We start from the raw sequence: 144,179 nt of genomic DNA, 5'->3' as shown, positions 1-144,179 counted from the left end.
AATGCAACTTGTACCACTGGTTATGTTGGCAAAGCGGACTTCAGTGGACAAATGAGCATCTACCTACTGAAAAAGACCTACAGATGAAAACAGAGAAATGGGCCTTACTGCAGAGCAGAAAACATGCTCTCTAATGCCTGCAAACAATTTTTTTTTTTAAATATCAGAAGCTGAAAAGAGATTGTTTTGATTTGTGTTTTTACATTTATGCAGTTTTACCTATTCCTCCTCTTGTTCTCCCTTCACTTAGGAAAAGAATGCCTTCCCTACTGTATACCTTTATCAACACTGCTGTGGGAGGGAATCAGTATGGTTCCAGTTATCAAGCTGCGTAGTAAGAAAGTTCTGAACTGCTCATCTATGTACTTTTTCAAATCCTGTTCCTTTCCCAGTTTTTTTATCTGCGATAACCAGGGCACGTGAAGCCAGCTCCCGTTTGTTTTCACAAAGGATGCTGGCATATACCCCTGCTTCTGCATAGTGGAAATGGAAAGCACCGATTCACACTTAGCTCAACATCCTGAACTTCCCATCGACAAGTTTCCATGAGGGCTTTGGCGCCTCCTCTCCTCCTGGCATTATAGGTTAAGGGTGTGGTATGTGGTCTACTTCTTTGAGCTTTCTTTGTACCTCCCACCCTGTATTTTCTCTTTGTTTTACAACTTCTACGGGTCCTGTTTTAAAGTCAGTTCTTTCCGTTAGTCAACATTGCTCCTGGACTGGCAAGAAGGATCATTGTTGCAAGGAACACCCTTCCCCCAGGACCAAGTGTGCTTCCTCTCTGATTCTGCTCACCCTTCCTGCTCTGGGAGCTGAGGCTCACTCAGGAAGTGAAATATATGTCTTCTGTGGTTTTATGAAGTTCTATCTCATGGGAATCTTCATTCCCAATCCTTTTTCACCACTGTTGAAGTAAACATTTATCAAATGTCTTGTGGTTTTGTTCTGCGTTCTTGAAACCCTGCAAACCCATAACTACTTAGACTGTGCTCAAGTTTTATTTCCAGAGAGAAGTGGTGAATTATTCACTATGGGAGACTCTTAATTTTAAAAGGAGGTAGAAAATCTACCCAGCATCAGAATTACTATCAGGCCTTTCTCCTCAGCTGTCAGAAGCTTCTTCTCTTCTGCCCAGAGCTTCAGCCATAGGTGAAGTAGTTTTTCTGCCCTCTAAAATATGTTATTGAAGGGTAAAAGATTTTACTTTGAAATCCTAGTGTCATGCAAGTGTTCTGTTCTAGGTTACCACCCTGCATTTTGAAGCAGTGGGAGGCTACGACGATTATTTTTTCTTTTTCATCATGGTCATTGTCAGGATCTCTTAATACACTCATCAGACATACTTTCCAGTCCTCTTCGGTTGCACTTCTGACCCTATGCATGCCTTCCTCTCAAGAAATCATTGCCAGCATTAAGGCCTCCTTGGCTACTTACCACAGCTTTTTCACTCAGTTTCATTATTTCCTGTTTACAACTTGTACCATCCAGTATATCCTATTCCTGTATTTGTTTTATTTTGAGACCATCCTGAGTCTTCTACACTTGAGGAATTTAATGTGCACTCAGTTACCTGCTGTTCTTCACACAGTCCTTGTCCTCCCATCCAGTGATAGAAAAAACATGTGGAGTGGCCTTTACCCCTAAAAATGCTTCCTCCATTCCACTTCTGGAGAGGTATGTGGGGTTTGGTTTCGTTGGGTTTTTTGTGTAACTCCTTACCAAATGCCCAGGATAAACAGGATGAATTTTTATGGCCTGCTGACTAACTGCCCCCATCTGAGATTTTGAGTTTCTGTACTCGAAACAAAATCATTGCCGTTGTGAATGGTAACGTTTGCGCTGCATCTTTTTGTTTCTGTTACCTTCTCTCTCCCCCACCCCAAACAGTTTATCTTATCTACCTGAATTCATGGACTAGTTATTTCTGTTGTCATCCAGCACACCGCGGGGCATCAGGCTGACTAGCACGTCGCTGCTAACTTTAGATAGATGACATTAATAATGAGATGAATTAAAGGTGCAGTTGGAATATTTTCTGGCAATGCCTAAATCAAATAGTAACTCAATGTCTATATGTTGTTTGGGATCTGATTTCAGGGAGTAGCTGACATGGTTATTTTTTAGAAGAGTGCTGCTTGGAGCAATGTTTTCTGTTATTACTGTGAATACTTAAGGGTTCATACAGTTGAGATTAACACCTTGTTCTTCAGGCAGTTTAAGTTTAAAAGCAGTCGTCACCATGAAGAGGTTATAGTTTTAATGATTAGTATTAGGAGAGGATGTAAAGGAACAGAGAAGCAAAATGACTTGCATAAACTCAAGCTACAGTCAAGCTGAGGAACATAACCAGTGTTTGCTGGCTTCCAAGGCAGTGCTTACTACATTACACTACAGTTTCTCATGCTAGCTTTTTAAGCCAAAATTGTTTTAACATTTTTTTGTTTGTCTGATAAGCTCAAGGATGTACATATTATGAACTGTGTACAGTAAAACACTGATTCACTATCCAGTTTCACAGAGGTTTCATGCAGCTTTGCCTTTAATTTTCAAATACAACATCTTTTCAGTAGTAATATTTTAGATCCAGCTTTTCTGTGTGCTGTTGCCCTTTGCCATATACAGTTACCTCTTGGAACTTATTTTTAGTGACTTCATACGTTGCTGCAGCAACTGAACAACTGTTGTTTTAACAGCAGCCAAAAATCCTTAGTCAAACTACCCACATTCCTAGTTTCCTTCGTCATGGTTAACACTTTCATTGCCAGCTCCTTGATAGGTTTCTGCAATGTCACCACCAGCTTCTCTAGCACGTGTCTGTCAGAGCAATTTGTTGGCACTAACTAGCTTCGTCAGATCAGGTGGTTGGTCTTGGGAACATTCTCTGTATGTGTTGAAGTCATCTAATTCCTATAAAGCCTGTCTTAACATGGAGGAAGATAAATTGCTTTTACTTTGTTTTTTTTTTTGACTAACAAAATAGAAGTAAAGGTGTCCATCTGAGCCTGTTTTACGGGGGAGAAAGTGACCTGTAAATATGTTAGGTAATTCTAACCTGGCTTTTATTCTGAATCTAGGCAAATCCATAATTGCAAAGAAAACCTTACTAATGATATTTTGCTGATGTAGCATTGTCCTACTGAAACTACAGGCAGTCAGAACCAAAAGAAGCATAAAATATGCAGAGTGATCAGTGAAGTGGAGGGTGAAACCTACAGGTGACATTTAAAATACCTGCTTTGTTAATTTTGATGGAAATGCCCAGCAAATGTGTTTATGCCCCAGTCCTAAATCGCTTTCAACTCCCACCCTAGGCAATCAGAAGCCTTGGCTATCATAATCCTCCAGCCTTACTCTTGACAGCTTTCATGTTGCAGCTGTATGTTATCAGTGCAAAACATCTGGTATTTCCAAAGCTGGAAATGATGAAATGGGTATCTCACTAGTAGAAGTGAATATAAAAACACCAAAGTTACCATAATGATTATAGCATTCCGTTGCATATTGAAAGAACCTGCCACAGAATTTCTAGGCTGTTGCACCAGAATGCTGCAGTTGAGTACTATTTTGTGGAGAACATAGCTTGTGGCCTTGCAAAAGCAGAAAAGGGACAAAATGCCTTTTATTTTTTTGAAAAACGGCTGGACCCATTTTATGTCAACACTACAAGCATATAGACAGCAGGAGAGAAGGAAAGCGCATGAAGATTTCCAGAGAATTTATCAGGAATTCTGACACTCAGTCTCCCTGGATAACCATATCTAAAATGTCTAGGACTGAATAAGATCTACTTTTTGTATTTGGTATATATAAGAAGCCAACAATTTTGGGTTTTTTAGAGCAGTTGAGTAATTCTAGAGAATGCATTTAGTCTTTTTCTCTCCCGTGAGAGGACAATAGTATGCTGTGTACCTATTTGAATATTCTTAATGCAGCCCTATTACTCCTGAAAATGTTTTGCCCCTCAGTTCTGCTAATCTCTGTGGGAAATGTACCCCTGGAGTATTTTCCACCACTGTAAAAGGAGAAAATGTAGGGTAGTAACCTTATGCAGGAACAGAACAAGCCTGTGGCTGCTGTCAGATGCGTCTTGAAGGACTGTGCATGCTGTATAGGAAAAGAAGTTTGGCATAAAGGAAGGATAGCCAGCGTTCTCAAGCAGTGTCTCCAAGAACAGCTAATGTGTGTCACCAGCGTAGAAGGGCGACTCAAAGAATCTCCATTCTGTGCGTCAAGCACACCAAGAATACGTAGTAGACAAAATTAGGAAGCAGATTATCAACACTTGTTGCCTGCTTCTGCTATTGGCTTCTAGTGATATAAATTCCATAATGTAAAGCAAATTGGTGTCCTGACCATTTCTGATTAATTGCTGCTGAGTTAAAATGGTGCCTTAGTTGGTCAACAAGAGGAAGCCTTGACCATGATAGCGCTGTGGAAGTGCTGGCTTTCTGGAACTACGGAAGCTATTAGAGAGTCACTGCAAAAAAGAACGAATGGAAGGCTGAGGAAACACAGATGTCATTAAAAGCAACCAAGCAGTTTCTGTTACAAAGAATTTTCCTAGTCCTTTGTTGTGAAATATGTTGTGTTGATTTCCGACTGAATAGGAACTAAGAATAGTTACTTTAATACTGTAAGTTGTTTCCTCCAGCAGTAGCCAGTGTTTGACAGCAGAAGTAATACTTCCCTTCAGTTTTCATATGAAGAGGATAGAACTTACAAATCCTGGCTGCAATACTTCCCTCATATATCACGCTGCAACACTACCTTTAGTATATATTACCAGCAGGAAAGCTGCTGACTATTTTGCTTGCAAATGTTTTTTTTTTTTTTTTCATTTTTGCCTTTTCTTTATAAAAACATCTCCATATGTTTCTCTGAGAAAGCTTTACTGAATACCTGTTAAGTTTTGTGTGGCTTTGTTTTCTCCTAACTCTGTTATCTGGAAAAATTTGTTAGCTTGTATAATTCCATAGTGGAAATCAATGGATCTTGTCCATGTCAGGCAGCAGTATATTGGCCAATGTAGAAGATTTGATCTAAAACTGTACAGCCTCTGCTGCTGTCACCTACTGTAAGATTATTGAATTGTTCTCACAAACTGGACTCTACAAAGTAAGAGTCTGGAAGACAGTAGGGATTTTTCATTCCCAGTAATAAAAATATGGTGTGTGGAAAAACTCAGGATCTGACCCAACTGCAGGATAATTGTTTCGATTTCTAAGACTTAAAAATGTTAAATGTTATGATTATTCTTGCCGATATTTTAAAGGAATGCCTTTATGCCTTTTTATGTGTTTTGTAGAGCTCTGTTAGAAGGGGAGAGCAACCAGTGGATTATTACATGGAGAGATCAGTATGCAGGGAAATTGCCTCAAGGTAAAAAAATGAATATTAAAAAATGAATGTTGAATGAAATTAAATAAAACTGGAAACTGTTGTGTTACAGTATTCCTGAAGAATACTTTTTACGAGGGTATTGCAAAGTGAATATTGAATTGCTTTTAAGTCTTAATATTTTAAATTGACATAGTGCTATTTTATGTGAGATAATTTATAAAATCATGACTCAAGTGGAGAAGGTAAGTAGGGAGTGATGTTTCATAGCTTTAACAGTGCAAGAACTTTTGGATGCCTGTGAGTCTTAAGAGAGTTTTGAAGTATAAAGCAAGAGGTATTTAACAAAACATGTTGTTGAAACGATGGAATTCATCATCATGAGGCATTGTGAGTGTTAAAAAGTTTACATGGGTTTAACAAGAAATTTTAGCAGAGTAATGAAAGAAAAATCAAAGGCTTACTAAACATAAAGGTACCATTTCTATCTTAGGAGCTGCAAATCTCTGGAGGCTGTGAGAGTATACCAGGGAAGTATCACTATTTACTTGCCCTGTTCTTAGACTCTTCCCTACGTATCTACTGTTGGTCACTGTAAACAGGATACTAGATAAGATGGACCTTCGATCTGACTGCTGTGGCCATTGTCATTAATAACAGAATTAATCTCAATAATACTCCTGAGTTGAACAGTGTGTGGTCTTAAAATCATGAGACTATCATAGGCAGTAGTCCCAGAAGAGATTTGAAGACTGTGTCTGCAGTAGTAAATTAAATAGACTAGGGCCTGGGGTGAAACGCTCACAAAGAATTGCCTATGCTGTTGAATTGTTAGCACTGTCCCTGGCACAGTTTTGATATGGACTAGCGAGTACTTCTGCAGACGATGCTCAGGCATAGTCAGTGGTTACCACAGACCAGGAAGCACTACCAAAAGCCCGAGGAGACGTGGCTAGCTTTTTAGGAGTAGGAGGTTTGAGTTGTGCAGTGCTGGTTGGAGCCAGACAGACAATGATTCCTGGTACATTTTTATTAAATTGTACAGATACAGCCTCAAAGGTTCTTTATTTGCCTTCCTTGTTGCACCTTGTTGTGTCTTGTGGCTATGAAGGATTGTATTTGTGTTTTCAGTTTCCAGGATGTGGTGGCAGGTGTGCCATTTTCAATAGCAACTGAGAAACTTCAGGCCTCTTTGACTAATGAAGCAAAAAACCAAGCCTAGGATATTGGCATACATTAGTTAAAAAGAAGTTGTGAATGTAAATGAACATTAATATAAATATGCAAGGTGTAATTCTTAAGTAATTGCCATAATACCCGGTAGCTCACAACAGGTAAAATTAGCAAGAACTTGCAACTTAGTAAAAAGCTTTGCTTTCAGTTTTAATATAATTTATGCATGAATCTAATTATCATGCAAAACCTACAGGAATGCCTTTACAAAGCTCCACTGAAAATTAGGCCATTATTTCTTTCAAAAAATTAGCATAAAATTTCTTAGTTCGTGCCCTCTATTTTATATTATTTTAGATACAAGCCATTATTTTAATGTTTGGTTACCTATGCTCTTTTTTGCAGATATTATAAACACTTCGTATAACTACACTGATATTTACTCTACTTATCAAGAAAGAAATAGAAATAAAGCTTCACCAGCTACCAGGATCACTGATACAAGACATAGAATGCCAGTGACAAATACTAGCAGTGACAAATACTCTGCACGTTATTCAGCTCAGTCAACGTGGGCTGGATCACAGACAACAGCTAGTGGAAGAGCTTTTGGAAGAGATGTACTTGATTCAATATATCGCCCTTCAATGACTGTTACAAAGGATGAAAAGATTGTAACAGACCACAAAGAATTAAGAACATTTGCTCCAGCCTACAGTAGCTGGAAAAACAGTGAAATCCATCAAAAGACAATTCCAGAAAGAAAGAAAACAGAAGTTACGAGTTCATCCACAGTATCTTTTTCAAAAGAATCAGCACATGCTGAAAGATCAGACAAGGACCACAAACCTGACACAAAGCCAGGGATTTCTGAAAATATAAGAACAAAACCAAGCTTCACTAGGTTTCCGATTTATGAGCTGAACACCAATTTTAGACCATCTAAATATGAAGAAACCATAACTGAAACTCGGACCACACTAAAAGAAAAAAGGGGAGGCAGCAAGCCAACTGAAGAGGAAAAATCTCTGCTGAAAGAAAGAGATAAGCTCGAGAAACAAACAAAGGAGGATAAAAAGAAAACAGATGAGAAACCTTTTATAGAAGAAAGAAGTGTTGATTTGGGAAGGAAGACTGAGCAGAAAAAATATATCCATGAGGAAGTCATTAACCAGAAGTTAACGGGGAGTGATATGTCTAATGAACGAACTTTGAAAAGCGAATCAACCAAAAAAGGTACAAATGTGACCATGGGATCGAGAAGCAAAGAAGTCATTGAGATACCTATCAGTATTGAAAAGCCTGCTCCCAACAAAGAATCTCAGAGTAGTAAAGAAATAAGGTTACAAGGTATTAAAACTTCCATAGGAAGAGGAACAGATGATCATGTAACTAAGCCTGCTGAATTTCACCAAGTGAGTATTTCAGAAGCAGAATCCAGTCTGAAAGATGAAGAGCGAACTAGTGACAGAAGTAATCGAATGGGAACTCTGTCGACTGAAAATATAGCAGAGAATATTGTTGCGGACATTCTTAAAAGTTTCACACAGTCTTCTAGTTCACAAATATCAACAGACACAAAAGTGACCTATTTTAACAAGAAAGAGCAACCAGATGATGGGAAAATAAAGACTGAGATCACAGTGCAATCTCAAGTTCAAGAAAACATAGATATTTCTGATGAACCTGATGTTGGAGGTCTGTCAAACCAGGATGTTAGAAAAGTGGTTCGAGAGGGAGTTGAGGGAACTCCTTCCAAAGAGGAGATAGAAGATATAGTACATCATGGCCTGAAAGGAAATGAGGGCAGAAAGAACATGTCTGTTAATGTTGAGATTGTAGAGGAGCCACTAGATTATGCCACTGATGAAAGGACTGATTTTTCAACACCTTTTGAGGTAGAGGAAGTGGAAGACACGTTCCCTGAGAGAGACAGACGTTACGGTGATGAGGAGGAAGTAAACGTAACGTTCACATATGAAGATGTTAAAAAGAAGAAACAACGCCATGAGGGTTTCACTCGTGTGGAAGAAGTAACTGAAGAAGATGACTCTCCTATTGAACAAAAATATTTTGTGTCTGTTCCTGATGATCATCCTGTTATTAATGAAAAAGACGATGACTCAGTGTACGGGCAAATTCATATAGAAGAAGAATCAACTATTAAATATTCTTGGCAAGATGAATTTTTGCAAGGCACACAAAGTAAGAGAGATGAAGGTGCAAGCTCTCCAGAAGAAACATATCAAGTGGTAGGGGAGGAGGCCAGTGCGCATATTTTAAAAGAGCATCCTGAAGCTGAAACATCCCATGTTGAATCTGTTGTTATTGAAAAAGAAATTAAAATTCCCCATGAATTTCAGACTTCAATAAAAGGGCTTTTATCAAAGGAAACAAAGGACCCCAAACATCAATTGAAGGAAGCTTTGGAGCAGCTGGAGGGCAGTCTCCCGGAAAGTGTGAAAGAGGAGCTGTCTGCATTAACGAAAGAAAATCAAGCTGACTCTAGTAGCTTAGAATTTGATATCAAAAAAGTTGATCAAACGGGGGAGGGTGGCTTGGTGACAATTGTTGCTGAAGTCAATCTGTCACAGACCCTTAATACTGATGAATTCGATGTAGCTCAGCTTGGTGAAGTAATCACAAGTGAGAAGGAGAGGGCAACGTTGCACTCCCTGAAGAAGGAGAGCTTGGGAAGAGTTGTTGATGGTAGAAGCAATATAGGAGGAGATGTTTCTTCCCACAGTGATAAATACACTCCTTTGGCTGATCAAGAAATCTATAACTCGTCCACAGTGAGGAGGAGTGGTGGCGCAGGGTATTATACCACTGAAAAAGTTATTTATGATGGTTCCGTTTTGGAAACTGCAGATTTTGGAGAAGTCTCTCACTCGCCACAATCAACGGATGAGGCCAAATCCATAAGGCATATTAAGGTTGGTCCAGCAGAAGTTCAGAGATTTGAGCAGGTCGTACATGAAGGACCTGGTTCTGAAATGCTGGAGCTCAGTGCTACAGAAGATCTTGTTCAGAGAGAAGGATCGTCAGAGTTTAGCCGATCTGTGAAGCATTTTAAACTGGGTCCTAAAGAAATCCAGAGCACAGAAGAAGTAATTTATACAGGCCCTATTACTACAACTGTAGAAGAGATTGATTCTGGAAATCTTTCCCAGAAGTTTTCAACAGACTTCAACAGGTCCACAAGACACGTCACAGTAGGATCAAGGCAAGTAACTGAAGAAGTCTCTTTTGAAGGGCCTGTTTCAGACTCTATGAAGCTCAATAGCTCAGGTAACCTTTCACAGACAGAAGGGTCTGTGGATGTCAGCAGATCAATAAGGCACTTCAGATTAGGTCCCAAAGAGATTCATACCGAGCAAGTTATCTTTGAAGGACCGATCTCTGGTAAAGTGGAGATCAGTGACGCTAGAGGCTTCTCACAGACAGAAAGTTCAGTCAGACGCGTTCAGTTGGGTCCTCAAGAGTTTATGACAGCTGAAAAAATCATCTACCAGGGGCCTGTCTCTGAACACACAGAAATCAGTGAACTGGAAGACCAGACTCTTTCAGAAGGCTCAATAAAGCATGTTAGACTAGGTCAAGTGGGAGTTAAAACCACTGAACAAATCATATATCAAGGCTCCCTTTCTGAAACTCCAGAGCTCATTAACAAAGAAGGACATCTTTCAGAGAATGCAGGAAGCTCAAATATCAATAGATCTTTCAGGCATGTTAAAATAAGTCCTGTGGAAACTCATGCTGAGCAAATAATCTTTACAAGACCTATTTCTGAAACGCTGGAAGATCTTTCACAAACAGAAGAGTCATCTGAGAGCAGTAGGTCTGTAAAGCATATTAAAGTAGGATCTAAGGAAACATCTTTTACTTTTCAAATGGATGTTTCCAACATGGGTGGAATATCTACAGTAAACAGTGGAGAACAAGCAACAATGCTCGTATCCAATAACGAAGACCCTTCTGTTAGTCAGTCACAGATTGTAGAAAATGAAAATAAAAGAGGAAGCTATGTTCTCTCCAGTTTTTCTCAAGATCGTGGTGAAAAGGTAGTGGAAAAGTCACTTTTTGATAAAACTGTACAGTTGCAAAGAATGGTAGACCAAAGGTCAGTTATTTCTGATGAAAAGAAAGTCGCTCTTCTCTATCTGGACCATGAGGAGGAAGAAGATGATGATAATGATGGACAGTGGTTCTGAAAGGACTCTTTAATGAAGTCTACTTAGTAATTTGTTTATATATATTTTTGGTTATCCTTTTTTTTTTAAAAGAGAAAAAAGGGATGGGGAAACACTCAAACTATTTTAGACTATTAATAGCAGACTGAAGTATTGAATCTAAGTCTCTAGCTATTCAGCACACTTTTTACTTTATTGGAAATTTTATTTTTGGGAGAAATCATGCTATTAATGTGTTTTCCTCAGAGACCTGTGTCCAATAATTTCAGGTTTTTCCACCCATACAGGTAGTAATTTGCTACTGGGGAATTCAAAGGATTATATTTTTTGTTTGTTTTATAGCAGGTCAATTAATAAGTGTGTGCTTGAATAGGACTCTTCCTTTTTTTTTTTTTTTTAAATACTGTATTGTACTTGGTTACTGAAATATTCAGCAATTCTATTTAAATCTCAAGCTACTAACCGCAAATATAACAGAATATAAGACTAATGAGTGGTAGGTAGCTGATTTTCAGTTTCATTTCTGTGTACTTATATGCAATACCTAATTAAAACATTTTCAGATACAGTTATTACAGCTATAAAAAATAAATACAATACTGTAGAATCAAACTAAGTATAGCAAGAGTTGACAAAAATTGTATCATTTGTATAGCTAGAATGCAGTGCAAAAAAAGGAAGAGGTAACAAGCAAGAATTTCTCACAGTATTCCTAATGAGAAATAGTGATTTTTATGATTAGACAGTAGTACATTTAATATATTTAAAAAGACACAAATTTTAAAAATAGGCTAGATATTATTTCCACTGAAGTAAGGAGAACTCTTTATAGCTTCAGTGGCTATGTACATTAGTAACATCAACTTATTTTGCAATATATGAGTTATCTTGATACTAGGTATTGCTAAAGGTAAGAGTGAAGTGTCAGATATTATTACATAATGCCTGATTTCTTAACATGGTGAAATCAGCATATTAATGCATTCTGTTCTGAAGAAAACGTGTAAAAATGGCATTGATGACACTTACGATCATTGTGTGTCAAGTCATTTCCAGATAAGCCTTTCTTTGTTTACAAATGAGATGTCCTTTTCAATTACTAGCCCTGCAAACCCAACCTGAGAGTTGAATTCTCCTTTTTTTTTTTCCTTTCTTTTTTTCTGGCTGTAACATTTGCCTCAGGCCAAAGTTGGTTTCTACTTACATAATTCGACAATAAGCTAATTTCACTTGGATTGCACATTGGTTAAATGAAGGACGTAATTTAACTTTACAATTATAATTCAGTGACTTCAAAGTCCGTATCAGAACCCAGCACCGCTAACTGTACTAAACGGCAGAAGCAAAAATAGCAGCCAAAATATTTTTGTCACTGGGGTAAGAAGATACCATACTGGACACACATGAGAAATAAGATACACAACTGAGAAGCTGCTGGTTTTACCTGCACACACACACACGCACACACACACACACACACATACACACATGCACATTCACTCACTCTCTCCCACCTTCTCTGCAGGGTAGAAGTACCCCTGTAGCTGGATGGGCCATTGTTGGGCCAGTCCGGTGGTCACTGACTCAGAATTTTTTTCCTGTGGTTACACAAGCTTAGTTTTGTGTGTGCTAATCCAGTTAAACTATCGTAGTCTGGCATGGCTAGTCACTTTTCAGCTTCCTTAATATTAGCAGAAGCTAGATTTTTCAAAACTGACTGCTGCTTTATACTATGAATGTAAACGCGAAGCTGAAGAGAAGCTCCATGCTGACTGACGTATCCTGCTGTTTCAGACATGGGACAGTTTGATTGTTGTGTGCCTTAGTAACTACGTTTGAAACTGTACGAAGCTATTAATGTTCCAAAGATTAACTCATGAGGTTTGACTGCACTGCAAAATTTTCTCTATGTTTTCCTCATTTTGTATAAGTGTGAGTACCAGTGTACGTGGCATTGGATATTTTTCGATCACATACTATGAAATTATTTGTTGAAATTGGAAATGTAACCAACAGCTGGAAAATGAATAGGAAACTGAGTTATGTAGAAGCACTAAAGGCATGTATGCTAAGCTTATTTATACCATTCACTGTGTAACAGGTAATAATGTTTTTTCAAAATTATTCATATATGCTCAAAAAAGATCTTGTGCTTCTGTTTATAAATAGGGTGTTGTTAATTGTAGTACTTCTAATATCATCCTATACTTTTGTTTCCTTAGCTGACTCTATGATTTTAAAGTCATTAAACATCTCTGTGTTTCTTTTAATAATCATGTATAAGCCAGAATTTTCCAGCTAGATGCCTAACTGCAAGCAATCAGAGTCTATACTTCAAGTATTAAATAACTTCATAAAGGAAGAAGTCAGGACTGTAATAAGCAAGAGATATAAGCAATAATCAGCGTTAGTTTTCTTGAAGTTTTATTCTAAGCTGAAGCTTAAACATTCTCTGTAAAAACAGATACAAGAATATCTATAGAAAATGTGTTTTGTAACCAGCAAAAAGCTACCTACAAGGCCAATCCCCTTGATTCATACCTTGTGGAATCTTTGACAGACATGCTCCTTAGGAACAACTATACCAACACTCCATTATGTTTATCTTCACCTGCTCAGAGGATTATAATGTCAGATGAAGGAAAAACCAGTAAGGAGCAAGTGAATCATAAAATGTAGAAGGCCTTAGCACTGAAGGAGTGGAAAAAAAAAATAAAATCAGTATCGTTTCCACTGAGACAACAACAGCTCTTTAAAAATTCCTTTACACAGCACTGTCAGATATAGTAGGTTATACCAAGATATATTTCTGTTTTGATTGTCTGTAGGGAAAAATTCGTTCTGTGTACTTTCTTTAGTTCTATTTAAGATCAGGATTTTAATCAACTGTTGGAAAGTTATTGGAGGGAACTGGAAATGTGCGTTAGCATAACATTTATAGGTATGTGCAGTTCCCTTGCATGAATACTTTCAGGCTGTGAAAACAAAGATATCTCATGTTAAAAGGGTTTAAGTTTTAAAAATGTTTGTGTAAGCAGCCCGTTTTCCATTTAGTTCTCATTAACATGAGACATTTTGACATCGTATTATCCAAAAGCTACCATTACCTTCAGGCAACACGATGTAGTTAGGTGGATAATCACATCCTGCAGGCCTAATGGTTGTATCTCTAGAATCAGGGTCGTAGGTACTGGCATTACTAGTAAAAGTGAATAGAGCCTACTGTCGGATGTACTTTGTGCCTAAGTATTATAACCTGTGGCTGAAAGGATTGGTGATACAAGCTCGGTCAGCATGCACTTCTGAAGCTTACTCATATAAGTTGTGCTTTTCATTAAATACAAATAAGAACTTTACTGCTGAGTTTGGATTAAATAAAATGCTTTTAAAATACTAGTAATTGGGGGGGTAAAACCTATGTATTTATATGCTACTGTAGATCAGAAGTGGGGCACTGTTTTGCAAATGTGTAAACCACTGGTCTAGAAAGCAAATACAGCATAGAATATAAAGAAAGATGTGTGAGAAACCTAGAACTCTGTATTGACTGATGTTTGTGAATAGCAGGTGTTTAAAAAGACGGTAAGAATGTTGAAACTGGGTTTGTTGATGTCAGCTGTGTGAAACTTTGCAGGCAGCTTGTGTTTTGGTCATTTGCAATGAAACTGCATTTTTGTGGTGGTATGAGCTTTGTGATTTTACACTTTTTCACTCTTGAGTATTAAACAATCAAAATCAATGCAGATGTTTCTCTTTTTTCCTGCCTGATGTTTTTAAGGATGCATTGTCAAAGAAAAGGGGCTTCACGACTATAAATCTCTTGCTTTAAGGCCTCTCAGACTGATGAGTTCATTTCAGTTGAAAGAATGAACATAATTTTTCATTCCAGAAAAGGCATACCTCTTTCATGTTGATAACAGAAATGATGGCAAAACATAGCATTTTCTTTATTGCAACTACACACAACATGGGTGGACAAGCCGTGGTTCTTGAGTTCAACAGCAGGTAGTGGGAGAGGCAGAGTATAAAACAACACAGAAGGTGGAACTCCAGGACTTGCAAGCATCATAGTCTTCCTTGGGTCCTGGGGCTTGACCAAGGTAAGTCTTAACTTTTACCCTTGTCTAGCAAAGAAAACTTTTTATGCATGTTTAGACCTTTAATGAAAAAGGATATATGTGGATTTCTTTAAAACGGTACCTCTCTCTATGCTGTGAAGTTTTTCCTCTTTAACCACAGAACTTATTTGTAATGAAGAAAGTATCATGCCTTTAAACCGAATTTTCTCTTGATTAAAGAGTTTTTTGTATGGAAGGGCAAGACCTTCTAAAGAGATCATCCATTTTTAATACACTGAGAAAAAAAAACGCATAGTTCCCCATTTCTTGCAAAACGGGGAAAAACAGTATCTGAAGCTACCGACTAAATCACAGCATATTCTGAAGATGGTTAAATGATCAGCAAAATAGTTTCCACTGAAACTGGCCTCTGTCAGAAAAACAAGTTTTCAGTCTTCATTTACTAAGTTAGGTAGTAGTGCTGTTTAAACTGCCAGTGGTGAAGATCTGATGTCCCTGAAATTTGAAGCGTGTCTCTGAATAGTAAGGAATGGGACTCACAGTGGGCTGGTGTTTAATACACTGTTCAAGATTTCAGTTTCCAGGTTTTGACGCATTTGTCAGTTGTGATAACATTTTAAAGATGCCATGAAAATGTGGGGGTGTCTCAATATTAAATTCTAGAAAGGAGTGCTTAAAAGTAATGGGGGAAAAAAAGGGTGTTTATTTATACTCCAAATTTAAATACTTTCAAAGGTAGAACTGTTTTTACCTGATGTATCCCTGCATTCAAATGTGAGCGAAACCAACCAGCAACGTGCCCAAAAAACAAGGAAAAGTTTTTCTTCAGTAGGAAAAACTCTGGGTTTTGAAAAATGTTATCTCCAGCTATTGGGTTATCACAAACCACTGGTATTTGGTTTGGTTTTCATTTCCAAATCACGGTATGAAGTTAGTGTGGCAGGAATTTACAGCTGGAATCAGCCTATTTTGTTCAACTAGAGACCCTCTTTCCAGGTGAGAAAGGAACAGATGCTGAACCCTAATACTAGGTAGAATGTGCTTCAGGTTTTATAGACTTGATAGGAAAAGCAATATACTTTAACCAAAATGCCTCTGACAGGCTGAATTTTCTATTTTCCGTTTACTTCATGATTCATTCTACAGTAAAAAAAAATACGTTGAATAGACTGAAAACAAAAATCCAGATGGATACAAAAAGTTAAGTTCATTTGTAATCCACAAGCAGAAATGACTGTTAGAATTTTATCTTTAGTTTACTACTTTTGAACTGAATTTTCATGATTTTTTTTTCACTAAAGGAAATAAAAAGATAGACACTGATATTCTGAAAAGACAGAGTGTAAGAAATATGCTCACCTGTATTAATTTAATTCCTGTGCTCATCTATGTGACCGATCCATCTTCAAGGAATTTTTTTTTTTTTCAGTATTTCATGCAAAGAAGGCACACTGAGTCTTTATGATGGATAGGAGAAATGGAAGAAATGGATTCATCTCTGTTAAGAATGAGAAGCCTCTCACACTGGCCTTGTTTCCTGATAATAATGTTGTGCTTTGGGACAGTAGTCATAAGGAGACTCATGGTGGGTTGATGTTTCAGTGTGTCAGTCTGGCTTATTTGATCTTTGTGTTGTCAGGTTTTTTGTGGCCCTGAAAAACATGCAGGGAGATACAGGTTCTAGTTTATTATCAGGTTAACGTTGTTCGCCGTTCTAATTTTGTATTGCAGAGAGTGTATGCAAGATACCCAGCTGTTTCATACACCTCTATAAAAAAGATCAATTCTCCACCCAATTGCAAACTGCTGCTTTTGGTTGGTTGATTTTTTTTCTTGTAATTTTGGCATTACTTTCATTTAATGTGATTGCATCATCCTGTGAAAACAATGAGATGCTGTATGACCACCTCTGTCACTACTTGCTACTATCACTTAAGCAGAGGAGTTAACCAAGAGAATTACTGATTTCCTTCCTATGAGTTAGGAATAAACTTGAAGGTGGACATATTATCTTCTTATTTTTCACTTGCTGCTTTGGTTAATCAGGAGGGGTGATGGTGGCACATAATCAAGTCTCTTCAGGCAGCGGCTGTTAAATCAGTGACACATCTGACATTTAGTGGAGGAAAAAGTCTGACGAGTTAGCGATCTGAACTGCTGCCCTGGGAACTTTCCAACAGTTTGACTCGTCTGTCTTTTCCATCAGGCTTCTGTGTGAGTCTTGTGCCTAAGTATCTCTGAGAAGCACAAAGGAACATAGATTCTAACAAGATGCAAAAAGATGCCCAGCCAAGAAGAGATCTAATTAAAAACTCTCTCTGAATATGTCAGCAGTTCCTTGAATTGCCATCAATCCTTTTTTTATTGTAGGTGCCAAATGAGATTTGTCAGTGAAGGTAGTACAGCATGCAATCCAATGATACACATTTCTTACTTTCACTGGGGTAAACTGATAAAGGGAAAAGTCACACACATCTCTTTTCCACGAGTATATACAGGTGTATTGAAAAATACTGTTACTCCAATACAGTTAGCCCCGTGGCAGTCACACTAAGTAAGGGTACGGTTAAGTTCATTAAACCTCTCAGCTTTCACAGAAATGTTGCCTCTGGAGCTGTGCACTGAGGGGGAGTGTGAATAAGGTAACTTTGTTATCGCATTACTGGGAAGTAAAGTATATTTATTGTAGATAGCTTTGACTATACAGTGGTGAACACTTACATAAATACTGGTTGTTTCTTGGCTATCATTGATAGTGCAGACCAGGTTCTGTTCAGCAAGGTGTTTTGGTGAGAGCTGGGCCAAAGGCTTATATATTTTGTTCCAGACAAAGGGAATTGCTCTAACAGCAGAGCCCTAGAAATTTGCATTAGGATTTTAAAAAGAAATTACTCTAGTTAAATTACTCTAGGTGAGCTAATTGAAAAGCTGTAACTTTTTCAATTTGATATTTTAAGGTACTCCTCTAATTCAGCAGTAGGAAGTGGTACAGTAAGCACAGCCCAGGTACTTCACATTGACATACAGTAATAGACTAGAATAATCTACAATGGCAGACTGTACTCAAAACCTCAGATAACTGTATGCAAAACCTAAGGTAATGCATAGACATCAGTCTTTGCTAAACATCACTGTTTCTTTGAAGGAGGAAAGAGTTGAAGTTTAGAATTCCTATAACTTAAGAACCAGCAATGTTATGAAAGATGCTTTTTTGATGGGTAAGTTGCACCTTTGCAGAATTTATTTATTGCATAAGATCCCATCTCACTGCATGGTAAATAATTTGATTGGTTGGATAGCTGGTAATCTATCCTTTCCTTGTATGAGAAAGTAATTATATATAACATACAGCATTAGAGAGTATTTTTAATGTATTATGGGTATAAAATGCATTTTCTGAAGCCTCAATAGAAATACTTCTAACTTTATATAGATTATTAGACGATTTGTATTACTGGAAGTGAAAAAGAAAAACTTGGGGTGGGGGAAAGGGAAAGAAGGCTTTGACACATTTTTGCATCACTGTCCAAATTAAGCCCTGTGGAACCATTACATTTTTTCGGAGCAGGCAGGTTCTTTGAGCTGAGCATTGATTAAAGCTGCTACTGCTAAAGCACCGTAGTCTCAACTTCCAGTTTGCTTTATACTGAAGAGCCAGACCATTTGGCACACTCGAACCTACATCTGGAAAAACTTCTATTGAAGTGGTTTCCAAAGAGCTATGCTGGAAACTACCCCTGCAGCTGCTGTTACAATGGAGAATGAACACTTAAAATAGTCCACAAGCCCAGCCTATGCTAAGAGGCCACTGGCCTCCCTTTTTGAGTCGTGAATCCGGAGAGTTTTGTGGCTTCGATTCAGCTTTGCAAGTTTTGTCATTTCGTTAGATGTTGCTACTCTGCATCAGATTAGTTGTTACAAAGGAACAGTTTACGCAGTTCTCACTGAAAAATCTTTCTCCACAAATTGGTCAAGTTTAATAAATTCCTTCCAATTAGACCAGTCACAGCACATTACTGTGTAGAATAGTAGAATTTTCCTGCAGAAGGATGAGATTCTAAGCAATGTAACGTTAAAAAAAAAACCCACATATATATAGAGTTCTATATTCCTGTAAAAAAAAAAAAAAATCAAGTGAGCCATAATATCTATTAGACTGCTACAGATGCTTTGGAAAGAAAGTAAAAGACTGCACTTTCGTAAAATCCAACAAGACACTTTCATTTTTTTCTAGGAAATGTTTGTAACAAGTGATTGTTACTTTAAATACCAAATTTACCAAAAAGGGGAGGACTAGCAGGCTAATTTCTTGCTTTTAAAGAAAGAAAATAAACAAAATATAAAACATTATATTAATTTCTTCAAGGGAAACGTAACACTGACCAATTTTTCTTCAATAACCAACTGTACATCTTATTTTGCACCACAGTTCAATTAACAGTAAATAACATAGCAGTAGGTTAAACTGGTGTTACAAAATCTAAATTGGGGATCTGCTGCTTATTCTTTGTGACACCAAATATGATTCTGCTTACTTCTAGCTGAAAAATTAGAACTCATTTGAAGCATGGAAATTCACTTTAAATGTACATTAACGCTAGGGAAAAACAAAAAGGTAAGTAAAACCTGCTAGCATTCCTAGATACAATTCCGTGTCAGAACAAAAACATTGTGTTCTGTAATAAATGTATTAGTTTTCCCTTTTCTGGAAGCTTACAAAGGACATGCCCTTATTAAAATCACTCCACTGAGTTGCTAAATTAAAGTAAAATTGTTTCACGTAAACCAGTTGCTGGCAGGCTATTCAATATATTGATGTCGTACTGATTCCTCTCTTACCCTGGCACAAATGCTTTTCGGCTGGGGCAAGCTGGGGGGAGAAGAAAAAGCATGTTTCTTAGCAAGTATTTGAATACAGTATGATTTGCAAAGAATGGCTGACAGTTGAGCCCTGATCCCACAGCATTAAAGTAAATATTAAGTGGGACATTAATTTCATGCAAGACATGATCAAACCCATAGCAATGTAACCTGGTGACTCCCTTTTAGGATCTCTTTTCTAGAGAAGAATAAGATTGAAAAGATTATTTTCAGGAAGCAAGCAGTGACCTCTTCTTTTGTCTTGAAGCAGAGCAAATATTTTGTGATATCATAAATAAAACACTTCCTGCTGGCAAGAGCAGAGGGGAGGAACCTCTGATTACCAGTGCTTGTGAACTACCAGCCAAATTCCCAAGGGTGTAGGAGGGCTCTGGCAGATGGGCTCTGTCACTTGAGGAGATGATTGCCCCCAGTTATCTGCCAACAATTAGCTGGCTCTGTATCAAGGACAACAGAAGGGGACATGTGCAACGTCTTCAGCTTCTGCGGTTCAGAGACATGAGTGTCAGTGTCAGCTTAGACTGAAGTAGGTAATGGTTAAATTTCTATTTAAACCATATAGCTGGCTATGAGTTCTGGATCCGAGCAGAACAGCCTTCTATGCTGCTCTGGCAGGAACCTGGTGTCTCTTAGTCCTGTACACTGATGCTCTAACGATGCCTGCTTGTTGCCACGATGCCATGATTGACAGGAGGGAAAAGTAGGGAAGTTAGCAGAGTTCATGATAAAGTCCAGTGTCCTTTATGGAAAAGAGTACTTGTCTCCTACTGCAGCAGTTTCAGAAGTGCTGACGGAACAAAAAATAAGTTAGATACAGGTTAATACTAGATGGCAGAGCTGAAAAGCGTAACTTTTTCTATGAGTTATGGAGTGCAGATGCCAGTGTCAAGATTCTCAGCAGAATCAGTCAGCTGCAGCTACAAATACGGGATTTATCTTCACTGCTTGCTTTTGCACTTCCCTAGTTCTGTGGATGACTTGGATGAGCCAAGTTCCTGTTACTGAGATGAAGAACCCTGGTTCATTACAGTCAGCCAGAATAAGATCTGCCAGGGTATAAATTGCCTATCTGAAAAGCATCTTTATAACATTGCCAACTCTTAAGCTAATGGTTGTACCTGCTTAAGTTTCATGTGTGCTGTATGTGTGTGCCCTTTTACCCATTGTCACTTCTAGGCGCCCCTCTGTCTTGGTTACTTCTGGGCTAAGATCCCTGTATGTAGTCATTCTAATTCCTGGCCCTTCTTTCAGCAGCACAGTTGCTTTTTATGAGAGAAACAGTGACCAAAACATTTAAGAACTGGTCGTCAGTGCAGAGAGGGCGGAAAAAAAAAAAATCAACTCTTACATGAGCTAATTAACATATGAAAGATGAAAATAAATCCTACTTATTACAAAACCGGAATCTTTTCTGCATGTGGCCTAATCTTAAAATGCTCTCAGTTAAGACAGGACAGAAGTGCCTAAACCATATGTGTGAGAGAGTATCAGGGGTTCCGACCCGAAGTTCTTTATTTTAACACAGCGGAGCCACTAAAAAAAAAAAAAAAAAACACAAACAAAACTTTACTTTCTGGAATTTACCTAAGATAAGTAATACTTTCCTGTGCTTCTGCCAACTTGCTTTTGTAAACTGCCTCATCCAAAGCCTTCTGAATAGAGGGGGGAGCTTGCCATTGTCTTTCAGGAGTTTTAGTTTGGTACTGTAATTATTATCCTGAAATGTGATCCAAATCTGTTTGTCAGTGTTTGTCTGTAAAGCCTGTTGATTCTCTGTGCTAATATTTGCAGAATACAGAATGGGGAAAAATGTGACTAAGGTTCTCTGTTAGTAACAGTAAAAGAAGCAAATCGTGGTTAGCAAAGCAAATGTATAGCTGTGAAAATTTTCCACTGTGGAAGTGCTCTCCTAGCACACTGAAAATCTGCACAATATACTCAAGAGCCTCCTCTTGCTCGTGGCAATAGCACAGTAAGCCTGAAGTAACCCATTGCCTCCTGCTTTCGTCAGCATGTGAGATTCCGAACAGCTCCAATATATTGAGCAAACTAGCATCGAGGCACAGCAAATAAAATTCTTGCGATTTAACTAATTTGGTGGGAGGAAGAAGACCAAATTACCTGTGTTTCTCTTCTCTTTATTGCTATTCACAGTAAAATGAGTAGAAAATTATAGTATTCTGTGGAAAGACTATAGCAAAAAAAAAAAAAAATTATATAGATGATGACAGCAAGTAACGAAAATTTTTGTTTCCCTTTTTTTCTCTCTTTTAGTAATGGAGTTTCTCCTTCTTTTTCTTTCCCAAGTCTGGCCCTGTTTTTCGGCTTTGGGTTTTGGCCTTGTTTTTCACAAAATTCTCCTAAGATTGGAAAACCTTGTTTTTCACAAGATCCAGGGCCTATTGTTTTGTCTGATGGACCAGGTGGTCTATCAGCAACGCATACCTTACTAATGAGTATTCCTTTGAGTAAGAATAAAACTGCCAGACTGATAAAAGGGAAATATCCTACCCGGGAAAGTACCACCAGATAGTGCTGCTTGTTTAGACGAATATATGTGATTTAGACAAGAACAAATCAATCAGTAAAAACATGTTTTTGAGGAAAAATATCCTTGAAAATCTATTAGCTAATTAATTTAGTCTATATCTTTTTCATTTTAGCGTAGAAAGCGTAACAATAAATACCTTCTGAGCGTGCATAGTAATTAAGTTATGCAACTACAAAGTGTATATAAACTGTATGGCGAAACAAGGAGGTGTGCTGGCTTTGTGGAGTTTCCACCTAGCACCCTTTTCTGCGCAGACTTGAAAATAAGTATCTCAGCTCTGTGTGTATGTTTGGCTTTGCACAGAGGGTACCAGACCCCGCCTGAGGGACGACATAGATACTCACTGCTCCCGGTGAGCTATGTTAGCAAAGACGGGCATGTGTTGTAATGATCTCTGTGGGTTTTCTTTTGAAGCTGTAAGAAACACACAGTAACAATCCTCAGTTTTAAAGCATTATTTTCCATGTTACCTTCAGTTTCCTTGAAAAAGTTCTGAAAGTATCTTCCAGCCACCTAAACAAAAGCTAAATTCAGTTTCTTGAATTCTATAAAAATGTATCCATTAGTAATTATCTAAGATATCTTGCATCTTGAATGCTAAAAGGTTTTTTTTCAAATATATTTTTCAACGAACTTGTACTAAAAAAAGGATCCAATCCCACTAATCTAGTTTCTAATTTTACTTTTGTTTGAATTTTATTTGAATTTTAATTGAATCATAAATTTATACTTACTTGAATTGTTAATTCCAACGTTGTTTACAACCAGCTTTGCTAGGAATCTGACTGAAACTTATTGTAGCTCTTTATAACAGTGAAAAATGAAGCAATTTGCTGTTCTTCAGTATAAATGGTACAAATTAACTACTTCAATGGAAAAAAAAGTCCACAGGTTTAGCTTTTAATAATAAATGTATAAATAAACAGTAAAAGGAACAAGTTAAGAATTATTTATATAAGAATTTCTGAATATTGAATGATTTCATTTGTTCAAGTTGATAATGCAGAATTCTTTCTCTTCTACGATGTTTTTGTCATGCTTCTTTAAAATGAGCTCAGGATGAAAAAACACAGAGTTACTGACTTCCTTCTGTTAAATGAAAGAATCAGAGAAATTTACCATATAAATTCTTAGGATTTTCACTCAACAATCACCCCATTAAAGAAGATGCTTTGGATTTTTTCCTTTCTGCTGTGCTGTCCCTGTGCCCTCAAAATTGCAGACATGTTATGTTTTCTCTGGTATGTTAAACGCTTTATTTACCTTTCAGAATGCTCCAGACAAGCTTTTCATTTGCTTCCAGGGAAGGTTTATGGCAGCAGATAGGTAATGACTGATCTTGTATGCTTTGAAAGAGGTATGTGTAACTTCTGCACCTCATTTGCTGAATCACAAACAAAACTAAACTATTTGTGCACGTACATCTGATATCCTATTTTTCTAACTGAATATGAAGCTAAGAAACTTGGTCCTATTCGAAAGCAAATAGTCAAATTGTTACTGCTTTCTGTGTTCATGTTACTGAGTAGCATTAAATTCTGATCTTGACTCATAAGTCACCCAATATATATAGTCTCGTTTAGAGCATTAGGTCACTTTGTAAACCCTTGGCATTTGGGCCAGTCTGTAACTGGTACCTCAGTGGTAGCTATTTTAATCTTTCCTATGATCACTGGTCACTACCTGGTGAAGTTCAGGAGTTCTTTTTCTCATTTTACTCAGGCGTTATACAAGTGGAAGGAAGCATTACTCCTGCAACTCCTTATAGTTATCTTAATTCTGCAAATGGCAATTCAGCTCCATGAAGAAGGGGTTAGTTGCTATTCTGATACACTCAGTCTGTGATGTTTGTTTGTTCATACAAATACATACATCAGAAGCGCCTTTCTAGTTTGTTGTACTCAAGCACATGCTATTTTAGGCTGACATTTTCCAACCAGGCCTGAGGGAGTTAGATGTCTAAATTAAATTCAGTTTGACTGATTTGGACATTGAACATCTCTGAACTAAAATCCTAGCAATAGACAGTGCTAAAATGACATTATTAGCTCTTCAGTAATGCAAAAAACATACATCTACATCTATTTTTTTTCAATAAAATGGCCATATAATTGAATTGTGAATGCAAATATAGGACTTGAAGACTGGGATAATATTTTAAGTGAACATACAAGATATATACACTGAAAGTGAAGCTGCCATAGTGTTAAAGCTACTGAACTGATTTGGAGATGATATAGGCACTTCCGATGAAAACACTACACTCTTGTTGATTTAAATATATATGTATTTTATTGAGTGACAAGCAATTCATTATAGCTGGTTCCCTCATGAAAAAGAATTTATATTTTTCATGCTTAACTTTGGATGGCAGAGATTAAATGTTAAAAACCAATGGCATTGAACATGATTCATGTTTAACCTCTGATCATTGCCTCAGACTAGTATTATAGAACGACATTTCTGGACAGAAGTGTGAACAACAGTTTGGGTTCTATTCCCAAATCCTCACTTACTTATGATGAGCATTCTGAATTCCAGTTTAAACATCTCTCAAATGAATTTAAAAAACCAAACAGGCTTAATGAGGCATAGTAGTGTTTATGAAACATTTTTTAGATCGTCATATCAAAGGTGCCATAAAACTGTAATACCATGATTTATATAATAAATTGTAAGGAAAGTACTAATGTGTTTTGCATAGCATAAGGGATGACATATATGAGCACGAAATATAAATTGGTAAAGTTTAAAGCAAACAGAACTGAACCCAAAATAACCATGGATGTGGCCCAAATCTGCTATTCAAATTCAGGACAATTAGCCCTGTACTGAACTGTGACAATCGCAGCCAGGGCAAGACCAGCAGAGTTAAAGTGTCTCTCTGCCTGGTGCCCACTGTGTTGTGCAGACTTTGTATTCAAATGCTCTTTAAAGAACACAGTCTGGAAGGGGCTCAAGCACTGAAAAGCAAAGAGGAAAACAATTCCAAACAAGGCTGCCTATGTGCAGCTCTGTTCCTGGTATCACCCTTTGAAGGTTTACACTGAAGGACTTTGCCTCACAAGCTGCTTCAGATTAATATCATTTATGGAAAGAGCTATAAACAAAAGGCAAATGTCTTGAATGCTTTTCAGTGCTGGACACAAGTGTTATTATAAAATTCTGACACCAGCTGACACTGGCCACCCTAGTAAGGCTGGTCTACCTCGGGCTATCATTGTTTTGCAGGCCAGCATAGCAGAAAATAACTACGAAGCTGTAATCCATTGACTTCCCTTCTCCAAATCGATTGTGCATCCAGAAGACTTGTAATGAAAAAAAAAAAAAGACCAAAATTGGTCTGATACAGCTGTTCCTGCAGTCATCTGAACCAGGATGAGCAGTTACCCAATACAGCCTATAAAACTTGGAACTGGGAGAAAATGTACTTACATTCTAAAGGCTTAGGGAAGATGATAATCTGTGGGCTGTATGTCTTTGGAGTATTAGGAAGTCTAATAAAAATAGTCATAGTGATAACATAAGAACCTTGATAAGTGACCTCAGAATGGACATCTATGCCCTTCTTGCATGCAGACTAGTCAGCCACCACAAGCATATATATGCATTAAAAATTCTTTTGAAATTTACTGAAATTTAGGCTGGGTGAAGTTGTCAACGTACTCTACCTAAACGTGCGCTATTCATTTGCTTTCGGTGCAATTCAATTACAATTGCATAAGCTCTGAATGCTCTGAGAGCTGGTTTACCTGTGTGATCCCTTCTCATCAGCGTTAATTAAGAAAGTCAGGACATTCTTTCTAATGTCAGCCACAATTGACTGTATTTTGGATTTGACAAGAACAGTCTTTGCAGAAAGTTCTCACCTCTGGGAATGATTGTTCACAGGACTTAGCTGCTTCAGGACGTAATCCAAAACATTTTTAATCTTTTCACTCTTTCTTCAATCAACTTAACAATAGAAGGACGATCTGACTGTAGAAACTTTTCTGACTGCATTAAGAGCAGTGGCTTTTCTTACCCTTTTAAGGAAGATCTCTCTGTGGTCTCTAAGATGTTTAAATAGCTCCAGGAAATTAAAGCACTTAAAAATCTCAAGTGTACAATTTACATGTACAGTTGCAGTTTGCTGGGAAAAGATCTTTAGCTAGAATATATACAGCATAGCAGTCATCAAACATTGTTAACCTTACCAGTTGCGCTGGTGAATTCGACTTTGGGTTGTATGCCATTTTAAAATGTTTATCACTGTCCCTGTCATATGTGTGTCATCCCCCTCCACTGGAGAATCAGCGCAGCTGTACAGTCCCAGCAGTGACAGAGTGCTAATCCAGGGTTTATCTACATTGATGTGTTAGCCTGCAGCCCAAACCTTGATCACCACACTGGCTATATACGGGCTCCTTCCTGCTGCTCCAGGCAGGGTTAGATATGGAGGAGGATTTGTACCCAAGTCCTGTACCTAAGGGCTGTATGGATGCCAATAGCTAGAGCTATACAGAGCCATCAGCAAGAGCCCATCTTCTGAATATAATGCAGACAGAAATGGTAGATATGCCCAGAGCTGCAAATTTGCAAACAAAAGGGGTACGGTGCTACCTGATGAGGGGATGGTCCTAGTTAAAAAAAAAATTAAAAAATTAAAAAAACCTAAACCAAACCTGCAGGAAAGGTCTAGTCTGCATAAAAGATTAGGTATGAAAAATGAGGACAAAGATACTGCTGTTCCATTCACCATGAGCCTGGGGCTGAATCAAGCCTACATAAACAAAGCTCTTTTTTTTTTTTTTTTTTTTTTTTCTCTGCTGCAATGCTCAGCAAAAATTGAGAATTTTTTGCTTGGAAGTTGTTGCCATGTTTCTTCCAAAGTTCTTGAAGCAAGAAAGCAAAACTTTTAAGAATCTAACTGCTAAGTCAAAATAAGAAGGCAAATACCCAGAAAAGCACATAGGAGATAAAATGGTTTGTTGGCTAAAATACTGGTTGGATTAATGTAAACTTAGATATGATAGTAAGCATGCTTCTCTGATTAGTGCATATTTCTACCTCTGTAATTTCACTGGACTTAATATCTAAACCTTTTGAAGATAACTTATCTCTTCACTGAGGGATGGGAAAGAAGAAAAGTCCAAGGGATCTGAAAACAGTGGGTAACATGGCCAAGTATCACGAACAAAATACTGGAAGTTTGCTGATGTTCATCACATGGGCTGGGAAAGCCAAATACTGCTGGAAAGGGGTTTTATGTCCTTTCCATTTATTTTCCTTTTATAAACTTGCCATCCACAAATCTTTCATGGTCTTCCTATCTCTGGTCACTTGAAGTAGCCTTTTAAAATATGCATGAAACTACTTCACTAGCAGCACTTTTATAAACCAATGAAATACTGAGCATAAATCATTCTGTGGAAATATTATCTTTTCCCCACGCACTGCATTTAACTGATCTGCTTGAACTGGATAGCTAGTGCATGTAGGAAGGGTAAAGGATACGGGCCTATCTTTATCTTTGAGTGACCCTGTGTCTGCAGCAAATGTATTAGGAAGATTTGAAAATAATTTACTCAGTTCTGCAAAATCTCTATTTTACCTTTGTTCTTTCTTGATATCAGTTCCTAGTAAATAAGTTTCTTCCTTGCACTGACATTCAATGGAGTTTGCTCTTTACTGTTATTCACAGGAAGGTGTATATGTGTATATGTTACAACAACCAAAAAAAGAAACTCAGCAGTATTTTGAAAAACTTACATCAGTGACAAGAATGGCAGTCATAATTTTGAAGTTATTACAGACCTTCTGCTGTGGGTTAACCCCAGTAGGCAGCTAAGCACCACGCAGCCCTCACCCCTGGTGAGGTGAGGGAAGATGAAAGGAAGAGTAAGAGCAAGAAAACTTGGGGGGTTGAGATAAAAACTACTTAATAAATGAAGGAGAAATAGAAGAGCGGAGAAAGCCGTTGCACAGGTTTTTAACAAACGGGAAACACACCACAAACAAACAAGCCAAGTAAGTAAAGCCTCTTTGGTATAAAGGACAGTGTCTGTGATATCCATGTGGGGAGGCCTCACAGGTTGACTGTATCGCACCGCCCTGAACCTGCCAAGGCAAGTGTCATTGGCTTACTGTGGTGGAAGTCACAACTAGGGAGGCAGAGTGAGAAACAGAGGCCTTGATGCTGTGCGAACGCTGTTCAGCAATAGCTAAAACATTAGTGTGTTATCAGTATTGTCTGGGTCACAATTCTAAAACACAGCATATTTTGAGCTGCTATGAAGAAAAGCGACTCTTATCTCAGCCAGGCGCAGCACAACTTCTAAATCTGTCAGATTCAAAAGTACTTAAAAACTAGTATACAAACTGTGCAAAACCACTCTTCTTCCAATATTGAAACTAAACGGTTCAACAGTGCTCAAGAATGCTGTGTTACAACTCACAAAAAAGACCCAAAAATAAAACTATCTCCCTGAAGAAGGGGAAGGAATGTACTTACGTATCTTAACATGGAGCCACAATACTAAATTTAACAGAGTGCCTTACGACAAATGCTCATTGCTAGTTCTCTGAAAGATGCTGCTGCCTCTGTCTGAATAGGGCTGTCTATCATGGCATAACTTCCATCCTGACTGAACAAGGAAATTCCCCTTTACGCGCTACACCTTCTGTGGGTTTTGGGCTCTTTCTATCAGGTGTTGAACAAACTCAAACACTTTATGACAGCAGCAGAGGTCAGAACGTGGAGCACTTACGTTGTGATGCTTTTATCTACTTAACTTTGCTCCTTTCCCTTTTTTGCTTTTATCTTTCAATATTGCTGTTGTGCATTGATCCTTGACTTTGTCTTTCAGCAGGGAAGAGTATCTTTAGTAGTTGTTTCAGTATGGCCCTTCCTCTAAGGCTCTGAAAGAAAAGGACTGGATATTTTTCAAACACAAATGATTTGTCATTCACCCTGTATTGCTCTGAAAATCACGTATATGTGGTGAAGAGGTCAGGGAGGGAAAGCCTGCAAATGCACTTAGGAAAAAAATTATTTGCTGCCCTGACAGTTTTCTCTGCATCAGGGATGGCCAAGTCATTGAGAGCTGAGCCCTGTCATCAACCCATACAAATGTGACATATGCTGTTAGATGCTGGCATACTGTGTCACATAAATCTTCCATGGAAATGTGTTTCTCCGTTTCATAATATCACAACGTTATCAGTGTCCTCTCTTTCTCCACTTATTGAAGGGTATATTAAGACTATTTAGACTGTTTTTTTTAAAACATAAAGTAGAAGCTAAACTGTGGTGCACTTATCCACCTGTTTTCCAAATCCAGACTGATCTATTTCTCATCACACTGGCTATCTTAAGCTAGAATAAGGAAATTATTTCAAATTAAAAAGAAAATAATCATAGCTGTTTGGATATAATGGATATAGGATAAAACAACAACAAAATCCAAAACAAATCAGGTTTCATCTAAGCTATATGCATTCTTTGCACTTCTTTTAGCGTAAGCAATGCGTTAGCAATTTGGTTTTAAAAAGGTATCTAAGAAGTCTCCATCAGGCAAAGGCAGTCATTTCAAGTTGCTAGTGGTAGCACACTTCTGGTGAGAGAGGCCGGAGAGCATCCAGAATTGCTTTCCCTCAAACTAAACTGTCCACACAGGAAAAGATGAAGCAAATAAATTGCCTATATGAAACAGGTAGCACTGTCTCTGAGATGATAAAAAACTTAAGTATTACCAAGATGCTACCCCTGTTGCTAACTTCAGCACGTGGAATAGCTACAGGTAGTACCTCAGTCACTGTAACACCCCAACACATGGATCTTTCACAAGAACAATGGCAGTAGTAGTTAGGCCAAAATTATGACATGGGGGAAAACATTACATTCACTCTATCTCATTTCCAGTCTCAGTTATGGCTACATTCAGTAGGAGACTACATTATTATTCTTCATTTTCTAGCTCTTCCATTCTTCCCCGTATTTTCCTGTACATTGTTAAAGATGTCCATGTTAAAACATCTGTCATGTTTTATTCCACAGTAAAATCTGTGAAGGTCAGGAGTGACATTACTTATTAGTCATCTCTAAGGACAGGATATACTCAAAGAATGCCCATTTTTCAAAAACATAAACCACACAAACCAGTTCTGGTATCAATTTCTCCTTTGGCCTTAAATGAACAATGTTGCTCAAAATCTAAATAAAATTAAATGTAAAATAACGTTTAAAATCTTTCTTTCTGACAGCAGTGTGCTAAGGATATCTACCCATAGACCCACACAATCATGGGACTGGAAGAAAATGTTTTGCTAGGGGTATCATTTGATGTTTCAACCAAGCAAAGGACTTCGCCCAGGCTGAATGACCAGAGAGGGAAAGCCTGAAAGGCTTTTTTAAATGCCACATCTACTCAGTGCAAAGCTGGTTTGCCCAGTCTATAACAAGGATTGATTGGTGCTATAGCAATGACCACATCAGTCATAATAGCAGCAAAAGCGCTATCCCCACAAGGGAACTCAGGAGACCAACTGGCCCACCCCCTCTACTCACAGCAGAACCGACTTCAATGTTAGAACAGGTTTCTTGCTACCCTAATTCCCCTTATTTATAAATTCTCTCTAAAATATAAGCAGAGGTGTGGAGATGGCCTATTTTAATGAACTACTTCTCTCCAAAGTCCTGTGCCTGTAGCTTAGCAATGCAGTTCCTGTCAGATGGCTGTTTAGCAGCCTGATCAAAGCGTTCCGGAACTGTAAGAGAACAGTAAGAACGGATAAACCTAGAGCAGGCCCATGTTTCTTTAACTATATACTTCTGCTTTTCCTGGTTTTTACTTTCTTTTCCTAGATTATGTTAGCCTGCGGAACTTGGTCAGCTGTTCTTTACATAGGCAAAGAAAAAAAACCACGTAATTTTCTATTGTTTCCATAAAGTAATTGGAACCTGCCAATGATTAAATGAATAGTCCCTGTGTTTGTTGAGTAGAATCTTGAAGTCATATAGTAGTAACTGTCCTTAAAAAGAAAGAAAGAAAAAAAAAAAGTAATTACATCGTCTTGAAAGCTTTGTATCCCAAAAGAACAATAGAGGGGAAACATGAAATGAACAGATCTTCAACAGTGCCCAGGCAACGAATGAAGCTGTAGCAGTTCCACAGATCACTGGTATCTGATCAGTGTAAGGAACTATAAGAAAGTGACCAATACATAAACTGATTCTGAGAGACACATGCCTTTTCTTGCACTTTCTAGAGATTAACAGAGGCATTTTTATGTGTTGTGCCAAGTTTTGGGTTGAAATAGGCTCTGCTGTGGAGCATGTGTGTCATTTGAAGCTGTCTTTCCTTTGTCTACCAGTACCAAATCCCTCAAGTTAGAATTCAGTCTGAATTATGGCTCTATTTACATCTCGATTCTTCAATGAAACATTTATTACTATGATTAGTCTTTCATGTAAGGCGTAGTCCTGCTCACGTACAAGATTATTGAATTCTTGTGTGTTTGAGGTACTGAGGACAAAACAGGTTATTTGATTAATGCAAGGACTAAAAAGTCTTTTGATAATGATAATAGAAACATACACAGAACCAGTATATACTCTAAAATATTTATATTCATAAATTTATTGGTATACTCAGATCCTTATTTAGTTTCTTTTTTTTCTTCAATGAAATAAAAGGAAAAATTGCTTTTGACTTTTAAAGATTATAGCCCTGATTAAATTAGAAACATTATATTCTTGCAGCAAAATTACAAATGGGTGGGACAAAGCATATTTTAAATCAGTTTTCTTTCCTGTTGTTTTAAGAGACCCTCAGTAATTCACTGAAGAGACATTGGCTTACTAATCCACCAATTCAAGGCAGAGTAAAATCTGAAAGAAACAAAAGTCCAACTATGAAAACTCCTTTTCAGTTGCACAAACGGACTGCAGCATTGGTACACTGTCAGGCATGTGTTCTCCAGCAGCCAAACTTTTAAGCGTTTTTTGTACATGGTTGTCTGGCTGGTTTCTATTTTATGAAAGAAACAAATATTAAATCAAGGTTTATAATAAAGTTGCAGCTGTGCTTCTTTGGTAATCTGTATTGGTAAGGCTATCTCGAATTTGTAGCTCTATCTATGGATTACTGTTATAAAGGTGAAATCACTCACTAGAAGATAGCTGTTCTAAGCATATCAATGTGTATTTAAGAAACTTGAACTCATCGAGTGTGACTTCAATGCTAAAAGCACTAGGCCACTAAGAGGGTTTAATAGACCTAATTACTTCACTGTTCCAGAATTATGGGGTATTAATCCCTGGAAGAGAGTAAAAGGCACATGGCTCTTTTTTCCTATGCCATTGGTAAAACATGAAAAATAGTTTCAGTGTGAGGGTCTAGTTATAGTCAGTTGAAGTTACTCTGAGTCTCCATTTCTAATTTTGAAATTAACTCTATTCAGACAGAACATGTTAACCTCTTACAGACATATTGTCTGGAATGGTTCCCTAGGAGAAGAGCTGGTGCCAAACAATGCCATATTGTCCAAAACACTCCTTACATCAAGGAAAATGGGAGCAGGTTGCTAGCACTATGCCACGATTTTATAATCTGGAAAGGTCTTTATCAATGTTGGCTTGCAAATGTGACAAAACCGGGAAGGAGGTAAGGACTCGAAAAAAGTACATCTGTTAAGCAGTCCCTACTGCAAGACTGATAATTGACCACTACCTAAAAGCCTCCTCAAGCCCAATTTTGTCTTGACTTTCGTTACCTGGTTTAGCTCAAATTTTGACTGTTAGACTCCTCAGTAACAAAGTGCTCAGGAATTCACATGAAAAATTTCTGAGAGGATACACAGTGCATAACAAGAAAACAAATATCTTTGACTCTCCTGTTTTGCTCTTGAAAAGTAAAAATTCTGCATTTAACAGGAAACAGCCTGTTGAGTGTCTGCCCAACATCTGGAACATCCAGGCATATATTTAAGCTATTCCTAGTGTGTTCAATACAAAGAAAGCTTAGACCCCAGCTGTAACTAGAGGGATGGTCTATGTGAAAAGGTGAAACCCTGCAAGCTCTCTAAAAGCAAATCTCCCACTGGTCTCAGGAACAGAAGATTTCTATATCTGACTTCACTACAACAGGTTCCACAACATGCTTGCATAAATCAAAGAGCTGTGTATACACCACACTTCCCCCCTTCACTATTTATATTCACTTGGAATGAAAAATAGCTCACCACCTGCTTCATTTCTATCATAATGTAACAGGCCACAGCATTAACACCCTTCTGATATGAATGGCAGAATAAAATGACAAAAACGGTCACTCTTACGCAACCAAGATATTTGGCACCTCACCTGGACCTTTTCCATTAGAAATACAAACATCTCATAAATATATGAAAATATTTTATTTCAAGTATGTGTATTGTCACCAAAACCCAATCACAACACACTTTCTTTTCAAGCTTACGTGTACTAAAATTAAGGAACTATGTGGGCAAGAGTATAAGGATAATATTTTATCGAAGTTTTAAAGGAAATTTATAGGAACAGTGGAGCTTTACTGACCATATGGAGTCTCTTTACAAAACATGACTTTGTTCTGACACAAAGAAGAGCAAGGGACTTCTCCCTCAGAAAAACAAACGGCTAAGAGAGGAGAAAGAATACAAACTTTAGGCAGCAATAGCTGATTAAAGAATTGGAGTAAGTTTAGTATCTGGTAGGAACAGCTCCAGAACAAGCTTAAAACCACTGTTTTCAGGTGAATAACAACTTTTGGTCTGATTAGATCCAATGAATCATTAGAATACTCAGGAATATTTTGACAATTATTGCAAACTCAGCAAATCTGTGGCTTGAACTGAAGACAAGTGCAGTGAAGATGAAAAGAAGCAGATATCGGGCCAGGCAGAAAGATGGAGAAATAACCACTAGCCTCAATGACAGCAGAGGGTAGTAGTAAAAAATAGTATTATTGAGGTCATATAAAAACAGACCAAAGACCATTTCTTTCCATTTCCTGCCCGAAACTAATAAACATCCATGTGCCGCCTAAATTTGCTACATAAGTTTTACTACTTTTCTGGCTTAAAGTGAACCAAAACTGGAGATAATATTCTAAGTGGCTTTAATTGAACTAAATTGGTCAAGTTTAAGGAGTTTCTTCAAGTGAATTCCAAAAGATAAACCAAATTTTATTCAATTATGCACTTGTGAAATACAACAAGACTAGATGATCTTTCGAGGTCTCTTACAACCCCTAACATTCTGTGATTCTGTGATAAGTTGAAAAACAATACACAGTTAATTGAAATTAATTTGAAAGCCTTGATTATCTTGTCAATAAGAAGTAACAGAAAATATCTCCATACCAGCTCCATGCACCTTTAGCAGTCATTAAAGGACTGACAACTGAGTAAGCCACGGAGAGCTGGCTGATCTGTTACCTTTGTGGTGATCCCACATTGAGATTTCCTGATGGAGCAGAGGCAGAAATGTTTATTCTGCCTATTGTTATATTTGCTTAGCACATTAACAGAGGAATTTGGTTTCTGGGGCAGTCAGTGAGGCATTGTTCTTCTTCCAGTTGAGATTAATTAGATCAGTGGGAATTCAGAATGAGCAGAAATGGCATGATCAGGGCCAAAATCCACGGCTCACTTATTCTGTGTAAGTGTTGTTCCGTTCCAGTTGCAGCTTGTCCAAATTACTAGTATTTTCCATTACTTCTTAGGAAGTCTATTCCACAGCATAATCAATATGACTACCAGGAAATCTCCCTCAGTAGATGGGTTCAGCCCAAATTAGTGACAAACTGTTTTAAAAGCTACTTTGAGCAATGCTGATTTGAACCATACCAGGCATTACAAGTAACTTTCTTTCAAATCAGCTGTTTCACTAGCATTACCATGCCATTGAAAAAGGAGTCAGCTAAAGTTTGATAAATACAACAACAAGTAAACTGAAAATAAAAAGACTTAAGCCAAAGGTGGGTGATGTCGAAATTTTATACTGGCATGCTGGCACTTGGCATGCAGGAGCTCCATCTGCCTTCCACTTTTTGGTACTGCTGCCGAAGCCAGAGTTTTAAGTAAAACCTTTACGGAATCAAAGTTAGAAGCACGGCGATGAGTCACTGTAACTTTATTCCACTCAAATAAAACAGCCCTGTCACTGCACCAAAAGTACTAACTGGAAGTTAGGAAACACCTCCTAAGAAGAGTCAGGATTTTCTGGAGAATGGATTCTTTCTCCATCAGTAAAACCAGAACATTTTACTGAGTTTATTTCTTTCTGGTATGAGACACAAATCAATGAACGTGTGTGAAATGCAAAAAAAAAACCTCCTATGGAAAGAACAGGTCCTAAATTCTGGAAAGTTATACCAATTGAGATCTTGTATCATTGCATATATGAAAGCTGTATATACTGAAAAAGCGTTACGTAAGCCATTGTAAAGTGGAAAAAAAAATAGAATTAGTAGACTTGAAATTCTAGAAGAATGCAACTGAAAAAATTCTTAGTAGTGACAATCACACCGTAGCGTATATTGTCTCTCCAGTAAAGTAGGAAAGTATGCTTCTTAAAGTCTCAGTTTGGGGAATCTGGTGACGACACAAGGCCCCTGGCTCTTATTAGAAGGAAAATGTATGTCAGTAGTCCCCATAGATGAGGGAGAAATCCACTCTCAGTGTCTGCAAGAGCAGAAAAATGAAAACGTGTACTCAAATGCACGAGAACTTTCAAAATTCTAGGCAATTTACCTTTTCTAGGGATAAGCAGAAGACTAAAAGGTAGCACCATTGAGCCCCCATACCAGAATCCTGCCATTTAAAGGAGCACTGTACCATTTTCCTAGACAATTTCCAATGTCCCAAGCATGTGTTAAGCAGACTCTTCTCCTGTCTGACTACGGAAAAGAAGTTCATCGGCTATGAGACCTGGCAGATGTACCAGACAGTCCACTGCGTTACTACTGCGTTCCACGCTTGTGCATGTCATACGCTAGTCCACACCCTTCAGCAAGCAGAACCTAAAGGAAGCTGAAACTGCATCTGTTAATCACTGCGTTGATCTGTTGATTCCTTGCGCCTAGAAGATTCCTCCAACCCATGGGACCTCTCTGTACCAGGTATAACTGCATGAGCTTGGTGTTTAGTGATACATTTTTGCTTCACTATCATTCTCAGAATACAGTGATGTCCGAGAAAGCCCATCTTGCATTGGTAGTTAGCACACTAAAGAGCTAAGGTTAAAAATATTTAATAACTATCCAACCTCAAAGGAGAAAAACTCTTCCTGTCATGCATCTGTCACACTAAAGTTTCCTGCTGCTAAAAACTGACCTTTAATTGCTCAGTGAATATTTTGATCATAATCCATACTTAGAAAATCTAATTTAATGCACATGATTCAATATAAGTGGTATCCACAGTACTGAGTGGAAAAGACTCACCCAAGATTATTAGGGAGGCTGAACCTCAGAGTGTTCAGAACTCAAACCCACAAGCTCAGTAAGACATTTTGGATCTCCTAGTTCTGTGAAGTTGAGAGCTAGGAATCTTGTCACAAAAAAAAAAACCTAATAAAACCAATTTCTTCATGTTTCACTTGGCAAAACAAAAGAAAACAGTTGCATAAAGCTTTACTATAAAAAGATGTTTCTAATTGCCTCTTCCCAAAGTTGTTAGTCTCAAATGGTTACCTTGTGTAATAAATTTGATAACGTATCATCATCTCTTTTTATTCACGCTACATTCATCTGGCTCGCATAGGCTTGGCACAAACAAAGGATCACCAGTGGAACTGTGCCTATTTGCTCCGGTTACTGGATCTGCTCCGGTAAAGGTGGGTCTTCAAGACACTGGCAACTGCAAACTACTTAAATAGATGTACTTCTTGAAAGCTCCACCTCAAAACAAGTTTTATTAGTCTCTTTATGCAGGCACAGATGAGATCAGCCACCCTTCTGAGCAAGATGTAAATGTCAAGCCCCTCTGTTCCCTGTTCTCACAAGCACAAAACTAAGAATTAAACTAGGATAAAGAAACAGTAAAAACCTGTTTACCAAAGGGTATCCCACTAGTCTCATTTGTTAGATGGGAATGACTTGTCAACCATGAGGCAAGCACTCTCCTTAATGGAAGATCAGATTCCAATGCCCCCTGCTCTGCTCATCATTTTTAGCCTTGTGACTACACAGGCAAGACTGCACACCTGTGCTGGGCAGGATCAGAGCTTCAGAGATCAGCTTTCAGATCTGAGAGAGCAGCACTTTTTAGAAGCACTGCACAGAATTTGATGACACAAGCCCGGGAGATCATGATGGCATTGGTCAGGGAAAAAAAAATCAGACTGGGAATGAATGAGTGTGACGATTGCAGGCTATGCAAGACAATAAAGGGAGAAGCCTGCTTCAGGGGGAAAGACACAAGATAAAGTGATGTGTGAACACTCAAATCACATTAGAAATTCTTATGGATATTATGAAGCTATGAAGCAACTGGCACTTACCACTATATAGGTGGTATGAACCTGATACAGCTCTGGGACAAGTAAGAAAAATGTAATAGAGTTGAGGTGGGTGAGGACATCTGTTTGCCTTGGCAAAGAACAGCTCATCTCATTCTACAGACTCCTCTGCCAATTGAAAAGCAGTCTGGAGAGAATCATATACGTTACTCCATTATCAGTAGGGAGAAGACATTTTAAATACTACTAGTAGGAACCCTCTCACTCAGAAAACAAAAGAGAGATTTAAAAAATACCCTTTCAAATCCTTAGTTTTAAAACTCCCCACTGAAATACTGACAGTCCCAGTACTTTATATATATTAACATCTTTAATAGTTTCAGTGATCCTACACTGTTCCTACAGTTGATGTTGAATCCATGTGCACACTATGTTTTATAATCACTGAAGGCACACCCTGAGAGCTGAATTTGTTTCTGTGACAGAGCAGAACCAAAGACATTTTAGCATTGCTCTGACCTCTGTAGTCCCTTTGTTGGTGAGAGCAGAAAAGAAGAAACAGACAAAAGTTTGCTCTCAAAAATATCAGAGTGCAGTAATCTTATCTCCTCTCTGTTACTGTCTCCAAAAAATCCCCAACCAAAAAACCAAAACCACTACAACATACGTGCAAATAAACATATTAAGTATCTTGTCTCTGTTAAGAGCAAGCCTCCAAGAAAAAAATCTTCATCTTTCCTGTCTGCACTTTAGTGGAAGAAGGCAGGTACACAGCTTCTGTCCTGATCAGTGACTTAATATCCTGCAGAACATTTGGTTTGACACATCACTGAATTCCCTCTGAGGAACGTGTTGCTAACTGTGCTCATATTCAGCTTCTACTTTGGTCTGAAGTATGCTTAACTTCTAATTTCTCAGATATTTATAGTGTGGGACCAAAGTGACATTAAGAAGTGTGATGTAATTGCTGTTTTTAAAACCATGGTGGTATACAATCAGGCCACTTCCTGGAATTTGACATCCAGCTGAGAAAACCGGACAAATACTATCAATCACAGTAAGAAATTATGTGTAAGAAATATGGAGGATGTGGAAATTTGAAGGGTAAATTATTTCATCTCAAATTATTTCAACAAAATCCAGTCTATATACCTGGGAAAAACCACTCCAAAAAGACTGCAAGTGGCAAGTAAGACCGAGCAAGTATACTTGTCAAAATCAATTATTGCCTTTCAAGTGTAGGAAAATGACAAATGAGCAATTAAAAATTGCTATTCTTTATTTAGAACTGAAAGAGAAACGAGTCTGCAAGAAAAATCTTAAGCTTTTTCTGTACATTGCGTTGCTTCAAGTGAAAGTTCTGTGAATATACAGGAGAGAAGAAATGCCTTCTGCAAGGTATTAATCTTCTACATTCAGCTTCTTGGTTCCCCTGCAGACCTGCTATGTGAATCTTGTTAAGACAAGTTTATGTTAATTAGTCTGTGGGAACTGGAAAGAGGATTTCTGCAGCTGGGGTTGCTTTTTTAGGCAGCTGGTAGGGCTAATCTTCAGCAAAGAAGAACTTTTAATACCCAGTAATGTTAGATATTCAGAGTAGGAGGGAATTTGCTGTTGTTAGAGTACTGACGTGACACAAGCAAGACTTTCCCTAGGATAGCATTTATGTATTGGGTCATCTTGGTAGGTGTGAATACACGTAAAATCCGTATCAGGTGAACAGCACGTAGGTGATCTGATTCCGTAATTCTGCTGTTTCAACAGGCCAACTATCATGGGTAAAAGTGGTCGTGACGGGCAGGTTTAGGAGTGCCTAAGAGTCGCCAGTGTGTGTTAACAAAAAATAAAATGTAGTGTTAGTGGCACCAAAATCTGGCTGGGAAGATGGTCTCTGGCCACCACAACTTTTACCCGCTTCTCCCTCGAAAGCTGCTAAGCAGGGACAAATGTTATGAACACCGGGAACTGTGTAAACACCCAGCAAGGCAAGCAGAGCCGACAAGCTGCCCCAAGGCCCTCTCTGGGAGCGAAGGGCCCGCCCTGTCCCTGTCCCTGTCCCTGTCCCTGTCCCTGTCCCTGTCCCTGTCCCTGTCCCTGTCCCTGTCCCTGTCCCCGCCCCCGCCAGACCTTCCACCCAGCCCTCGGCCCACAGCAAGAGGCGGGCGAGGCGCTGAGGTGGGACGGCCTCTCATTGGCTGGCAGAGGAAGGGACAGAAGGCTGGGAGAGAGGGGAACTTGTGATTGGATGGTGGGCGGTGGATTGCTTTTTGATTGGTTGAGAGGCGGGTGCGGGTGGTGAGGGGGCGGTGTTGTGGCGGGACGCGAAGCAGGGCGGTGCTGCGGCCGGGCGGTCTCTCGCGAGAGTCGTGTGGCGGCAGCGGTCTCGCGCGGCTGCGACCCGCTCCGCCCCCGGGTGCTTGGGCCGGCGGCGGCGGCGCCGCGCAGAGAGGGAACGATTGCCGCTCCCCGCTCCGGCGGCAGCGGTGCCAGTGAGTGACTGTCCCCCCGGCGGGGATGGGGGGGGGGGTTGGGGGCGGGCGGGGAGCGGGACAGGGCGGATCGGATCGGGTTTTGCGGGGGGGGTATGTGTGTGTGGGGGGGGGCGGGGGGTGTCTCCGCCGCTCTGCCCTCTGCTGTCTGCCCACCGGACCGCCGGGCTCGGCGCCTTCGTGAGGGGGTGTGAGCTTTCCCCGGGCCGAGGCCCGTTCCTCCGTGCCCCTCTCCGGCCTGCGCTTCAGCCGTGGGGGCGGTCTCCCGCTGCTGCCTCAGCTTTCACAGGCCTCCCCCTGTGGCGGCCCCCCCCCCCCCCCGCACCGCCGGGACAGGCCGGTTTCCCCGCACCCACTCGTGACAGACCGGCCTCCCGCGGTTCCCAGGGAGCACCGAGCAGGGCGGCTCCGTGCAGCTCCACCTCGTAGCCTCGTTGTCTTGTGCCCTGCGGCTCCTCCAAGTTTCCATCAGCCCGTGTGCGCTCCTTCCGCCCCCCCCCCCGCAGCAGTCCCACTGGGCTGGAGGCAGCCCGCAGGTCTGGGGAGGGGTCCTCTGAGCTCCCCGGTGTCACCGCTTCAAACAGGCCTGGCCCCCCGGTGTCACCCCTGCAAACAGTCTCGGCCCTCTGTCCTGTGCTCGGTGCGGGCTTATTTCTGTCTTCATCCTCTGTGAAACCGGTGGTTTTCTCCCCTGAATGACCTGACTCCTCACAGGGCCGTCATCACGGGGTATTATCTGTCTTCATCCTCCTTTTTTACTGTGCTTAAGATTGTGCCTGTTCCTTTTTGATAGTGCTGTGTCTTATCTGTGGAAAAAAAGTCTTTAGAGAGAAGTTTGGCTGGTGATGGAAGGGGGTAGGAAGGGTTTTGTTTGAAGTAAGAACTAAAACAGAGTAGGTGATGACTGGACTTTGCATTTGTGGGCTTGTATGTCTGTGTATTCATGTGTGCCGTGGCTAAATGTGGTCCAGTTGGTATACGGAGTCATAACTCTGAAGAGAAGTCTGCAAGTGCAGGACACCTAAAAAGCATCTCTGAACAAATTGGCAGGCTGTCGGACGTTTGTGTATGTGTTTTGTGACTTCACAGCTTTTCATTTTAAAAAAGTATTTCAGGGAAAGATGAGCTTTCCTTTACCATTTCTTACATCGTAGCAGTTAATGCTCGAATACTCTCAGACTATGCACATTAAAAACTCTTATGCTTCTCCCTGAATTATTTTAATGCTGATCACAGATGCAGAGTTTGGAATTATAGTGTCTTAATTTCCTTTATCTGCTGAAGGAGGGGAGCTTTAAGGTTGCTAGTGCCAAGGGCCAGCAGTGTGTGTACCCCATCTCCTTAACATAGCTCATGAAGGTAACTGTTACAGCAATGGTCCTTCTCGTTTCACCAGAGTTGGGCTCATACTTTTTAATCTTACAGATGATTCTCAGTAGGGTAATGGCTTGCAGAACTGATTTTAGCATGGCTTGAATTGGGGATTACTCAAGACTAGAAAAGGTGTGCAGGATAGTATGCCTAAGTTGTGATGAGTAGCACTTATGGGACTGCAAGAAAATAAATGCTGTATTCTTCTAGAAGGGCATAGGTCACTGATAAAAGCTGCTTATCTGCAAATCGGGGGAATTACTGAATCTGATAAAGTAGTTTGATTTACACATATTGTCCAGTTGAAAGTCTTCAGCTGGGTAAGGAGTTTTGTTTACGAAGATTACCATATGATTGGAAATCTCTCCTTCAGTAAAGGAATAAACTAAATTAGAAATGTTATTGGTGGAAAACAGTTATGATTCCTCGCCTTCTGTTAATGGAAATTAATTTGTAGCAAACTTAATAGTTAATAAATAGCCTGGATTTGTTACATTCTCTGACTTCTGACACAATTGAGAAGATGTAGCATTGCTGCTGTTACCTAAATCTAGGCAATGTAATAATGACTAGAATTTTGGTTGTACCTGAAAAACAACCTAAAAATCTGGTTCCAGATAAGAGTTAATTTTTAATTTGTCTTCGTACTTTTGTTTTCTGGATTTGAAATTGTCAGTTAAAGTTTGACATTTAGTTCTTTCTGCTTTTATTTTTAGGAAAGAGAGCTGAAAATCTGCTCTCACATTTAGCTCTCTATATATAATTTTCTTGCTGCAAGGTTAAGATTTCTCATATGTTAGTTTATTATTTTAAAATGCCCTAACTGGCTGTCCATTCCCAGTATCTTTTCCAACTGATAAATTCTTCCAATACTTTTATATGGGAAAGCTTAAGAAACTTCCATTGCTTTCTGTCATTCTGGATTAAAAGCTACGTGAAGGCAGTTTAGTCATCTGAAGAGAAGTCCTCTAATAATTTGTGCATTTTTCTTATGATCTGTGGATTCTTGTTTTAGCACACTTCATGGAATAGGTCTAGGACATCAATAATGGTTAGTAGAAAGAGGCTTCTCTTTTTTTCTTTCTCCCCCCCCCCCCCCGCCTCTTGTAGTGTCAACTTTGATGAAATTATCTGAAAGGTCCATGGAAAGTGGATTTAAAAAGCGCACTATGTATACCTTAAGACCTTGTTATTGCTGGTCTGAAAATATGCTAAAATTTTATTTAGAAAATAGTCAAAGACTTGCTTCTAACATATGGTGTGGATGTTCTGGGTACTTGATTTATGTGTTAACTGGAACAAGTGTGTTTAGATAAATTATCAGATAATGTGTGATAACTAACTCTTTCTGCAAAAGAATGCATGGCACACATCTTGATAATGGTGGTGTTTTTTCTTCTCTTTTTGTCTCCTAGGAATGGGTCTGCTTTCAGAAGATGCAATGCATTAGATGTGGTGCTTGGAACAGGATTAGTCATGGCATCAGAACTGTGTAAAACAATCTCTGAGGCAAAGCTGGAAAGGCACAAGAACTTGTTCTTAAATTACCGAAATCTCCATCACTTTCCTTTGGAGTTACTGAAAGATGAGGGGCTGCAGTACTTGGAGAGACTTTATATGAAAAGAAATTCCCTGACCACATTGGTACGACAACCTCTTTCTTGTGATGTTTACTGTCTGTACGTTTAGGAATTCTGATTTTCGGAACAGAAAAAGCAAGATAATTTAAAATAATAGTCTTGTAGCAAATCTGATCCTGAGTGATGTCATCCATTGTGAAATATGAGTATCTGGTTGTATTATATTTGAACTTTAGCTAATGTAGAGTATAATAAATGAAAGTTTATGACATTTTATGGTTACCCTTTTGAAGCTCTGTCAAGATCTGGTGGGGTTTTTTTGTGAGGTTTGTTGTTTGGGGTTTTTTTAACTGCCATGTATTTTGCTCACGTACTGGTCAGGCTTTGACACTATGCAAGTCTAGCCTACATTCCTTCGTTAGGCTAAACAACTTTTACCTTGGGGTGTGCCTTATTTTAAAGGTGTCATCAATCCCAGGGTCTAACTCAAAGCTTGCTGTTAAGGTACCGGTGAACTTGTGCCTATGGGCTGCTGTTGATAGGAGAACAAACAGTGAATTTCAAGGTTGTGGGATTTTCTGTTGTGGGGTTTTTTGTTTTGTTGTTTCTCCCTGAACTGAATAAGTTCTCATCCTGAATGAATGTTGTGACTTCAGAATTCAGTGTGGGCTAGGTAAATAACTGTGAGAGAGTCTCAGCTGGTGAGACTCACTGTAGAGAGTCAAAACTTGCCACTGTCAGTAGTCTCAAGTCTCCAAGTAATTAAGGTGGTTTTTTTTTTTTGTTTGATGGGTGTTTTGTTTTTTTTTTTTCTTGGGGTCTTCCATGGTATGGTAGGTAAAATAATAACCAGATCAGAAGAGCTGGAGGGCCTGACTACTTAAAATTCAGCAAAATTGTGTGTTTTTCAGTGCTTCCTAGAAAAAGTCCAGTACTCCAGTTTAAGGAATAGTGCTTAAAACTTTGAGAATGATACCTTAGAATTCCTCAATAAAGGTTTCACTTTTGGGGCCAAAAGCTGAAAGGACTCTGAAGGTTTTATGCCTTTTCTTCATCTCAAATGAGTCACTTAAGTTTGCACGTACTGTAGAGAATTATTTTGGCACTTCTTGGGTTTGGGCAAGTCCTTTGCTTAATAATGTAATGGGAGAATAGGTTTCATTAAATTAAAGCTGCTTTAAAAATTAACCAAAGACTGTAAACAGTTCTGTTTTGACACTTTGAAATTCAGTGGTTGTTTAGTGGTGTAAGGTTCACGAAGTTTGTACTGCTCAAAAGATGAAAGAGTAATGAGAGTTTTGCATATTACTTTTGTGCATGTATGTGTTAGAGCCTGGTTTTGTTCTTCTCAAAGCAATTGTAAAGTAGAAACCAAACAAAGTCTCTCAAGTAACAGTTTAGTTCCATTTTCCCCTTGATACCTGTTGATACCACCAGCCGATAGATGTGTAAGATGGCACAAGAGTAATGACCGCTGGTTACTGCCGACAGAAGTATCAAATGAGGGAGGCAATTCTTGCCCAATACTGTTCGGTGTTGTGATTGAGGCCCGGGATAAAGGAACTGAAACAATACTTAAAATGTAGATCATACCTAGGTAGGTCATACCTGGGCAAAACGACTTGCATACAGTGTGAAGCAGAGCATTAGGATTCAAAACGATCAGGATAATGTCACTTGGTGGAATCTCATTCAAGTACAAAGCACTAGCTGGGGCCTAGGCAAACAAAATTGGGTCTAATTCACTGAGCATCTGTTCAGCAGAATAGATGCTGAAAGTTGTAGTGGACCAAAATAGATCAAGTCAGCAGCATATTACAAAAAAGGCAGATGTCTTTTTGGAACAGAAGGTTTCACAATCTCCATTAAAAGCAGAAAGGAATAATTACTGGATACTGTTAAAGCATGAGCTGGAGCAAAGGTTGGGTCTGGGGTTTCAGGCTTATGAACAGCTTAGTTAAATTTGAAAGAATCTAGAAAGTAGCAACAATAGATTTTAAGAGAACATGCCCTGTGAGGGAAGGTTGAGAGATTTTGGTTAATTCTGCTTGCCAAAAGAGAAGACAGAGGAAGAAAAAAAGTAAAGAGGAGGAAAGGGTGAGAGCAGAAGTCGTCAGTATTTTTAGGAAGCAGTATTTTTGTAATGAATTTGTTTTGCTGGTAGGACAAGTAATACTCTCAGTGTCAGTAAAGTAGTAGTAAATTAGGTACACGGGGCAGGGGAGGGAATCTCATTGAGAATAGTTGAAAACAAATAGGCTATTGAAGGAATCTATATTCCTTTTGCTGAGACTTTTTGAAAGAGAAAATGTACCAATTTCTTTGAGGGGTAATCCTGTGTAAGAGTAGTTTTAATATCTCTCTCAACCTTGTGTACCTTTGATTCTATGCAAGATGATAAGCGTTAGCTCATCAATAAGTACTTTAAATTGCATGTGGATTATTAGCAATCATCAAAACTCAATCTGTGCTGTATTTCCTTAAAGTAAGGTGGGACTTTCATCCCACCGGTTCATTCCTTCAGAGTTCTGAAAAATGTTGACTAAATCAGCTTTTGTTCTTCTTTGCTATTCTAAAATGACTCTAGTCCTTGACAGATGGCTCCTATGAAAGGGTCTGGAATAGTTACACTGACAGAATTTGCACATACCTTGCCTAAGAATAATTTCATTTTTTTCCTCATTGGCAAGATGGAAATGATAGAGGGCTATGACATAATGAATGGATCGGGAAGCTGTACAGCACACCTGTATCCCCGTATCAAGTCTTCCAGCTTCTCCTCATTTAATGTTTGACTGATAACATTAGCCTTCCAGTAATCCTGTTTCCCTGTCTATTAGAAGGAAATACATGTTTCCCTTGATGGCACTGTCAGAAGCATCATCTGGCCATATCAAAGAACAATTGTTCTTAATTCGCTAACACAGAATACGCACTGCGGTCCTGTTCAGACGGATCAGCAGGTCCACTTTTTGAAAAATGGCCAGTGGGTGTGAGGGCGAGGCAAGCTTCGCTAAACTGCTGGGGCAGCACTGGTGAATCAATAATCTGCATTGTTTATTGTCATGTCACCAATAGAGACCAGAGTTAGTTTTACCTCTCGATGGATTGTGAATAGCTTTTTTTTTGTTTTTTTTTAATCTTAATTTCATTGTAGGATGTTGCATTGAGCAACTTTGACTCAGTGCCATTGTTATTATGGTACTCGAAGAAAAGCAGAATTTCTGTTACAGACTTGCTGAACTGTAAAGTTGTCTCTCCCCTGAGTTTAGCTCTCTTACAATATGAAGCAGTTAAAGCACGAGTAAGAGTATAACCTTCATGTATAATGTGAAAATAGTTTGTGATTCAGGTTAGTACCCTTATTCTAATAAAGGCTGTAGCATGACAGTGAATTTTTTTTCATATTTCCTCTTCAGTTTTTAAATTTCAGCTTGGACTTTTTTTTTTTTGTGCTTGAGCATGTTGCAGCCGTTGCATATTTCTCCAGCTTGAGCTTTTCTCTTTGACCGAGTAAAAGGTCTGTGCCGAGAAGATAAGTGCACTGTAGAAAACCTTCCAGTAGGTGGCAACAACTGATTAGTTATAGCTTGTTTCTTGGGTCTTGACGTCAACGAATTCATTTATTGAGCCATCGTTTGCTGCTCCATAGTTAAAAACAAACTGTGTTTTCTACTCAGGTCGAAGATGTGGCATGTTTGCTACATAAGAATATTACGGCATTATTTTTTCAGGTTAGCATGTTCCTTCATAATAAATTTATAAACACAAAGTTAAGTATTTTACATAGTAATATACCTTAAATTTACATTACAGTGAAAATTGGTAGGTTTTTTTAATAGTAAATTGACCATGTGATTGAGCTGCTATTAAATTAATTTGTTTCTGCGTATACATATTTTGTAAAAACTTTATTTCAATAAAACATACATACATTTAAAGTAGATTTCTTAAGCAATGAAATTGTCTTAACCTTGAGTAACTTTGAGCACAGCTACCAACATAACATCTGAAACTTATGAAGCTGATTTTGTGATATATGTTCATGGTTATAAATGCCGTCAAGAAACAGAATTGCAGCTAGGGATCAGTGAGCAGTTAGAAAATTATATGCGTGTTAATATGTAAATATGGAAATCTAGTTTGATGGGTTCAGCACTTCTGGCTTGGTGGTAATTAAGCTACACAAAGTTTGTAGGTCACTTCCCAGTTTAGCAGCATTACAAAATAAAATACGTTGTCGTTAGACATCTTGTATAGTTCTTGTTCTGCTTTAAGCCTGCGAAGGCTGCAGCATCTTAGCAGTCTCTTGGCTTCAACAAACTCGATTATTTGAATGTATTTTCAAAAGTAAGGTTTTGGTAATCCACCTCTTCAGCCTCTGGCTACCATTTAGTTGAGGACACATTAATGTCACTTCTAGGCTGTAGTTCTGTTTCAGTAGTGAATTGCTCATCCTTGATATATCCCAGATTGCACTGATGGAGAACGTGCGGGGATGTGGAAATAGGGTATTGTGTACAAGCTCCTTGTTGCCATTTCTTCTGTGACTAGCTGCTGACCTGTTTTAGTATGGTTATTAAAATGAGTTGGGTACACAATATGTGTGTGTCTGTTTTTTGTTCTGAAACCTAAAAAAATCTCTAACTCTTTTTCAGCCAGAAAACCTTGCACAGAAGCTTCCAAACCTCGTGGAATTGTGAGTTTGTGTAGGAGTTCTAATATATTTTCATTATGCTGATCCATCTTATCTTATAATAATTCTGGAATGTATTACTTGCACATAACCTGCCTCTTAAGTATGAAGGGTTTTCTTGGAGGGCAAGAAAGGGTCATTTTTTGTTGTGGTTTTGGGTTTGTTTGTTTGTTTTTTTTAAAGGAGGTATATCCAGATGTATTCAGTCCCATGTTAATATTTTCAATAATTTCTCATTTATTGTGTAATGAGAACTGTTAAACAAATATCTGCACTGCTAAGTGAAGAAATACTTACTCCCCAACTCCTGTGTAGACTCTTGTCATCCTGATAAAGCACTGGAACCTCCAGATGCCATGGTCAGATGGTTGTGACAGCCAGAGTAACAGGTTACTGCTTCCAGCCCATCCCTAGTTGCTCATTTCTACCCCAGCTACCACAGTTACTGTGATCTCAGTCTTGCTGACTGTAGTAAAGTTTTTTCAGAACCACCTCACAGATTGTCAAATAGGAGCAGGAATGAGCAAGCAGGAGTAGTAACTAATGATGATTGCTGTAGGCCAAATATTTCATCCAATCTTGTCCAAAGAATGGATGTCACATGAACTGCATTATTTTGACAATTAATTTTAAGCTATAAGCGCCTGAGTCAATGTGGTTTTTTTCCCCTCCCCTTTTCTTCTTGTGAGGGTACGATTTACTTGTATGGTAGGATTGGCAGCAGCGGCAGGGGGGTTAAAAGGGACATCCTCATTTCCCCTTTTATCTCATTTGGCTCACTTTCACTTGCGTAACTGATGGACCACTGATTCTGTCTATTTAATGGAAAGCTCCGAACAGGAGGAGGTGTATATCTGAGTAGTCTAATGCAGTCAGCTCTCTGATCTTGTCATCTTAATTTGGCCCTTGAAACCACACCTTTCTGGTACACGCAACCACAGTATAATTGAACTGTTTTGTAGGTCACTGCAGTCTCAAACTTGCTTAAAAGACAGTCTTGTCTCATCATGCCTGAGTCTTGAGAGTATGTTTATGCTCCGAAGCAATAAAATAAATATTTTTGTATTTGGTACACTTAGTATTTAATGATTTGCCATGGGGCATCAGGAAATCTCCATGTTATCTGATGGTGCCTTTAGGAAAACCTGTATAAATTACAGCTTAAAATAATCTCTTACAAACAATGAATTGTAGGAGTCAAACCTAATTATTTGGGGTTCAGCAAGCTTAGTTGTACCATTATCCCACACATTCTGGTGGTCTATAGAGAACTGCAGTGGGCCTGTGGTTTGTGTAGCTTGAATAGTACGAGGCATTTTTTGATCAGACAGTAAGAGATCTGTTGTTGACAGAGAAGAGACCACAAAATAAAGATTTATTTAACGAATTAATTTGTTACAGTAGCTTTAAATTTTGAAAGACAAACTTAACTGAGTTTCATTTTCCTGAAAGTTATTACATCTTTAGCAATTTCACTATATATTTTTAAAATTTTCAGTATTGTCTTTCTTCGTATATCATGTCCCACATTCTGGGATGCTAGGTATAGATCCCCAGAATGCAAGTTTTCTTAGCTTAAGTGAAATAGTTCACAAGTATTTTCAGGAGCTGCAGCTGTAATGAGTAAAGCAATTCTCATCCTGAGGTTATATATAAGGATTTCTACAAACATATCTGCTATCCTTGTATTTGTTAGGTTTTTAGTAAACTTTAGATATCTGCAATTTTTAAAGAAAAGGAGAAGGCTCAAATGCTCCATGCAGTTGAAATGTTCATTTGTCTTTTCCCTTCTTCTGCCTCTCTCTCCCTGAAAAGACGGGTTCCTACTTAGGAAATGCTGTTTGAATAGAATGGAAAAAAATATGCTGTGGAAATAATTTCCATGGGTGCCTAAGCAATTGGACATTGAGTACTCATTATTCCTTAACAATTAGGTACCAATATTTGAAAATATTGTTATTTTCTACAAGACCCGTTCGTTCATTTGCTGCAATGTTGGCTGAAAACTAAAATGTGTAAAATCTAAGAACATTTTTTGTGTTACTAGTAGTACTGGAAGTGCTTCAGCAGAGGGTGCTGAATATTCTTAGTGAAAGTCTGGCTGCCCTCAGTAACTACCTAAATGACCATGAGTAAGGTTGGGTTTTTCTGTTGAAAAAGGTACTGTAGGTTTGAACCCACTTGCAGTGAGTAGATCATGTGCTTTTTTCTTCAGTCGGTAAAGGGGTAAGAGTTTATGTGCAGGGGAAAATGTTCATAATTGTATAACTTGTGTGGCTTTGGGCTTTGTTTTCTTTTTTTTTCCTCAGCATTTAGTGCAGAATAACCCGGTGATCAAATATGGTTCATTGTGGTTATTCTATCTGCTGTATTCTTCTTCCTTTTTTTTTCCCTTATGACTCTCAAAACTAAAGCCCATTATTATTGTAACTATGAATGTTTTGTTTTAAATAATTGTATATAATTCTCTTTTATTTTTACGTTAATCATTTAATAGTCTAAGTGAAACTTAAGTACCTATCCATTGCCAGTTTATGCCGTTTCTACAGCTTTTGTGGTCATAGAGAGGAATGGCTTTGAGGGTGCTCTTTCAGTCTGAAATTGGATATTTTGCAAACTGATTATGTAGCAGAAGTCCTTGAGGGTAACAGGTGGTATCCTCTGCTTTTTTCTCCTCCCCCCAGGTACCTTCATTCAAATAACATAGTTGTTGTACCTGAAGGTAAGTAATCTACCAGCTCATAATAAGTGGCAGGAATCATAAAATATTCATTTTTCTTCTTTGAAGAGGCCTATTTTTTTCTTTTATTTTCCCGTAAAACATTAAAGATTTCAATACAAAATATACCAGTGTAGCTCCTCTTAGTTGATAAAATCCTTGTTTATGCTATGTTAAAATTCTTTTAATGAATTCTCATATGCACCTAAATGCTGTTTGCTTCAGTTCTAATTGCAGAAAGAGAAAAGGCTAAATGGCACTCATCTGAGAAACAAAAATCTGGAGTGTCTCCTGCTTTCAGCCAGTTACCACACAGAATACTCTGTTGGTTTAGATCGTGACAGATTTGAAACCTAAAGTATCAAGAACTTGGACTAGTTTCTCTTCCTTGTCTTACTTGTAGAGTTATGTGCCCAACTTCAGGAAAGTGCTTTAAACTCTTTCTGAATATATAAATTGGGTAGACTCGAAGCAAAGGAATGAAAAATGTGTTTTCAGAGCAGAATTGTCTGAGGAGAATCTAGAAATGGGAGTATTCTGTACATCACTTTGTTTTTTTTCCTCCTTGTTTCACTGACAGCAATGCTGTTTGTTAGATAGATAAGCATGTCCACAAATTATGTCATTCAGATGTGAGACCGGCTTTAATATGTCAAAATGTGCTCAGACATAGGTGTTAGGTACTGTGGCTTTTTATCCTCTCATAGTCCTATTAAGATTTTAACATTACTGTTGGGTCACATTCGTGTTTTAATCTGTTCTCTCACAAGCCATTGGCTCCCTCGTTAAACTGCAGTTTCTGGACCTAAGTGATAATGCCCTCGAAATTGTGTGTCCAGAGATTGGCCGCCTGAGATCTTTACGTCATCTCCGCTTGGCTAACAACCAGCTGAAATACTTACCTGCAGGTAAGTACAAATGCGTGAGGGATTACAGCAATGACAAATTGTATTTGAACTTAATTTGCATAATGATCTGCTCTAGGTGTATTCGTATCTTACAGGTGAAGCGTGGTACAGCTTGCATTTAAAGACTAGGCGGGGATTGCCATTGTATGTACTAAATGTACTCTGTAGTTAGGAAAAAGCCATGCTATATGTACTTGAGGTAAAGAGAAGTCCTGAAAAATGCTTCTGAAGTGGGAAAAAATTGATCTATTTAACAGTCTTTGCCATAGTAGCAAGAAAATACTGAACTTCCTTGAGAAGACACAAAATGCTAATGACAACTGTCATTATATTTCTTCTGATTTTCTGGAATATAAAGGATTCCAGTCCTTCCTTCCTTTCTTTTCGCCCAACAGCCCCGTTCTTGTATTTTTCTACAAAGACACATGTCTAGTAGGTTTGCCTGTGGCAGTTCTGCCTCACTGTGACAGTAAATAACAAGTGTTTGTCTTAGTAGTTTATGATAAAAAAGCAAAATTTATTCAAAGTAAATGTGACACAAAGTCAGAAAAAGTTGGCCACAGGCAGATTTTGAATGATTTTTTTTTTTTGCCTTCTAAATACTTTGATAAGCAGACATAACTGATTTTTATTCTTCCATCACCCTTACATCTTTCCAGATAAGATGAAAATATTTATTTTATTTTATTTTTTCCTCTTTCTGGCATACTTGCATTTTCTGATCTGCAGAGATGATAAAGATCTAAGGTCAGCATTTAAAAAACTGGTCCAACTTAAACTAACAGGTTTAGATTTGGGCTCTAATTTTAACTACGTTCTCAATGTGACCTTCATGTGTTTGTAAGTTCACATTGCTTATTCTCAAGAAATATATTGCAATAGCTTCTTAAAGTTTTGGTTGCAGAAATCTAGCTGTCCTTTCCTTGTACTTTTCTAGGCATAATAAGCTTAGTAAGAACAAGTCAAAGGATGATTATGATTAGAAAGAAAAAAAATTTATAGGACTATGTAAATGCTCTGGAATGAAATTAGATAAACCTGTTAAACATTATGACCCAAGGCCAATAAAATTTCCATCAATTTTCAGATGTCCTACATTCAAAAGAAAGGAGTGACTTGAGTGTGCTTTATGTTCCTCAAAGATAATTTACCTTATGGTGCTGTACCATGAAAGAAAGACTAGTTCAAAGAAAAAGTGACACATTTTCTGCAAAACTTCACACATTAACTTAAAAAGATTCCAAAAAAGACTTTCAAAAGGATAATTTACATTACTGAAGAGTTGATTTCAAGTCTACCACATTTGATTAGGAACTGGTATCAGCTGCATAGGCACACGGCATTTAATTCCTCCTGAAGTTTACAAAATTTGATACTGAGCATTGTCCCTAAGTGCGTTTGGTTTTGTGTGCATGAAAATTTTGCATGCTTAGAAATAATACTCCTGTTGCCTACTGTTGGAGAATCCAGTGGTGTCTGGTCTTTCTGGTTTTGCTGGTAGTGTACCCTCGGTTTATGCACATGCCATTACTGCTATCATTACTAATCCCGTCTGTTTGGTTGCTGTCAGTATCAACATGACTGGATGTCATACAGCTTGAGTGTTACCAGTCCGAGCAAGATTAGTCTTTCACTTACACTGGAGAGTTTGACCACTGCGGAGTTAATCTACTGCATTGAGTGTTTCCTAAATGTAACACTTCCTGAAGAGGGCTTCCAAGCATATTTTCATAGTTTTTCATCATAAAATTGCCAAGATTTCAAAGGTGACTTCATAACAAAATCTTTGTGTTTGGAAATAACATTTATGTTCAACAAGTGAAAAAATACAGCAAAATAAGTTTTGATAAATTGTTTTATCCTTAATAATATTGGTAGCATCAATCTTCATAATAGAGTTAAATAGAGTTCTGTCAGGAAAGCCAGCGAAGTTATTAAAATGAACTAGGAGGAGATGTGATTTCACTGCAGTACATCATTTCACTGTGTGTTAACTGCTTTCTTTACAGCCGGTACTGCCTTGCAATGCATTGTTAGGGAAAGACAGCTCTTACTTGCTCTCAATTTATAATAAGTAACCATTTAGAATATAATTTAGCTTCTAGTGTAGCTCGTGCAGAATTTAAAGATCTGCAGTAAACGATAGCTTTCAGGTATAGGTGATAGTCATTTATGGAAGTAACTTTTTAAAACTTGTGACCATCGTTTTCTTCCAGACGTAGTCCTGCACATACCACGCAAATGTCAGTGAACTGTTTATCACAGCAGAGGATCCACTTAAGAAAGGCTGATCAGTATTCACCTTGTGTAATGAGATAGGCCAACTTGCAGCATAATGATGTCATCACATAAAAAGCTTACTTTAGAGTTGTTGCCCTGTCATTTCTCTTGTCTCTACCTTCCCAGTGTCTGGTATGATAAGTACCCACAGTTTTTGTTGAAACTTCATGGACTATCTAGGAGCATACTCTTAGTAATATCCTTAATCAATTGCTAAAAAATGTCTTCATTACAGCAGCGGAACAGTTGGATGGTAAATGTTTGCCATTAAGTGTCTGAACACCCACACTTTTATATTGCATTTTATATTTTAAGAATTATTCTCTGTTGCGTCTTCCTTAACTGTGATTAAGAACTGAAAGAAACAATGCCGTTAATTGCATATGGTGATTCATTATCCTTTTGTAATGTTTTTGTTCCAGAGTTGTGCTCTTAATGTTAATTTTTAGTATTTAAGATTTGCCTTATAGAAATGTAGCATAACTCTGATTTTAAAACAATCGAATTAGTATGATAGTGAAGCCCTATGAAGTTTCATGTCTTCAGTCTGATTGTAGACATTCTTTAGACTCTAATAAAGGTTGAGCTTATGCTGTGGTTTATCTTCAATGTGATAGGCAAGATTTTAGTCTCTAAGTACGTGTTTTCATAAAACTTGTGAGAATGTAGTAATTTCCTCTGGTCTCGTCATGATTGTCCAACGAGTTTTAACTTCAAGGGAGGAAGTGGGGGAGAATGATGAAAATACATGCAGAGAGCATGAATACGTAAGCCTTAGTTTCCTGAAGAAATCAGGCAATACAGGACTGATGAGGGGAAAAAGGGTATTTGGTGAAGCATGGAAATTGTGTTCCTTGGAGATTAGAAGGCACTTCCTTTGCTGTGGCACTCTTGTAGTGCGAATGATAATCCTACCTTTGTGCTTAGCAAACACTACCAAATCAGTGTCACCCATGGATAAGATCATGTACTTTAGCTGCAAGGCACTTGGTTTAATTGTGCACTACCACTGAAATAGTGGGACTTCCATCACGCATCATTAAATTGTTGAAAGAAGACTAAGCTAAAGTTGATGAGAAGTAAAGGGAAAATTTGTCCAGAATAAGCATGTTGAAATTGAAATATAATATAAAAAGGCTGGAAGAAAATGCTTTGTGAAATTCTCTTGAAGTCATGTTTTGATTATCTTTGGGTAAGGTTAATAAATGGACCAACTTCTGCCTCATGCAGTCATCAGTATCTAGATTCTGTGGCAATCAGAATCGTTAACTGAGACTGTCTTTGAGAGGAGAGCTGATTAAAAGAGATGCAGATAAGAAGGTGAAATTTAATATTATATAAAGTTCTCTTGAGCGCTTTTTTCATTGAAATGCCCAACGTTTTTTTGTTCTGCAAACTGTAAATCTTGTAGCTTCTGACTTTAACAATTCTTAGTTCTTTTATTTGGCTCTGATATATATCCTTGAACTTGCGGTAACGTTTTGTGACGTTTTCTACTATTTAACTGTAGCATTTAAATAATCTAAATTCTTGAGGGCCATTTGGAAATAGTAATACCAGAGATCTTATTTGGAAAAATCATAAGAGTTGCAGCATAAACAGAAGATGGTTATTATTTCATACTATTACATTAGTTCATGTATAAGCTTGACTTAGAGTTAACATATTTTCATAGCAGCTTAACTTTATTTTTTTTAGATTTCTCTTTTTTTCAGAGAATTGATGTCATCTTAATTTAGATTTGTAGAGTTAGTCCTATATGAATGTGCTGTCAGAAGTAAATTTTCTGAATCTTCTCACTTACGAATGACTAATTAGAAAGTTCCCCTTTGTTTCTGATGTTTTTCATGCATATGACATTTCAGCTCCTTTCATTCTTGAGAAATTACATTTATTTTCTTTTTCTGTAAGAATTATTGCATCATTTGCCAAAAAAAAAAGATCTCCAGTGAGATGTACTGGAAAAATTATTCTTCAAGAGTCCCAAAGCGAAGGTTATCTCTGTTTTGCTTTGTGTTACCATTTAGATTTGATTTGACTTTAGCCTTGGAAACTTTTGATGTGAAGTGATGGCTCTTCAGGTTGACGTTTTAGTCTTGTAGTTAGCGAATGCACGTTTGGACAACAGATGACTTAAAAGAGGGTGGGTTATGCTCAAAATTGGACTTAAGTTTCGTTTTTGACAAGGATTAGATTTTTTTTATTACATATTACTTGAGATTCTTCTCCTTAGAAATGGCAAGTTGCAGCATCTCGTTCTAAGATTTAATTAAAAATGAGGTTATGTTTACTCAGCACATGCTGGAGTTAATTATAGATTTACTAAAATGAAAAGCTTAATGTTTTGCCAAGTCAAGAGCAAAAGCTAAGTAATTAAACAAAGAATAGGGTATGGTTTATGATCCCAGCCCATCTTTTGGCAGAGTTCCTTTAAGAAGGAAAAAAAAATAAATCAGCAATTGTCTTTACATGGGCTAGACCAAGTTTCCCTTTGTGTTTGTGGTCAAGGAACTTCAAAAACCAAGAGCTGAGTGCATTGATCAGGGGAAAAAAAAAAGAAAAGGCAGTCAAATAATACCAAACTTCATGTAAACTGTGCAATACTGTTTCTTTAATCTGTAAAGTGAAAGTGCAGGTGACTGGGGAGTACCAGCAGTTGCTGCTGCTGAAGGGGGGTACAGATCTCTGCAAGAGTCAAAGGCAGGTTTAGCAAATGTCCTTTCTTCCCTGTATGAGGAAATGCGTGGCTTCCATTTCAAATTGACGTTTCCGTAGTGTCTCTTGAGACTTCTGCATATTGCATCCACTTGTTGCCGTTCTGCTTCATTGAGGTAGAATCCGAAGGAAAATTTATTCAACTGCCTTTGATGTTTTTGAAGTGCAAACTGCAACAATGTTTAGGGGAGGTTAATAGCACATACACTCTTAATTTCATTTCTGTTCAGATCCTTTTCCTTTTTAAGGCAAAATGTTTTAGAAATATAGTCAGTTTAAGCCTCATTAAAATACATTTGTAGGCTTATAAAACTTCATCTTCAAAGTATTTGAGAGAGATCCTGTGAAGCTGATAAGGGAGTGTTATCCTCATTTTACGGAATGGAAAAAAGTGTTTTTAACAGAAGTGATTTGCTCCAGGCCACAGCAGGAATCAGTGTTAGCCAGGAATAGAACTTGGGTGTTCCCATTCCGTTTGTTAAGACCACACCTTTTTGAGGTTGGTCATGTTTAATATTGGGGAGGAGTGAGTCTTTCCACCCGTTATTAGGAAATTAATAATTATCTCTCTGTAATTAATAACCCTCTAAGTTAATAAGCAATTAATAGCGGTAAGATCAATCAGTTTTTGTAACTGAAACAACTTGTGCTTCCAGAAGGTTGGAAGAGTTCATGAAGGTGAATTTTGAAAAATACAACTTATAGAAAAATACTAGATCATTTTCACTTGGTTAGGTAACTTCAGTGGTAATGACGAGAAGGGTTCAATAGTTACTAAAATTATGAATCAAACTATAATTGTTGATTACTGCTTTGTTTATTTATGAAGTAACCCTTGGAACTTATTATTGCTAATTCTGTTTTGCTTAGGAATTTGCTTTGCTAATTGGGGGCAAGGGAGACTTTGAGACATGAAAACTGCATATTCATTTCCCTCACTTTCTTTAAGTCGCTATAAAGTACAATATCTGTATTTACTATTCATACTGGTATTTCCCTGCTAAAGACTTCTTGACTACCCAACTTAGTAATTGTGAATAGAGCTCAATATAAGGTATTTCAGTAAATCTTAATTAAAGGCATATAAACACAACTGCTTCCCTACCTCCTTTTCACAGTAGATTTCCACTGATCGTGGGTGCAGCATGCCAATGATTCTATTCTTATTCTAGACCCTGTAGTCTTAAAACATGTAGTCTTAACTAACATTTCTTAATTTTTTAATTAAGACATTTAATTAACAAATTTCTTAAATTTGTTTTCCATTTTTTGATTTAGAGCCTTCAAAATGAGGGGGTGTGGGATGTGGAACAATTTGTCTGATGGGGTTTTTTCCCCTCCTATATTTCCCTTATTTCCCTTCTGCTTTTATTACTGTCTCTGATTAGGGTAGATTGCTTTGATACTTAATAAAGTTAAAATTTTTTTTTATAATGATTGTGACTTTAAAAGCAAAGGCATAAACTGATGCAGACCCTGTTCCTTTTTCAGAGTTGGCATTACCTTAGTCCACTCTGCTTTCCTAATTTAGTAACATGTATAAAAATATGCGCGACGGGACAGGTTTGGTACGCCAGGCACCCATCCAGGAGTGTGGTGTTTTTAAGTAAATGGACTTGTGGGGATTTGAGGAAAACATAGATTAGGTTACATGAGCTTTGCACTATAAGTATGTGACTATTTAAAGGAGCATGGAATCCTAAATAAAAATCTCTCTTAATTATTATCATCATTTGTTGTTTTCCTTGAAGTAGGTTGATGCCTAATTATTGAAAATAAGTACAGATTTGTAAAATATATGCTATGTTTAATAATTCATTCAGTTTACTGTATAAAACTGAGAGTCAGCACACTAAGGTTTACATTAGCTTTTAGGTTCCACAACAATTTTTTTTTTTAACCTAAATTAATGCAAAACTTATCCACATTTGCCTGTTACTGAACTGTTTTTTTTCATATCAGGGTTAGTAAGGCTTCAGTAATTATGCTGTATTAATGTAGAAGGACAAAAAAAAAATCTGATACTATTTTTAAGATATTCTTTGGATTTCTAGGAGGAAAAGATTTTTACGGTTTTGATCTTGTAGAAACTCTAATACAGCCCTGTACTGACAGCCTGTAGGAACGGAAACTTTTATAAGAAAAATTTCCCATACAAAATTCCAGCAGAGAGCAATCTCTGCAGAGTTAGAAGCAAAGTGCTGATGTGGATGGCTAGTGATTGTCAGTGGACTTTGTGACCTAAATAGAGGTGACCAAAGCACAGGGTGCTATATTGTACGAGTGATATTCATTACAGATCAGCTTTCATGCCTGTCCAAACACAGTGGTACCTATTTAATTAAAGGATGTTGGTTGTGTGAGATTTTATAACAGTCTGCCTTGCTCAAACATTTGGTTTGGGTTAAATCCTCAGGAGGACTACTAGTACTTCTGAGTGCTTTAAATTTATGGGGAGGGAAGTGAAGACAGAGAATAAAAAAATTCCATTAAATTCCTGGAAATTTTCATTAAATGAAGTTTTTCCTGTATACCCTCACCTGTATAGTGGGTCAGAATGAGTCATCTGTGTATACAGAGCTGCTCACTATTCTCCATTTGTCTGCTTGCCCCTTCTTGCAGTTATTTTTTTTTCCACTTCCCCCCCTGTTGAGGGGCTTTTAAAAGCCTCTTTGTTAGCATCATACAATATTTTTTAGTATACCATGGAAGGTTCATAATGTTACTGGATGCTGGTAGCAAAAATAGTAGTATAAGCATATAGTCAGGAAAATTCTAGAGCTGCATTTTAAGCTTAAAATGATGTTCGGATGTATGCTTTTGTTCCAACACTTCTTCCAGATAGGTTTCTATTGGGCGTACTGGAACTGAAATATTTCTCGTAACTGTAGCAGAAATGACGTTAAGAAATAAAAAACCCAACAAAACTATCTCTTTCAACAATGGCCTGCGGTATTCCTCATTATGGTGTTGCACAGCAGGTTCACAAAAATGCATGTGCTAAGTATGTATGTGTTGTAATTCATTAATCTAAAACTAATAGGAAACAGTTGGAAGAAGCCATCAATGTCTTTCATTGTAACATTCAAATTACGCATTCAAATACTGCTTTGTGTACTAGGCTTATTGGACTAGAAAATTCCATCTTAAAATTTGCTATTCTAATTTAGCACAATCATTGGAAAAAATATTTGGAAATTAAGCTACTTTAATAAGCATGGTTTTAGTTAAAAAAAAGAAATTGTGATATGGCTCATATTTCCAAGTACCCACAATTTTATAAAACATAGATCTTTAAAGAACCTCTGTGGTCATTAAGTATCTGGAAAAGCGGTCAGGGACAAACTGAAACTGGCACTGGGGTTTCAGTTCAATAAATTGAAGGCTAAAATCCTATTGAAGCAAAAGCCCAATGACAAGCATTTGAGTTTTCTAGTACTAGTTCTACAATATCTGAAAGTCGCTCAAAATTTTAACATAACTTTACTGATTCCAATTTTTTTCTTCTGACGTATTTTAGCAAGACTATAATGATTTTGGATCAATCGCACTTTTTCTTAGGACCCTACTGTGGTTTTGGTGATACTTTAATTTGAAAAATCTCTGCCTGATTGAGTTTTGACTGTATTGAAAACACAAACAGTGTGCTCGTGTAATCACTGAGTTCATTAATAGGTCCGAGAGTGTCTGAGAGTAGGGTGCTGTACATTGACGTTTCAGACCGTGTTAATTTCATTTGAATTCTTTGTAAGATCTGGGCAGAGACCTGTAAAAGTTCCCTTTTTTTGGTGATAATTCTTACTGGCCACAGAATCTTCCTGAAAGTTATGGGGCATCACATGGCTGGAAACAGACATCTCAGAATGACACCACATGAGTTCTAACCGCTGTAATATTTTTTTACTATTATAAAACAAACATGATTTTGGAGGGTAAGGCTATGTCAATGCAAGGCTGCCTGTGACCTGCTGTTGCCCAATTTTTTGTTTTCAATTTTGATTTCCTTTGAAGCATCAAAATCCCAGATTTCCTGTGTTTCTAGTGCTTTGAAACTCGATTCTGAGAATGGGCCGATGTTGCCATTTGTTCCCTACTATTCCATGTAAGATTCTTGTGCAAGTGCATCAGACTTGGAGAATCTGGCTCCACCAGCCCCATACCTACTCCCCTGCCCCCCAGTGTTCCTTTCCATCTCTGAAAAGGAGTTAATAAGAAACCTGGTGGGGTGTAGGTGAAATCAGGACGGAGCAGAGAAGAGCCAACCTAATTATTACCAGTGGTGCTCTCAAGTGTGTTGTGCTTCTGGTTTTGCAGTACTCCACTTCTGAAAATCAAAATCTTTGCAGGAACATGTATGTTTTCTGAGCTCTGGGCCATGGGCTTTCCCCCTGGTAGCCATCCCCCTCAAGGGCTTTTAGATAGGAGATAAAGGAGTTTGAGTGCTGCTTCTGGTGGTGAGGTACTTGGACGATTCGCGCATTCCTGAGTGTATGTGAGGAGATTTAACTGGATTCTCTGTTGTTAAGAGATTTGGTACTGCATCTTGAATCCTGGCTCGCTCCTCTGTTTGGCAGTCCTTGATTTCTCAAGTCACTGTAAGCCTTGTTTCTCCAGGGGTTTTTCTCTTGTCTGTGGGGGGTGGATAGGAATTTGGGAGCTGTTGAGAGTGCTTTAATTGTGACAAGCATTCATCTAAAGCTTAAAACTTTATGGAGATGTTGAAGATCTTAAATATAACTGTAGAAGGATGGTAGTTATGTTGCATGTTCTTAGGCCTTTTTACTAAATAAGGAGTCTTAAGTACAAATCATTTCAACACAGTTCATTAAACATAAATGTTCTAGTGAACTCGATTTGAGATTTCTCAGTAAATTGTTAAAATATGGATTTTAAAAGAAAAAAATCTTGCATGTCCAAGTAACTTCCAGACTTTGCTTTAAAAAGTCAGCCAGTCACATGGCATATACAAAATACTAAATTGAAAGGAATTCAAAATGAAATATTGCTTTCAATACTAGAGTGAGAAGAGGCCTTTAGATGATGACAAAATCAGTAACAGGGTAGCGTGGAAATGCTGCTACCACATACAAATAGTTCATACAGTAACATACAGAGTAGTCTTTCAAACATCTGACAGAGGAAATGACAACCTGAATTTTCTAGGGTATATGAGAACAGAGCCCTGATGGAATTAATCTACCCCGCTCTACTCTCCACTCCTGCAATCATTAGAGCTGCCACTTGGGAACAGAGGGCTTCTGAAAGAAAGTCTCTTGACCTTTGAATATACTGCCAATGACATGCTGAGCTGGAGGCCAGAAGACGAAAGTGGGAAGTTTATGCAGCAATATATAACTTTAAAGAACATTAAGTTGTCATTGCTGCTTTGATCAGTGATAGAGTATACTTTGATAAAACTCAGATAAAGAGCTTCAGGCTGTAGCATCAAAACAATGCGTTCTCTTCCTTTTAGTTTGAAAAATGTATTTCTACAGTCCGGTTTTAAAAAGTGGAATGTGCTTGTGAGAACTGATGAGACCTGGCACACAGACCTAAATAATGAAGGTCAAATAGAATTTTTTGGTTTTTGTGTTTTGATTGTTTGAAGACTTGGTTTGAGATCTATGGAGAGGATTCGTTGTGACACAGTTATATACCATAGAAAAAAATAACTCTGGAAGTGGCCACAGTTGTGTTTGAGTTCAGTAATTATTCCATTTGTGGTGTTTGTTTTATGTGAGTTTATTGACTGCATAGCAGAGGAGAGGAAGAAGTGGAGGGTCCATTGGTTGCTTTTGGTTGATGTTACTCTTGTGGAGTTGAATCTAAGATGTAGAAAAGCAGACTACCAGGAATTTAATTTTGTAGGTATGTAATTCTGCGTTGTAGTCTTGCTCTGAGTGTTTGAAGGTATCAGTTATATAAATGTATCTGATACATTTATATCTACCCATAAAGACTATAAAAACTAACATTCCTTGTCGCTTTAATTTTACGTATTACCTGCGTGGGCTCTAAAGCTCTACAGATCATTACACTATTCATAGCTCTGTTAAATCCCGTCCCACCTCCCTAAATTCTTGGTGGCATCTTTGATAATCTTCATAACTGAGAAGCTATGATGCTTCACTGCTTGTCAGGGTGCTTTGCTGTACAACTGTCTTCAGTACAGTTGAAAATGAATGTAATCACTGTTGGGTTTATTATGGTAGAATGCTTGGATCTATGTTAAGATATTATGGGTGGGTTTTTGTTTGCTTTTGTGCTTTAAAAAATCCCCCCAAACTAACCCAGAAAGGAATCTTCAGGCTTTTTTCAGCTTTATTCTTCGATAAGGGAAAAAAAAACTACATTACAATAAAATTCACTTAAGTGGCTGTAACTTTTTTTTAAGGTGTCATTCCCCTCCTTCTGGAACTTCTCCCCTCAACATGCTGAGTCCTCTACTGAGAGCACAGCAAAACCTCTTTGGAATTTGATACAAGGGTTTTTCCATGTTATGGCTGGCAACAGTCACGTTCTGAGCAACATAGCTTGGGGCTGTCATGAGGCGGATTCTCCTTCTTGCGCAACGCATGTATTAGCTTGTCTTTATGAGAGGAAGAATATGGGACTTCTAGTAGGTCTTTTCCCTTTGACTGTCCTTACAAAAATCATCACGTATTGAGAGTTATCAAGAAATCAAACTGAACTTGAGTGATCATATACTGCCTAGTATCAGGCTAGCTTCCTAAGTAGAGGAATTCCAGAAAAAAAAAAGGTTTGTAACTCATCTGTCAGCACTGAATTCTTCTGCTGATGATTCTGATAGTAAAGATCTGACTTTACCGATTGCCTGGTTCAAGGCACATGTGATACATATGAAGTTCACTTCTGAAACCAGAACAGATGCTCCTTAAAAGACTTGTAAAAGTCTTTCTTTTTAGAACTGTTACCCAAAAGTAAAACTGAACTTAAGGGGTGTTTTAAGATGCTCAGGGCCTCTCTCATAAACATTTACCAATAGCTGTTCACATGGGTGAACACAGATATGTATTGACAAGGCTGAGACTAAACCTCTGAGATGTAGACTTGGATGTATGCTGGGAAAGATGTGTTTCATATACAAATGGTGTTTGTGTTTCTGTAGTATGAAAACTTCTTTAATACAGACAAGCTGTTCAATAGTGTTCAGTCAGTGTTTCAAAGAACCTCAGCTTTGAACATATATTAAACTGTGGGTCTTTTTTTCTCTGAAATTTTTCATCCGTTTGTAAATGTGTGAAAAAGGAAATGGTAGTAGTAACTGCTTTGCAAATTCCAGGTTTACATTAGAAATGCCTTACTGATTTCACTATGCTGTACTGCCAAAGGGCTCTAACTTTGTTTTGCTGCACCGACTTATTTCAGGAGGGTCTGAAGCAAAGACGAAGTAAGCCATACAGGCAGAATCAGCTTTTTCAGGAGGATTATGTCCATGCTTACTGCCTTGACCACATTGTTTTTAAATAAAAAAATAAATGCTGAAAACTGCAGTTCATTGTTTCCTTCACCACCATAAGTAAAAGTTAAACAGTGTGTATCTGCTACGACAGCACATGGCTGCAAACTTGTTCATGAAATTGAATTGTTAGTTCATAGACCCTATTCAGCTATTTAGTTTTCAGAAGAACATCACCTGGTAACTAAACTAAAATAATTTGCTCCTCGTCTTTCCTGTAAAACCTGCTACTAATTTGAAATTTTTGTGGGTTTGTTTTTTTTTTTTTTGCACCAAATTAACGTCTGTGACAAGAAAAAATTCACTCTTGAAGCTTAGTTTTTGTAATTTTTAGGGTTGAGTGTCAAAGTGAACATTTTTCCTCTGAAATTCTTAACACTTTATTTATGAAGTTGTCTATGAATGTACTTTAGTCTCTTTGGTTCCCTTTTTGTTTGGGTTTTTTTCCTTTCCCTAAGCTCTCTGTAACTTATGTACAGTGATTAGCTATATTAACGGGTAGTTGATTTTACTTGTGCATTAAGCAAATGCAATTTACTAGTAGGACTTGAGTGCTCAGGGAAGCTTGGAGAACAAAGTCATTCAGTCTTTGAAAGTGAACAAACATGAATTGTTAGTGCTGTGCAACAGAAGAATTTTAGAATGTATTGATTTCTATTTTGACCTTGCTGGCCAAATACAATTTTCTTTTATACATACCATTGTGAGAGCGCTAAAATACTACTTGTTATCGACAACCTTGTTTTTACTCAGCTAGTCTATTAAATAAATAGAGGCAAAATAATAAAATGCATCATTTACTGACACTAAATCTAAATGGAAAAAACCTTTAAAGAGAAAGTGTAGAACCGGAGGTATTATGTGAGATTAACTTTCCTGTGGTTCATGTCTCACACACAGAGTTTGATACCCGTATTTCAGTTATCTTAATTTTATTGCACTGGTATTTAAAATAAAGACCCATGTTTAACTTAGCATTGTCCAAATGTACGTTAAATTGTCATTCTTTATGGAAGGCTTTGATACTGAGCAACTGCAAGTATACTCCAGTTGGTAATTATTTAATGTTTGAGAGCTTTATGGACTAAGAGTACTTATTTGTGTTCCTAAAGGAATGCAATTCGGAATGACTGAGTAGGGGGTTTGGAGTATAATTGCAAGCCTTGCTTGTCTACTTTGTGCTGATTTGAAACACTAAACAGCAGCATCTTCCACTGATTAAGATAAGTCTTGCAGCTGCTCTCAGTGTTTTGAAAATCAGGATGTTGCTAGTGTTTGAAGTCAGCTGTCACAGAATCACAGATCATCTTAGAAACTGTTAGTAGTTGGTCCGTGCCATTTTCTCAATAGTAACCACATCGTTACAGTAGCTCGTGCGTGGGTTTTTTTTTTTCAACTGGTGAATTGGCCAGTCTGCTGGGTGGCCATGCAGACACTGATCAGCACAAATGAGCTGGGCAGTGAGGAGGAGCAAGAGGAGCTCCTGTTACTGCTGCTAGTAAAGGGCATCTGAATCCATAGTTTACCTTTGAGAAAGATGCACTTCTATTATAATGGGAATGTTTCCTGTGAATGTTTAACCAGTCCCTCCCCGCCTTGTAATTACTGTGCAATTGGTAGTAACTTCCAGTGGACTGGAAGAACTCTTATTTTCATAGAACTTCAGCAAAGATAATCCCATCTGTTAGCATTCCTTTGAAAAACAGATATGGTGACTCCACTGCGTGTGGTGCCAAACTAAAGATCTTCCATTGATTCTTTTCCTTTCTCTCAACCCACTCAAACTTGTAGTTGCATTTTTTTGTAATGGAGGCAGAGTTTACCTTCAGGGAAGAGAGTTCTTTGGTATCTCCCAACAGTAAGATAAGTGAGCATAACTTGGCTTGATATAGCATAATACTTTTCCACTGAAAGATGAAAATCTAACCTGGACCTTGCTTTTGTTCTGCATTTGCACAAGAAGAAAGAAAGAAAAAAAAACAACCACCAAAAAACCCTCAACCAGCCTGAAGAAAAGGAAGAAAGATGTGTCTGTTTCCAGTTGGTTGGAAACAGTTGATAGCAACAGTCACAACAGATAGGTCTTTGCTTGGATTATTTGGACACTAGTGTAGTAACGGGTTAGGAGCTACTAATCTGTGTTTGTCAGAGACCAGTCTGTTATGTTGATCTGAAGTTTTTCCTTTCAAGAAGAAAGGGAAAAGCTGTCCTAAAATTTATAGCCAGGACTGGCCCTGTCTCTGTGGCTTCCTGAGCTATCCTTTAGGGTGCTCATTTTGTTTGCCTTAATTTTAGGCAATTACTGGTTTGTTGTACTTAATTAAAGCAGGATACTTAAGTAGCCATCTCTATCTGGCTGGCATCTTGAGTTCAAATTATTAGCTCTTTATTTTATGAACAAAGTTTTTCTGGAAGGCTTGTTCCCCCCTTCCACATGGTGATATTAGTGCACAGTGAACTGTAGATGATGTGCAGCAGTAAAGATGGTAAGACATAAACAAAACAAGAGAAACATAACAGGTCTCATGCTTTATTCATTTGTGCTTGTTTATGTTCATACCACCCAGGAACACCCAGAAAAACAGCTGCTCCTCAAAGGAAAGACAACAGCAAAAATTCATCACTTCCTAAATAAGAGACTTTGCTGTACGGTGCTAGCAGAATTTTCCATGCAATATACTTGACAAAGTACCATTCTTCACGCTTCATTTTGGCTCCTCTATCCAAAATTTGGGATATCATTTAATAAACCATACAATAATACTAACATATTAATTTCACATCTATTACTTATTCGAGTGGCAATGGTACTTTGCTGTGGGGCAGTGAAGTATGAGGCAGAGTACACTAGAACAAAATGAAAGGACAGGTTGTCTTCTTAAAAAAAAAAAAAATCGAGCAAACAAACAAAAAACCCAAAACCAAACCAAAAAACCAGCAAACCTGATCATTTCATGGCCTTGAGTTACCTTTGTGCATAAACAATTTTTTCCATCGCTATCCCTCTTGCCCTTTCACCCACCTTTTCCACTGTTCTCATGTCTGTTTATTTCTGGTATTTTTATCATCTGATTTAACTATTCTCATTGAGACTATCAAATTATGGAAGAAAATGGAATTCCAAACCTGCATTGAGGGGAAATACGGGGCACAACCTAATAACCACCCTGGATCTGTGTTCTCTGTCTGGTGCTTCAGTGCTGATGCTGAGGAAAGCACAGAGTTCTGGACCCATGAAATACAGAAGGCTGCCAGTTTTGTTAATTTAAGCTTAATTATGGTAGAAGATGGGGAACCACTGACCTTTAGAAAAGTTTGACTTAATGAGACCCTCATGTCTGTTTTCAGCTGCTTTTAGCTGAACTAAAATTACTGTTTAGCAAGATTGGACTTTAGAAAGCCACTTTTCTCACCTTTACTGGTGAATGATGGTACAAAATAAATAAGGTTTGGTACTAAATTTGCATGTGACATTTAGCAAGGTTGAGAAGAAAAGATTCTATTTGGGTATGTTCAGTAGAAATATGTATTTTGCCCTTGGTTTTGGGTTTTGTCTGCTGCTTAAATGTTTTGGAGAAGAGTCAATATAGTTTATGGCTGAAGTAGGTGAAGCTGAGAATTGGGAACATCTTTGAGGTGTTACTTATAGGAATATGTTCATTCACAAAGACAATCCTGCCCCAGAAAAAAATCTTTTTCCCTGTTCTTTCCAGACAGGCAGGTTATGTGTGTGAAATGCAACCATAAGTATGGTTAAAAGTAATAGATTCAAGTTTGATCAGTTGGGATAGAAGCCTTTTTTTCATAGAATTTTTATGGGTTTGAACTCATATTCAGCACCTTATTTAAAAACAAGTTATTCATAAAATAGTTGCTGCAGTATCACAACGTTTCTTCTAGTCCCTCTTTTTTTTTTTTTTTTTTCCCCTTAAAATATTGAGCAAATACTAGCCTATGTAGGAAAAAAAAAATCATCTTCAGGTGTGTTAGGCTTGAGAAACGGAACATTTTTGAAGCTCTCTCACTAACAATACAGTAACAGATCTGCGTACAGCAGTGTCAAAATGTAAATGTGATTCAATTTGCCTCCCCCTTTCTTTGTCCTTAAATCTAATGATGCCAATTTTCAGTTATGGTCAAACTTCCTTGTTTGAAGATGGCACAGGTCTATCATAAGTGCCAATTTGTGCTAGAAAATTTAATTTTTATAGGCTATGAAATGTGAGCTGTGTGGTAGGACAGTAAATGTAATGTAATATATAATAGGCTATTTAATTTGTTTTAACTATCTTTAAATCTATTTAAGTCCTCCTGAGACATCCCAGAGCAGATCCAAAGGAGATCTTTTCCATCAAGCTCTTAGTGATTTAAACTTATATTTCCTGTCCATTACAGTTTTAAACTGATAATAGTGTCACAATTCAAATTCACAGCCATGTATAGAGACTTGCATTTTTTTTCTAATGAGATAGATAATAAGCTTTGTAAGTATGAAAGACTTTGAACACCTTTTACTCACCATTGCATGGTTTTACAGGTCTAATAAGAAAATTCATCTTGTAGTTGGGTTCATGGAACTTGGTTGAAACGTTATTCCAAGGGTGAAGCATGGTAGCCGCTTTTAGCACCTTCTATTGCTTTCCTGTAGCAACTAGACGCCAGGGTAGAGAGGGATCACTGGGTGCATGAAGTCCAGCGCTTCACAATCACAGCCAGTCATCACAGCGCTTGATTCTGTAAGGATTCATAAGAATATGTCTGGGTACCAGAGCTGGAAAACATTACTGCATGGTATATAGCAATGATTTTTGGTAGAGAGGGCTGCAGCCTTGGAACAGCGACACGCTGCTGGCATTGCCGAGTAGATGGCAGGCGAGAGAGAGCATCAGCTCCGTATTGGGACCCTTAGGTAGCAGGGTAGTCGATTATATTTGTATGATTATAGCAAGATCGTCATTATTGCCTACAACACAAAGGTATCTGAGCGTACTTCCTTGATCCTAATACAGTGCTGGCTATACGTAGTGGTTGCATTGGTTATTTTCACTGGTGGCTCATTATCCTTACGTGGTGAACCAGTATAGCCAGTCCTTATCTTTCCTCGTTGTTTCAAGCAGAGGCTTGACTAGCAGCACATTCTTGTCATGCTTACTTTCTGTTCTTTTTAATTTCATTTCAGTAATTTAAGTCTAAAAGTTCTTGCTCTTCTTCCTATACAATAATCTGGTTCTCTGTCATATGAGCAGTATTTTAAATGCTTGTGTCGACAGCAAACCAAAACCTTGGATTTTTTTTTTTACCAAGGTAGAAAATGGAAATTCTAAACAAAGTAGACGCCTTGAGGAACGCCACCGCTAGTAATGTTTTCTCCATCCCAGTAATCTGCCATGAGATGTGATACTCGTGTGTTACCATTAACCAAGAAACTTTCTCAAAGATAAGCCAGTATAATGTGATCTACATGTGGAACGATCTGGGTTGCATTTTCATTCTGATTTTTATTTATGTTCCACTCACTGGTCACTCTTGGTTGCTCTTTCCCCTTAGAACAGTTGTTAAAAGACACTGAAGAGCACCACGTTAACAGGGCTTTTTTTGAACACAGGTTCTACATTTCTTCTCCAACTCTGGTCTGGTATCCCAGAAAATGTCCTGTTCATTGAGAATCCTCGTGCCTGAGCTTGCAATTTTGATGTATAACCCATTTTTTCAGTATTCTGGGATGGAAACTTTTTAAGCAGCCTCATTTCATTTGAGTAATGGTTGTGGTAATTTTCAGTGCTTTGTCCTTGTTCCCATGAGGTATTCTGTCTCTGTCCTCATACACAGCATTATTCTTACAGGAAAAAATGATGCAAAAAGCTAATTTAATATTTGGTCTGTTCTCCTAATTTCTACCCTTTGTTGACACCAATTCTTCATTTCTTGCTCTTTATTTCTTGTTGAGAAACCTTTTGTTTGTCTGTGAGTTCCCATTTTCCTGGCCTCCTGGCAGTTTTCATTTAACTTCTGCAGCCTGACCTCTAAGTACCAGCTCTCTTTGCTGATCAGTCCCTTTTTCCATTCTTTGTAGGTTCTCTGCTTTCTCTTAATATCCTGCTTTGAGGTGCATTCTCATGCAGGTAGGTTTGTAGTCCATTCCTGTCCCCTTTTTTCCTTTACTTGGATGGAAAGACGCAGATAGCATTTGATTTAAAGTAATTCCATGCTTTCCAAACAGTCAAATCTAATTGTGTATGTGTTTCATATATCTTTAGGAGAAATTTTGGGTTGTGGCCCAGCAGGGAAAGGTGGGATTGCTCTTGAAACGTAAAGAAAACTGCTAGTTATTTTTGAGTTATGCAGCTGGTGAGGCCTGTACCCCCAGAAGGTTAAGGAAGTTTGAATTGCCTTTGGCAATTATTGTATGTTGTATAGCCTGCTTGATTCCAGATGGGGTTTTTTCCTTCATGTAAAACCATGGGAATTCATTTTAAAAACTGGTGTTTAAACAACCTGAATCAGAAATAGTTATTTTTTTTCTTTTTTTCCTGGTGCTAGGTATGTTTATACAAATACAGTGAGTTTTGTTAGATGGTCAATAATTTTGGAAATTTCCTGAAATTCTTTCACGGTTTCACTTTTTTAGAAAAAAGTATGCTCATGTTTCTTTTCTCTTTGTGTTGAGAGAGAAACCTATTTGACAGTTTTTTCTTTTGAAAACCCACACACATACAATGACAGTTCACTTGTCCCTTTCTCCAAGTGGTTGGAAAGCTATTACTAGGAATGCAAAGGCTGCTTTTTGGAGGCACAGTATTACCAAGGATGAAAAAGATTAATTACTCAAGTGCTGGGAGTTTTGGAATACAGTCTGAAATATTTATGTGTACGTCTGCGTCACTGAAACCACGTTCAGAAGGCTGTAGGCAGGACTCTGGGTATAAGTCCAAGTTTAAGTTTCTGTGAGGTAAGGTAGTGTGTGGATTTACAGTCTGTCAGCCACTTCGTGTGTGCTACGGAACACATTTGTACCATATGGCCAAGCCACAGAATTGCCCAGCTATATGTGAAGGCAGAAATCTGTGCAGGTGGACATGGCTGAAACGCTCGTGTCCAAGAACCCGCACGGAAACTTCACGTTTGGACTTGGGTCTTTTTGAGTTAGAGGTTTAGCAAAGCTACTGAGGATTTGGGGAGGGGGGGGCTTCTGATATCAAAATGGGGTTCAGTGCTCTGCCATGTTGATTTTGATTGCGTTAATCCTAGAGCTAATATAAATTTTAAATTATACGGTTATGAATTTCATTTAAATGTAATTGGAACTCCTCAGTGTGGTTTAATGGTGATGTATAATGCTTGTCTCTTTCTTATCCTTGGGTGCAGGGGGTGGGAAATCTCTGAATAAAAGTCCCTTCTTTGTCAGTTCTTTTTGTTTGGGAATAGTTATCCTCTTTTCTGGGTCTGCCAGAAATTTCCGAAGTCCACCTCTCATATATGTCTTAGTACTTGATGGGGTGATAGCAGAGAGAGATTTCTAAGTCTTTCACTGTGTTAGGCAAGGCATCCTTCAGTGTTTATATTGCAATAATTTTAAAGCATGGATAATAGTATTTAGTAACTAAAAGCTTGAAAGACTTATTAATGGACTGTTTATATTTTTTGTTATTCCCCTTTATTGTTTTCCTTTGCCTTAATGAGATTGAAACCAATTTAGTGTCATTAGTAAATGTCTGAGCATGTTCTTCAAAATGAATTTTCAACACTATGGTGGGGATTCTGGGGGTTAGATCTTTAATCTGATGGCACTTTTAAGTTGTTTGGTTTACTTTTTAACTTCATCATGGGTCGGTGGGTGTTTCCATAACATATGGCACTGTATGTTGAAAGTGGATGTTTACATCTGGTATGCATTGGAAGATTAAGGTAGAGAGGATAAAGTTTTGGGCAAGTATGTGTTTTTTGGATGAAGGATAAAGTGAGAATACTTTTATTTCCTCTTAGATTTGAAACATATCATTCTAGCAATGCCTTTGAAACTCTGCCAGCTTTGCCAACCGTAACATTTATGGGATTTTGGACCTAAACTGAATTAGAAAACTGTTTTTAGTGGCAGAGAAAAAGGTTAGTGCATGAAAATAGCTAGGCCTATTATTGACTGCATGTGGTCAGTGGTTTGGCTGAACGTAGGTGGCTCTTTTCCTGTCACTGTTTTCAAGCATATGGCTTTGTTTGTGATGAACATAAAGCTCTTTAAAAATGAGTTCTACTGCAGTTATTTCGCACCGTAGTCTTTTGCTATTTAGTAGTGATTATTTTGCTTTTGCCGTTCACTTTCAATGCTGTAGTAAAAGACCCCAACTTTTAAAATAAAGCTTAGGATTCCTGTTGACATCAAAACTAAGAAGTTTGAAGAATTTGGTCATCTCTGTATAGCAGCTGTTTCTGTGGGTAATATTTTATAAAAGGATGCATATACTATGTTGTTGATTCTTTGTTGTAGTTAATGCTGGAATTGTTTGCGGTGGGCAGAAACTCCTTTCAAATGTGCATACACATTTTGTTTAATTAGTACTTCTGTGAAAATCTCTCCTACTGAATTGTAACTTCCCTTTTTTTCCCTTTTCATGTTTTCAGGCTTGAAAGTAACATTTCAGAGTTTTTCCCAAGGTCAACTTCAGATTTGCCATTTCTTTTTCCCATTGTGTAGAAGACAGCTTGAAGTTAACCTAGTGTTGTGTTTTCTTCTTTGGGTGTAGTATACAAGGTGCTACCTCAGAGCTCGGGGAATAGCAAATTTTCTAGCTCCTGCTGCAGAGAGCGCTTAAGGGCACAACAGGTTCTGTTTAGCTTTAACTTAAACAGTGTTACCCTATTTATATCTTTTTGAAAAAAATCTGGGTAGAGCTGTAGATTGTGCAGCCTGTGGATTGTGTAGATTGTCTGGTGTTTTCAGTGTAGAAAATTCTAGTGAATCTTGTTTTAGCAGCTCTCAGATGCAAGAGCTGGTTTCCTTCAGCTGAGACCAAAGTACATTTGGTTCTGCAGGATGCTGAGAACTGCAGTAAGAATTAAGGGAACCAAGCACTTCATGAGTCAGTACCATTGCTGAGAAGTATTTAAAAACAAAGCAAAACTGTTTACAGTTTCCCCATGTTTCGGGAAAATAATTTATAGAATTATCCAATTTTTAGAGTAACTGTAAAAGAATAATTAAATAAACAATTAGAAAACCTGCAGAGCTGCTTGATGTATTTGTCAGTCAGTCCTTAGAGAAGTGCATCCTGGTCCCACAGGCCAGAGACAGGGAAAAAATCACTCTGTTGCACAAGTGAGGCTACGTGTGTGATCATGTCTTGCAGGCTTTTAAGAACTTCATTTTTACCTACATTAAACAAATATGCAATACTATTTAAAACACAAAATGTACTTTTAAAATTCTTAAAATGTTAAAAAAGAGAATCTCTAGAAGCTGTAATTACTGCAGCTATAGGGTAGAACTTACTGTAATATCTTCCTAGAATATAACATAACAATATAACTTACAGGTTATTAAGAAATGCCTTTTCTAATTTAAACTAGGTCTTTTGAGTTTTATTATGAAGACAGAGCTGTTGCTCCTAAAGCATGCTTAGTGAAAGACTGTCACTGAGCAAGAAGTGCTATGCATGTATTTTTAAGTCTCCCTGCAAGAGAATCTTAAATAAGGTGGATATAAGCATTGTATCCTCAAATGTTTAAAAAATAATAAATAGTTAATTTGAATTTGCATGAGTTTGGGATCATGCAAAGCACCCTCAGTAACAGCAAGCTGTGTGATGTGTTTCGGTTTGGGTTTTGTTTTTTTTTTTTTTCCTAGTTCTGATTTAGGACCAGGAAACTGCTTGATATTTTTGACAGTAGTAATTGTCACAATTCAGGAATGCTCTATCTTGAGAGATCTCATGTTTAAACATACTGCCTAACTGATAACTGTTCCTCATCAAAAAGATGTGAAATACAAAGATGATGGACATTATTAGTATCAGTCCTGAACACAGATTGATAGTATCTTAAGAGAAACCAGCACAGCTAACTAGCGACTTTTGATTAATGTGAGGGGTTTTTTTGTGGTCTTGTTTGTGAAAATAGTTACATTAATAATTCTCAATGCCTCCTGTTTGGATTGTAGAGGTTGGAGACCTGAGGGAGCTGCAAACGCTGGACATTTCAACCAATCGTTTGATAACGTTACCCGAAAGGCTGCATATGTGCCTTTCGCTGCAGTACTTGACTGCAGACCGAAACCACCTGTGGTATGTTCCCCGCCACCTGTGCCAACTACCAAGCCTCAATGAGCTCTCCATGGCTGGAAACCGCCTTGCATTTTTGCCACTTGGTGAGTCACCACTGTCATTGGGCTGGGGGGTGGGTTAGAGAAGAGACAGGAAAACAACCTTTCCACCCCAAAAAGAAAAAAAGTTTGGTGGTCCCTGCAAACTCTGGTTATGGAGTTGTCACAGAGATCATATTGTTGGAAAATAATCTTAATAAACAAAAGCAGGTTAAGGTTTCATGTCTGTTTTAAAGTAATAGGTCAGATATCAAATTTGCTTTATTTTTAGCTGAGGGGGGAAAAATGTTTAAATGATGCTGTGTTTAAATATAGTACTATGTAATCAGAGTTGCACCACTTTGGGTAAGGATCCGTTTCTGTTTGCTTTAAGTAAGATTCTTCAGCTAGGGTTTAAACCTTGCTGTGGAATCCCAGTAACGCCACATAAATCATTTTTCATCATTAGGAATGTCACTACTGCATAACCTAGTGAAGGTCTAGTTTGTGCTGGGTATAGGCATCCATCAAAACTTCCACAGTAGTAGCCCAGGAAATAATTTCTCCATCTCTTTCTCAACACTTTCAAAGTTTGGAAGTATCGAAGCGGGTCTTCAAGAGTAGGAGGTGCAGTGTGTGGTGGTTTGTTGTGGGAAGTAGTTGTGTTGTCAGTAAGAGTGGGCTGTATATTCTGGGAGAGGCAAGTCCTCTTCCCCTGCGTTTGTTACCTTCTAGCCCTGCCGTAAGTCAATCTCTGCTGAAATAGACACACACATGCGGATCTGTCATGTCATTGGAATAGCCATTAATAGTTTTTCTAGAATACGGAGTTTGGTGTTAATTAGGTGTAGATGAAGTTATCACATTGAAAAGCTGAAAATTGAGGTGGCTAAATTAGATAATAATAGCTAATTTCTAAATTAATTACATTGTATAGGTTTAACTTAATTTTTTTCAGTACTAGCAATTTAGTCCTTTAAAGAAGTTTATGATCCTTCTGATTTTTCTTAACACCGTAGTTACTGGAAAGTAAGTGCAAATAATGTCTCCAGACATAGTGTTTTAGTTATGTCCCAACATATGTCACTATATAAATGAGAAAACGAGTTCCAGGATGCATCATCCAGATTCCACAGTACTAAGTAAAACAAGCAAAGTAACTTCCCCTATTTTGGGAAATATTTCTAACTCCATTTCATGAGACAGGAAGTTGAATCTTTTTAATTTTGCAAAAATAAGCTGCTGCTCAGTAAGATGAGATGTGAAATATTACAGGGTAAAAGTTTTTGCTAGTTTTGCACTAGTAGCTTATCTGTGAGTGAGCTATGACCTGGATGAGCCATAGATCTGCTGAAGTGTTTTAAGTTCAAAAGGAGGAAATAAATCTCTAATATAATGACACACCTTCTTTTTTCTTTATTTTTAGACCTAAATTCAAAACATTCAAAAGGAACTTTTAAAATAACGGGAAACATCAAAGACTGTCAATTGACCTTGTTCGGTAGTTCTTAATAGTGACTCACTGGTGAACATTTGGAGATAATTTTCTATCTGTGGATATGAAACTGAATCATAAATCCTAGAGTTCAGAGGAAAAGCAGCACAGTATAAATGTAAATGTTTAATCCTTCCTCTGAAGAATCAGAAGGCTTCAGAGTGGTCAAGATGTGATGAAATAAAGTAGAAGAGAGAGTTAGTGCATTGAAAAGCAAAAAGATTAAATCTATCTTCAGTTGAATGGGAAAATATTTTTCTTGGAATATTACTGAAGTTAAGGCATAATTGTGGCATTATTTCTGCTAACTGCACATGTTGGCTAATGATTTTTTTGTGTGTGTCGTCTTAACATCCAGCTTCACTTTAGTAGTTAATGACTGAGTAAGGAGGTTAAATAACGGTGAAAGATACTGACAAAATACAAGTGATATTCAAGCAAGAATTGTTAAACAATTTTTTTCAATTAGGGAGTTGAGTTGAAAAGCAGACATTTTAGTCATCTCCTGACAGAGTGTTGGGGTTTTTTTTTCTCTCTCTCTCTTTTTTTTTTTTTTATTTATTAGACATGTCCATGTGAGAAGAAATCTGTTTGGAACATATTGCTTAATGCTTTTTAAAGTGTGATTTACTTTCTTTATTTCATATGGTGGTTGGCATCTACTATGCCAAGGAATCCATTCGTCCTCAAAGTATGTCCCTTGTAGCTGCCAGTAGAGCCTCTTGTTAAGTGTAATGGAAATCTGCATTTTCCTACTCCTAGATTGACAGGTGTAAGATTTATTCCAGCAGTAGCACAGTACTTTCACAGCACTGCTGAATAGGTACCATGTAGGTTTTTGTCCTGTAAGGTTCTTTTAACTTTGCGAGCACATGTGTCTTAAGACAAAAAGTGTAACACTATTAATCAATTTACAAAATACAATAAAAGTACCTGATCCCACTCTGACTTACAGAACTGGTGCATAAACAAGCAGATGGGTAAACAATACTAAATTACTAATTTGCTCTGGAGAATACACTTAATTCTTGGATATGCCAGTATTTTTAAAAAATCATTACTTTTGAGCTGTTGAATATTCCAGTTTATATTCAGAGAAACAAGACTGTGTGGATATGACCCTTTGGGCCTTCCTAATAAATTTATTTTAAAAAGCAAAACAAAACAAATTGTGTGTGTAAGTTGAACTGGAAACTGCATCCTGGACAGTCTGTTTTTGTCAGGGTGGCTTTCATGCTGCCCTAGTAAATGGTCTTAGGAATTCTGTTCTTGAATGGCAGATGGAACTACTGATCATTTTATATTAGTCTACTTACAATATAAATTACCCTTTTGCAGAAATTTAAATTTAAGATTTTGCCATTAGCAAGTGCTCCAATGCCTGAAAACAAATTCCATTGCAAGCAGAAATTTGAATCCGATGACATTGCAAAAATAAAAATGATTTATGTAATACAGTACATAGTATTAAAATAGGCCATAAATTCTCAAGTGTACTGGCAGTACAGGGGATGTTATGACAGCAAATATTCAGTGTTGTATCACTTCATTGAGGGCTTATGTGCACTTTTTGTTTAGAAAAATGGGTCTAGTAATTATCAGCGCACAGTAAACAAAGGTCTTATTCTACCTCAGTATATGCTGCTTTTGTGTGCTTGCCCTCACAGTATGGTTAAAAGAGCATCAGTGCAGACACACAAGAGCTTTTGTTCCATCTTCAGCCATGTGGAATGCATATGCCAGGGCCCTGAGGTTAAAAAAAAAAAAAAAAAAAAAAAAAAGGAGAAAAAAGAAAAAAAAAATAGAATTGGGGTTTGTTCCGGACTCATGGCATTTGGTCATTTCTGGGAGAAAGGTCTTTGATCTGGGAGCCTGGAAGGAGGAAAGTGGAAATGTTTTAGACACAGTACGGTGCTTGCAAAAGCCACATGAAAACCTTCTTTGTAGCTTTAGCCTTTTCATAGATGGACAGCTTCCTTATTTTATAAAGTTCTTCAGAAGCATGTTTTTTAGAGAACTTTTAACAGTATTTGTTGACTGATATAAGACATAAAAATTAATGTGGATGGGATACAAAGAGCTTTCTAAAGTGATGATTTATTTAAATTTAAACTTTGTGGATAGTGTTTGAAACTGGAAAAAAAATCTTTTGGAGTCTAGAAGATGCTGGGTTATTTAATGCAAAGAAACTATATCAAAGGAACATTTATAGTTACAGGCTATTTGGCTTTGGGAATTGAATTTTTCCTACTGAGATATTTTGTCTAACATCCAAAAATTTGCTTTAATTACCTAGGAAATGCAGTCAACTCAGAACTTAGAATCTAAACATAGCATAAGATAAAGACAGAGGGAAGAGATGAGATGCAGCCTAACTACCCCCTCAATGCATATGAAAAGAACAGCTTTAGGGCTTTTTTTGACTTGCCTGATTTTCAGCCCATTTGCATACATCTGTGTAGAAATGAGCGAGATGAGCCTCTTTTAAAAATTTTCTTCCATTCTCTAAATTAATAAGTTAAAGAGTAGCACATTCAAGCTATCCCAGCAACCCATACTTTTCTGCTCTTCTTAGTATAATTGGCTTCTGCAACATGAGGCGTTATTCTCGCAGCGTTAGGTGTGCCATGCACATGCTATCTGCTTCAAATTTTATTGGCCGATTCTTTTCCAGCCTTACAATATTTTATGGTGTTATAGTGCCTCAGTATCGCAATATTATTATTCATTGTAGGATAACAATGGGTTTGTTTCATCTAAAAATATCCCAGAACTTTACTAAACTATTTTCAGCCCTATAATACTGAGCCAAAATAAATCGTCTTTTTGAGGTATTAGCTCATAACGATGCACAGCAGCATCTCACAGCAGTGCCCATCAGTCAGCAGAGGTATTTGTACTTGCTTCTCGGGGCAGGGCAGTTGATGGATGATGCAGCAGATAGCTCTGTGAACTAGAAGGTCTTAGGGACAGGGTCAAAGAAGCCTGTAATGGTTGAACGTGTCTGCTGATGTCTAGTGACTCCGGTTTGAACAGAGTCCAGATTATGGTCCCTGAAACCTCATAGACTGTTGCAGGGCAAGGGCCTGTATTGAAAGAAAAAAAAAGACACAAACAAAAAAAAAAAACAACAAAAAAAAAAACAAAAAGAAAACTCAGTTTTTCTATGTTAGCATTTTTATTTCAGGAAAGAAATCTATTTGTTTTCCATTGGTACCATCACTTGTCCTTTATATCAACTATTTGATAACGTGACACCCTCTGAAGCTCCTCCTCAGTGTGAGCTTTTCAGGTTTCTGGTGCTTACAGCTGCCATTGAAGTGGGTGACAGCTGAAGATATTCAGTATATTTTAAGATGACCAAACTTTTCGGGGAGGATCACTCAAAATATCGTTTGATTTTTGTGCGCTAAGTGGTGTCCAGAGCTCTTCTGTACAATAAAACTATTCAATAACAAAGAAGGGATTGTATTACCTATTGTAGTAGGGAATGAGAAGAAATCGTTATTCCAAATAGAATTTCTGGATAGAAATATCATGGAAATTGTTTTCATTTTTATTCTGTTCTTGGCCGCGATTAGAGAAGGGACAGAAGCTATGCTAATTTCTCTGGTTATCCTTATCTTAATGCCACCCAAGGTAATTGACAGTTGATAAAGATGGGAAGTCAGAATTAGTCGATATTAGTATCGTCTTGCAATGTGGCTGATTCAGCCAAATGCTTCTTTATCTTGCTCAGTTTCTATAACATACTTAGAAAAGTTTGAGAAGTTGAGAGGCATACAGATTTTTTTTTTTTTTAATTTTTTCATCATGCAATTCATCTGGGTTGCAGCTATCCCCTCCCAGGCAGAGAGTCTCTCAAACTTTGTTCGCTTGGGTTGTGTGTTGTATTAAACACATATGTCTTTTCCTAACCCAGTATCTCGAGCAGCATAGGAGCTACAGATGAAATGGGCTGCCCAGATGATCCTGTATGTCAGCTTTCTTGCCAGTTTAAAACTCTTTCAGACTATTCTTTTCAGTTCACTGTTTGGTTTTTCTTCTTAAATTTCTCACATTAGCATGTTTTTCACTTCTTTTGATAGCAGACAGTTTTACCACTGACTAAATCTTGCTGATAAGCAAAATTCTTGTTTCCCAGAATTCTTCCTGGAAGCCTAAATATTCCCTTTTTAATTTTGCTCCATTTTCCCAACTTTAATTTTCTAAACAAAATAAAATTTTTCAATACCTATGTGCTCCTATCTGGAGGTATCCTAATATATTTCTTGTCTGTGAAGTTATTGCTTAAACATGCTGTAATTGTTTACTTTGACTGCCAGCCGTGAATATTTTAATAGAAATAATATAAGCAGCACACCTTCAGATGCATTGATTGTTTACTTGTAGCCACAACTTTTGTTGTATAATATTCTGCAGTTTAATGCTTGTATATTTTCTGGTGTGATTTTACTACATCACACAGGCTTGTTTCTGAATGATTACTGGTTGTACTTAGTTATGGCTAATGTAATCAAACAAGTATCTCTTCTTGGAGAAGAGAAAGAGTGGGACAGACTACATTCTTGTTCATGTCTTTACCACTTTACCAAAGATAGTGAAGCTGTGATTTCAGTGACGTGAGGCCAGTTAATGAAAGCAGGTTTGACCTTATGACCTTGAAGTATGCACTGTAGATTTGAAATCAATTGTCCCTTTGCTTCTTCAAATTGACTTCAGAGTTTGTCAATGTTAAAATTTAATTATTTATAAAGGAACTTTCAGGGCTACTGAAAAGGGGGTTTGTTTTCTTTTAGTAATTTTAAATGCTATTTTCTAAAGAGCTTTCCAGCTCATCCATAATAAAACTATTGGCTGAAGTTTTACAGCTGAGAAGTACTAATTTATGTTTGCTTACATTGAGTCTGATTGGCTTATTTATAATTAAAGAGAATTGCTTTGCTTACAATTGTCACGATGTCATCCCTTCTCCCCCTGACTTACCTTGTTTTCTAAACCCAGATTTAGGTCGTTCTCGGGAGCTACAATATGTTTATGTGGACAACAATATTCATCTGAAAGGCCTCCCATCTTATCTGTATAATAAAGTCATTGGTTGCAGTGGGTAGGTATGAATTAATTCACGTCTTGCATACGTGTTCCTTGTAAAATTTCTCATAAATATCTTCCTGTGTGATACAACTGATTATTTTTTGTGTGATTGATTCAGAACTGATGTTACTTTGAGGGGCTGCAGCTCCCAGTTCTGTTTTACTTTTGTAATAAAACTTCTGTATTAATTGCTGACTTTCAGTATTTTAGTATTAAGCTGTAACAGACAGTGCAGTTATTCTGAAGGATTTTATAATGATAATGTAAGGCCTAAAGCTGAATCCTGTTTGCATTTAAAGGTTGGCCAAAAATGTAGGCTTCACAGAATTTCCAGAACTAAAGAACAAACAAAATACTTTTTAATGTATTGCAGTATCTATCTAGTTCATAAATTCTCACATTTCTGTAAGTTATGGGCCGTATCTTGGAACATCACGTGCAGCTCCTTCACTCGTCTTACATCGCAGTATCAGCTTCTTGTAGGTCTTGGTACCTACTAACTAAAATAAGTAACTTTTTTTTAGGAATTACGGATTGAGAGGTATATTTTTACATGTGGATTTTAAAAATATCCTAGGCTGTCTCATGTGTGTGGTTAGGATGTGAGAAAAAAGTGTTCTGTCTAGGACACTAGCTTAATTCTTTCTGCACTGACACTAGCATAAATTAGGATCAGCGCCACTGATGAATGGAGCCTTACTGGTGTAAAACTGATCAGAAGAGGATTGTCCCCATTACCATCTAATTATAAATTTCTGGTGTGCTCACTCTCAGCATATCTTGCATTAAATATAAATTCCCTCTCTACAGCCTGCACTCTACTGCAATATGCAAGATGCTGAGTCTTGGCATTTTAAGGTTTTTCTAATATTCCCATGTCAGCTGGTTGTGTGATATTTAAATACTTGCAGTTGGATTATAATTCTGCTGCACTGTGTGCAGTCTCAAGCTTCTACTAATTCTGTTTTTTAGGAAGAATTGTATCTAAACTTTGTTCTTTCAGAACTGTTTGTAAATTGTAAGACAGACATTAAATTGACACTAAAGGTAATAGAACTGTATTTGATTGTGACCAAAACCACTAGTGAAAATGCAGGAAATGTTCCAGCAAGTTTGGTCCAACTGTCCTGCCTATTTCAGGCGATTTTAAACAACCATGTCTTTATTTTTTAATGTTTTAAGTCCTTATTTTATACTCAGTCAAAATAATTTTATCTTTGGACTGACCTTTTGTGAGGGTGTTACTGGTTCTTTTTGCTGTCATCACATTGGAGAGTATTACAAATCTAGTACAGAACAGACCAAAAAAGTTGCAAGTGTTGCAATGAAATTATTTCTTGTAATGCTTCTGTGAAATAAAAAAAATCCTTAATAATAAAGAATAAAAAGAAATTATTTTTAGTAAGCAAAATAATCTTTGTGTGCCAAAGGGGTATCTGTCTGTCTGAAACCACCTTCAAACTTCATGAATTATTTTTAAGGAAAATGTTCAACATAGGAAGGGCTCTTACATACATTATTAAGAAACCAGATGTTTTATTTGATAATATGCTGAGTGATGTTAAAATCATGTAATAATGGTCATGTGAAGAATTTCTGTGTTCTTTCCAAGAAAGCATTAGTAACCAATGCAAGGTTTTCATGGGTCAGGCGAGAGTTGAAGATCCAGGCTTTAGTGCTGTCTGGTCATCCACTGGAGAATAGAATCTGACATGCTGCTGTTACTAACATAAAGCTAGATTTCTGAAAATAGAATATAAATTGCATTGTGTAAGTAATGGAATCTCTGTCTGGGAATCCTGCAGTCAGACTGACTGATAAAGTCTTTTATGTAAGAGGTGATGATCTCAGCACTCAAAATAATTTTTTTATTTTTTTTTTTTTTTCCCTTCAGATTGGATTTCGTCTCCAGCCCTAGGTATCTGTTAGTCTTGTTGAAGGCAGCCAATAGATGGTCACAGCTTTTTTTCCCCCAGTTATTTATTCACCAGGGTTCTTCTGCAGCTTTTTTTCCCAGCTAGTTAGACCATGCTCTATACCACTTTTTAACCTCCATGGATTTTGTGTGTTTGGGGTTTTTTTAAATTCTTTGTTCTTACACCCAGTATTACTCATACGTTGCGATTCATTCCCTAAACCATCCTGATTTAAGAGTGTGTATCTCTTAGAGCAGTCCTCTTGATAGTCTGTTTTGGTTGTTTTCTTTGGTTTTTTCGGCATTGTGGTCTGGCTTTAACAGCCTCAAACTTTACATAGAGTAGACCAAATGGTCCAGCTCCGAACTGCAGAAACTGTAGAGCTTATGGGTGAGTCTTCTAGCCAGGTTGGCAAGGGGTTAATCAGCTTGAAAATACCACATTATAGGTTTATTTGTTGTGCTGGCTAACTCACCGGGTATGGATTGCTGGGGAACGGATTGTTGGAATATTGGATCTCTGAATTCCCGATTATATTTTAACGCCATTAATGGTTTGTGGGAAAGTATTAAATATTTAACAAGAGGCTTTATTGACTTGCAGTTTGCTGCGCTTTTTTGCTTGTTTCTCTGGGCTGCTTTCCCTTTAATCAGAAGAGATGAGTTTCTTTGTTATCAGAGAAGTACTATGAGATTTCTTTCACATCTGATAACGCCGAGTGTAGTTACCTCAGTTTTAGGTCCAAGATCTGGAAAGGCTGACAAATTTGTGTTTCTGTTCCATTTGTTAGGACTGGCCCTAACAAGTTGCTCTTGGCTTCAAATTTAAGTTGTCATAAACAATTCCGATTCCCCTGTTGACTTCCCCAAACCTCTTAGTAGAATTTTCCTATGCGTGTCTCTTTGGTATGATAGCTTGCAACAGGGATCATGTAAAGAGTTATTATTTTTACCAAGCTAAGTTTCTCTCCTTGGATCCAAATAACCTTCCTTTTCCTTATATGATTTGGGAAGGACAAGGCTAATAGACTTACTGGTTGTCTTCCCACTACAGCTTAGGCTGCTCTTTTTATTTTCTTTCATCCACCCCCATACACCCTCCAAGGCAACTCTGTGGATGGGGAAAGACAGAGTAGAGAGTCACCCGTTGGCACTTAAATGATATTTTTGGTGGGTGTAGTTTGCCTCACATATTATAGTTGAGAAATCCGTTACCATTCTCAACTGGTTGATCCAAGACACAGGAAGCCAACTTTTAGGTATGAAACTGCTCCCCTATGTAAAATGTTTAGTAATAATGGCATTCACAGGCTAAGGGAGATTAGCATGCTGGCAAAGTAAGGGACATGTAGGGCACTCCTTGGGATTGTGTTGTCACTCCTTCAGTTTTTGATGATGACTAGCGTGTCACAGAAGATGGGAATCTATAGAAAACGTGTGTCAACGTAAAATCATAGAATAGTTTGGCTTGGAAGGGACTTCTAAAGGTCACCTAGTCCAACCCCAACATGTATTGTACTCTGCAAGGAATTCTTGAAGGGTGCTGAAATGAAGAACAGTATCAGGCGTGCTTTGGTTTAGTCATTTGGGTTTCTCCATAAAGTTACTTCTGTTCGTCTGTTTTGTTTTTTCTAACCACTTTCTAAATGTCTTGTGTCGTCCTAGTTGTGGTTCTCCGATTCAAGTTTCAGAGGTGAAACTTCTCTCGTTTTCATCGGGCCAGTTAACTGTGTTCCTGCCAGCAGAGGTGAAATCTATAGGGACAGAAACAGATCATGTGCTGCCTTTGCAAGAACTGGCCATGAGGACCCTCTATAACACCTACTACAGTTTTTTAAAAGGTATGAAATTTCTGTATTCTTCAGATTATAGAAGGAGTGGAAGTGCTTTTCTGGCAGTGACAGAACGTTTCAAATAGCTTTTCAAAGAGCTGGGCAAGGATTAATATTTTAAAGGATTTATTTAATCAAATTATGTTTGAAATGCTGTATTAGAACAAAAATGTCCCATTTCAAAAAACAGAGATCCAAAGACTATTTCTAAGGTCGAGTGGTGCTTACAAATGGCTTCTTTCTTGAGGACTGTATAAAGGACGCTTTTTTCAGGAGAAACTCTTTAATGGAAATAGGAGATGAGAAATACAGTTCCTGCGGCAAGATTAGATGCATCAGCCAACAATGCAACTTCTTGCCAGGCAGCACACTCCTAAACTGGCAGACTTGTTATACATAAGGCAAAAGAAATGCTAGCAGCCCTTGGCCATTTCAGTACAGCGTGACAGCTGAGCTGTTTTACTTCTGCCCTAATTCAGACTCTTTGCTGTGAAGTGGCCCTTGGCTCATCTGGGTATGCATCACGTAATCCCATGAGTTAGCAATATCTGATGATAATCTGCAGAATAAGATTTTGTCAGATTAAGGTGTATCGTGACTCCCCCCTATTCATAGCATCTTGGGAACTCATCAGCTTTAGAGGTGAAAGTAGAAAGCAGAAGGGCAGAGAGTTCCAATAGAAAGATCACAGGGTTTATGATAAGGGGTCACTTGTACCATGGCCACTGGAGGAAATCGTAACTGCAGAACTATTGCTTTGCCAGCAAAAGTGTACAAGGAGTCTGGAGCAAATATGCTGTAGGGAAGAAGCTCCATGTTGCGGGATAATCGTACAAACCCGTGTTCATAGCAAACGACCTGCTTTGTGGAGAGGGTATTTTTTTATATTTATATTAATTGACCAGTTTGCAGTTGTATATTTTTTGTATTTCTGCATATGGTGGAGAGAGAGGAGGTTTTTAGTTGTTTAGTGTCAGGATATCAGCTGCACCAAAATTACACGATGACGAATGCTGTTTCATTTTGATTTGCAAAATTCTAGTCTTTGAAAAGGAGTTTGAGAACATCAGGTACAAGATCTTTTAAATCATCAGTAACTACTTTTCTCACCCAGTTGTGACTTGCACAATAATTTCTGGAATATGACTGTGTGAATGTGGTTCCTGAAGATGCCGGTGAAGTTTGGTTTGGGAATAGCAAGATAGCATTGTGGAATCAGTTTAAGAAATGGTTTGTAGATGGTTTATACAAGGCTGTGAGGATTATATCCAGTTGCAGCCAAGGTGCAGAATCTGAAAAAGATCATGAAACTTTTTTTTAACTATCTTGCCTACTTCTAGTTTGCTATGCTGTACTATGTAATCTTTTTATGTATTTATATATACGTACACACACACTCTCATATATCTTATTCTGAGTGACCTTATTAAAGACTATGTGCGTTACCACTGGTGACACCCACATTTCAGTGAGGCAAGAGTCATGCAGGTGCACGAGAATGGTGTGCTGGGGAAGCAGGTGGCACATGATTAAAGTAGCAGATTTGATCTATCACTGCCTAGATTTGCAGTTCCAAGGGTGCTGTTAAATACTCGGCGGCTGCTAGGTAAGTGTGACAGAAGCGACTGGACTACTGTTCCTCAGTCTTTGCTTGGCTACAGAACGTGACCTTTTCTTTCTGACGCAAACGTACTGTTTGTCATGCTTGTCATCTCGATTGAGGCTGTTGTGGTACATTGTGTGGGGGGTTAAACCTTAGGGTGTTTGAAAGCTGAAACTAGTGTGATATCGCAAAACTGATTTATCAGGTACTGCATCTTGTCTTGATTACTCAGCACCTAAACTCACTCACCTGTCTTGGCTGTCTCTCAGTTTCTAGATGGAGATTAGCATTTTGGTTTTAATTTACAAAACACTATGTGGCTTGGGCCAAGCCTGGGAAAATGATAGCTCTTTCCTATGAAATGCCCCTGGAGTCCCTTTTGGTGAAAATGATGGCAACTTGTAAACTGTAGGAGCACACTTAAGAGATTACAAATGTATTGATCTTTTTAGAGTGGTCTCTTTGGTTGGACCTGTGAGAATTATGCTGGGCTGGATTGTATTTCAAGTAATTCTAAGTATTTCAGATCCCTTTTTGCTGGTGGTGAAGTTTGGGCCTTTTAGTGAGCTTATCTATCCTGCTGGATTGGTTGCTGAAATATTTTAGTAAAATACTAGTGATGTCCTTTCCAGAATTTTGTATTGTTATTAACTACTAAACACCTGTCTAGATCATCTTTGTATCTAAAAATGCCTTATGATATATTACTGGGTTTTATTATTTGCTTGAGCTATAATATTAGCACCTGGGTATTTGGGCCTAGTTAATCTTATGCCCATGTATGCTAAACTTAGACGCTTAACTTTAACTTTTTGAGCTTATACGTGGAAAACACCATGTGCTTCACCCTAATTGTGGCAATTTGTGTTACCTTGCTGTTCTTTTGACAAAGTCTTAAGAATGCGAGACAACTGATTTTCTGAATTGTTCATGGATCATGCTTGTTGTGTTTGACTTCATCATGCAATTGTTTTGTTACAAGCCTTTTTTGTTTCTTTTCTTCTCTTCTCTAGATTTGAACTTTCTGACTCCAATCTCGCTACCCAAAAGCCTCTTGGAGTTGCTGCACTGTCCCTTGGGGCACTGCCACCGCTGCAGCCAGCCTATGTTTACCATTGTCTACCCAAAGCTCTTTCCCTTGAGGGAAACTCCAATGGCAGGATTGCATCAAGGGTAATTATACAGGAAATTACACTGGGGTTTCATTTAGGAAGAAAAAGCATCTTATGGAACAAAGCATATTTTTAAGGACTTTTTTTTTTAACTTAGCAGCCTTTCAGATCTAAAGCCCCTGTCCTATGATTGCACGTAAAAGTTGACAAATCTTTTATTTACAGGATATCCAGGCCTGAATACTGCTGTTAGACTGTACAAGAGCTACCACACTTGCCTGTTTCATGTAAGATAGTGAGGGGTTTTGATTGGATTGGATTGACTTTTTGTGGTAGCGCAGCACATGCATGGCACTTCTGTGCCTTGGGAAGGAAATATCACCTAACACCAATACTTCCCCTGATGGTCTCAACCCTGAGTTCAGGAGAATGTCACCACCAACTAAAAGTGCTGTAGGATTAAAGGCAGGAAAAAGCTGTAAAGCCAGAGCTTGATTAAAATGTTCTGCAGTAAATTAGTCTTGTTTTCTCTTTCCATACTAATTAACTTGAGATATGCTGTGGAAGCGTTCTGCACTGTAGCATACATTTTGTAGCAATACGTATTTTTAAAAATATTTCAGTTTTTATGGTTGTAGCAGTTGTGAATGTGTCTGCAGGGTTCACAAGTCAAGTAGACAAGCCTACACATACTTCCTGACCTGCTGGACAGTACAGTCATAGAAGGGACTCAAAACTGCGTTATGGTTCAGGGAGTATTGCCCTCATGTAGGTAAAGATTTAAAGTATCTTTAAGGTGAGCACTGATTGCTTTGCAGTGATTCTTTGCCTAACCCCTATTAGTCTGAGATGATACTGTAGCCTACCATGAGCCATATTATCACTGAATCCACTTTCTGCAATGGAAAAGCATCATGAGAGATATTTCAGCTGATTCTACTTGGACAAAAGTACAGTACTGTTTGAAACCTAATAAAGAAGGTTTAAAGAAAATTCAGTTGGAGTTAAACAAGCAAATGTGATGTTCGGGTTCTTTTTAGAGAATTCAAGTCAAGCCATTTGTGACAAATCATGTGCCTAAAGGTGGGAAGCAGAAAAGAAAGGTGCTTTAAAAAGGAATGTTTCCGAAATTACTTGCTGGTACATATAATGCACCAGAATGTCACTTAGTTCTTGTCCTGCTGAAGTCCATTGATTTGATAGTTATCTTCCATAAAAATAAGAAACTGCTTTTCAACAGGAAGATCTTTAAGGAAAAAGAAGAGATTAATTGGTGATTCAGGTTAATGGTACCTATTTTCCACAGCAGTACGACACGTTATTTTGCTATGAGTTGGTGGCATAAGAGGTATCTGATTTGTAAGCAATTCACCTTTACGAAATGAAAAAAAAAACTTAGGGATGCCAAATCTGGACAGCAGCCACAAGGCTGCATAAATGCTATTTTGGAAAAGCCATCTTTCTTAGAAAGATCTGATTGTACAGATTGCATACTTCAGCTTGCCATTCTGTTACCTTTCAGTCATATGTTGAAATTCAATGGATTTCACGTTGAGTAAAATAAATAGCTTCCACATTACAGTCCTAATATTCAGAGTGGTGTAAGATAATCATGCTATGAAGAATTTCTTTTGAGCATTGTAACAATTTTCTAAGGAAGTGATGAAAACTACTTGCTGGTCACTAAATCCTTATGTTATCTGAAATAATCCAACAATGCGAGAGTTTGAACTACGATAGAGCGCTCTACTTCCTAATTAACTGCTGAGCATTGCTTATTGTAGAACTTACAGTTAGGAGATGATAGACACCTTTTAGGAATTATTAAAGTTGAAACTCAACAGAAACATACTGTAGGGCTATTTTGGAAGAACACTATATTAATATTCAAAAATGTATTAATTGAAAATACATATTTCTGCATGGTTTTCACTTGTTTAAAAAATGGTCATCATTCCTTCCCTTAGACAAGAATGTACTGTGTTCTGCAAAATGCCTTAATGAATACAGTCTTAAGTAGCTGACATTTGATGCAAATCCACAGTCAATGAGATCTAAACAGGGTAGCCTGTCATCCTTATCTCTGTAGCTCGTGCACTTGACATGGTAAGATTATGTGGAATTGTAGAGGTGTGATAGCTGGTTTAGAAAGACATGAAGGACAGGGTTTCTGTTCTAAAGAGCTTACAGTGACCATGAAAACACACAGGGCAGGGATCCTGAACGTTTGAACAGCGCTGATTAGCGCATGCCACATCCATGCCAGTAACTTCTGTCTGGATTTCTGTATCGCATTCTGTATCCTCTTATAGGAAAGGATAGTTAAGTGTTGAACTGGATTTCTGTATCTGAAAAAGCACAGATGACATGAGCACTGGGTAAAGTGTGATTTCTGGGTTAGTAAAAAACAGATCTTAACGTTTTTAAAGCAGATATCTAGGTCCCTGCCAGGATGGGGGCAAGAGGAGGGTCACAGTGAGCACAGTGAGGCTAGTATTGCACTTTCATGTTGCCACCCCTGCTGTAGTACCTGGCACAATGTGACAGCACTGCCTGTCAGTCTTTCCTTCTGAAGATCTGGGCCCACTTTGTTCACTCGGCTGAACCAAAGGAGGACACTGGACTTCAGTTATTTCATGCCTACAAGCAGTAGTTTAAGAAACACATGAGCAAAGCTGAAGCAAAGAATCACCCAGCTATTTTCCTTTTAGTTGTTAAACCTACTGGCTATAACACGCAGCCACACCCTCTACAGAAAGAAAAACCACATGCTGCTGCTTTAAGCTGTGAATACACAAGAAAGCAGGAAGGTTTTTGACAACCCCTGCAGTGTTTTCCTGCCTTTGTATCAGGCATCATGTTTGTATCATACAGAGCGAATGAACCTTCTTTTTCTGAAGTGTCGAGATCAGCTAATCCTGTATTTTACAAACCAGCATATTGTCTGCTGTGGAATGGAGTCAGGAGTTTTAATCTTTACTGACAACTGTTCCTTCCCCTCCCCCCACCCTCTTTTTTTTTTTCCTAGGAGGACAACTGTTAGTTTTGTGGCATACTGCTGCTCCACCCAGTGTCTGCAGACTTTTGACCTACTGAGTTGATAAACATTTAAAACTACTCAGGAGTGCTGCCAGTTTAAAGCTGCATTAGACGTCGTATACCATTGGTACTGGAATACTGTGTGTGTGCGCGTGTGCCAAAGCAGCAGAAGTGCCCAGTCGGGAACACTAACAGGCACTTAAGTCCTGCCCTATCAAATTTGGATGAACTGCAGAAACTTTTCGGAAGTGTAAATACCAAGCTTTTAAAAGTATTAACTTCTCTCTCCTCCAAGACAGCATACAAACCAAATAAATTCACAAGCTCTGACTTCAGGATTTCCAGTATTTTTCAAATGTGGCAGTCTTCGGTTGACCCGTTGCATCATTTGAGGCAGTTTTCATTCCTCTAACAGGGGAAAAAAAGAAAAAGGTTCAGTTACAAGTGAGTTTTCACATACTCCCCCCCCATCCTCTTCACCCCTACAGATGGATTCAGGTGTATGGATCTAAGCCTACAGAAACCTTTGATGGATCCCAGCACTTTCCCATAGAATTTAGCTTTATTTTCTCCCTCTCATCTTAATATTGTCCCCAGCAGAGTTATCCCAGTTGTATACCAAGTCTTTGACAGTTAACTGTGGTATTCAAATCCACATATTAAAAGCAGATTTTTCTTTCTGGTATCGTTATCGTTAGAAGGCACACTGATTTTACTGGAGTAACTAGGATATGTCTGGAGACTAAAGATCCTGTTTCAGTAAAGAAGGCTGGTACTGATGCCTGCACTAAGTGGTCTTACTCCAGCATGTTTGAGGGTGTGTTTTCTTTATTTTCATCCCTTGAGTTTTTTATTTTTAAAAACACTTCCTGTTTTGCTTCTTTGAGTTTTTCAGGAAGAAGATTTGAAGTAGCAATTTCACTTGAAAAAAAACAAACAACCTAGTAATGTGATAGTAAATATTTATCTATATTTATTATATTTTTACAATTGCAGACTGTAGATCTGCAAACAGTTGGTCTTCATCTTTTTCTAGATTCAGCATTTGGCTGATTTGTGAGTGTGTCAATGGAGTGTGTGCCTCGGAGATGGCTGGAGATCCAAGGGGAGGTATGTGTGTCTCCATGCATAGGTATATATGCATACATAGATATCTTCACAGAAGGGCTGTAACATTTGGTTTTGTATATTAACGGCAGACTTAGCACAAATTTCCACTCACTATCATATTTGTGGGAACCCTTTTTTGTTAGGTCTTCATTTTAAATAAAGGACAAAGGATGGAAAAAAGGGCCAAAATGCCTGCATGACTTAAAATTTCAGTTTTACACTGAAACAGTTTATACAAAATTAGCCCTTCTTGACTTGTTTGGAGTATATAATTATTTTTTTAATATAATGTGTTCTTTTTTTTTTTTCACTTTCTATTTCTTAGCTATAAACTACTTGTGGATTTAGCACAGTGTGCTGCTCTGTGCAGTAGGTAGTTACAAGCTGAAATAGATATGAATGAAACAGTTTGTTATAAAAATGGCAAGATAAAGAGACTTATTTGGTAGTATATTAGCATATGTTGTGGTGAGGTGTGCATACTTCGAAGGGAGGAGGCATTAAAATGTTTTCCTTTTGCCAAAGAAGCATTTGTTCCCACTGCAGGATTGCTGGCATCTCTTCAATAAATAGAGTATCTTAAGAGCTTAAAAGGGTACCAAAAAGGCAGTTTCGAGGGTGGAATTTTTAGGTTGTGCATGTTACTTGTAAAAGTGTTTCTGGTTTTATTTGGTTCATTTTAGAGAGTTGAATTAGCATTAAGAAATGTAGAACTTAATCCTTCAGGAATGCAAGTATCATGTACTGTTTAAGAATTGTGAAACTTTCTAAAATAAATCCCATTTATTAAATCTGCTTTGCAGTAGGGGAAAGAGCCATGTCCAAGCAGACTTTGTACTATTGGATTTCTGACTCGCCCATTTCACTGATTTCTTACAACGTTGGTATCCCCAACAGGCCTTCCCACCCCGCGGGGTTTACTGCTGAAGCAGCGAAATGAATCTTCAGCTTTTTCCTTTTCCTTCAGTACTACGTAGTTGACATGTAAACTGCCCATGTACAATTATATCGGCAGAGTGCAAGTGTAGTACAGAATCCGTTTTTTTAAATGGATGGTGAGAGAACTATGGTAGTGTTTGATACAACACACAAATACTAGTGTTTGATACAACACACTGATCAGGAATTTTCAGTATTTTTATTATGGCTTCCTCTGTCTTTGAAGGAGATGTTGGAAGTTTGTCATCATCTTACAGCAACTTACAGACTTTAAAATGCAGTTTCTTTCTGGATTCAGTCTGTAAATATTATTTTGGAGTTAAATCTTTTCCTCAACTAAAAGGCATTAGATTGGTGTTTGTTTTATTAGGAGTCAGATAGTAAGAGTGGTGCTTGATTTTATTTTTTTAATTATTTATTTTTTCTTTTCTTTTTCCCATAATCTAATTATTTTTCTATTGAGTTCATATGAGTCTCTTTTATTATTGTATACAAGTGCAGTTCAGAAGAATTTCTAGTCTTTTCTATAAGCAGGATGAATCTTAACTAACATTTAATAGATGATATTTCAAGAATGGAATGTTCAATGAATAAGTGACTTAAACGCGCAATTGAAGCTGAAATGTCATGCCCTATTTTTATAAAACAAGGAAGAGGAAAGACAACATATAGACTGAAAATGCAGCTTAAATTCCTGTTTCCCTGAATTTTAAATTTTTTTTAATAATGTGAATAGTGTTTGTATTCATCACCCAGAGGGGTGATATTGTTCTAGGTTAAAATAACTCCATTCTCACTTGCCCAAATTTTTCTAAAGTTGTCCTACTGTAAGAGTGTTTCATGCCTAGCTAACATGAGAGACAGCTACCCAAGTTGCAGAGGGGAGAGGGAGCTAGTTGCTGATTGAACTGTGCATTACTTGTTTTTCAGTACGAGGTGTCACAATACTTGGATTTCTTTTGAATGCATTTATTTCTAGATAATTTTTGATTGTTTGCTCTTGTTCATCAGGTTAGTTCACATTGAGATAAGTTTTTCCCTGTACTGCAAGCAATCTGGTTCCAGCAGTTGGGAAAAAAAAAAAAATCACCATTTTTAAAGTTGGTGGGGTTTTTTGTCATAAAAGTAGATCTTAACTCTTTGCATAGGGTGGGAGCAGGAGAAGTTTCTGAGTTCTTTTCCTAAGCATTATAAAGAGGAAGGTGCAGGAGAGAAATGAGAGAAAGTCAGTCTTTAACCCATCAATATCACAATAACATTTTTGTGAGTAAAGATCAACTCCTAATGTGAGTAGGGAGCACAGGGGTAATTTTTTTAATATATTGTGATAACAGGCACCATGTTAAAAAATTTGGGACCCTACTGCTTATAACTTTTTGTTCTGCCACAAAGGAAACAGAGGAATCTCTGTCTTTGTTTAAAAGTACTACTTGAGCAGTTTTACCGTGGACACTGTTACATTTGGGGAGCTGTTCTTGGGAACGTTTCTGTTACTGCCCCGGAGGATCAGAAATAGAAATATCCTTTCCTGTGCAAAGAACAAGGTCTAATATCAAGAAGTGTGTATTTTTCTGTTTTGGCCTGATGCTTCTCTTGTGCTCTTACTGAAGTTCATTACAAACCTTCTATTTACTTCGTTGCGGTGAGGTTAAGATCTTCCACGGAGCAGAGCGGAGCTGTTTATTGCCAAGTTGGCTTCAATTTTTATATATCAAATTCTGCTGAATCCCTTTTTCTGGCATGAAGGGAGGACGAGACTGTAACAGCGTGTCAGGTTTTACTGACATCACAGCCAAGTTGAAGACTGGAGAGTGACATACCTTTCACCAGAGAGGATGACTTTTTTTGAAGGCCACTGTGGCCCCATCAGAGTACCACTGATAACAGAAGAATTTTTGCCTTGGATGTCGGTGGAGGATGGATCAAGTTTTAATTGATGAGAGAGAAGAATGTGTTTTACCATCTTTGTATTTCTTGCAAAAACTGGGACAATGACACTGAAGTCCATGCCTGCTGATAGGCAGCCTCTCTATCTGCAGCTGAACTTATGTAATTCCAAGACAAAACTATCTTTGTCTCTTACCTCCCTCTTAATACTACTGCCATTGTTGCAAAATGTTATAGTTAACTTGTGATGGAAGAGGCTGAGTAAATTGAATCTAGAGTTTTTATTACTTTTTTGTATTACAGACCTATTTTGTAAGAGACCAAAGGTCTGGTGGAAAGAAATGGCAAGGTTCATGTGAAGTCTTCATTGCTTTTGGTTTTATGTGCCCTTCTTTGGATTAGAACTTGAACTTGGATTGCAACTGAGTTCTTTCTATGTCTGTTGGAAGCATATGTGTATTGCTTTTTTGCTCTGTATTAACCAAATGTCACTTAGTGTGAAGGTGAGCTTGGTAGATGTTTTATTCAAAGTTAGTGGTGCAATTTATTGTATGTGCTTGTTAATAAACTATATTTTTGGATAGAATTACAGTCCGTTAAAGTTAACTAAATTCTTGCTCCTGGGGCATTTAAGCTATGTTAGGACATAGCATTTAATTTACATCTCTGTTCATTTGCATAGTAATTAGCTAATAAGCCTCTTGTCCCAAGGCTGAAGAGGTGGGGTGAAGACACTTCTTAAAACACACTGCCAAGCCAAAACCACCACTTCACTTAATCCCTTAATCTCAGACAATGTAGTTCACCAGACCTTGCATAATAGGAACAAAACCCGTATGGAAACATTACTTTAGACCCTTCTAAGGATCGATCAAAAAAAAAACCCCTAAAAAATCCCACCAAACTCTCAGTAGGGCCGTCTTAAGGGCCACCCCAATAGTCCTTAGACATGGCTGTAGTTCGTGTATTATTTACTAAGCAGCACTCAGCAGGTTTTTCCCCTCATCTAACAGATACCATAGGAATGAGGCTGACAAAAATAAGTAGAAATTAAGCATCTGTTTTTCCACTTACTTCACTCCTTGCTGTGCAGTACTTTGCATCAGTCAAAGCTGCTGCTCTGTTCTGATGAGTCCTTAGAGTTGGATGCTGTCTGCATTACTGTACGCGTATTGGGTGAATACTAGTGTTATCTGCTCTTAAATGAGACCTACATTGGTCAAGGTGACTCTGAACATCAGATATAATAGATGCCTTGAAGGGTTTGGATACGATTCAGACTGCACTGCTGCTGGTTTGCTAGTAGCTTTACAATGCCTTGCCTTTTTAGTATTTTACAAGTGACAACATAAATTTTCCTACCCCTGCAATGTAGGTAACCTCTGTTTGCGAGGCAGCAGGAGGAGGATGCAAGTCCCTTAAGTGAGATGCAGCAGGAGAACAACCCTTAACCTGTAACTTTTACCAACTGCTGCTGTGTCCCTTGTGAATTAGAAAGAAACAAATGGGAGAGCTTAACATCCTTTTCCTTTGCAATTAAAAGTACTTGGCATAAATGCAAGCTAAGTGGAAACTTCAGTGGCTGAATAATGCTATTGTATGCAGGAAATGAGAGGAGCTGAGATCTCACTTGGAAAGGCACTGGATGTTTTGTGACTTTGAAGGCAAGATTTAGCACTGTTCTATGTGGTGATGTTTTGGAACTTGAGAGCCGAATTGAACCACTGCATCTGCATCCCTCAGCTTCAGTGATCACTTGTTACTACAGTAGAGCCCCCTCTATTCTCCACTGAAGGATCCTACTGGTATTCCCTGTAGCTGGGTCAGGAGCCTGGGAGTGGCCATTTATAACTGTCAGGTTTCTGTCTGCTACTTCAGCAAGAAAGAGCAAGAGTTGACCGAATGCTTTCTTTATCTTCTGACATTTTAAATAAAGCCCTCATAGCATGCTTTTTCAGCACCCATTATGCCCTTCATACATCTCCCTCTCCCAGGCAAAAGACCTTGACACATCTGTGAGAGATCTTGAGTCTCAAGAATGAAAGCCGTTCTGTTGTTGGAAGTGCTGAAGTGATTTGACTTTCTGATGATGCCTTCCAAGTGGCAATCAAGGGCTAATTTCTCAAGCACCCTGATGCTCTTTTGTATGTTCATAAGGAATGTAAATATTGACTGGCTCTTTCTGTCAAAGAAAGCTGTCAGTCATGGATGCCTCTTCTGTTGCTAAATATGACTACAGCCATGGTATGAGGACCAGTGCCTTGAAGGTGTTCTGCTGTCATTTTCTGTGAGCCTCATGAACTTATGAGGTTTAAATTTTTTACTGCAGATAATCAACAAAGCTTTCTTGTGATGAAAAATGCAATACTGAGTTTGTTTATTGATTGGTACTATGAATGTCCTCGAAGTGCACTATTATAATGGCAAATCAAGCTGTTCTAGTAAGAAAGCAGAAAATGCATTGTTAAATTCCATTTTGGTGCAGGTAAGGTCCACTGGAAAGCTAATGTTTTGTTTAAGAATGAGAAACAGCTAGGGCACGTAATTCATGATAAAATGGAGATATGGTCCAAAGATGCTGATGACCTTGTCTAGATCTTATGAAAAAATACATTTAAAAAGATAACCAGTGTTCCTTCTAGGGGCGAGTATTAACCAATGGTCATATCAGATATGCCTTATTCTGCTTTTGTTGATCTACCTTCTGGCTTCTATAATTCTGCATTTGTAGCTATTCTATCAATCTTATTAGGTTTCCTTTATACTTTAGCGTTCTACCCATTGATTTTTATTGTTAAAGCCATTAGAAGAATCAAGCTGAATGCTCTTGGATCGGTTTGTGATAACTGTGATTGCTTCGCTGGCACTGAAGTTTTGAAACAGTCTGAGCATGGACTTGAATTTGGCTGCCTTTGCTTTTGCCTTGTCTCTGTTGGCTCTCGAATTTCATTTTGCAAAAAGCCAAGTCAACGTAGGTGATACATGAAGAGAAGAATTACCAAGAAAAAACAGCTTTAACTTTCTTCAGAAAGCCTAGCTTGGAATAGGGCTGGCAAGGTCTCCTGTATGAATTCTAGGTAAGTGCTTCTTCTAAAGTAGGATAAAAGCAGTGAGTTGTCTGGGCAGTAGAGAACCCCATGTCTAACAGTACCAGGATTAATTATTCTGTATATTCACACCTTACTGTTTCTATAAAAAACAAGTAACTGCTGCAATAGAGAGATAGTTTGTGTCTTACACCTTTCTAGAATTAAGATTGATTTTATGCATCCACTGATACACTCATTACTCCCACAGTGTAATACTTCTTTTGTTCCTCTTCCTGTAGAGTTGCAAATAACAGCCCTTCTTTCTTCTCCGTCCTCACTTCTGACTAGAAAATCATGCTCCGTTCTCTTGCTGTGGTCCCGTTTTCACTAATATTAAACCAGTGTGTTACCTGCGCAGTGACACAAGTTTGTTTTTCATCAGGCAAAACCACCCAATCACATTTCTGTAAAATTATCTAGATCACAAATATGCATTCTGCTCTGGCTGCAGATGAATACAGGATATCTAACTTAAATTAATGGATTCATTTATATTAAATTAGTACTTCATATCAGATTTTTAATTCTAGCAATATCTAATCCTGGCTCTAAAGCCTCCATTATGAAACACAGGGGCTTGATTTTCTCCAGTAGCTCTATCTAAACTGTAGCCAAACTTATGTCTGATTCCTATAAGGATACTTGGGAGAAGGTTTGAATTGAAAACCTCTATTAATTACCTTCTTTTTCCTTCCTCCCTCAAGGAAGCTCAAATGGTGCAGGAACTGATACCTACTAGCTACAAATTTCTTTCCAGGTCAGTGCTGAGCCAGTTCCCCTCCCTGCCATGTCGGGTGGCATGCTGTCTGACATCCCTGCCCAACTCGCTGCTGTCTGGCCCCGAGCTGCAAAGATGAAAAATATTGATTGCAGTCCATCTCACTGAAGTATTATCATGAGGTGTTCACAGACATGCTGGGACTAGTCTTTTACTCACAGGAACATTTATCCAGGGGGTTCTAGTGTGTTATGTAGCAAGAAGCTGCAAGAGGGAGAATGAATTTACTGTTTTCATTTTCAGTCAGTAGCCTGAGACCTTACTGTGGCTTTAGCTATTCCTGATTAATTTCATATGTGGATGCTCCTATTCCAGAATAAAAGTGCCTTGTTATGAAAGAATTTAATTCCTTTAATTTCATTTGGGAATAAGTGTATCCACACACCTGGTATTTAAATCTGAGATAACGATTTCTTTATGAATTTACACCCTGCTGTGTTCTGGATCGGATCTCATTTGTAGCTAAATCCTTGTATTCATTTAACAAGACCTGATTTATTGTTTAAAATTCTTTCTTTTGGGAAGCACCTGGTTGGAAAATAAAAATTCCGCTTGCAAGGATAAGATTGGGGGGATATATAAAAAATCTGAAAACAATTTGTTTGGAAGCACTGCATTGGAAAACATTGTTACATGTTATTCTACTGTTTTACTTTGAAACATCTGTCTTTTGACACTTCAAAAAATTTTATTTTGATATAGTATTTCAAATTGAGAAATACAGCTTTGAAAAATGGGTTGCAATATTTAAGTTTTCTGTGGTGAAAGTGTGTTTTATGTCTCCACCGTCACATTTTCTGATGAAAACACAACCGACAGGAATGGTCTGGACTGACTTTGCTCTGCCCAGGTGTCAAGGTAAGAAGCTGCCCTCAGAAGTCACTCTTTCACAGCCCTCCTTGCTGGATGTGGTTTGAGTTCCCCAGACACAACCCAGGGCTGCCGCGGGGTCTCAGCCACTGCTGTTAGCCCCGTGTCGCTTGGGAGGTGGGTGAGGGAGGCACTGGTGAGGGGACGTTTTCCTCTCTGACCTGTCTTCCCCCTCCGGCTCTGAAAAGCGCGGCGTCCTCAGGCCTCTTGAGTAGCACGGTGGTGACGGTAATGTGTGCCCCCGTGTTGGCTGTTTCCCGGTGTGACTTGCTCTGGTGCAGTGCTTTCGTTTAAAGCTGACTGCCTTTTAGCTGTGTGGATCTGGTTCAGCTGCCAGGGGGGTCTGGCAGTCAAAGGAAGGATGTGCACTTCCATAGTGCAGCATGTGCACCGTGAATGCATAAGCACAGAGGAGAGCTTTCCTGAAGATGTATTACTAAGCTCTTTAAGGTTTAATACTCTCTTGAAGTTCAAACCAGTGTAAGGGAAGGCTTAAGCAGCTTAATGGGTTAAAATGATCCATGACTGTGTCCTTCAGACAGTTTAAAGACCCTGCAGCAACCGAAGCAGGCCACCTGTTCCTCTCCCAGACAAACAGGTTACCCCTCCTGACCTTTATTCTGCCACCCTTCAGTTTTGCCTGGCCCGGCTCCATGTGTGGAGTGATTGTTCTGAAGTTTGTCATTGTTTAAAATGCCACTTGCCAGAGTTTAATGTGCAGAGCTGCAACCTGAGCCGTCGCCGTGTGTTAATAAGACTAAAACCGTTGGACTGACACCAAAAGATCTGCTTGCACTTGGCATGTCATAAATTAATATCGTTCTTACCTGCCAGGGATGATTCACTGCTGGCTCAAAGCATATTTAAACTTTAGAGGATGCCAACAAACTGGGCGGTGGTTTGACCTGCCACGTGGCCCGAGACTGCCGCTTTTCTCTCTGCCTCTGCCTTCCCTCCGTTGCAGTGTGTCGGGAAACAGAAGCTCTTTATGGCGTTATGAGAGCTTGTGTTTGTGTGCCGCCCTGACCCTCCTGCCCCCATCTGCCAGAGGGCTGGCCTGTTTGTGGGAAGATCCTCGCTGGCTTTCAAATTCCTAACTGGATTGTTACTGCTGGTTTTGGGAGTGGTCCTGGGGGTTAATACTTGACTAGACTGTAGTCTGTCATTGCAGCAGCTTCAGAAGGTTTTCTTCCCACAAATCCTGCCTGCCCTAGGCAGGCAGGGTTGTGACGGCCTCTTAGCATCCCAAAACTGCGTGTAAATCTCATGTTAGTGGAGTACACTTGACCAACTAACAGCCTGCAGCAGGTGGGCTAAGCTGGTGCCCGTGCTAGGCAACGTAGGAGGCGGAAAGGGATGCCCCACGTGGAAATGTTGTAGATCGTGTTGCAGGGTTATATGCCAGAGGTTGAACGTGCTCCTTGGAGCTCAGACTCTTGGGCTCCAGCATCACAGCGACTGTCCAGAAGTGGGGTGCTTGTCTGTCCCGAGGGACTTGCTCTTACATGTGTTCACTTGCTTCCCTGCTGCACCCAGGGACTGCAGTGCTGCCTTGGAAGTGGGAATGTTCCCCAAGGCTGTTGCATGGCAGAGAGAAACAGGAGATAAAAAGGGATGGAAGACAGTTAAAGATGTTTTTGCCTTTTGTCATTGAAGTCCATGGAAGGGGGTAGAAGGTGGGTATCTCTAGTGGACTGGGGAGGTATCTGTGTATCTCCTAATAGAGACCAGGCCTTTTTATAATGACTCAAGATTTGTCTCCTCACGCTTCCCTCGGGGCTAATGTGTTCCTCATAAAATAACGTGAAGGCATAATGTGCTCCTTCAGTCAAAACCTTGCTTTCCATGGCGTCCGCATTGCCTGTTTACCTTGGCTCATCCAAATCATTTGTTAAATACCAAGTTTGCATAAGCAGTCCTGGGTGGACTTTGGGCCCTTGAAGTCTCACTGTAGACCTCAGGAGGGATAGAAACGGGCCCTGTATCTGTCCAAGATGTGCTTGAATCTGGAAATCCGAAGTGTTGTACGGAACAGGGTGTAACCATGATTTGGTTAGGGGTAATTATGGTAGGCAATGCCAACAGCAGGCTGCAGTCCTTCTCATGTTCCCCACCACAACTGCACACAGGCTGGCAATTTAACCCTGATGTAACTATTTCACAATAGTCTTCACTGTATCCACTACCTTTTGTTTCCTTTTCCAGCAAGGGGGGGGGATAAATAAATTACAAATGGTCCACTCTGTATAGGTAAGAAATGAGGAATCCTGGAAAGGAGTCATCCTACTCAGCAGGACAGACAGGAGACCTGACCGTACAGCCCCGACTTCCCTAATGACACCGCTTGGAGTGCAGCGTCCTCACCTCCTGCGTCAGCAGCGCTGAAGCACGTTCAGAGCAGGAGCAGAGGTTAGACAGTGTCTAGGACAAGGACTGCAGCTCTCCTCTGCTCAGCTTGCAGACACACGGTGATTGCTGCCTGAGCTGCAGAAGGGCTTACGCTGTCTAGATTTTATGTTGTGGGTAGTGCGGGTTGTTGGGTTTTATTATTTTCTCTTTACGCAAGGCTAACATGGAGCGTAGAGCTGGTTGCTGGGCAGTGGGGATTGCAGTTGGTATAAAGGTCTGTTTTCTCACTTTCTCTATTTTTGTCTCTGGGCAGGATGAGGCACATCAGGGGAAAATCTGACTTGAAACAGAAGCTCAATTTTAAGTTGGAGTTAGTCCTGCCGAGAGAGGTTTGCTTACACCACAGCTGTCCGTCACCTCGGCACGCCGCTGTGACTGCTCATGCAAGGGCAGCCCCTGGGGTGCGGTGCCACTGTTCTCCTGGACAGTAGGTCTAAAGTAGGGTACAGTATTACACCAAATGCTGGTCCCCTCGTTGGTGTGCAAAGTGGTGTTTTGATGCCTGGGGCAGGACGTCTCCCTGGTTGTCCCCCAGCTCCCACAGGTCTTGTGAACATACAGAGAAGGTGACATATATCCCCCGGTAATGAGGGAATGGTCTTTATCAGGCATTGGAGTCAGGACGACTGGGTCTTACACCTTTTCTTCCTGTTTAGGGCACATACAAAAATTCCATGTACCCTTTCAGCACAGAGATGTCTCTCTCTGTGTGAGACCCCACTGGTGGTCTGTTATTTGCAGAAGGATTTTTTGCTTGCCAGGAGAACTTTGCAATCACCGAGTGAAAACTGCTCTTTGGAAGAACTCTGGTTTTAGTACAAACCTCTGAATCTCTCCGGGTGCGTCTGTTTTCAACAAGGTCACTGGATACCCACAGGTCTCCTCAGATGAGATGAGTGAATCCAGCTGAGCTGCATTTTGTGTGTGCCCTCTCTAAAATGAACTGCAGAGCTGATGAATTCTTTACCCTTCGCCCCTGCCAGCTCTGTGAATTTCATCTTCTTTCAAAGCTCAGAGTGAAAAGTGCTGGGCTGCCATAGCACCATTGCAAGTGTCAGCTGAGAGACAGGCTGCAACAAGCCGAGACATGTACCGGAGTCGCTGCCCAGTCTGGGAGGGGGGATGCCAGCCATGCCGCTCCATGGACAGCACTGGGATGGTTTTCTTCTTGTAACTTCAGTTTGAAGCAAGGGAGAATCGGTGCTCAGCATTGCTGGAGGTGGGAGGAAGGGCTTGCCCCTTCTGAATTGCTGGTCAGTAGATGTTGCAGCAAGAGTCTGTAGCTGATCTTACTGGATTTTGGTTTTTTGCTGGTATAAAGAAGATCAGAATCTGGCCTAGGGTGAGGGTGTTTGTGCTTTGGCAGTGGGTGTGAAAGGAGAAACTCCAGAGGGTTGGGCGGCAACATGCTAGTTCTGTTCTCTTCCGTAGATGGCCTTCCGGAGACACGCTGGGTGAGTGGAAAATGTAATGAAATTCCCAGAGCCTCCTGGTGCACTACCAAGGTGTTCTTGCCAGCTTTCCACCCCGAGATGTTGGTGCAGCTGTAAGGGCCAGCTCTGCAGATAGAGCTGATTGCAGATTAACCCCCACCATAGCGGGAGGATTACTCGGAGAGCGGTTTTCTTGACCTGTGAAACAGCACACGCTATAGCCACGGTTGCCTTTGGGGTAAAATCAGCTGAATAAAGGGCTCGCAGTAGATCAAGCTCTTTTCAAACTGCCTTTGTTTTTTGAAAGCTCATTTGTTTTTTCTGGTTCACAAACTGAGCAGTACAAACAGCAGTAAAAATGTGATGCGTCCCAAATTCTAGCTGTGAGGATGGGTTTCATGACCACTGCAGTCTGCACAAGGTCTTTTAGATCCACACCATCTGTGGGGCTCAGAGTATGCAAACTATTCATGTTGTCTTAAAGATTTAGCAGGGAGCAGGGCCTTAATGTGCCAGAATCTGTAAGAAAACAGAGACCTGCACCACTGACAGTCCTGAGGGTCTTGTTTTAAGCTTCTATTGAATAGATTGATCGTTGTCCTGCAGCATTTAGTGGTGGAGAAGAAAGCAGGAAGGGGGTTTAACAAGTGTCTCATATGGTTTGTGTTGTCTCTGCTATGCTGAACCTTTCTTTCTGCTCACACAGCAGGGTTTTTCTTTGCCTCTGTTTCCTTTGTGCAGATGGTAGCAATAGGTTTCGTTTCCCCCCCAGCTGTCAAATTAACAGCCTTGGCGAGGTTTCATTTGCTGGCTAGTTTTGGGTGGTGCTGGAGGATTGCTCCACTCAGTACATTTCCAAGACTCCCTGTTTAACCCAAGCTCTATAAAAACAAACTTTTTTTTTTGTTTATTTGTTTGAGAGAAGGGACCTTGGGAAAGCAGATACAAAATTTGCTCTGACTGTATTTTGTCCACTGAACGAGTTGGCTTTGAATTGCATTAGAATAGCAGATTGGCTTCTTGCACAAATCTCCCACAAGCAATGGGCTGAACTGGGAAAAGCTGGTGGGCAGAGGTACTGGAAACAATCTTTTGCTGTGTTAAAGCATTCAAAGGAGAGACTAATGAAAATTCTGGCCTCCTGTCTCCAAACTCCCCAGCAAAGCTTTCCAATCCATCCAGTTGCACAGATCAGCTTCAGAATACGATATCCTAAGCTTGTGAATTTGCAACATGATTTTCTCTTCTTTCCCCCAGTCACAGTAATCCAATGCGATATCAAAGAGCAATTGTAGGATGGCAACCCCTCGCCATTCTCCAGCAGCGCTAGTAGCAATATTTAGCTTACAGAGAAATTAGTGGTCTGAACCACTCCATTGATACAGATGCTGATGCAAGTGGATTCTAACCAGAAACAGGTGAAGAATTACCATTTTTGTTTTACCAATGTAACCACTCTCAACCCAAAGGAAGAGATGGGCACTAGGTTTCCTAAACCTTTACAGAAAGCCTATGGGAGGGACATGAACTGAGCCAAGTGCTCCTGAGTCCAGGTCCTTGTGCCTTTACTATTCTATGTTTATATGTTTTTATAGATATTAACATATATATGATATATGTATATGATGTGTTTATATATACGATATATACAGTTTATATGCTAAGGGAACTTAGCTCAAATTTAAAGTTCTTTCATTGCCTGCCTGCATGCCTTTCTAACTCAAAAAGCTCTGCTCTTGGCATCTTTCTGTAGTACAGCAGCATGTGTGGGCACATCTAGATTGGCAGGCTTTGTGCATGCTTGGTGCATCTTCACCTTTTGGGGTTTACTTTGTGGCAGAGACCTGTAACTTGCTAGAGACTGTAGGACCCAGGCTTTTGGCAGTCTCTTCGATCTTGAGGATGTAGTTTGAAATATTCACTCATCAGGTGTTTCATTTAAACTTGGTTCTACTTGAAAAAGAACCTGTGTATCCAACATGGTGCCATGCCAGGAGCAACAAAAGATACAGAGCCTTGCATTTGTTTCTCACATGTGTTCCAGGACTGCTCTCCTCAATCCTCCTCACTGGTTGTTTTCATCTGTTGCTAGAGCCGTATGTCTCCAAAGGAAGGACCAGCTCTGCCATTTGAACAATCCTCCTCCATCTGCTGCTACTGCTCCTGTTGCTGTAGCTGTGCGTGAAGTGGCAACTCAGTGACGCCAGGCTTGCAGACGCTTCATCAGTCTATCTGTCATTGCTTGTGTGTTTCCCATAACCTGTGCTAGGTGAGGTCATCACAAACTTGCATTTTAGTGCTGGGCTTCAGGGGCTTAAGTTTGTTAAGAATAAGACCACTGCCGTTGGCAATTAGGCTAGCCATGATAAAAATTCACTGGGCATTCAGAACTGCTGTTCTTGTGGAAAGAGCAAGCTGCTGTTGCTGTGAGTTAGCTCCCAAATGTGATCTTTACAAGCCTGCCCTCACCATGAGGGATAAGACCATGCACAAAAACTAGTCAGATCTGTTCCGTAGTTTCAGTTCTCTATAGGCTAAACCTATGCTCGAGGTTTAATTCTCACCTCCAGCTAGACTTTTATTTCAGTGGAAATGGTAGTCTGCACAGCTGGCCTCAAATTTCATGGGGGGATATGCAAAAAAAGAGTCAGAGGTGCTTCTGAAGTTTTCTACCCTTACCAATGTGCAATACTAAGGGTAAAAGCAGGCATTGCGTAGAGCATAGGAGAGGCCAGAAGGTCTCCTTTGCCCTGTGTGGGGTTTTATTGAGATGGATGTGGACAGCACAGCCTGGAACATAAGTTGTTTGTTTTAATTTACAAATTAAAAATAAAACCATGTTTATTTGCATCATTTGAGGGGTCTTTTTCTCACAGCTGCTTGAAAAGTGAGCTCTAGCTGCCAAGTAAAATAAGGTTTAATTTTACAATCTGGGAAGGGCAGAGCTGGTAATTACTCTGCAAGCAGCAAGAAACTAGTAGGTACAACATCTAGAAATCCATGTGAAGCACAGAACTCGTCTGTGGCTTGTGGCAGATACGGGACTGAGGTGCAGGAAGGTGTTGCAAATGGCAGCCACCTACAGCGAATAACCCCTGTGACTGTGTAGGTGAGGAAGCTGTGTCCTCAGGGAGGCTTTGAGGAGCAGTTCTGTCCTACCACACAGTAGCTGACAACCCGTGTCTGGCATTCTCGTTATGGAAAGCTAGTCAGGAGGTGGCTAGAATCCCTGGTTTCCTTTTAGTCCTCTCTTGTCAAGCTTTGTGCTCTGGCAAACACTGAAATACATGCTTGTTATGTTGGGCAGTGGTTCGCTCCTAAAAATTGATGAGGAGAAAGCTTATCTTCCCGGCTCTGCTTTCTCCTTTTGCTGTGTGGACGTGTACAGTCTCTGTGAGGTCTGCGTGGGCTCAGTGTTGGGGACCGCTCTTTGCCTGCAAGATACCCACAAGCCTGCAGGGAGGACAGTTGTCAGATGGGGATCTGGGTTTTTTCATCTCTGTTTGATGCTGATGAAGCGGTTTGTGGGGCAGTGGTGGCTGGTGTGGTCTCAGCTGTGTTTCATCTGACTCGTCTGGTACAGTGGAATAAATGACCAGGATCTAAATGTTGTTTTACTGTGGCTGAATCTGAAAGCCCGAATATCAGTTCAAACAGTGTGGTGCTAGGCACCGTATTTATTTACAGACAGAGACTTCCCCTGCCTTTAGGGGATAAACGCAGGAAAAAGAGTAGGCAAGGCAGAGGAGGCTCAGAGAGGTTCAGAGAGCTACATGCAGGGGGCAGAAGTTCAAGTCAGATCTTTTGACACCTACCAGAAAGACTGTCTTTCCTCTTGTTAACGACAAGGAAACATGGAGGAGTCTGACTGATAGCCCAGATCCCATGGAGACAGTGTCCTCTCAAACTGCTGAAGGGTCTCAGGCCTGTTCATAGAATCGCAGAGTGGTTTGGGTTGGAAGAGACCTTAAAGATTGTGTAGTTCCAACCGCCCCGCCATGGGCAGGGACACCTTCCACTAGACCAGGTTGCTCAAAGCCCCATCCAGCCTGGCCTGGCTGTGTTGCCTGGGCTGAATGAGAAGGGCTGCCTGCAGAGCAGCGTGCAGTTATTACCTGCATCTCGTAGCACGACAAGGCACGCGCCTGCTCTGCATTGGTACAGCCAGAAGCCTTCTGTTGCTGGCCCCCCTCAGCTCGGGATTGCTTTGTGACCAGAATTTAACGAGGCAGTTTACAATGGCTTTGACACCATTTGGGTAGATGAAGCTGGCTCAAAAAGCATCCACCCACTTGCTAAACAATGCCTCAGGCTCTGAACACGTTAAACTGTTGCTCTGCTCTGCTGCCTACATGCAGCTTTCCAGGTGGAGTTCGTTTTTGATGTTATCCATCCCCCTTGATGGGTTGTGAGCTGGCTAACTCTGATTCCACCTCTCATCTCTCCTGTCTATAATTTGTATTATAATTTTTGGGAGCTGCTTGTTGCAAAGTCTTGTGCAGACAAAGAACAGTCTTCATTTCAGAAAATGCCTTTCAATTGGTCAGTGAGTGAAAAACCAGAAGCAAGACTTTAATAAAAAACCAAAGGACATATTTGTTCAAAAACTCTTTTGAATCCAGTTAAGCACTCATCTCACAGGGATGCTAAGATGGCCAGCGTTATTGCAAATTCTATCCATGTTTTGTTTAAGAATCGGTGATTTGGTGCTAGATTTGACTTACTGGAATTGCAGAGACATGAAATTTTGGAGAAACCTTGATTTAAGTTCAGTTTGATGCGACGGAGATTCCAATTCTGAGTCAATCTTTTAAAAAAACCCAACAATCATCCCAACAACAACTGCTTTCTTTTTTTAACCAGAAGCATATAATCTTCCTTGGAGCTTTTCTTAAGCACTAGAAGGGGGAAGAGGTGGATATTGTGAGTGGCACAATAGGTGGCAAGGATCATGGTTTTTTAGAGTTTATTAATGCAGATCAATGGGTGTATATGCTGAAATTTACAGTGAGTAAAGAACAAACAGCTCTCTGCCATGCTGCCACAGTTGGCTGGGAAATTGCCCAAACACAGAAAAGTGTTTTTTTTTTTTTTTTTTAAAAAAAAAAAAAAGAAGAAGGAAAAAGAGAGAGAGAAAAGCAGCTGTCTTCAAGTATGTTTGAAATAATGAAAAGGACTGATGTGCAAAGCGATTAAGAGATCTTTGAGGATCAAAAGCCTTGATTCAGTTTTGCCAATGGAACAAAACTTTTCATCTGTTCTTATATGGACCTTAAAGTAGGGCAGAAGGGTGTAGTTTTTAAATTATTTCATTTCAAAATTTACTTTGGGCAGGGGGAAAGGGTTCTTTCTGTTTGTTCTTGCTCTTGTTATTCAGTGTCCTTAACACAAAAGGCCAGCCTGGCTCTGAAATGAAGAGCAGGGTCGTTCTATGAACTGGTGGTTCATTAGTCTCCTTTTGATATGTCAGAACAGTAAGGGACCCTTTTATTTTTTTTTCCTTTCTAGTAATGTCTGTGTTCTTAAATCAAGACATCTTCCCTCATCATGCTGCAGTGGCTGAATCTTTTTCAGAGATTTCCTAAGTGGGTTGTACCAATAACACTCGTCTTGTGCAGACAGAGGGTACAGTCAAAACTTAGATACATAAGGCAGCCAACACCAAAGGTTTTCAGTGCTTGATGCAGTAAATCCTACTTCCCAGCTTTGTGTTTATTTGGAGCTGGATGCCCCCCACCAGGTTAACTCTGCGTTTGTTTTCCCTGGTAGCTTCTTGCTGGCAGGACCTTAGAGCCACCAACTGTAGCCTTGGGAAGGTGATAAGGGAGGCTCAGAAGTGCAAATTGCTGGATTCCAGCACTGGGAGCTCATGAGCAATGTGCCCTTTCTTGGGGAAGGGGTGATGGAAATAGCAACAAAAGAAGGTGAAGGGATCTGGGGCTGTGAGAGCAAAGATAAGGGATTGGGAAGAAGAGGACAAAACCCAGGAATGTCCTTGTCTTTGGGTTTCTGCAGGGGACAGGGGAAGAGCTCCCTCTTCCTGTTTCATCCGTCTCTAACCATTGTGGAAAAAGCCTTCCTTGCAGGCTGGAGTGACTCAGTGATGCCAGCATCCATGAGGCAGTGTATTTCTTTCAGCATGGATTAGCGGACTGGAGGATCCACAGGACAACATGGATTTGCTCTATAGGTTCACCAGACCAGCTCTGCTGCACCACCACTAAAGGGTTGGTTTTCAGAGCGTTCATAGCCGAGCTGCAGCTTTGTGGGGTTTAATGACAGAAATCTCCTCGATGGTGGAAGTGGTGTGTTGGTCCTGTCTCGTTGCAAAAGCGTTGGTGACAGCAGAGAGGATGTGTGTTTCTGTTGCCATTGCAGCTACTTCATTGAGTAGGCATCTGGTGCCACTGCAGCGCAGGTGCTTCCTGTGACCTGGAGCTAATGTACTTCTGGTGTGTGGTTTCCTGATCTGTCCTAACTCTGGTCAGGTGGTAGGTGTGCTCTAACCTCGTCAGCAGGGCATCTGTGATACACTGGCTTAAAGCCTGTTCTCGCCTCTAAAACTTAATTAATACAAGTCATATTTTGTCAGCACGTGTGCAGCAGAGATGGCAACTCCCATTTATGCTGTTATGGGAACCGCATCCGTGTGCTCCACAAACCCTGTCGTGCTCTAGGGACGTGCCAATAGCAATAGTGGGAACCTGAAAACAGCATCAGCAAAAGCTTTAAACTGTATATTCCCATGACGGAGCAGCGTTCTCAGTTGCAGGTGGGAAAAGTTTTGCTGGTGAAAAATTCTAGCAAGATGTGGACTGCAGAATGAATCAATCTGCTTTGACCTGTTTCTAGATTAGCTCTTTCTGTCTGTTCCTAACACTTCTGTGTCCATGTCAGTGGCAGGAATGAAATGTCACCACTGACACAAGCCTGGTGTAAAAGTTTGTAATTACAAGCCATTTTGTGAGCGATATGGTAGGTGAAAAAATTGCCTCCTTATGGGCTGGTCATCTCCACCCTATTGCACTTGAAAGCAGGCATACATTAATTTGCTGCATACATTAATTTGCTGCATAATTTTATACTGCTCTAACATCATCGTAAGCGTGTGTCATTTCAGCATATTATCAATTCTAATACAGCTGTGAGCAGCAAAAGAGAGTAAAGCTGACAGTCCTCATGCCTGCCTTTGGGGTTGAGGGGTGGAGATTAGATTGTCCGTGTATTATGTTTTGACAGTAGCTTCTCTCCTGGCGTTCATGTAAATGGGTATTTTTAGGAAGATCATATATTTCCCGGTAATTGTTTTAAATGCATCAAAGAGCTCGCTGATATAAAGCCTGTGATTTATGGGTTCCCGCTACTTTTTAATAGCTGAATTTAAATCCTGGATTCACTGAAGCCATTTGGAAAATTGGGATTATTCCAAGCTGGAGCAAAGGGAGGGAGACTGGTATTTTGCCAAGATCAGCAGTGATTCATTCCCACATTCATGCTCAGCATCCAGTGAAGGGCAGAAGCTGGGAATGCTGTAAGGAGAGCTAGCAAGAGATTATCATGTTGAAGGTGAATCTGCCCTACTCGCTCCCTCTGCTGCTAGATAAGGTCTTTTGAATGAGAAGGACCAAATTCTGTCATGTTTTTCTTTCATCCTCTCTAAAAGCTGATTTATGCATTGAAGCCCCAAGCCAACTAACTTGCCTCCTGTCTGTAAGGCACAGAGATATTTGCTGTCCTGAAGAATGTCCTCATAGGGGTGAAGGACTGGAGAACACCTCAGGATAAATATATTTTGGAAATCCCTTACAAAGAGATGTTTTAGTGACTGCTTGGAATGAAGCAATGTCTGTATCAGGTTAGCCCAGCAGTCTCTGGCAGTGTGAGTAGGATCCCTGAGGGACCTGTAAAGGGACAGGGTGGACCCAGGACTCGTTGCTGGCACATTCTGTCACGCTCCAGTGATATTTGGCCCCTGAACACCCTGAGTGAGAGGTGATCGCAGAATACATTAGATGGGTCATAGTATAATTTAGATTACGTGGTAAATCTTGAAGTAATCTAAAAAGTGGAAATTTGCTGTGGTCTAAGATTTACTGGGTTTTGTTTAGCCTGAGGACATTTATGCTTTTGGTGCCTGCACCAGGGTTCAGACTCCCAGGACATACAGCTAGACGAATAGTCACGAACACACGGGTGTGAGGAATGAAAGGGGCTGTCTGTCCGTCCAGGAGCCCGTCCTCGCTCTGTCCCTCCCTTGTCTGTGCAGCTCACAGGAGCTGTGCTCCAGCTGCACGTCCAGTAGCCGCGGCCGTGCTTATGGGGAGAGCGAGGCTTTTACAGCAGGGCAACTGAAATACTTCTTAGTTGTGAGCCCCTTGGGAACTGTCTTTCCTCAGAGAGATCTTTTCTTCTTGTCCTCGGGCCAGCTGACAGCGGGGTACAATTTCTCATCGTGTTTCAGTTCTCCCAGCCCTGGGAGAGAAGCACAGGGAGATGGTAAAATAAATGGAGCCAAGTATCCCAGCATGGTTCAGTCCCAGCAGAAAGGAAAGGACTTTTTTTTTTTCTTTTTTTTTTTTTCTGTCTTGTGGAGCAAGGGCACAGCCAAAACAATGTTTTCTTCTTTTCCTGACGTGATTGTGCCTGTTGCGTATGTTTGAAATATAACGATTCTGAGAGCGCTGCTGTCGTGAGCAGGAGACAAAAATAAGCAAATTTATATTTGCAGATAAGAGGCAGTAATAAACCCCTGTATTTCCAAACACATAGAGATGCATTGACATCTAAATACCAGAAATTCTAAGCCCTTACCTTACCAATTCATGTGGCATTTGGAGGGGCTGTGGATTTTTATTTCATCCTGGTATTTTTGGTATTTCCTGCCATTAGCATAGGAAAACCCTTGTGTGGTAAATGCTGGCTTTTTCCTCCGTTGGTGGCAGCCGCTGAGACTTGGGTTCATGAAAGGCAAACACCATCCTTTTCAATACTGAAGGACCTCAGAGGTACCTGGGAAGGAAAATCTCATCGGGGTTGAATGAGGATGTTGGTACTGTGACTGGCTGCCAGCGGAACGGCTCTGAGCAGAATCAAGTCTTGTCTTGAGATCCAAGAGTATGGGGCTTAAAATCCATTGGGTGGTTTCAAAAGCTGTAGCTTGGAAATACTATTGATAATAATTTTATCACAACCTCTTAAAAGTAATCTGCGTATAAAGGTTTCAGGTACAAGTGTTGGCCCCGAGTCAGTAACCCAGCCTTCAGAAACTGCTGGTTTTATTGCAGATTAAACTGTAGATTGGGCCGTTTAGATTTGTAATGGAAAAATATTAGCCAACATACTTTCCTCCCCTCCACCCTCTATCATCAGGGCATATATCAAATTGCACTATCTGGCAGGGAGTTCCAAATGTTATTTGAGAAGAGAGAGGAATGCAAGCGATGTCAGCAGAAAACAGCTGAGTAGCGGTTAAATTTCTTTGGCCTGAACCTGCTCCGCAGGGAAAAAGAAACGCAACAACTGGACTTGTTTCATTTCACCCCAGCACAAACCATCCTTTGGAAACAGATGATGTTTGTGAGCAACTCCTCTGCCGAAGCTGGGGTTTTGGGATGCTGCTAGGTGGACAAATCCTGCTCTGCTGTGGACGTGGCAGTTCGAGCTTAACGGGGCCAGCACTGGCTGTGATCCCTCGGTGAAAGCACTGGGCCTCGTGGGACACTGGCTGTCACTGTTCCCTTGTGCAGCTGCAGCCTGTTACTTTAGAGGGGCAGCTTTAGGTTGCATCTCCATGGCTTGTTAAACTTTTTATCTACGTTGGCTTTAAAGATAAAAGCCTTAAGAGCTGGCTCAAGTGAACTTGCCCCGTGCGGCAACAGAGCAGTGGAGGTGCGTGCAAGGATACTGTTAGCTGAGAAGTTGGACTGAGTTAAATGGTACCCTTAATCCCCTTGATACTGGCAGAGTCAAGTTAAAAGGTCTTCCCCGCTTGGGGTGAAGGTTTTGCACGTGTAGAGGCTGGTTCACTTAAGGGCAACGCTGTCTCTGCAGTGAAAGAGCCCTCTTCTCTGCTGGCATTTGCTTTATTGCTGAGGGAAGAAGTCACTTCTGCAGTGTCTCGCGTCACAGACTGGGGATGTGCGTTGAATTTTTGGTCCGTGGAGGCTTTTGAAATAAACAACAATGGAGCCAACAAACGTTAGAAACAGAATGGCTGAACAGGAGAAGAAAACAGAAGTAAATGTAGCCCTTGTTTTTCTGCCACCAGTCAGTCTGCAGCGTCATCTGACTTCTTCACCTTGCGCTCCCCAATTTTAGCTGGAGTTTCCCTGGTTATCCACATTTTTCTTCTCATCCTCACGGCTGTTGCAAGCAACAGGAGGGTGCAGTCCCCTGACATGATCCTCCTTGGGATTTGGGGTCCTTTTTGGGATCTTTCCAGTCCGTCTGGGGTTTAGGGTCCCTTCCCTTGCTGTGTTCTTTGGTTTGCCCCATTTTCTGCCTGTGGACCACTCTGATGGGACAGCTTGGTCTCCTCTAAGATGAAAACCCAAGTGAGCAAGGGAACAGGAGTTGCTTTTCTCTGACCCCTCCCCAGATTTGTTATGCCTCCCAGAGGGAGGTCTTTCACTGACAGCTATACAACAGTCCTACTTAAATCCCTGAGTCAAATTTTTCCCTAGCCCCTGGTCTTTAGGGTTGTCTCTAGCCTAACCCAGTGTCTCTGCTTCACAAATGTTTCATATTGAAATATTTTGCAGATGTAGTGCCCAAAAAGCATCAGGTACTTGGGCTTAATTCCCACTGACTTCAGTAGGAGTTATGCAACTGTCATTCCAGAAAGGGGACGGGTGTTGAAGTCAATTTGGGGAGATTTTGTAATTGAATGCGAAAGGAGCAAAACAGACCTAAGGCAGACATGGTTTCTGCAATCCTACTTCTGTTGATGTCAAAGGAAGGCCCCCCATTAATTTCAGTAAAAGGACAAATAAAGTGTAAATCAGGAAATCAGAGGAAAATCACAGATTTTGCGCATGCGTTTTTTTTTTTTCTGAGGACTATGGAATAATTTCAAAAACTGAGGAAGTATTCCTGATAGTGGAAATCTTCATTCTACACTAGAAATAGTGTGGCTGAATATTTTTGTATGTAAAATTAACTTCTTCAAAAAATCGTGTGAATAGTTATCCATAAGTGGCTACAGGAATGACACTGATGAATTGAAACAGTATATTCAAGATCCTGAACAAAATCCTATTTAGTGCTCTGAATCTTTTGTCTTTGAATGCGTTTCCTCTCTTCCTCGACCCGGTTGCTGGTGCACTAGTTATATTGCCTAGCATGGCCTTCTGAAACAGATACATTTTTATTTGCATGCAAATTGGTAGGAGGCAGCTTGCCTGTAAATACTGTGGTAATCATTACAGATTCCATGGTTCATCAGGACTCTGATGCCTAATTGGCTGCGGGATTGCCTATAACTCTCAATAGCCTGATTCAGAGCAATAGGAATTGTTGAATCTACATAATAAAGCGAGTGTGATGAAAGGTGAGTGCACACCTACTTTATATGGGTGTTATCATTCTCATCAAGGTCAAAGCATTTTTTTTTTCCTTCCAGATATACATATTCATAGACCCTGTGCACAACTAATGAGTTGGAAGATTAAATGGTTGTGGATTAAGAACAAACCCTACTGTTCTCCTAATTAGATTGAAAGTTACTTAGTTCATCTGATTAGAATTCTGAATTCAAACCAGCTAACGCACTGGCACAGTGCTCCTCAGCGACTTGCAAAATCTGAGCATAAGAGTCACTGGAGCAGATTAACAGTCTGTTTCATCCAATGCCCCCAAATCTCAGAGGCCAATGCTGCCTCGGAAGGATCACTGGAACACACACACCACCCCCACCCCCCCACCCCGAATTTCCACAGGCGGAGACTGACCCAGGGCAGAGGGGCTGTGCCGCCAGGGTTAGCTAGCACACAAGATCGCAGGCCAGGATCAGATTTTTTTTTTTTTTAATATTCTAGCAGGGACATTATCTCTTCTATTTCCTGGTAACAGGCATATTACCTCAGGTACTGAGATAAGTCCTTGCTTTTGTAACTGTTATGCATTAAAATGTCTGTCTTTTCAACACGTACTGAGCTATATAATTAGCAGCCATGACTCAAATGAGAGTCCTTGCCCTAAGCCCCAAGTGTCACTGCTCTTCCCCTAAGCCTGGAAGCAGTTGTACTGGTCCCAGGGCTTGGAAAAGGCTGCAGCAGCATCAGTCTTAGAAAACCTTGGGAGACAAATGGCCAGGTCTAACAATGGGCGTGAGTCAGTTGTTTTGTAGTTAGGTGATTTGATTTCCTGTTGCTCTGCTGTCTGGGCTGCTTGTTTTGGGGAACAAATCCGTATTAATTCTTTATCTATAACATCCTTGCTTCCACCGAAAGGATCCCTCTGTGCATTATTTTCCTGACTTGTGCTGTGTATCACTTCCTCCGGCTCCTGAGCTCTGCAGCTGCTCCTGCTACAGCTGCCTGCGCGAGGAGTTTTGGCAGAGCTCCTTAATGAATGCTGCTCCAAGATGCTTGGCTTAACTTCATGGCACCCATGAACGTTTGTCCTTTCCCTCTAATCTTCTGAATTGCAGGAGTGTTCAGTATTTGGGCTTCAGATCCTTCCTGGTTTTATTCAGGTGTAGAAAAGGGGAGAAGGGAGGGTGATGGAAGGCCTGATTAAATATAAAGAAAAAATACAATGGTTTGGGGCTACGTTGTCCTAGTTTGTTCTTTTTTTTTCTTTTTTTTCTTTTTTTTTTTTTTTTTTTGTCTGCTTGCATTTATTTTAACTTTTCTGTTGGAAGAGGGGGGGAAGGGACCACAGGGTCTGACCTGTGTATTTAACAGAAAGAGCACTGAACGAGCGAATTTCAAGAAGTTTTCACAGGTGTGTTAAAATAGTGTAAGATTCCTGTTTCCTTAATGAAAACGGGAGCAATGTGTATCTTTCCACAACAGATATGAAACAAAGAGAACTAAGAAATGTGTTGGCATTCAAAAGAGCAGGAAAGTAGCACTGTTCCTGTCACTGTTAGAAGGTTAAAATCCCGCCTGGCAGTCTATAAACTATTTAAACGATCCTACAGAAATTCCACTTACTGAATCATCTTTGGGATTTATAGCTAAATCCTTCACCCCAATTGAAGACCCAATGTACTTGCAGCCCTGCCGGAAAATACACCTTAATGAGGGGAAATTGTAAAACTGGACTAAAAAAAAAAAGCCCTCTTCAGCAGAGGTCCTTGCTGCAGTCCTCGCTTCACATGGCCATTGAGATGATGGCAGCTGTGCTGCTGTGATCATATGTGACCTAGATTTTCCTCACAGTAGTCCTGTGCTCTCCCTGATCTTGTGTAGGCCTGAATGAATTGAATAGAAACATTTCTGGATGCTTTCAGAGAGCAATGATACCTTTTTCTTTTTCTCTCTCTTTTTCTTCAAACCACAGCATCTGTTCTCCTTGTGGTTTTCTCCCTTTGCTCTCACACAGTGGTTGTGAAAGAGGACAGGGCTGGCGTAGCTTTAATTTGGGTAATGGTGGATGGGGAAATCAGGGCAGGTGCGATCCACCTTGGTGTACTGCGACACAGCAGAGTGTGAAACGCGAGTCCGTGGATTTTAGCACTGAATGTGTACAAAGGAGGATGGGAGGGCTGTTGGGAAGATCGAGGGGTGAGACTACAGCATCAGGAAGCCATTCGTTTCTGCACTGACCATGGGTCTGAGTCTGGTATCAGTGCTCTTAGGTACCATTCACATTAAGCTCTCCTGCCTGGGCTCAGAAATTACCCTACTGCAAGGTCCTAATTCTCTGGGGGAGAAAAGGTGGAAAGGCTCAGCTCCTCAGTGCATGCCCAAGCTCTTGTTAATGTTGTTTGGCTGGATTAGGTGTGGGCAGGAATAAATTTGTTACGTTACAGCACCCAGCGGAATGTCTGAGACCATCCTTGGCTGCTGGAATGGAGGCTGTGGGTCCTCGGACCCACTCTCCTCCTGAACGTAGCTTTTGATTTCTGACTTCCCAGCTCTGACACCGATGCCATCTGTTTAATTGAACAAAAATTACGCCATTTGGAGGGTCTTGGTTAAGGTACTTGGAGGAAAATAGAACGATCTGGTTTGATTTCCCTCGGGGGGACAGCAAGGCCTTGCAACGAAAAAGGCTGAAGCAATCTGTAGGGCAGACTGCTACAGTTTCCTCCCTTCCACGTAGATCCTGCTGAGTCTGTTGAAGATTCAAGTTTCTAGGATCAGATGCAAATTTTTTAAAACTTAAACCAAGCAACTAGCACTTACAGTCAGAGTCCAGTGAAGACTTTTAGATACTGTTCTGATAGGAACAAAAATAAACAGTCTCTGCCTCAGTTCATATGTAAAATGAAATTGTAGTGATAACATCATCTGCTTTGCAGAGAGCTGTGAGGACGACTTCTCTTTAGTGCTGTCTTCAGTTACAGAGCTGTTCTGACAGTGGCGAGTGAGTGTTACAGGTGGTGGGTGGGGGTTCCTTCCGAAATTTTATATAACTCCAATATTATCTGTTCCTGTGATTGACTTGACACATGAATTCAAAACAGTTGGAGCTTCTCTCCCACTCTGGTGTAGCAAACTGGATGTGAAAATGACACTTCCCTCTGGGAGCTGATAGTTTGCTGTTCCGTGCATGGTGTTGGGTTCCTTTGTTCGCTGAACATGGCACTTGGCAAGTGGTTTTTGCCACTTCAGGGTTGTCAGTTCTGCCTGCGAAAGGCCAAGATAAAGCTTCACAAAAAGCCTTGCACTCCAAACAAATCCTCTCTGTAATGGACTGACTCGATGACAAAGGAACCAGGAGCTTAGAGGTGGTTTGGATTTTTTTTCCAGCCCAAAGTGTGCACTCTTCCCTTGTCGTGCTTTTATTTTAATGTGGTATTTCCTACCCTGCTGTAAACACCAGGGTGGTTTTTGTCTTGTGACTCGGCAGCCTTTGCCATGACATTCCTTTCATAATGTGTTGCTGATAGCACTAGATGTGCTGCTGGCTGCTTCCAAGGCTTATCAGAGGGTTTGTACCAAGAGCACTTAGATAATCCCATGAGGGGATGCATTAGCAGCAAGGAACCTGTATGAAGCACTGTTGTGATACATTTGCCACAAAGCAGTATAAAATACATGGGACCAAATCTGTGGACCTCCAGGAAGTTGTGATTTCAATGCAGCGTGGTGAAGCAACGTGTGTAGAGGGTCCATTATGGCATTGTTTAAGCTGTAAAGTGACCTCAGCTACTTCTCAACGGTATAGTGCCAAAGGGGCAAAGCTGGGCAGCAGAATTTGGCCTTCTGGAGCCCATTGGTCGTTATAAATGTGAGAAGTATTCATACCGATGAAACTTGCTTGGCTCTTGTTCTCAGTTGAACAGACCGAATTTGTCATAGGGTTCACAAAGGTGTCGGAATACCTAAAGAGGTCCTCAGCAGCCGTGACTTGATCCATCTTAGTGGAATTTGCAGCTTTGCCTGTTGAGGCAAAGCCTCACCATTTTTCCCTGAGTTTTATTCTGTTGTGTTATTCCTTACACACCGACAGCATAAGGAGTCAGACATGAATTCAGAATTACTATGTTTTCAAATTATATGTAGATAGTCTGGCCGAAGTCATCAACTGATACTTTTGCTTGTGTTTACTGGCTCCTGTAACGCAGAATACAAATCACAAGCCACCCGAAGATATTAGATCCTATTCTGTGCACCATGTTTTTTCCCTGCAATCTGGCAGTTGTCTGAATGCTCAGCTCCTAATGGGGGAGCAGGGGTGGTACACATATAGGGACAAGGCAAAAGCCATAATTCATGGTCAAACAGGAATGAAGGGGAACTTTTGTACTGAAGGGGCCTCTCCTGTGTATTGTGTCAGGACTGTCACAACCTCCAGCTGCCAGAACAACCTCTAGGGCAGTGGGATAAATATCTACATGTAGGAAGACAGCAGTAGTAGGCAATTAATCTGCAAAACTGGAGATAAAATACATGCAGTCCAACTGCAGATCCAATTATAATCAATGTAGGTTGTTTTAGGGACTTTGCAGAAACCAGGATTTGACTTCACAAGATGAAATGAGAAATTTAACAGGGATGAAGAAAGGCGTTACCACGCTATTCATAACACTCCTTGTTAGAAGCTGCCAGCTTCTTCCTGCATAAAATGAAGGAGGCTACAGGTGATGGAAAAATAAATTGGTCCCTGTGGGCACAGTGGCTTTGACTACACATGTGTATTAGAGATGAGGCCGATGTGCTGTGAACTGCAGGTGAAATGGCAACAGTGGTACATGGAAAGCGGGTGTGTGTCAGTGATGCTGGAGAGCTGCTCAGAAATGGTCAGGGTGTAATGCCACATTTTATTCAGGCTGAGGCTAAAATAAACTCTTCTGAGGACGCAGAAGTTGGTTGTTGGAAAAGTAAATGGCATATTGTGTGAGTGCTTCTGAATTTTCTGCCCCCTTCTCACAGTTGTATCTTGCAATGTGGGTCCTGCTGAAGTTATAGGAGATCATTGTGGTACAGTGAGGAATTGGATGTAGTTTCCTACAGGTCAAGACAGCTCCTCATTGCTGGCTCATCTCCTTGTATGCACTTTTGAAGCACTGAGTTGTATACGGTACTGAAAAATGTCTGCAGCTTTTATAACCCCCCCATACAGCTTTGGCTTCAGCCTGAAGCACAGTTATGTGGGCAGGGAGAAAATGTTCTGTGACTGAATCCATCATAAACATAGTGCCTGTCCTGTAATAGCTAGGATGGGAGAGTAACAAACTAATAAACCAAAGTCTTTTATTTCTTCCCTTCTTCTTGATCGCATGCTGAAAGCTTCTGAAAAGTGCCTCCGTCTCTCAGCCACAAGCTAGTAGCAGAGACAACCTTACAGCTTGCATTAGTCAGATGTGCTGAAGAAGAAATATTTGCTGGGTTTCCTTGGAAGCTCAAGGCTGGGTAGGTTTTAAATCTCATTGAGTGGGGTCAAAGTTTTTCAGTAGCTTTCTCTTGTCTAGAATAGGGCTGTCTAGAGCAGGATGCCTCTGACCTCCCCACTGAGGATCTCTAGTCTCATGAAAGCTACCTGGTCTCTAGTTACGCCTAGATAATTAGCACTGTGTAAAATCACAGAGCTACTGCCATGCCCGTGTGGCCACAGGGAGCAGCTGTGACTGGGCTACGGGTCCTAGACTTGCATGGTTTTGTCTGGACTTGTATGAGGTGAGTGAATGGTGACGGACAGAGAGGGAGCAGGCTTGGCTGGAGGGCTCGGGTTTGCTTTCAGAGATGTGGAAGTGCAAATGAGATCTGAAAACTGCTTTCATCTCTGGTTGTGCTGCCCAGAACGAACTGAGTGTGGCCAGATCTCGTTCACACCGCAAGTTTCCCAGTGAGCTCAAGGTGAAAGACGGCGTTCCTCAATCCTGGCCCACCAGGAGTGTGCATGAGCCCAGTCCTGGAAAACACCAATGCTTTGCTGATTATCTATCTATCTATCTATCTGATGGTCTTGCTGTCTAAGAGAACTTAGCACCTCTGTTCTCTGCTCTTTCAGATGGTGTCTTTTTATCTCTCCTGTGGCCAGTTTTGAGTTGACAGCTTTACATCCAAGAGCTTTTTTTTTGTGATCCATGGAGACTTTTGTGAAGCTTCTCTCAGCTCTGTTAAAAATGAAAGTTCTCTTACGATTCAGGTGCACAAAGCTAATGACTAAATGGCAAAAAGGAAAATCGGCCTTGGGGGTTAATTTAGTGCCCTTAAGCTACAGCACATGATGATCTTCTTTAGTCACAGAACTCTAAGCTCACCTAGTGTAGTCTGTGCTCCTTCTGATGACAGTCTGTAGGCTCAAACCAGTCTAAAGAGTAAAATTTCTCCTTCCAAGGGAGCTCAATGTGTATTCACAGTGTTAGAAATCACCTGGATGATGAAGCAGTGCTTGAATTATAACAAGAAAGGCTGGAAATTTCTATCTGGGTATTCAGGTTCCTATCAAAATCAAACAGGCCCCATTTCAACTATGGAAAAGAAGACTTTCCATGGCAGCCTGAAGGCCAGTGAAATCACAAGAATTGCTATTCTTTTCTCCAGGCTGATTTGTTTTTTTTGTTTGTTTGTTTATTGTATTAATCACGTGCACTACATCCCCAAATTAATGGCAAATTCACTATGCAATGAATTGCTGTTCCATTCACGAGGTCTGTGGTTGTATCACATTTTGGCAGTACCAGTCTCTTCTTCCATGGCCTCGGAACTCCTGCCTGGCTTTCCTGTCTTTGTAAAATCATCCACTTGTCCTGCTGGCCCTATCCAACAGCTTATTTGATCCTTAAGGAGCTGATATGTTCCCTTCCAGTTACACAGCTCTCCCATCTCTGTTCTGTTCTCCTTCTCTTTTCCTCCTTACCATCTTTGTGCAAATTACACCCAGAACGGAGCAGTAGATGTTGCATAGAGGAGAGATCACACAGGACATATCTACCAAGTTGTTGCTTCTCCCTCAAGTTGCTTACTTCACTGTCCCTTTTCTCCCCAAGCTCTGTAGCCCAAACTCTCCCTGGCCTCCATGGACTGAGGGCAGAGACAGCAGGAAAATGCTGCCTCAGATTAGTTTTTCTCTCCAGTCTTTTTCCTGTATCTCCACATTTTCTCTGTCTGGTTTATTGCATTTGGGGACAAAGATTTTTTTTTTGATACTGTGCAGATAATACGATGGTGAAATACAACATTTGGTGAGTGGACAGCCTGTAATCTTGTCTTCACAGCTCCTTTTCTTATGCTTACATCTTGAATGTGAGATTTGGATTTGCACATTTTCCTTCCTCTGCAGCACAGCCACCCTGGTACAAGGCATCGGCTTTATTCTATGTAACAGGTCCTAGAAAGTTGCTTAGATCTTTATTTCTGAGCTTGGCACAAATAACGTGGCATGAGCATTTTCAACGCTGTTCTCATTATGAAGGTAGAACTTTTCCCTGGAACTCTACAATCACTTTAAGAAAAGAATTGGGAGCAATAAGAGTGAGTGACAGCTCTCAAACCTTTTCTATTAACTGACAAGAAAGGATGGCATTTGCTTCCTTTGCAAATAAACTGGATGAAATAGTACCAGTGATACCTGAAAATACCATGTAGAAAGTGGTAGTAAAAGGCAGCCCTGGTATCCGTTGAGAATGGACGTTGTTCTTATTCAGTCTCAGTCACGATGAGGAACTTAACCTTCCAGGCCTGACTACACAACAGGCTATTTTGAGGAAATAGTTGACTTTGTGTACATTGCTTGACTGTACAAGGCTTTTAAAAAATATATATTAAAAGTAAGCAAAAGGATTACATTACAAAAAAACCAGTGCATACAAATGAAAGCTCCTCCAATCTTTGAAAAATCTTCTTTAATATTATATAATAAGAAATACATAACTGTGCCTATTTTTACCATAATTTGCTTTCATTTGATGACATTCAATAGTAAGATTTATTATTACCCGCATGGAAAATAGCCTGCCTGGAGGCGGTTGAAATAGATCCTGCAGACAAGTCATCAATCAGCTCGTGTTTATCTCTTCAGAGATCAGTGATATCAGTGGCAGGAACAATTTCAACCAATCCAAGAGTATTTACTGATAATAAAAGGAAATGTTCATGTGGATTTATACTGCGTCTCTCACCAGAGGTCACACAACATTTTTGCAGGAGGGCTGATTTATTGAGCCTCATTTAAAGATGAGGCATGGAGGGACCCGAGCTCCCTGCTCAGCCAGGGGCAGTAGCTCTCACCCTGACACATGCTCTGGCCGTTGCTCTCTTTCTGGGACAGGGTCTTACTTTCCTTGTAGAGGGTGGCATTCAGAGGGCTTGAAGATAATACTGGTCCCCCTGTCCCCATTGCTAACGAGTTCAGCTAAAAGGATTTAAGACTAATGCAGACAAAAAGATCTTTTACATCAGATGAATAGCATGCAAAACGATTGTCTTACATTTCTAAGTGAGTTGTAGCTTAACTCTGCTATCATTTTAAAGCAGAAGGTCTTACATTTGTGTCCCTGATAGAGAGGGTTTTCAAAATTTTCTGACAACATTCAGCATATTTATAGGTGTTGACTGCAGGGTTCAGGACAAAGATCTGTTGTCCTTGAGGCAAAATAACAACCCTGACTTTACCTAGTATTTGCCTCTCAGGGTAATCAGTCTGAAGCTAAGACTGCAGTTGTTATTTAACCCGTGCATGACAGAAGTTTTCTTTCTCTCACTTGTGCTTTTTATCTTTGTAAAATTCAGTATTTATACTTACTGAAACAAAGAGCACTTTGAATCTCAACATGAAGTGTATGTTTTTTAAAAAGTTATAAAGGGGTCTTTTTTGTTTGATTTTTATGTTTTTATCTAAGGAAATTTACTGGAACATTCATTTCTGTTTGAGAGGAAACTTGCTCTATGTGGACAATAAAGATGTTAAGATCAGGATGAATGTCGATGGGAGATAATAATAGTGAATAAAAAAATGCACCAGTCCAGTACTCATATTTTCCAGGAACTGCAAGAACTCAGTTCTGGGTTGTGTTTTAAATCTGAGCCCCATTGTTCCTGACTGGGTTCTGAGTCTGTCAGAAAGACTTCTTCTTTGTTCCTTGGAGCAGCTTCAATCTGAAGCATTTGGCCTGGTTTCATATTTTAAGCAAAATTTTTAAGATATACATGTATTTTCATTCTTCCAGCTTTAGAATGTAAACCAAAGCATCTTTTTACTATTTCCTGTTGAACATGAGCAGAGTACGTTGACAGCAGCAAAAGTAATTTGACCTACGATGAGCCCGTGCGTGGGATGGCCAGCAGCTATCAATGGTACGTGATATGTGCCATTAATATATTGCTCCTCTTGTGCCAGGGAACATGCCTTGTGAGGCAACGCAGCCCTAGCGAGAGCTTCACCTCAGGCATCCTGATAGCCTGGCGTTGTGTTGTGGCGATGCTGACTGTACAGGCTGACGTGATTTGTTCTCCCAAGAGATACAAGGTGGGTGAGAACATTTTTTCCTGTTGATGCTGTTGCACTTGCTAGCCATAATCATACACTTGCAGGGTCAAGACCAGAATTTATTTGTGCCCTTTTACAGGTGAATACCCTAGGATGGCTGCTTCTTCCTTTCATTTCTTAGTCAAGATGGGGTATTTTTGTTTGGGTTTTTTTTTTTTTTTTTTTACAAACCAAATGGTATTTCAGCCATGAAGCACTGAGGCTGATCCACCCTCTGAGGCTTTGGCATTCACCCTGGCTGTGTGCAGGAGCCTGGGAAGCTGCTTCCCATTCACAGACAGGATTTGTTAGTGGGTAAAGTTACTCTCCTTGTAAGAAAAGTTATTTGGAAATGCTGTCGCTCACCCTTTTAACGCCCACCGGTTAAATTTCTTTCCTTTCAAAACGCCCGTATAAGGTTTCCTGGCCCAGCCCAGCACCCACCTTTTGCCTCTGTGGCTGTGCTTGTTCTTCAGTCTCGCATCATGTGTGAAACAGCCTTTCATACCAAGAGCTACAAGAGTCCTAGATTCCTGTGTCACACTGCATTTGTAAGCCTAACTCTGCTATTGACAGATTGCTGGTCTGTGAGATGGCTGTGACAATACAACCTGGCAAATATTAGCCTGGAAAAAATACTCAGGAGCTTGTTGCCATCAGCAAACCTGGGGTCCCTAAGAGGTCGTTGTCAGCAGCGTGCAGAGTGAAGCCATCCAGTACGATCGTGTTAGTGCTAGCACGGAGCATGAACTCCTGAGAGGACTCTTGGCACTGGCTTATGCTCAAGGGCAATTGTTGGAGCAGCTTGTGAACAGGCAGCTTGCCAGCTAGATGGGCATAGCTGTGGACAGCTAATAGACCGTGTGTGTGTGCAGGGAAGGCAAGATGCACAGCTGGGAAACGGGAAAGAGATTTCTATAAACTTCTGCTCTGAGGGGTAAGAGTACATTCAGGCGATGCCAATCCGTGGAGGAGTAAAGAAATCATTTCTGGCAGCTAAGACAGGTTCTTGGTCCGGCTGAATCTGACAGAATGCTGTGGGGGAGAACTGGAGATGTCATGGTTAATGAGTATGGAAATTATATCAGTAGCTTGGCCATCTAGGTTTTAAATGTTGTCAATCTATAACATGCAATACTTCAGTCTAACATTTTCTGGCTGCCTAGTTTAAGGCATAAAAGCAGGCAGCCTCACTGTAATGAGTCAGTATCTATAGACAGCAAGCTGTTGATAGCAGAGCAGAAATCTTGGCTTCTCATCTCAACAAGTGAAGTTTAAATTAACCAAAAAAGAAGGTGGGCAGGAGAGGAAGAGGGGTTGTTTTCTTTTGTTTTCACATCTTTGACTCACCTGACAAACTCAATTCCCCATGATTTTTCTGTCTCCCTGCTAGGCCCGCAGGAGCATTGTCTTACTCCCTCTCTTCTCAGCTGTGCGCACTCCAGCTCATGAGCCATGCAGTGACCCTCTTGCCCAGCTCATCTTTGCCTCCTGGAGGGTATTTAGAATCTGCACTACGAATGCTGGGATAAGGCAACACCTATTTACTGTAAACACTTTGCCACCCAGCATTTCAGTCCAGCAAGGGATAATTACCAAAACTCTAGGACAAAGGTGTTGTGTATCTTCTGACTGGCGTATGGAAAGGACCCTCGTCAACTCTAATGAGTCTGTGGCTGTTGCAGACATCCAAGCGGGCCTTGCTGTCTCTAGAAGAGACAGAAAGTGACTCTGGGAAGGCAGAGTGTGGAATCTGACACTATTGTGTAATTGAGGAAAAAGAGGCCATATGCATTATTTATGAGCAGAAGGCTGGGCTTAATGTTAACAAGTGAGAAGAAAGTGGCTTCAAAACACTGGCTTTTTGCTCTTCCCTGTAAGAAAGGCTTCTGTTTTAAATTGCTTGCATTTTAGAGCAGGAGGGAGACAGAGCTGTTATTTATACCGTGCCTTATTTCGTGTGCGGGGTGTTGTACAAGATTGAGGGAGAGGCAGGGATTGCCCCAAGGAGTGCACTCTGTTCACTCAAGCTGTGGCAAAGATGTGTCATGCATGCTGCCCTGTAACTAGCTAATCCCAATCAGCTCCAGGCAAAAGATTTCACTGCAAGACAGAAGCAAGCAGAATTGCTACCAATTTGGCATTTCCACTGGGCAGAGGCAGTTTTGAAAAGCTGAGGAATTTTCTCTTAATCACTCTATCCACCAGATGCCTTGAACAAGCCCTCTCCTTGTCTGGCTTTGGGGCTGGATGAGCTGGTCTTCTGGCTTTTGTCTTCTTATGGATCCCCCACCAGCAGGGTCTGTCCTATCTGGTGTTGGGGTATGTGCTGGAACTAGCATGAGCAGTCCAGTTCAGGCTGTCACAAAATCTCACTGCAAAGTCACACAAGTGTGCTGGGGTTTTGTTTTTTAGCTGTTTCCTTATGATTTTCTAGAGAAACCGGGCCTGGCTGGCTGATGTCAAGTTTTGCTTTTAATGATGGTAACATGTGATTCTTGCCAGCAAAAGATACTGCGATCCGAAGAGCCCTTGATGCTGAGTTGCCTCTCTTCCTTGGAAAACAGAGCGTGGGCTGAGGCAGGGCAAGTCCCTTCCTGTGGAGAGATCACCTTCGTTACTGAGCAAGTGGTGCAGTTACCGTCTGCATGGCAGTCACACCTAGAGGCCCCAAGCAGAGCTTCAGTTCTCGCTGGACCCCCTTCCAGACAAGTGCATCCATTGAAGACCCCACCACAAAGGGGTAAGGGCTCTTCCTCCCACTCCACCGAGCAGATGTAAATGGCACTTGCTGCTGGTGGCTGCTAACTGTAGCCCTGCTGGGGTTGGAGTCCGTGGTCGGCATGTTTGTGTTGCCAGTCTGGCACCCAGCACTAATCCATGAGCTTGCATTTCCAAAAGTTGTATCCTGTTTCCTTCTGCAGTCCCGAAAGGTAACGCCCCACACACACTTTCTTCCCTTTGCAAGGCCGCTAGCTCTCCTGTCACCATTTCTGCATTGCAGCCAGTTGTCCTTTCTATGGTATAAAACCATATAAAAACCCAGGTGCTTTTTTGCTTCCTAACTGCTTCCTGGTGTGATCCTGGGCAGCCAGTACTTTGTTTGTGGGGAGAAAATTAGCCCAATGGGGTAAGATGAGAATAACTAGGCCTCTGTAAAAGTCAGGTAGCAAAAAGTGAACACCATTGCACTGGAACTGATGAGGGGAAAAGTACTCTGTTCCTTGATTTCTAACACTGGCTCATTGATTCTTCACTTGGTTCAATCAGCATTTACTGCTTCTCCTTAATCCAGGTTCATAACTACTTAGTGGAGTGGGTTCTTAACAGAAATACCCCTGAGAAATCGTAACAATGGGGTGCGGGGGGGGAAGCTGAAAAACACTGGGATCTTACCTGTGGCCCAGAACAAATGTATTAGAGCAGGAAAATTGCTGTTTCTAATGAGCTTCACTCGAAAGTCACTTTGCAGACAGGTTTGTGGTTGGACAGCTCTTGGGTTCATGTCCAGAGGGGCCAGGAGACACACACCTGAGTGGCGAAAACAAATAGCACTTTTTTCTAATATGAAAACAGGAGTACTGTTAAGTTTTCGCTGTCCCCAAGCTTATTATAGCAAAGAAGGTAACGGCGGGAAGGACTAATGAACAAGGATGATTTTTGTAAAGGTGGGATTGGAATAGGAGAGGCTGGAGGGTAAGGCACAGCAATGGGAGAGGGAGGCAGCCCGTGTGGGGACTAGTGAGTCATGCATCCTCCAGCAAGAAGCACTGACTCATTGGGAAGATGATCAGTCTGCTGTTCCCTTTCTGCTCAGACCGAGGAATCGTCAATTTGATGCTCAACTTTACTCTGCAGGCTCCCTACTTAGAGAGTGTGATGTAAAAGAGAAGAAGCCGGACACCATGGAAAACTGAAGTGAGAGGCAAAGGTGAGCCCTGGCAAGTGCAGCCCGAGGGGGTGGCATTTCTGCAGAGGATCCCTGCAGCAGCTGGAGGGGCGAATCCCCTGGTGCATGGGCTGGGTGTGGAACAGCGGTTCACCTCCTATAGCCAGGCTATGCTCCAGAGTCTTCAATACCTGTTCACGTTCCCTGCGCTGCAGGGTCAAGGCTCAGGTGCTCTCAGCATTGCTGCTCCCAACCAGGCACACAGACTCCTTAGAGCCAGACTTCGTAGCACGCCACCTGGGAGAGGTGCCACCCGCCACCACTGTGCCTTACAGTTCAGTACAGTCAATGGGGATGTAGTTCTGATGTTTGTTATCTCCTGTCCAGCTCTTAATGCTTAACACATGAGGAGAGCCGTCACTTAATCTGCAGTATCTGGAGATTTCTAAAAGAAAATAGGTCTTCTTATTGTGTACACAGGAGAGTAATTCTGCATGACTGAGGAAAGGGACCAGAGGGCCACGTGGTTTCTTCCTCCTCTGAGAAAGGAGGAAAGAAACTGTCTAAAAAAGAGTCCAAAATGACCCTAAAAGCTGATTGGCACTCAGATTGTTACAGCGTGAAAGAGATTCCTTATGAGCGAAGTGTAAAGAGCCCAAATACACAATGTGGTGTTGTAATTATTTTCAAAGCAGCAAATGACTCTGAGTGTGTTTGTGCAGCGAGCGTTGAGGGCAGGGGCTGCAACTGCAGAGTACAGCCTGTCCCCGGCTCTGGGATCAGAAAACGTGACAGCAGTTGCAAGTCAGTGCTGCAATTTTCTTTCGCTTTACAAGTTTTATGTTGGTAATGTGAAGTAATTAATGATCCAGAGCAGTGCTGCAGAGGGGGAATAATTTTAATGCTCTTTTTAAAGATGCTACTAAATCAATGGGGCAGTTTAAAAAGGAATGATAGCCTGGAGATTAGGAAACTTAATGCGAGAAATTAGGCAGGGTTTTGAGAGTGCTCGAATCTCAAGTAGGCAGGTACTTTGTGATCTGCTATGGGGGCATTTCTATGTTGGGCATACACTGGCAAAGGCAGAACTTGCTGACTTTCAGGCCTAACTAGTCAGAATCTGAAATCTTGGTCAGAAGTAAAGATCCCTGGGACTTGGAAAAGGCACTGAGAGATTGTAAAGCACAAGTTTTGCTCCTGCTTTCCACTGTGCAGGAGCAGTACTTTTCCACTCCTGTCATAGGTCTTCTGACTACCAGCTACATAAGCGATGTCTACATGGTCTTTTGAAGGCAGATACGAGCTTACTCTGGCCGCTGTCCAAGAGAACCAGAAGCCATGTAGCTGCAGCTAATGTGCTACATGTCCAAATTACTGTGGCCTGCTGAGAGGCAGGATATTAGCGTGGGCTCAGGGCTCTGGCCAGCTCAGACCATGGGTAAAGCAGGTTTTCGTCTGCATGCAGGAAAGCATGTAGACAAGGATAGCCAACTTGCATAGGATTTGGAAAGCCATTTTTATTATCAGTTAGGGCAGGTAAGCTGGGCCCATGAAGATCAGCCAGATGCAACTTACTGCGCATCCTGCCCCAAGCACGAAGAGCAACACCACGTGGTTGGCCTCGGAGCCAGCCAGCTTCCCAGTGGCCAAAGAAAACTGCTTTGTGGGCTTGATCCAAATTCTGTGGGCCTCCAGTTGGCTATCCCTGTTGTAGGCATACCCAGAGTTTCTCTTCTGTTTTGGATGGCAGTGACTTGTTATGGACAGGGAGGGTTTGAATTCAGTCTTTACTGGCTCTGTGGGTTTCTGCAGGAGCTGCATAACATGACACCAGATTGGCCACGTTGAACGCTGAGCCGTGAAGGTGTGCATGCACATATAATGGATCTGTGCACTCCAACTCTTAACTAAGAAGAAAGGCTGTCTCCATTTTGAATGGATATCTTTGCTGGTTTTTCCTTCCTAAAAATTTTTATTGTCTTAATTTTGAAGACTGTTTTGCTTAAGAAATGTCACCATGTATTATTATTTAATGTTAATGAAGGTAGCACTGTGTGTGTGTACGTGTATGTGCATATGTACACCTGTTATGTATAATACAAAAAGCAGGTACGTTTACATGTAAGTACATACACAAAATTCAGTCTTGCTTATCTTAGAATGACACATAAAGACATTGAGGATCGACAGCAAAAACTAAGAATGCAGTATACCCTGTGCTAGGCAGTATCATAGTGCAGTGAATCAGGGACATCTTTTAGCTTTCACTCAAAACATGTAGCCCCCCTCTCCTGCTCTTATGTTCCCCCATCTGCAACATGTCTGGAACATTAAAGCATTTTAAAAGCAGGAATTTGAGTAACCGTCTCAGTTACTGAGGACAGAACTACAATTTGAACAGGAAGACGCTTTAACTAAAACAGACCCATCAGGTGAAATCCTGGCCCTATTAGGGTCAGTGGCACAACTCTCACTGACCGTCCATGGAGTCAGGATTTTGCTCGTCTCCTGTAACACTTGCCTTTTCTGAATTTGAGGCATTAGTCCTGCAACAGAGTAGATAAGCTAAAAATAGAAAACAGTCTGACCTAAAATAGTTTGACATCCATATCATAGTACTTATTGTCTGAGAATACATCTAAATGACATGTTCATTAATCCTGGACTGAGGAAAATGTGATTCATTGGAAAGAACTGGGATTGTACCAATAATTCAGTACCAGAAGCTACACAGCCATCAACTCAGTGTGCAATGTTTCCTGTGAAACTTTATTTGCAAGCTGTCAGATTCATCTGCCATTTTCCCAGCTACTTTGGTTCACTTCTGAGCGGCCTGGATGAAATACTCCAATCCAGTTCATGTGGGCTATCAGCTACTTTACTAAAGCAACTTTTCCTCCTGCCTTTTACTGGAAACAAAACAGTCACATCAAGTCAGGTTGCTGTGAGTGGCTTTTAAGAGAGATGTCGGTTGCACTTAGCACACAGCTGGGGCCAAAGTGAAGCTGTGTAAGTGCCTGAGCTATTCAGCTGGAAATTACATCTTGTGCAGGAACCTAAATGTCAAGTTCCCCAGTCCCCTTCACAGCCAGAACTCCAACAACTCCCCTTTTCCCATGACTCTTCTCCACTTTCCTACAGATGTAACTGTGCTTTCCTTCAGATGCAATAAATCATGGATGGGAATGCCACAATCTAAAGCAAAGCGAGCTGTCACCGAGGACTTCAGATGACGCTTAGCCACATTAACGAGTAAACAGAGCCCACAGGAAAGATGCCTCTTGAAATGCACTGTTTGTGTCAGCAGTGCTAAAACTAACGAACCAAAACAATGAGGGGAAAAAAGGGAATCATCAGATGCACCTAAAGCTATAGGCTATAAAGTCAGATCAGTTGAGAAAAGCTCAAATACAAGCAAATCTTTGGGACAGTACATAAATTATCTGTTCCGTAAGCAGTAAGACAGCATATATTCCCAGCCTTGTGAAGAGAGGAGAACACTAAAAGAAAGACTAAATGTAACCATGTGAAGAGAAGGGAGCAAGAGTGAATGTGTTTCTTATTTTGGAACATTCTCATGGCAAACAAGCAAGACTCGAGCCAAAATCTTCAGGACACAGAAGGAAGTTGGAACCGTTACACTGCCGCATGGCTCACGAGCAAGCTGGCATGAAGAAAGGGATCAGCTATACATTGTCTAGAAGGAGCCACACAGAGCACGCAGTATAACATGCATCCCCAGGGCGTTTGGAGGCAATGACTATCAACAGTCAGTGGAACTGGTCCAAATTTACAGCAATGTAACTGAATGATAATTCCACTTTTGATGATGGAGGAACAAAAACGTACACCAGAAAAAAAAAGAAACAACGGGTGGTAGGGTATAGAAATGGTGCTGGGGAAATGGCTTTGCTTTCCTTGCCATTGCTAGTTCCCTCAATTCTGACTCTTGTAGTATACGCTCTAAAACTAGTTACTCTGCCGTTGAACCACTTCTAAAATAATAATCCTCTGAAGGAACCTTTCAAGTCACTAATGTGATGAGAGGAAAACGGTATCAGCTACAGTTCTTATATTTGTGGTTACTTCATGTTGATACAAACAAGTGCTTCGTCTTGAATTAACAATAGCCATGGTCTAGGTTTTCTTCCTTCAGTGACCCTCAAATTATGCTTGCGTGCATAACTTGGTACTAGAGGCAGAATAAACATCAACTGTAATAGCTGAAGTTTTAAGGTTAATATTAAGGCTAAGTACGTAACATTTATTTTCTTCTGAAGAAAGCATGTGTACTCTGGTTGAGGGGGAAGATGAAAACCATGTCTGAGAGCGCAATGGCTGATGGCTTAGTTCTGCATGATAAAATAAATAACTTCGATTAACTTCAAGCTCCAGTACCTCAGATGTTTGTTGCCACAGAGCAGCAGCTTGGCTGATGGGCAGCTCTGGTTTAGTCAACATGTGTTCACTGAAATTGCTCAATTTACATGGAGTACTTCAATCTGCTGTTTTAGAAGTTTCTGTCTCATAGACCAGCATTTCAGCTTTTGAATAAATGGAGGACTTGTAAGGGTCATTAAAGAAATTGCTAAAGCTTCTGCAAATGCTATAGGCCAGATTGCTGACTGAGATGCATAGCGTGCACGTGTCACTGCAGATACTTCCCAGATAATGGTACTGATTGAGATTTTAATCTGGACAAAGTGCTGGAGGCAACTTTCTTTCCAACACTCAATTATCCTGATAATATATGCTCATTTTTTTCCCCTGTGTTCAAAATGTGTGGTCTGCTGCAACTGTGCAGTGTGCATACGGTGCTGTTCGGAGTGAGGGAGGGAAAAAAAACCCGACGAACAAAATTCATGCCACAGCAAAGGGCACTTAGAGCCCAAGTCCTGTAGTGTGGAGGACAATGTATTTTTACCTTGCATGGATAAGCCAAGTAACCACCATGAGAAAGGGCTGAATGTCTTCTCACAGGCTGCAGGACGACTCCTTACTGGTTCTCAACAGACACACAGGAATAAATCTGAGGCACAGCCTGCTGCTAGGGCTACGTAGTATGTTGTAGGGGCAAGAGTATAATTTTGTTGTGCATATACATCTTGTATCCTCTCTCATGGGATGCTGATCCATACCAGTCTACTAAAATCTCACACAACACAAAGAATTCAGACTAGTTTCCCACGGACATTCTCCATAAAAGAATTTCTTAGAAGAGATAACTCAGCCAGGAAATGGGAACTAAGGGGCCAAATTCCTTCATTCAAGTCAATCTCCCATTGGTAAAGGATTAAAAAAATTGTCCCTATATGACTAATCCCAACTATCCTTTCCTAGTTTCGGTAACAGTTTCTAGAGATGAAGAGTGAAGCCATTTGAGAAAATCAAGCTTTATTTGTTCTTTATTCATTAGGGATTTTTCTGCTAGATTGAGTTACTAATAACACTTCGTTTATTAAAATTTAGGAAACCTAGATTTACTTTGCAGTATCTCTGTCATCTTGTGATCCTTAATACTTTTCATCAAGCTCCAGGAATGAAAACAAACTCAGCTGTTTCATGTTTGTTCACAATCGACTTCCACCAGGATCATGTTAGCATTGTTACGTAGTTGGTATTAAACGATGGCAGAGTGCACGTTTCTGAGACAATGCAGAACACCCATTCTTACCTTCGGCAGTTTACAACTGAAAATGATAGTGTACCACATCGGCTAGGAGAGCCACAGAAGGTATTGCTGCTTTCACAGCTACCTCTGTCCCTCCCTCTCAGCAGAGATAGCTGTGAATTTGGCTCACTTTCTTTGTTTATGTGTCCAGTTGTATTTGGGGCTTGAAGTGAATGCACATGCCCTAGGCAATGCACGTAAGATTTTTGGCTTTTTCTGGATAGTTGAAAGTCTTTCCATTTATGTGAGATTAAGTATTGGATTTAGTTAACCTAGTGCTGAGTAGCCACTTCTATTCTGGAACAAGAGTGATTCGTGTCAATTTACCTTAAATCCATTCCTAATTGACCTGCACTGAACTGAACTAACACCTGATTTATGCCCTCGATCATCCCATTTTAACCAACAGCTCAGGCGTGCTGTCCAGTTCCAGCAACGTAAGGAGTTACCGCGCAGCCGTTGAGGCACGGTAACGGCAGCGTGCCTTTCTTTAGCCTGCAGTGAACGTGAGGTTCAGGGTGTCAGCTTCACCTCGGGGCCAAGAAAAAGAAAAGTCTAAACTGGTTTCTTCCATCCGAGATCGCCACAGGCTAAGAGCAAACACACACGGTCAATTACCGCGGCTCAGTTGATGCATGGTAAGTTGTCAAGCATGTCAGTACGTGAATGAGATCACTCATTCATGTATTCAGACCCTGAAAGTATCATTTTAAACTGGTGTTGCATAAACAAGTATAACTATGGATATGGACACATGGACAAATTAGTGTGGGGATAACAAGTCTTTATGTGTCGGCTTTTTCCATATGCATACCGGCATGAAATGCTAGGTGATTTGAGGTAGCCTCGTCCTCTTTTACCCAGGGGGAAGGTAAAGCTAAGGCATGGTAAGTTCAGAGCTGGGCTTCCATTGCAGTAATGGTTTTAACCTGGTTTAGAGCAGTTGTCCTTGACTAAAGTGTAATAAAACAGATTTAAACCACTTCTACACCAGTTAAACTATACCTACTGTGTATTTTACTCTTTGCTTAGGTGGTGCAGTTTTGCAGGTCAAATCTTTGAGTTAGTAAGAGACTTTCCATTGACTTTACAGAGCAGTATTTTATGGAGAAGTTTGAAGACCTTTCATTTTAGTCTAATTTAAAGATGAACTTGCATCTTTCTTAAGAACCATTGAAAAAACAACCCCCAAGACGAACAATAAAAGAAACCCAACAATCCCAAACTTTCAGCTTTCCTCCCAGATAACACTAGTTTTCTTACTCCACCCTGTGGGAGAGCTAAGAAGAAATTTGCCTCTTCCCAATGAGGAACACAACAGGATTTGCCAAACTGAAATTAAAGATAGGGAAGTTCCAAACCCAGGATGAATCTGGACCCTTTCAAGCTATGACTGGGGCCAGTGAAACACAGGATCAAGCACCAAAACTTTGGATGTTTTTCCTTTTTATTCAATAACTTCAACTCAATCTCAGTTAATCTTTCTCTACTTCCATATAATGAAAGGAAAGACATTCGATTAGGTTGTGTGAGATCACACGGGCTGATTCAACACATGGCTGCAGGACCAGGCATTATTATCTTGGCTAGCATGGACACATTTTGAACACTGCTTCTCACTCTGCTATCAGCCACCGCCACCTCTGCAGTAATGTGACAGCAAGAGAAAAAAGGATGGGAAGGCGATAAAGTTTGCCCACGCAAGTAGAAAAGAACTTTCTGTCCAAAGCCAGCTGGCTTGGCTTGGAAATGAAACGGCATTTTAGCACAGGGTGACCTGTTTACATGTGCATCGGAGCTCTATCTCAAAGTGACTTGTCCTAGATGGAACAGCAGGGTCTGTGAAGTAGTTTATCGTCAAGTAACCATAGGAAACAGGTGAGCTGTCTCAGTGCCAGTTTGTCTTCTAAACTGTTTGACAGATAAGAAGCCATCCTCAGAGATTGCAACAAATGTGCTGCCGCATTTCATGGGTAGAACTGAGCGTATTTTTAGTAAAGGGTTGAGAAAGTATGCAATAATCCTAAATCACAGCCAAGAAAACCATAAACCCCGTAACAAATCCCTGTTCAGATACAGAACTCTGAAGTGCGCACCAGTTGATCCACCTTAATGGCCTGGTTCAGTTTTTCAGGCTTCCTTTGCAAACTAAAGCAAACCTCCAACAAAGGTGGTTTTGCTTTTACCTGGAAGGGCCAGAGGGAGCACGGAAGCTGATTATTTATCCTGTGGGACACAGACTAATCATCCTACGTGTACCCCCAAAGAAATCAATGGGAAATACACCCATCACGCATTTGTACTGAGGAGTCTGGACACCATTAAAAAAAAAAAAACAAACAAAACAAAATACACCTTGTAAGCTGCCCAAGTATAAGAATTAAACTTTATTCCTTAAGCTAACTGCTTTACGAGTTTCTTTGTTATGCCTGGTACGTTGTAACAGATCATGCCAGAGCCATTGTGGGCTCTGTGCATGAAGCTTACAAGATCAGGGCAATAAAATGTGCCTTTTCAGACGTGCAGTTTGGTCAGTGGTGTTTACAGTGAAGCAGATAAAATGCAGGGAAAACAATGCTTAAACGTACATTTTAAGAGCAGTGCTAGCTGATTGCAGTGGGAGCTGAGTGCTCTGCACCAGTCAGGAGCAACTTATCTGGCTTTTGAGTGTTCCACGAGTCTTTTGCCACTTGAAGAAGCCCCATCAACTTCAAATCTACTTTAAAAAGTAGTTCAAAGACTTTTCAGGTATTATGGTCTCTTATATCTATTCCTGTCCCTTTTGTTTCCTAACAGCATGGGATACTGACCACACATACTGCTGTCAAATATAGAAATTAAACTTACAGAATAAAGGAGACATTTTCTCTTTAATCTCTTGGAAAAATTTCCGGACTAAAGGATAGGTCTTAAATTGATAATATCCCTTTAAGAATTTATTTGCCAGGTAATGTTAGAAGAAAAAGACTTTAAGGCCAGTTTGAACATTAAAAAGACCCCCTTTAAAATCAATCTCAAATCTATATTAGAGATGATGGCAAGCAGTGTTTGAACAGGTCTCCAAATATATTCCACACCTTAATGCAAATAACTTGAAAATCCTTCTTTTACATGATTTCTAGCTCTTTGGAAAAAGGGCAAGATCTATCCTAAGACATACTGTGTTGCATAAAAATAATAAAAATAGTTTAGCATTGCAATACATGACTGTTATAATATGTATAAAGCTACAGAACTATTAACAGATGAAGGCCTGCAGGTTTTGAATAATGTAGTAAATAATTGATTTTGAGAGGGGTGAAATAATACACTACCATCGGAAGAGAAAACTACATTTTAATACCAAAAATAATGAACATAATTATTTTTCTTTATATCTGCTAAGCAATCTGTGTGTTCTCTATAATATGTCAAACTATACCGTGCATGTGTACACTTTGCTCTCTCTAGACATATACATGTGCATGACACATTTCTAAAAGCAGTAAATGAGTGCTGGGGAAATCCAGAAACAATGAAGTTCCTAAGAGAGGCTTATTTTTTCAAGTTATTAAAAGAAGGTGGCAAGAATTCATGAGGATATGAAAATTTAAAGCTGTCTGCAGGAAACTCTGAAAACCTCTGGTTAAGGCTGCTGCCAAAAAATCTCAGCTATGTTATGTCAGAATGTTTAATTGCAAGCTGCAATTTTAATGAATGGAAAGATATGGCAAAAGCAGGAAGTTTCTGAAGCAACATAGAGCAACCATGAAAAGAAAATACCAAAGGTTGTAATCTTGAATGCTGTTGGAAGCAGGAGTTTCCATCCTCGCTCCGACTCCTTTTCCTACCGTGCAGAATTTGCCCGCTGTCTGGGGAGAGGTGAGCTGTTCTGGAGATCACCTCCTGGGCTCAAGGCAGCGCTTGTTATGTCTATGTGAAGAAGTCAACTTCTTTGCATTTGTCATTATGGGTGTTTACAGAAGTGCAGCTTAGGAATAAGGGGAGGAAAGGCAAATGTCAGAGTGCATTAAATAACGTATTTTCTTTACTTTCCAAGAAGCTTGCTCGCAGCATGATGTTACTATTTATATCGGATCTCTTAAACCCAGCTGTTGGTTCATGTTAACATGCAGAATGGTGAGAAAATCCCAGCAGAAGAGCGTGAATCCCAGAGAGACTTGTGTTCTGTCGTTGCGAGGACCTATAAAATATCACAGGTTTTGCTGAGGTATGGGTCAGGCGTGCAGTCAGTGAGGCACGCAATGCAAATATTTCCTGTGTGGATCGGCCAGTATTAGAAGGCAAAGCAAAACAAAAAGTGCCAAATGCTGCAACAGGCAACTTCAGATGACTGAGCTCGAACCCCTGGCTGGAAAAGTTTGAAAGAGAACTTTTACCTGTAACTCAAAACCAGCAAATATACTGTACACCCACATTACAGCATTCTTAGACAAGCTGTGTCTGATCTAATCTTATGTACCTTGGCCACAAGTTTTGGAAAAACAAATATTCCCAAGGCAATCAGATTACTGAATGTACCGTATAACGATGTGGAAATATCAGTGGTTTACAGAGGGCAGTTTATGAAATGGATTGAGTGAATTTAATTCATGCATTGTCAGGCAATTCGGACTTAACTAAAGTAAGGAAATCTTTACTTGATTATATCTGCTTTTAGTGGAGCACCAGAGCCAAATATTAGTGCAACAGCAATGCTCCCAGCCGCAGACAGGGAGGTCAGGGGAGTTTGGTCCCAGCCAGCTTTCTGAGAGCAAAAGGCCGTGTCTGTACTGCAGTGGTCATCACGGGGTTAACAGGTTACCCGAAGTGTTAATGGAAAGGGCCCATTATCTGCTCCTCTCTGATTTCCTGCTCCCTAGGTGGGAGTCCCCCCTGCTCCTATCTTTTGTTTCTAAGGCAAGTTCCCATCCTGAAATGCTGTGAGTACAATTCGGTTTTGTCGCAGTAAGCGGGCCTTTACCAAATCTTCATTCATAGAGTATTTCCACCATTGTGAGTGAAACAATGTGAGGAATTAATCTGGCCTGCGATTTTAAGAAGCCTTGTTCTTAAAAGTTTGTTCTTAGTCCCTCCTTCCCGATGAAGGATAACTTCATTGTTTGGCAAATATGCAAAAGCTGCGTAACATCCCCTACTCATCTATGATTTTAAAAGTCCTGCAGTTTGTTTTTATACAAAGTTCACCTTTAGAAGCATGAGACTTAAGAATTTTTCTCCAGGACACAAGACGAAAAAGCTGATTTCTGGAATATAAGGAACATTTGAAAGGAGGTCTGAGGAACAGCCATGGTTCATCTCTGCAGTGTTTTGTAAGAAGGTCCTAAAATGTAAGTTAAAAGTTAGCAGAGATGTGATTTTGGTAGTAGTGCCTCCAAAATACCTTCAATGGGTGGGTGGAAATGCACTGGAACAGAGAGGCAAGGGAAAGCTTTATTTCCATAACAACTGCTGGATGATGACTATTCAACTGTGCGTTAAAATTAAGAATACTGGTGTCTTTTTTGTTTTCCATATTCTGCTTTATATTCGCTATTTCTCCGGGCTTATTTCTCCTTGGATATAATGGAAATTACACTGCCTGCTATTTGGCCAAGGGAAGAGATTTCAGGTGGTTCCTTTCAGTCTCTGGGTTGTAGGTAAGATGGGCAGAAATGTGCTTCAGTGGTTGTTCTCATATACCTCGAGACTGATCCTAGCAGATGCTTGGGATAATTTTTCACTTGTCATGTTGACACTCAAGTGTGATGTTCTCTGGGGCTTTGTTATGTTGCTGCTTCTACGGTCTTATAAAGATCATAATTTTTTTCTCTGTAGTGTGGATTTTTTTAAGTCACCTACAGCTTTGCATCCTTCGGATTATCCAGGTGCCATTGGCCTTTGCAGTTGTCCTGGGAATTAAATCTAAAGCAGAACATGGCCATCAGTCATGTGGTGATTTTAGTCATTTTGCTATTAAATTATTCTATGATTTTATTCGTGTCACCCTAAGGGGTCGTACTTTTCATTTAGGCTATTGTGACATGTGAGAACATCTGTGACCTCCCTGCCACCCATTCTTTCTCACTAGCAGTCCCAAGAGGGGTCTGCAGAAGCAGATGCAGCAGCACATCGTCGCATATGGAAAACAACATCTGTAATTTCAATTGGATGCCATATTTTGCACTTCCTTTCCTCAATTGTTACATAGGGCAGCGTTTCAATTGAGGGAGGAATGCATTTCAGTGGGAAAGACGCTGCTCTATACCCCTTAACTATTGTTTGCAAGGCATACATAGAAATCCCTCGAGCAACACGTGCTATGCTTATTCTTGTAGTGCCACTGAAAAGGACAGATTAGAACCAATTACTTATCTCTTTGGTTTCCTGCTCTATTTTTGCCAGCTTAGAATAATATGATTACATACTGAAAATAATTAATGAGTATATCCAGAAGTCCTTGCTCAGGCCTTGCTTCGGTGTCTCACTCCGACTCCCACTGACTTTTATAACTTAAATAAAGAATTCAGGATTTTATCTAACATCTTTTCAGCATATTGCTGTCATGAGAGGATTTCACGGTATTAATCATTAGATTCTAGTAATAGACCTTAAAGACATTATGGATGATAGGTATAGTGAGGAAGAAGAGAATAAACCACATTCATAGAAAAATCAATGACATTTGGACTGCTCATGTTGAGAATGGTAGGAAAACTGTGTGTATTTAAATCTCTTCCTGATTACTATAGGTCAGTAACAGTCAGCTTGGAAATATGATAGTAGATGGCAATTGTTTGTATTTTGCTATTCCTTTGTCTTTGACACCTCTTGCTAGCTTTTTCCTAGATCCACAGTAAGAAATGCATGGTCTTGCACTTCTGTTTTGAATGAAAGGTGTTGTTTCAGAAGCTGTTCAAGTTATTTACTGGCTGTATATTTAAATCCCAAGTAAACTGTACATTATAAATCCCGAACTTCTAAATTTCTGTGAGCTGTGAATTACTGCTTTCATTTGAGCCAAATGGTTGGAAACAGACAACAGAAATTTGCATTTGTTTTTGGGGAATGATCTTGGAGGATCTACCTTTTTCCTTCCAATGGTGGAAAGTTGGGTGTTTCTGCATCATTTCTTGCATCCTGTTTTCTAACCATTTGTGAGCTAATTTTTTTGTACTCAGGTAATGAGGGACTCTTCCAAATATAAAGAACACCCTCTGATTTCCATTTTCCAGAGAAAGCACCTTTGATTCTCATGTCCTGAAACAGAGATGTGCACTCTGCCTCAGTGATTTAGTGCTTTGAAATGGCTCCCATCATTTTACTCGGAGGCTGCGGGTATCTTGCAGGATAAATCTGGAGATGCTGTAGAGCGCAGATGATTTTTGGCAAGTATCTTTTTATCATCAAAATTTTATTTTTGGGTCATTCTTCAGCTGCTGCCTTCTGTGAAGGAGAAAGATGCCAATTTTATGTCTTCTATTATGTATTCCCAAGTCTTTTCTACTTAAAGCAAGATTAATGGGAACTCTTGACAAAGATAATGTGTGATGGAGACGGATGGAGGAGGAACCAAGGTGGACTGTCACCTTAGCTTGAAATCACAAGGCAGAGCTCCTGTCCTCATAGACCAGGGATTTTCACAGAAAGCCAGCCAGCAATAAATAAATATATATAGCGGGGAGGGGGTGGTGGTTTCTGAGGGTGACGGAGGCAGCTGGGCTGTTTGCGGGCGGTAACCGGTCTTGGTCCCCTGCTGCATCCTCCAGCGATCAGGTCTTGCAAGAGGACGAGGCACCACTTATGGAGACTTGTTTTAATTAACTCAAGGACGTGGGTTCGGACGAGCTTTGCCTCGCCGGAGCGATGAGCGCGGTGAGCGGGGCCGGGAGCAGCCCCGCCGGGTGCGCGGCAGAAGCGGGGCTTTCCCCCTCTGGCTCTCTCCCCCTTGGGGAGGGAGGCGGGCTGCGGCGGGGGGGGCTGCGCCGCCCTGAGATGGCGGACGGCAGCGGGAGGGCTGGCGACCGGCCGGCCCCAGGGCGGGAGCCGCGGCCGCCCGCAGGCCCCGCCGCAGCCGTTGCCCCCGGCAACCCCCTCGGCTCGTCGCCGCTGCGCCGGGGCACGCGCGGCCCTGCCCTGCCCCGCCGGGCCAGCCGCCTTCGCGCATGCGCCGCTTCTTAGCGGGGCGGACCTGGCTACGTGCGTCACTGGCGGCGAAGCGAGGGACTGGGCAGCCCGGAGAGCGATGGCGTCTTTGTACGCATGCGCCGCCGCCAAGGTTGGGGAGGAGGGGGGGCACGGCCAAGGGCTTCCTTCGCAGTAGTCCCGCACACGCTGGGCTTTGATTGGCTGCCGCTTCCCTCGCCGCCTTTCTGATTGAGCGCCCGCCTGCCACTCAAGGCCTCCACGTTTCATTGCGCCCCGCCCACCAACTGCTCTCTGGTTGGCGGGCGCCCCCGTTTCTTGCGAGCGCTGTGATTGGCGCTGCCGCCCCTTCACTCCGGCGCGCTGCCCTATCGGTTCGCGGCGCCGCAGGATTGGGTCGGCGGTGAAGAATGTAGACCCGGCCGCTCCCCATGGTAAAACAAAATAATCCGGCGATGCTGGGCGTTCAGACCGGGGCGCTCCCAGCCCCGCCGCCGGGCGCAGGTTCACCTGGTGTTGCCGTACGCTGCTCCCCCCGTCCTGCCCCTGCCTGGCTTGGGTGAGCGCGCTCAGCGACGTCCCAGCGGCCGGGAGAGCGGAAGGATATCCTCAGGAGTCGGCGGAGCCGCCTGAGGAGAGAGTGTGACAGAGGAAGTAGTTCCGGCCCCGATTGGGCCTTGTTTCCCAAAAATAGCGCCCAGCGGGTATCCGTCCGCCGGTGTCAGTGTCTCCTGAGGAGCCTCAGCGGGGAGGAGGCAGGAGCGGCGGCGGCGGGGAGCGAGGGGACGCGGGCGGGTGAGTGAGCGAGGGGGGTCCCCGCTTCTGAGGGCGAGCGGGAGGGCGTCCCTTGAGCCCGGCGGCTCCGGACGGCGGCGAGGGTCGGAGGCGAGAAGCGGCGACCGAGCGGGGTCGGGGGCAGGGGCAGCGGGTGACGGGCGGGGGCAGCCGCCGAGGGGGGCGGCTGGAGGAGAGCGAAGGAGGTTCCCCCCCCCCCGCCATCCCCTTCCCGCTGTGCCGTAGCGAGCGGAGCGGAGCGGGGGGTGCTGGCGGGGAAGTTGGTGCGGGGGGCGGGCGGGGGAGGGGCGCGGGCGGGGGCGGCGGGCGCGGGGTCCGGCGGGCGGTGGGCGAGTTCCCCGCGGCCGGGGGCCTCCCCAGAACTTCCTGCGGCGCCGGCCCGAGGAGAGGATGGGGCAGCGCCGGAGCAGGCCAGCGGGGTCTGCCCGGGGGCTGGTGCACCGGGGAGAGAGGGTGCGGTGCGAGGCCCTGGCGTTCGGGGAGCACCGAGGTAAGATCGGCTTCGCCTGGGTGGGCGCTTCGCCGCTCGGGGGGTGCGGGTGTGTGCCGGGAAAGGCGAGGAGGAAAAGTACCTTTTGTCCTGCTCCTCGGCAGCTACGTTGGGTAAGCAACATCACGTTTAAAAACAAACAAACACCCCCCCCCCCCATCCCCCTGTCCGTGGTATACGCTAGCGAAAATGGTCGGGGAGGGAGGAGGAGGCGAGGGTAGAAATTGTTAAAGTAGCTGTACCCCGCAGAAAGGTGTGTTGCGAATGGGAGGAGAAACTGTTCGCTAATGTGTAAACGAGAGGATGTTTTGTCCAGAGGAGGAAAAGACTGAAGGTACAGCTGTGCTGTGCAGCAAGGAGGATTTTGTGTGCAGCAGCTCTGTGCAGAAGTCTTGTGGATAAGAAAAGAGACTGGTCTGTTTCTGACGAGAAAGACAAATCTTTTGAGTTTATGGAGCTGTGTTTTCCAATACGTTTTTACCTGCTTTTGAGGTGCTAGGTGGCGAGTAGAGTGGAATTGCTTAGAAAAACTAACCCAAGTGACTTGTTTGACAGGTGATTGATTTCAGAGTTGAGAAACCGGAGTTCTGTAAGGGAAAAGAGGCAGTTTAAGGAGAGGGGTTTTTTAATGCTTAGTGTCCCATGGTCATACAATCACTGAATTTATTATGAACAGTGGGGGAAAGGGGTTCTGGGAGCTGCAAAGGAGGAACAAAAAGGGGTGATTTGTAAACAGTAGTAAGGAAAAAATGTGGTTTGATGTGGAATCGGTGATATAGACAGTATTTATTTTAACCCTTTTTCGCAGCCTGGTAGATTTTTATGTAGCGTGAGGAAGGCTATAAGCTTTCAAACTTTATTGTGTTAACTGCCTAAATAGAATTGTTCCTTATACAAGTCTTTTCACATTTTTAGGAACTAGATATCGATATTCTGATAGATAAAGGTATTTCTGTTGTCTTGGTATTGCTAGCTTGTGTTTAAACAACCTGTGCAAAAGGTGTCAGAGCAGCGTTCCCATAATTTATTCTGTTTTGCAAATTATTTAAAATATTTACCTATTAAATATAAGAATGTAATCTTTGGGTTTTTTCCTTCTGTCTAACAAGTGATTTGCATTTGGGGGAGAAGTGTAAGGTTCCTGTTTTTAACTGTTTTGGTTTTTTTTTATTTAGGTGCTAGAATATGTACCAAGTGACATGTCTTTCAATAGTTCAGAAGAATTGTAGTGAAGGATGTAATGTTAACACTTTTGGTCACTAAAGGGCATAATTATAAAATGGTATTTTAAAATTCTATACTTGCTTAGCAAAAC

At 40.2% G+C, this 144,179-nt stretch overlaps 2 protein-coding genes across 5 annotated transcripts in view; both read left to right on the top strand.

Moving 5' to 3' along the window:
* Positions 1–14,442, top strand: part of SYNM (synemin) — a 23,757-nt gene extending 9,315 nt beyond the window's left edge. Inside the window, exons 3-6 of one of the 4 annotated variants that reach the window (XM_086471576.1) lie at positions 5,306–5,379; positions 6,916–10,083; positions 10,210–10,443; positions 10,483–14,442. In XM_086471576.1, coding sequence (XP_086327702.1) covers positions 5,306–5,379; positions 6,916–10,083; positions 10,210–10,443; positions 10,483–10,724 — 3,718 coding nt within the window. In that variant the 3' untranslated portion in view covers positions 10,725–14,442. Of the gene's footprint in view, positions 1–5,305; positions 5,380–6,915 lie in introns of all 4 variants that reach the window. The other 3 variants (XM_086471575.1, XM_086471574.1, XM_086471573.1) reach the window with 3 other exon arrangements.
* A 25,680-nt stretch (positions 14,443–40,122) lies between these two features.
* Positions 40,123–94,818, top strand: LRRC28 (leucine rich repeat containing 28). The gene is made up of 11 exons (XM_086471657.1): positions 40,123–40,166; positions 42,953–43,181; positions 47,776–47,816; positions 50,498–50,535; positions 51,303–51,440; positions 74,066–74,272; positions 80,706–80,808; positions 84,376–84,551; positions 87,159–87,318; positions 90,286–90,740; positions 91,333–94,818. The coding sequence occupies exons 2-10, from the start codon at positions 43,014–43,016 to the stop codon at positions 90,356–90,358; spliced, it is 1,104 nt and encodes a 367-aa protein (XP_086327783.1). The 5' UTR covers positions 40,123–40,166; positions 42,953–43,013; the 3' UTR covers positions 90,359–90,740; positions 91,333–94,818.
* The last annotated feature ends 49,361 nt before the right edge of the window (positions 94,819–144,179 follow it).

This window comes from Leptosomus discolor, chromosome 11, assembly GCF_034619465.1.
Source record: "Leptosomus discolor isolate bLepDis1 chromosome 11, bLepDis1.hap2, whole genome shotgun sequence".
In the NCBI taxonomy this organism is placed as follows: domain Eukaryota; kingdom Metazoa; phylum Chordata; class Aves; order Leptosomiformes; family Leptosomidae; genus Leptosomus; species Leptosomus discolor.
This window is presented reverse-complemented; position numbering and strand designations above follow the sequence as displayed.

Bases quoted from the DNA above. Each gene is read 5' to 3' on its own strand.
- LRRC28 (XM_086471657.1), top strand. From the start codon at position 43,014: ATGGCATCAGAACTGTGTAAAACAATCTCTGAGGCAAAGCTGGAAAGG. The intron at 50,536-51,302 runs GTAAGTAATCTA...TTCTCTCACAAG, and splicing joins CATAGTTGTTGTACCTGAAG to CCATTGGCTCCCTCGTTAAA. The intron at 87,319-90,285 runs GTAATTATACAG...TTTTTTTCCTAG, and splicing joins ATGGCAGGATTGCATCAAGG to GAGGACAACTGTTAGTTTTG.